The following is a 144,179-nucleotide window of genomic DNA, read 5'->3' as shown; positions in this document are numbered from 1 at the left end:
AAATGGATTGAGCCCCCTCTGTGTATAGAACTCATACAGGCAAAATGGTTTCATGATTTACATCTGAGCTCTGGGTCCTAGTGAGCCCCATCAGACATAGCCTCAGGCAACAAGCTTGGCTTCCAAATTATATACGTTTTTCACATTAAAGGAAAAAAAACATTTAGCCTTCATTTCTACTAATAAGATAAAATAAATTGAGATCTTATTTTGATAGTGGATAACATGTATGTATACCCCAGTGCTTTCATATCTATAATTAAATTTTATAGTCATAGCCATCTTGTGAAACAGCTAAAGTGGTTATAATTATCCCCATTTGCCTATAGTAATATTGAGGCTCAATGACTTGGTAAAACTCTCACAGTGGTAGAACTGAGAATGGAGCTAGATCTCTAGAACCTTCATGCTAAGCAATCTATGCATTTCTTACAAAAGAGCACTTGGTATCGGGTATAATTTCAAAACCTTCCATTCTATCCTAATCATGCAGATCAGTAGAAGCAACCCTTTATCAGGAACCAATATATATGTAGGACAAGCTTCTAGTGTTTTTCAATGTTCTATCTACCCCACCTTTTCTTTTCTCACTTAAAAATAAGTCTGCTGAATCACATGAAGCTGATCCGCTATGTCTCTTCCTTTGATATTTTTTTCATCAGTGAACACATTACTCATATCAAAACTTCATCATCTTATGTGCTCCCATAAGCTATGCATATAAAACCTACAATATATTGTGTCTCCATTCAAAGTAGAATATTCTGGCCCCATTTTTTTTTTCAGAAGTAAGCTTCAATTTTCTATAATTAATTACTTCTGATGATATTTCCAGAGTGGGCCCCTTGATTGCCATGAAAGTATAGTCCAGGCAGGTTATAGACAAGGTGAACAGGTAGCTCATTTGCCAAATAATTTATTTGGAAACTGCAATATCTGGTGTTTCCATCAGAATCCCAATTGGAAATGCAATATGCCCTAAATGCATTGAAAATCAAATGAAGAGACCTGTGTGAAGGGATTAGCTACAGAGCAATCAACGAGAATACTGAGGCGCCCAGGGACTGGCAACGGATGAAAGCTGTTACACTTCCAGGACAGAAGAGACACGGGGAAGAATTGGTGTAACCAGAACCCGATGAAGGCTATAGGCACGGCAGGTACAGCCACTGCAGCAACACCACACAAAGGCAGGGAGAGAGCAAGAACCCTCTCCCTCCCATCCTCTGCTGGTGCCTCCCACTGCAAACCCAATCAGGGGCCAGTGGGCAAAGGGGCCCAGGTGGCGCCGTCTGCAGTGGACCACCTCCCAAGTGCAGAGCAGGGCAGGGAAGGTCAGAATATGGATCTGGGCTGGGGTGGGAGTCAGTGGGGGATGACAAACAGAGAATAACCAGTCATCTGATTACTCAAGGCCTTCAGATGTATATTCTGTCTACGAAGGTGGGAGATGCTTTTCATAAGAATGAAGCCCCTTTTCAACATTCCACCATCTGACACACACATAAAATACTGGTGTAAAAATGGCTCTGGTCTGAATACACATTGATGTTTTTTAATGTGTTAGTAAATACAGTCGGCTGTTCCAGGAGAGAATTATGCATCATCAACTGACATAAAAGGGAGTGTAATGTCATCTTCAATTGCTGTTAGAAGAAATAGGATGAAATTATGAGCAATTAGGAAAAGAAATATTGTATCCCTATGGCAGCTCAAGTTTTACAGAAAATCCTGTTGGATTGGTTATGTGAGACACCACATAAACGTTTGGGGCCCACACCCAGGCAGGAGAAAGAGTTATAACCTAAGAGTATGTTTCCATGGTAAAGCTTCGGGGAATTTAATGCCCCGAAGTAGCCCAGAGCACATCAATGGCACAAGGTCAACGAAGAAATCTGTTCTAAATATGAGGAGTGTTTACAAGCATTCTGTAAATGTGATTTAGAAAACTCTTATCTCACAGATGCCAATATTTAAGATAACAAATGACTCATGAGAACAACAAGAGCAGTCCCCTCAAGAGAATCATGTGCTAAGAAAACATAGATCTGGATGTAAAGGAATGAAAACCAGGGCTGTGGCTTAGTTCTAAACAAACAGTATCTGTCTTCGGAAGTGGATTTTCAATTTTGGGTTGACCATACATGATGACTCTGTAATACAAAAGAATTAACTTTCTCCTTGAAAAAGGGTCACAGTTCTTCTAATACCCATTTGTTCTGAAATTGGGGAAGGCCTAGCATTGACCTCTGCAATATGGTTGAAAGAGATCTTGAGATCTTTGAACTATGAAATCAAATACAATCTCTTCACCTTCCAATGTTTCCCTACAAACCAGCCAAACTTAATCCTCTTTGTCACTGTGATTTTGTTGTTTCCCCTTTCACTAATCTCTACCATCTTTGCTGATCATAAATCTGCTCATTCTTCAAGATCACCTTCTCTATAGAACATTTCTTGACCTCTGCAAACATTCTAATTCCTCCATCTTTGGAACATAGCGTTCAATTTGTTAATGTAAATAGTACTTACTTTATTCCACCTTGCTTTATAGTCTTGTTTACTGTTCTCTAAGATGTTAGAATTTCCTGAAGGGAGGGTTCACTCCTTTTGTAAACCCTGTAGTACCTAATACAGTGACTTTCATATACTAGTGTCTTGGTCAGGGTGTTGAATTGAATTCACCTGAATGTTATTATGGAGGATGAAGGAATGAATCTGAGATTCCCTTTAAAGTTCATGAAAATAATCTCAAAATTTTCTATCTCACTGAGTCAGAGATTAAATGTATCTTTTCAGTATTATCAGAAAAGATGCTTCTAGACAAAGGGAACTCAATAACCTAGACTAACTTTATCAGTCTATGAGATGGTTAACTCCAGAAAGGAATTTGCTAAGTCCTCTTAATGCTCTCCAAAAATGACTTCATTCATATTCACATTACAGAAATTCCAAATGCTGATAATTGCTAAATGTAAATTCCTAGATCCCACTCTCTCCAAAAATCCAGTCCTATATAACAACTTGCGTCCTGAATATATCCCCTTGGATGCCCCAAAAGCATGTTAAATTCAACACAATACATATGAAATTCACAATCTCCATCCACTTTCCCCTTGCTCCCATTCTCATAACTCCTCTTCATTCCAAATTTCATATCTCAAGTTAATAGCATCTTCATCAATCATGTTTCATCTGTCTAGGTGTCATCCTGTGCTTCCCTCTGCAAACACTTGCAAGGCTGCAGTGAAGAAGCAGACCTGGTCCATGCCCTTATGGAGACCTACCTCCAAATCTCTCCCTTCCTCTAAATGGAAGCCTAATCCTGTGACTCCCCGGCCTTAACACATTCTCTGGTTTCCATCACTTACAAAGCAAAATCGAATGCCAAGGTCCTTCATAACCTGGCCCCAACTCCCTTTCCAGTTACATCTCCCGTGAGTCACATTCTTTCAGAACCCCACATTCCCCCTCTTCTTGCCCTTCTCCCCAAAATAAATTCCTATGTATTTTTAGAGACCCTGTTTAAACATCACCTTATCTGCAAAGCCTTTTTCTGATCCCCTTTCTCCACATCTCTCCAAGGAAGTCTTACACATTCTCTTTTCTCTTTTCATGGTTTTATTCCTTCAGTCTCAAAATGCTTGGGGAAAGTGTTTAGGTGCTATGCATCGAGCTAGGCACTGGGGAGAGAGGGATGAACTAACAGACTTGCCCTTCAGACACACCTTATTAAGATGTATGTGGGTGAACGCTACACACGTTATGTAATAACATTTAGCACATGTCTACCTATCCTCCTCAATCCCCTCCCCCATCACTGATTATAAGTCTCTAAGACAAGACTGTGTCTTGGTTATTCCAGGATACTCAGCAACTACTTATTGTATTCTAGTTATTTCTTTTTGCCCTCATCCTACAGTACCTAATATTTTCCTAGGTGTTCAGTAGATATGTAATAAATACTGTTCATCAAAGTAAATGAATGGCTCATTGTGTAATTTCCTAACCTCTCAGACAGAAAGGTAACTTGGTTTTACAAAGATCATCTGTTCCTTGCATTTACTGGTAAGACAGCTCTACTCAGTTGTCTTCTTGGTACCAAGCAGAGAAACCTGCCTGAGATGGAATCCATTTAGATGCTCTGTCTCTAAGATAAGGTCACACTTTCTTCATGACTCTTCATGAGAAAGACAAAGCCCCTGCAGCCTTAACCTATGGTGTCTCAGCAAGAGGAAGAAGAGGCAGAAGAGATGGAAATGACATTTATATGAAGCAAGAGACTGCAGGTCCTAGAAAACGAAAAAAACCTCTTAGGCTAGCTCCATGATACAGTGGATTAGGAACTGAACTTAGATTCAAAAGAACCATATTCAAGTCCTAATTTTCTGTTTTCTAATTGGATTACCTTAGGCAAGTCACCTAATTTTCCTGGGCCTCTGTTTTTCTTCATCTGTAAAACAGGGATAATAATAGTTACCTTATAGTATTGTTGAGGGGATCAAATTTGATTTTGATTATGAACTATAGCGTTGTGATTAAAAGATGGGCTTTGGAGTCTGGTTGATATGGGTATGCTTACTAATTGTGTGACCTTAAGCAGACTACTCAAACTCTCTGAGCCTTGGTTCCTCATCTGTAAAATGGGCATAATAAGGAAGTGGTTTATGATAAAATAAGATAATGCATACAAAGTGTTCAACACAGCCCCACCTGATACAAAGTAAACATACAATGAATAATTATTTAATAATTATTAATAAAATGTAAAATTCCATACGAATGCAGGGATAGATATCACCACCCAAGTGCTCTGCCCATAAAGTAAACCATTATTGAGGAAGAAATGTAAGAATCACATCCAGAAACAAAGCTAAATATCTGCAATTGAAACTTGGAAGTAGTTGATCAGTATTTCACGAAGATAGTATTTATAAAGGATAGAATTAAAGAAAGAGTGAACTATGAAAAAGAAAGGACCAAACACTACAAAAGTACAAGCAAGTGACATGGAGGGAGGCAGGTATTCAATCCATGAACAAGGAGAACAAAATGAGTCAGGTTTATATCCAGCCAAGGTCACTGCTAGCTCAGGAAACGACCCTTAAAGGAACAAAGCCGGGCTCCTGGAAGAAGGGCATGCAGGCAGAAGGAACAATATGAACAAAGCTGGCGCAGCAAAAAAGCATTAAGCATGGACCAAGGGAAGATGGAAACTCACCTTCCCCAGGGGTGAGCCTGAATTAGACGTTTCCCTGGCTTACTCACTCAGAATTGACGTCAAGGGAGACTCAGCAAGCTGTGCTCTGATTCTTTGGTCCTCCTTGAGCACAAAGCGAGAAGGGAACTGAAAACATGCATGTGCTTTTTATCCCCAAATCCTACCGCAGAACAGAGGTCTTAGAAGGATATTGTGAGCCACCTCTCTCTGCTACTGATGAAAACAAGTCACAAAGAAAATTCCAGCTTAGTGCAGGGCCTCAGGGTGCAAATGGCCACCTGAAATACACTTTGGACCAGCACTCGATGTCCCTGTTGATAGTAAAGCCATCTGCCGAGGCCTGCAGTTTGCTGATCCGCCATTTCAGGCGCCCAGCACTTACATCCTTGGGGTGCCCAAGCTTCTGGCAGCGGAATGTGCTCTGTGCTCAGTGCATTTCTGTCCAAAGTCTTCCTGAAGCAGGAAGGCTGAGGAAACCTCCCACCTGCTAGCTGGGATATGTCTAAGGTCTTTAAAGAGAAGTCTCTCTGAAGAAGTTTGGGTTGGGAGTCTCTTCTCTGCATTTTCTAACAGGAAGAGGTGTGGGCCATCATTCTTTCTCCTCTGGCTCCAAGTGATCAACAACTTTTTTCATATACCCTTGGCCTCCACCCCAGAGAAAATATCCTTGGTAGCCACCACACACAAAGGCCCAAAGCTGGGGACGAAGCCTCATCCCCACTCATTAAATCTCGGGCCTAATGGATTTCCCATTGATCTTACTTCAGCCCAGGCGTAAAACCCACGGCTCCATGCAGCACAGTTACTTCTTAAAATATCCTTATAAATCTTGCCCATCGTATTCATTAATTACAGCCCAGCCAAGACTCTGGCTGTTAGTTCTGGGTGGCAACTTCATTTATTCCCACATTAAACGCATTATTTCCGTGGAGCTATTTCAGTCTCACTCCATTACTTAGCTCACCCACCATTAAACTTCCCCAGCCATGTCATCAAGCAATTTTTTTTTAAAAAGAGACCCACCCCATATTTAAAATATAAATTAGATAAAATATCCAAGTGATTCTAAAACTTTATAGTAAACAAGACCAATAGATAATAGCAGCTCAACATGTATTGAGTCTTACTATGTCCCAAATTCTGTACAAAGTGCTTTGAATACATAAGCCCATTTAATCCACAAAACAATTCTATAAAATAAATACTATTATTATTGCCCTGGTTTTATAAATTGAGGATTAGAAAGATTAAGTAATTGGCCCAAAGCTAAGCGGGTAGGGTCACCACTGGAATTCAGGTTTGTCTGATTCCAAAGCTCAAATTCTTATCGACAGAACTATAGTGAGTAATTCTAAAATTCTAACTGCGTGCCTTACTAAGCTATAGTATGGAGATATGAATTGAAAAACAAATACAGCATTTTGGAGTTAAAGAGACCTTTAAAATGTTTTAATCCAATCTCCATACTTAGCAGATGGGCTCTGGGTACCCTGGGGGTGACGCACTGTGCTCAGGGTCACAGAGCTGGAGGTGGAGCCAAGACTGGGACACAGTCCTCCTCATTTTCAGCTACATGCTCTCCCCGCTGTAGTGTGCTGCTGTCCAAATGCTCTATTACACCGGAATTTGTTTTCCCCTGGGTATGGACGAGAGTAGAAGGATCTGTGGAGTGGCGTTAAGTGAACTGAATGTTCCTTCTGCAAATGAAAATGATAGGCTAATTAGATTCCATAATCACTCTCTGCGATTCAAGTTGCCCTCCCTCCACCACCAACTCCACACCTCTGATGTCTCTCAGTTGTGACTTGCAGTATCCCCTCCCATTGCCCCCCAGTCTAAATTTGTCTCCTTACACATCTGTCCTGATCACAAAGCCTGATTTATTTCATCCTCTAATAGCCAGAGACTGTACCTGACTGGATGGGGATTGGGTCCTGAAATCATGCTGCTTCTTACCGTTGAAAGTCAGCAGGTTCTTACTCTATGATGGTAAAGTTGTGACTCAGAGGGTTTAAACTAAAAATCTCACAGAGGCCAGGCAAGCAACTGAAACAGGAGAAGTCAGTATGTATTAGGATATACCAATATCTCAAATGAATGCTGGGAACTATAGAGGTCGATAGGGGCCACATGCCTCCCTAAAAGGAGCAGTTCCTCCTCATCTACAGTGGTTGCTGTGGATCCTGTCTCCCCAACAATAAGTTCCATGAGGGTGGGGATTTTGTTTCATACCCTGTTGCATTTTCAATGCCTGAAGGGGTCCTGGAACATAGCAGGCATTCAATGAATATTTCCTGAATGAATGAAGACTTCCATTTTGGGAGTTCTACGTGTATTCTGTCCTCAGTGTACATGTAGGTACAGTCCCTGATCTATTAAAGGAATGCAGTACATCTTATTGTTCTGAAATAAGGGGAACTACATAGGGTTGTTAATTTCAACCACAGGGCCACTGCCAGGAGAGAGTGATGGAGAGTGGTGCACACTCATCAGCACCTTTATCACCAGTATCAGTGCCACCAGCTGGTCACCTTGCAAGCATAGAAAGTACCATGGGATGGTAGGAAGGTCTGACATCAGGGACTGAAAAGTTATGGAAACTTAAACAGATATGGCTCCCCTCTGACCCAGGTTCCTTCCCTTTAAAAGGAAGGGATTAGACCTAGAGCTTCTAGGTTCCCTTTGGCTTTAATACGTTTTGCCACCCGTTTTGTGAAAGGAACACACCTAGGAGTCTCGAAAGTCATTAACAAAGAGCCAAATGATGACACAGAAATACCCAAGAAACCACTATGAACAATTATATGCCAACAAATTGGACAACCTAGAAGAAATAGATAAATTCCTAAAAACGTACAACTTAACAAGACTGCATCATGAAGAAACAGAAAATCTGAACAGATGAATTACTAGTAAAGAAATCGAATCAGTAATCAAAAGCATCCCAACAAAAAAAAGCCCAAGACTGGATGGCTTCACTGGTGAATTCTACCAAACATTTAAAGAATTAATGCCAATCCTTCTTAAACTCTTCCAAAAAATTCAAAAGGAAGGAACACTTCCAAACTCATTTTAAGAGTTATCTTCATACTGAAGTGAGATAAGGGCACCATAAGAAAAGAAAATTATAGGCCAATATCCCTGATGAACAATCTATGTTCATCAAAATCCTCAACAAAATACCAGCAAACTGAATTTAAGAGCACATTAAAAGGATCGTACACCATGACCAAGGTGGATTTATCCATGGGATGCAGGGATGGTTCAGCATATACAGATCAATAAATGTGATAAACCACATTAACAGAATGAAGGGTAAAAATCATATGATCACCTCAATAGATGCAGAAAAAGCATTTGACAAAATTCAACATCCTTTCATGATAAAAACTCTCAACAAGTTAGGTATAGAAGGAATGTATCTCAATGTAATCAAGGCCATATATGAAAAGCCAACAGCTAACATCATACTCAATGGTGAAAAGCAGAAGACTTATCCTCTAAGATCAGGAACAAGACAAGGATTTCCACTCTTACTACTTCTATTCAACATAGTACTGGAAATCCTAGCCAGAGCAATTAGGAAAGAAAAAGAAATAAAAGGCCTCCATATCAGAAATGAAAAGGTAAAACTGTCTGTTTGCAGATGACATAATCTTATACATAGAAAATCCTAAAGACCAAAAATCTGTTAAAAACAATAAACGAATTCAGTAAAGTTGCAAGATACAAAATCAACATACAGAAATCAGTTGCATCTCTATATACTAACCACGAACTATCCAAAAGAGAAATTAAGAAAACAATCCCATTTATGATAGCATCAACAAGAATAAAATGCTTAGGAATAAATTTGACCAAGGAGGTAAAATATCTGTGCACTGAAAACTGTAAGAGATTAATGAAAGAAATTGAAGACACAAATAAATGGAAAGATATCCCATGCTCATGGATTGGAAGAATTAATATTTTTAAAATGTTCAGGGTGGCTGGCCCTACAGCATAGCGGTTAAGTGCGCACGCTCTGCTTCGGTGGCCCAGGGTTCGCAGGTTCGGATCCCGGGCACACACCAATGTACCACTTGTCAAGCCATGCTGTGGCGGAGTCCCATATAAAGTGGAGAAAGATGGGCACGGATGTTAGCCCAGGGCCACTCTTCCTCAGAAAAAAGAGGAACATTGGCACTGGATGTTAGCTCAGGGCTAATCTCCCCCCCAAAAAAAAAAAAAAATGTTCATACTACCCAAAGTGATCTACAAATTTAATGCAACTCCTATCAAAATTCCAGTAGTATTTTTCACAGAAATAGAAAAAAATTCCTAAAATGTGTAAGGAACCAAAAAGATCCCAAATCACCAAAGCATCTTGACAAAAAACAAAGCTGGAGGCATCACACTTCCTAATTTCAAACTATATTACAAACTATAACAGTCAAAATAGTACAGTACTGGCATAAAAACAGACATGTAGACCAATGGAACAGAATAAATCTATGTATATACAGTCAACCAATCTTTAACAAGGGTGCCAAGAAGACAGAATGGGGAAAGGATAGTCTCTTCAATTAATGGTGTTAGAGAAACTGGATATCCACATGCAAAAGAATAACACTGGATCCTTATCTTATACCACACACAAAATTAACTTAAGGTGGATTAAAGACTTAAATGTAATATATGAAACCATAAAACTCCTAGAAGAAAACATAGGGAAAAATCTCCTTGGCATTACCTGGCATTAGTCTTGGCAATGATATTTTGGAAACGAAACCAAAAGCAGAAATAAACAAGTAGGACCACATCAAACTAAAAAGCTTTTACACAGCAAAGGAAAAAAATCAATAAAATGAAAGGGCAATGTGTGAATGGCAGAAAACACTTGCAAACCATGTATCTGATAAGGGGTTAATATCCAAAATATAAAAAGAACTCATACAACTCAATGGCAAACAAACAAAAAAACCCCACCAACCAAAGAAACTCATTTTAAAATGGGCAAAGAACCTCAATAGACATTTTTCCAAAGAAGACATACAAAAGGCCAATATATATATGAGAAGATGCTCAATAGCACTAATCATCATGGAAATGCAAATCAAAACCACAATGAGATATCACCTCACGCCTGCTATAATGGCTATTATCAAAAAGTCAAAAGATAACAAATGTTGGCAAGAGCGTGGAGAAAAGGGCACCCTTGCACACTCTTAGTGGGAATGTAAATTGGTATAGTCATTATGGCAAATATTATGGAGGTTCCTCAAAAAGTTAAAAATAGAACTCCCATATAATCCAGCAATCCCACTGCTGTATATATATACCAGGGAAATGAAATCAGTATCTGGAAGAGATAACTGTACTCCCATGTTCATTGCAGCATTATTTACAGTAGCTAAGATATGGTAAAAACCTTAGGGTCCACTGACAGACAAATAGATAAAAAAATGTGGTATATATATATATATATACACGCACACAATGGAATATTACACACACACACACACACACACACAATGGAATATCATTCAGCCATAAAAAAGAAATCCTGCCGTTTTTGACAACATATATGGACCTTGAGGAATAAGCCAGACACAGACAGACAAGCACTGTATGATCTCACTTATATGTGGAATATGAAAAAGTTGAACTACAGAAGCAGAGTGGAATGGTGGTTGCCAGGGGTTGGGCGGTGGGGGAAATGGGGAGATGTTGGTCAAAAGGTACAAACTTTCAGTTATAAGATGAGTAAGTTCTGGGGATCTAATGGGTGACTACAGTTAATACTGTATTGAATATTTGAAATTTGCTAAGAAAGTAGATCTTAAGTACTCTCTCACCAAAAAAAAAGGTAAATATGTGAGGTGATGGATATGTTAATTAGCTTGATTGTAGTAATCATTCCACAATGTAAATGTGTATCAAATCATCATGTTGTATACCATAAGCATATACAAATTTTATCTGTCAATTATACCTCAATAAAGCTGAAAAAATAGATAAATAATAAATAAATAAAGAGCCAAATCCACCACCCACCTCACCTAGCTGCTGTTTGAGACACCATGGGTTCAGCAGCCAAGTGAAAGCTTGGAGCCTTTTGAAGCTCAAACATGTAATGCTACTTTGAACATTATTCCCATAGACAGCTTGATTCCCTCAATCTTAATTTAAGTTCAGAGCAGCAAGAGCAATCTAGACCCACAGAGGAGTTGTAAAACAATATAAATGCATATGCATGTGTAAAGAGAGTGATTTGACTTATGTGTATGCATATAAACCTAGCCCAGCCAACGTTCATCATTCACGGATTTAATTCCTCATCTCTCCATTTCATACTCGTACTTTCCTTATTCCATCTTACCAAGACAGGCACTACTTACAGGAGATTCTGCCCTTGAGAAAGAGACCCAGTTCTGTCTTCTTCTCTCATTCTACTCCACATGTAATACATATACGCGCGCGCGCGCGCGTGTGTGTGTGTACCTGCATGCACAGGTGTGATTGTAAGTCACTTTGTAAAATGTCAAGTGTGATCTAGCCGCTCATTAATAACACCTAACTCTGCAGTTCTGGGTAAATAACTAAATTGCCACTTTTCTTGTGTCATCTCTTCCTGCCTGTGTTGTCACTTTTGTACTTCAAGAGATCAAAATGTGGAGACTCTTTTAGATCTTAAAAATCTTATCTTCAAAGGAAAAATTCTACAACTGACTTGAGTTGACATGAATGGCTCCATATCTCCATAATCTCCATTATTCTTCCTGACACAGGTTTCAAATTTTAAAATGCAATTTGGTGGGTTTTTTCTGATACTACACACAATAACTGGTTATAATTACGAATAAAGTGCTTCTAGGGATGAGTAAAGCATCTAATTGTGTTTTTTTAAAAAAGTGTGCCTTTAATGTCAAGGCAACTTAGTAATTTACATTAAGTCCAGAGACCCAAGTAAGGAACCCAGAAGTTTCCTTAGGCAAGGGCTGAAACCCATTTGCACTGGAGCTTCAAGGAGGGAAGGTGGAGCACAGGCCAAGGTAACTAAGAGGTGGGGTTCTGGGACTCATGCCACAACATGAGACCTAGATCAAACAAAATCCAGGGGTCCGGCCTGGGGGTGTAGTGGTTAAGTTCGTGTGCTCTGCTTCGGCGGCCTGGAGTTTGCAGATTCGGATCCTGGGCGCGCACCAATGCACTGCTTGTCAAGCCATGCTGTGGCAGAGTCCCATATGAACTAGAGGAAGATGGGCACGGATGTTAGCCCAGGGCCAATCTTCCTCAGCAAAAAGAGGAGGATTGGCATCGGATGTTAGCTCAGGGCTAATCTTCCTCACATACCAAAAAGAAAAAAAAAGAAATCCAATGTCTAGTTTTTTCTCTTAAAAAGTAGATTGAAATCAAAAGTCCTATCAAAGGAGGTGATTTATGACACAGAAAACTGCAGAAATATTTGAATGAGGCTAAAACTCTTTCTGCCTGGAAAGCAGGACTATTAAGCCACAGGTGTGAAACAGACACAGAGTGAATCGAAGCACGAGGGGGATTGTTTACCGTCACACACACCTGAGGAACAAAACATTCTGGGAGTCAAGGCTCAAGCTATGGGGCCTAAGAATGAGGATACATAAGAAGAGATAGGGCTGAGAGACAGACGACCCAGACATCCATGGTGATGTTGTGAGTGAAATATCAATATTTCCTGCTGTGGTTCTGTGCTCCATAAATCCCTAGCTAATAAGGTACCTGTGACAGAGGTGTTCTTTAATAACTTCTAGGGTGTAATAATTAATGGCATAGCCAGCTGGTTACTGCGATCAGATATAAATTAAATCATCTTTATTGTTTTAGGTTTCCTCTAATTCCCTACCCCCAACCTAGACCAACCACATTTTCAGCCTCTCTTAACCAATCCTGGGAGAAAAATTTGTCTGCATCATTTATCAAATGAGAAGAGCAGGAGGAAGAGAGAGGGAGGAGGATGAGAAACAAGTTCTAAATGGCTCTCAGTTCCTTGGACCAGAGATTAGTCTCTTGGTTTTGTTGTTTTTCAAATGCTGAACAAGTACTTCCTTCCTATACTTTCTGTGTTCGCCTGTACCAGGTCTAGCAATGGCTAAGCATTCTTTTATTTAAGAAGCATGGCTTGAGGGCCTCTGGTAAGCCAGGCCCTGTGCTAGACACTGGGCACAAGAGGATTAAGACAAGGTCATTCCCTCAAGGAGTTCACTGTCAGGGTGGTGGGGAGGGAGGGGCGACAGACGCATACAGACTGTTCTGACAAGGTGTGACAGGTGCCACAATGCACATATAACTGAGAGGACAAAGGAGGGTGAGATAAATGCAACCCAAGTGGGGAAAATTCAGGGCAGGTTTATAGAAGCCAACAGAAGAGAGGTGACAAGGGACAGTGTCAGAGAAGGCCCAAGTCAAGCAAGGCTTGTTCTGCACTAACTCCCCTGCCTCTCGCACTTTCTCTGTGTCCTGAGACAAAGGGTCCACGCAGCAGTTCAGTGCCTTAAAGCAAAGAGACACCTGGGTGGTTTGTCCTGGCCGCCTCTCAGTCCTTTCCCAGTAGTCACTTTCTTTTGTTCACTAACTCGACAACTCTCGAGTGCCTGCTCGGTGCCAGACGTGTGCCCAGAGCCGAGGACAAAGAGATACACAAGATATATACCCTGCCTTTCAGGTCACAGCCTAAATAGGAAATAGCCATGTGAACAGGTAAAGCCCACCACTGAAAGCAGATGTGATGAAGGCCCAGGTGCCGGCACCACACAGTCTAGGTCCAGAATCCTGGCTCTGCACTAACTGGTTAGATGACCTTGAGCAAGTTACTGACCTTTCTGTGCCTCGGTTCCTCATCTGTATCATGGGGATAGCAATAGTGCTCACCTTGCAGGATTATTGGGAGGATTAGATGGGTCAATAAATGTTAATGTCTTAGAACAAAGCCTGGGACTTGTAAGGAAGGGCTGTGCAAGCATTGCATAGGACATACTATTAACAACATGAACAGTATTATTAATTGAACTAGAAACACTGTGCTTTGCAAACACAGAGGAAGGAGCTCTATGCCTTAGTGATAGGGAGGCTTCTCAGAGGAAGTGGTATGTAGACTAACAAAGAAGTCTTTGCATCCTTTGTTCATAGGCACCTACCCAGTAGCCAGCCAAATGTCACTACTGGGACACAGAAGACAGAGAAAGGGACTGAACAGAGAGAGAAGAGAGGTCAAGCTAAGGATGATGCAGAGGCAGCTTATCTGAGCAGGAGATGTGTTCCTGAGCAGTCAACATGTGACAGAATCCTACCTTAAGGCACCAGGAAATCTTCCTATATAAAGAAGCTCTTTAGAATCTTGCCTAAGGTGAATTACTACCTAAAATTCTACTTTTATTTATACATACATATTTTAAATATTTATCTTTATTTGATTATAGACACTTTTGCCTAATTGCTTGGCTTAGACATGGGGCAGGTTACTAGCCCTCTCAAAACCTCAGTTTTTTCATCAGTAATATGGAGATAATAACCGTGCCTTTTTAAGGTGGTTGGGGTAGTTTAAAGAATCTATTCTCATAAAATACTTGCCAAGGTGACAAAATAATAAATATTCAATAACTTACGGTTATTGTATTAACCTAAGATGATGCCAATGATGTGATGATGGTAGCGTTGATGGTGATGGCAGGAACACGAGAAAAAAGATCATCAATGGGTCATAAAATGCCCTCTTACTCATTTTAGCTCTTCCAACCATTTTGCATCTGTAATATTTGTAATACCTCCATTCAGTTTAATATTCTCTGTAGGCTGACAGTGCCTCTTTTCAAAGGAATGTAGTTTAGACTTTTGTTGATTACATAAAAAAATCTAAAACGTGAAAATGGGAAGAAGAGAGAGACAGACACGCTTGTTCACTCTGAGTCCTTAAAATGTCTGGCTCCGGCTCCCCACATAGAGCGCAGCCCAGCAGACAAGGGCAAACAGCAGAGTGATTTGGCTGTGACCAGGTGGGACTATCAATCATGATGAGGGTTTAAATTGAATCAAATGGGGGCACCTGTGCACACTATTTCACAACGCAAGCAACAGGGAAAACACAATCTTGTGAAATAAAACAAGTTGCCGGCCATTGGGCAACAATTCCTTCCACCCTCCCTCATGGCTTGAGCTGCTTCCCGGCTCCTAAGAGCCATTCAGAGGTTCACGCGAACATTTCACTGGATATCTTACTATCCGCAGGTTTCTCAGCCAAAAAAAAAAAAAGCAGTGAACTGCTGTGCGGAAAGGTGATTTAGGAAAAGCAGGTAGAGCTGAGCTGGGGTAAGTGGGTGGCAGGGGCCAAGGGTGGCTCTCTCAGAAGGTGGCTGCCAACCATTAGGTAATAATTTTCAGGGTTCCAGGATGCTGAGAAGCTTCCTCAACAACCCCATACCCTCTCCGTTCTAACTTAATGACACACAAAATGGCAAAATGAAAGAGAAATTCTTGTATTTTCTGTCAAAAAGCAGAACCCCTCCCCACAAGAGGTAACCACCAGGCTTATGTTAACATGAGTAAATGTATCAGTTCCTGGGTGAGAGTTTTGATGGTTCATGGGGCTGGGGAGGGAGGCAGGTTCACTGTACCATACTAGATACTTAGAAATCAGGAATGCTGGGAGAGAGGCATGGTAGAAAGAAAGGAGGAAGAGATGGACGAGGGCAACAGGGCTACGGAGAAGACTTAGCTATTTCACAGCATTACGTACAGCTGGCCTGGGCCAAGGCCCTGAGGAAAGCAGGCGATTGAGGGAAAAGTAGTGGCAAGGAGAGACACGCACAAGTCCAACTTGGAAGCTGTCCAGAGGTTTCCTGCCCACTCCACCCCACCCCCATCAAACATATGCAAATGGCAGTGGGAATAAACTCAGATAATGATAGAGCCAGCATTTAAACTCACCACAGAATGCACAAATTACAGGGGAGGCTGTTACAGATGCAAAGGCTGGATGCTTTATTGCTGGGGAGAGGATATTCTGATTCGCAGGTGCTAACTGGGTATCTCAGGCCAGGCAGGGAGTCCCACTCCTCCAGAATTCCTACAAGAAAATGAAGTCTGAGGCCAGCCTATGCTGCTGCTGGGCATGGAAGTGGCTCTAGTAGGTTCAGTGGTCTTTCTTCCAGCCAGACAAAGTGGCTCAGACTCCCCCTTTTCAACACACCTGCTTACTCACACCACTCCACCTTCACAGGCTGCTTTGCTCTTCCTGGAACCTGTCAAGCACACTCTTGCCTCTGCACTGTCCATCTCCTCTGCCTGGATCCTTCTTCCTCCAGATAGGCAAGTGTTGCACTCCTTCACCTCCTTCAGGTCTTAGCACAAAGGTCCCTTTCACAATGAGGCTTACCCTAACAACCCTATTTATAATTACAACCCTCCATCCCCCTTACCCTTGTCCATAGAACTTATCATCTTCTAACATACTATATAATTTACTTTTTGCTATATATTTTACTTATTTATTGGGCATATTGTTTATCATCTGTCTCCCCCCACTAAAATATAAGCTTCTTGAAAGGAGGAAATTGTCTTTCTTGTCTCCCCTACACACACACACACACACAAACACACAAAGTATTCCAAGTGCCTAGAACAGGGCCTGGTACATAATAGGTATTTATTAATTCAATGTTTGCTAAATACCTTAAAATTTGCCTCCTTTTAGAAGAAGGAGAACTTTCTTCTCAATAGAGATAACTGAAATTTGCAAGATGCTTGTAACACTCCTGTCTCAGGCACTCTCTTCATTCCCAAACTTGTGATTTGTTACTGACTCAGGATGGAATACTCTTATTGATTAGCACAACACATATGGTTCAGAAGCATATCATCTCCCAAGAACAAAAGGGGACCAGAGAAGCCCGGGGGCCTGGGGAAAATATGCATCAGTTTGATTTCTCCTGTGCTCACATAAAGAACAACTTGGAGAGTCATTATATATTATGACTTTTAGAACTGAAATGAACTTGCATCCTGTCCAATCATCTTATTTGACAAATAAAGCATGAGGAGATTGAATGGCTTGCCCAGGTTCACATATCCAATTAATGGGAGCAGTGAGGTCAAACCCCATGTCTGTTAATTCTCTATCCAGTATGTGCCTCTTTTCCCCATGTTGTCTCTTGTGCAGTTGTATTACACAGGTTTTGTATCTAGGTGTTCCATGCATCACCAAGAATTCACTCTCTGAGCAATTCCTTTTTAAATGCTCCGTCAGGGATCCGTTTTTTAACCGAACCAAGAGTATCCCTATTTCAGCACCTCTGCATATGGACAGCAGGCAATCTAGCTTATTCTAGCCAGTCTATGCTTTACTGAACATTTTATTTCTTTCATTTCTATTTATATGATTAGCCAGTGCTCATCCTTTGCCTTCAAAAATAAGTCTTTTCAGAGGGTTTGACGATCCATGGTCATTTCTCAATAACCTACATGTCTAGTGGTCTAGACAGATTTTTCAGCCTGTGGACACTATAGTAGCAATGCCAGCAAATTCTGAAAACTAGTAATTATTAGGAGGCTAAGAGAAACTTTGATATCAAATAAATAAGTATACATATATTTATATAAACAAATGTAAATAACTTTCCTTCAGTGCCTTTTAAAAGTGCATTACAAATTTCTGAGAGAGGTGTGCAGTATGCATCATTTCTCAGCCTACACTGACCCATGAAGCCTTTTACTGTGCAGCATCTCATAGATCTGACGAGAACATGCTTGGGAAATGCTTCTCTACAGGGCCAAAATATCTAAGAGTAGGAGGGAAAGAGCTATGAGTAGCACTGGAGAAGTAAAGTAGGGGCTAAGATAAATGCAAAAAAACTGGTAGGCATAGGAGTCCAAGAATAGTGGAGCCACGAAATCTTAAAAATATAAGGATGAATCAAAGAGTCACCAGATCTTTCAAGACAAGAGGCCTCTCTCCTAGATCTGGGAAGTGGAACTTCCCCCATAAGATGACTACTGCTCATTTGCAGGGCCCAAGCCTCTGAAGTTCTAAACACAAATCACCAAGGAGCTGAAATCCACCCCTAAGCCTCTGATTTTAGTGGCTTATGCCTTTCCAGAAGAATTACCTTGCCTACTGAAATGGCTCCTGCCCAGGGCTGGAAAAGTTTGAATAAAATGCATTTAGCTACTATCTAAAGATCTTAAGTCATTGAGCTAAATTCAAGAGCCTTTTGTTAAAAATCACACTCAACTAGATATTGAGGTTTATTACATACTTTCTCCAATTTTCCTTCTCCTTTTATGTAATCTCAGCTGGGCTGATTTGCCTGCATTCTTTCCAGTCAAATCTTCTTATTACTCCCAAGACACAACAGAGAATCACCAACCCTGTACAGAGGGGCACATGGCTGCATCTGGATTAGAAAAACGGGGCTATTTATACCCAAATCAATAGGCAGATTTCAGCATAACACTTGCAGGCTTTCTGCAAAGAGAATGAAAGAAAAGAAAATGCAGTTCTTTTTCCATTCTTCTTTACTGTATTATTTGCCCCATAGTATGCTTGTCACATGGCCCAGAGCAGTGTGATCTAATAATGATAGGCCTGCATGGCAAAAGGGAGGGGAAAATCCAGCTGCACTGGGGGTTTCAGGGGATGTCTCAGACAGGTGGCCCAGCCTCACCCTCTGTGTTTCAGGGTAAACAAGCAGGATGTTGCTGATCTCACTTGCATGTAATTCCTCCCAGGTCTAAACCTGACTCTGGGTCAGGACCATTCAGAGCCTCTTGCCTCTCTAACAACCAGAGGGCCAGAAAACCTTGGATAATGCCAAAAGTAAACCAACCTGAGGCCACAGAAGTCTTTGATTCCATTCCAGTTGGGAGGCCCTCCAAGTTTGTGCTCAAAGCGGCCTGACTGTGGCCTCCCAGCCCAGCTGTAAGGAAGAGCCAAAACAGCTTGCCTCTTTCTGCAGCTTTAAGTAACCCCTCTGCCTTGTCAAACCAGTGGGAAATGCTTCAAGATGAGAGATTCATGAGTCAAACTCTTGAAACTTCAAAATGGAAGAGTGGGTGGCCCCTTCTTAAATCTGAAGGAAGCAGGACAGAGCATGGACTTCCTCTGCACCAGGTCTAGGGAGCACTGGTCATTTTAGCTGCTCCAGGAAGACCCATCAAGACAAAATGCCAGGGCAAAGCAGAACCACTAGTCTTCTAAGTCTGTGCCAAGCTCTGCCAGTGGCCCCTGTCATTCTGAGGACAAATTCCCCTCTTTCATCTGTTTGCACCTGCTAAGTCCCAGTGCCAGGAACAGCAACCCATGCCTACTCAGTCAGTGCATAAAGGAATATAAGAAAATTCCTGGCTGCTGTCACCCAATCCATTCTCCCCTTTATCTTCCAGGACGCTCAGCCTGATGTGAGCAGTAACTACAGGAAGAGCTCTGAATGTCAGAAAAACAAAGTCAAATGGCCCTCCCATCTCAAAACAGCTGGTGAGGTTTCCAACTCCTCTTCCTCCCTACTTGCACTAACTTGTTAGCCTGGAATCTGATCAACTCAATGAAACCCTTTGTTTATATTACAGTGAGAGTCCACAATTGACTAATAGTCAGATTATCCTCTCCTGAAATTGTCATGATAAGCTACCGTTATATGGATAGAGAGATCTCTGCCACGGATCCACTGTGCTCTCACTTCAGAACTAAGAAGAAAGTGAGAAGAACATCATGTTTCATCAAAATCCTTGGAAAAGAACATTGCAGGGTTCAAAATCATAACTAGACCATGTATCAACTCTCAGGAAGAAATTAAATAAAAAAGAACTCTGGATACAGGAAAATATAGCAGACATAAAATATCTAGAAATTCTGGGGTTTTAAAAAAGCATTTTGTAAAATGTCTCAAGGGGAAGATAAGATGCATTCCTGCCCTTACATAGAAATGTTGTGGACTGCATAGGAATGTACTTCCTTAATTACTATACTAGGAAAACATCTCCCAGGCAATACACAAAAAAATAAAATAAAAACCTTCAAGAGGTACATGTCACTATATAAAGCCACATGTCAGAAGGCAACTTCATTCAAGGACTCAAAACTAGATGAGCATTAAAGACGATGGAAGGTCTTGATAAGCTTAGAATCATGCAGCATGAAACATCTAGTTCCACCAAAAAAAAAACGGGACTAGGTCTTTCAAAATGAATACCTAGATTATGCGAGTTAGGGTAATGCAGACAACTATAATAAACCAATTCCAGAATGTCAGCACCCTTACAAAAAAAAAGTGTATTTCTCACTTAAATAGCATTCTAATGTAGGTGTTCCTGGTAGATAAGCTGCTTTTCTCTCTCCATTTGGTGACAGAAAGACCCAAGTTCCTTCAAACATCTTGCGACTTTGTTATTCCTCTAGAGCCTTGAAGCCATCTGTTCGACTCTGGTAGACGGAAAAATAGAAGGCAGAAAAGTCACACTTCTTCTTAATATCCTTGGCCTTGAAGTGGCATCATTATTTCTGTTTATATTCCATTGGCAAGAACTAGCCACACGGCCTCCCTAGATGCAGAAGAACTGGGAAATTTAATTCCTGGATACAGAGCTGCTTTACAGTGACAACTCAACAATATGGAAAGACAAGCAGGAATTTTGGTTTAAAGTTTGCCATCTCTGCCACAGAAATATATACCAAAGCAAATCATAAGGATCTGACTTAGCCAGGCTAAAAGTACACTGGTGAGACTGTTATCAATTATTTTGTGTTAGTGAAAAGGAGGTAAGTCACTCCAAGGAAGAGGTAAAACAGATATCAAAAACAATTCAACAACTTTTAATCCTTTGGCTTCTCCCATAGTTGTTGCTCCCAAACTGGTTACTTCATTTTGATTAATTGTTAGGCTATTAAACATTATAAGGTAATTTGCATGTAAAGCTGGCAGAGTAAGGGCATTTCTACTCCACAAGCCTCCTTCTAAACTCACAAAAACAACAAAAGAGAATTTTTTAATACTTCAGTTCTCTGTGACAAAAGAAAACAGCTATAAACAATGAGGCAGGGGGAGAAGTCAAGATGGCGGCATAGGCAGACTCTGAACTCACCTCCTCCCGTGGACACAGCCAATTTACAACTACTCGAGGAAAAATTACCCCTGAGAAAGAACTGAAAACTGGATAAGAGGAACTCCTGCAACAAACGACAAACCTAATTGAGGGGGAAGAGGCAGAAACTCCCTTGTGGAGAGAAAAAACGCCACATTCACAAGCCGCAGCGCTTCACTGCCGCCCAGGAGCAGCCCACAGGTCCGCAGCCCTCCCTGGAGGAGCGGGACCGTGAGCCAGGGAGCACTACCACAGTGGGCATTTTGTGGACCCAGCACAATCGAGACGAGTGGCATGACATCTGACTTTGCCTGCTACTAAAACATTGGGGAGTACCCCCAGAAAAGCTGGTTCACAAAGAAATTAAAACCGGCTCTTCAAGGGCCCATGCGCAAACTCACCCGTTTCAGAAAGCAACTTAAAATCACCACAAAGAAAGGTGAACAGTGCTTTGGTGAAGAGACTCACCTGATAGGCTCTGAGTGCATTGCAGTGAGCAGTGAGACCTCTCCAGGGACTGGGACATGGGCAGCGGCGATTGTTGTGGCCTGGTGTGGGCATGCTGACAGAGACGCCATTGGAGTTCTCCCTGGGGCCTGCTAGCCCAGGGTCTGCCTCACCCACTAGAGCACCGATTTAATCCAGCTCAGCCAGGGCAGGCAGCCCACCCCAGAGACGGGCCCCACCCAACAACAAGCCCTCAGGCAACTTGTGGGTCTGCACAGATTGGTGACTGGATTCTCTGCAGCCAGGCAACTGAGCCCACTTCACTGGGGCAGGGCGTGCACAAGGAGCGGGTGGAGAGTGTGCGGCGGTGGTGGAGTGTGTGGGGCTCCTGCCGTGGAGAGACTGGGTCAACTTCAGGAGGTAGGAGCGCACACGCGGGGCAGGACTGTGTCGACTGTGTGTGTGGACCTGTGGGCGGCAGGGCTTGTCAGCTGCAGAAGACTTGTGCTTCTCAAAGACCCACATAGGGGGTTTGCCCCACCTTCTAAAGCCTGAAACAATTCAGTGCTCCCATGCCTGAGGTCAGACCCAGCCAGTGGCAATCCTCAGAGAACTGACAAGAGACCTAAAGGATGGAGGCTTATAGCATTTGTAAGCCCCTGAGTCTAACAACTTGCCACGCTGGGGGTCTACTCACTTAAAAGAAATACTGAAAAATAAATGTGGTATTAGAACTTGCAGCCAACTGTGCTGGGACTCCCAACACCTGATAAAGAGACTGAAGGGCCCACAACAACTACAAGCAGCTGAGCATTACAACAGCTGGCCAGGAGCATAACTCGGCCTCCCTGGGCACCTACAGGGAGAGCAAACAGGCCACAACAGAAAGACACACGTAGCCCACATAGGGGTCACCCCTGGAACACTGAGAACTGAGGGAAGCACACTGCAGGCCTCCTAATTCATCACTTACATAAGGTCACCTATCCAAGAGCAGGAGACATAGCTGACCTACCTAATATGTAGACACAAGCACAGGGAAAGAGGCAAAATGAGGAGGCAAAGGAATACATTCCAAGTAAGGGAACAGGACAAAACCCCAGAAAAGGAACTAAGTGAAACAGAAAGGAGCACCCTACCCGACAGAGTTCAAACAAAGAGTGTTAAGGATGCTCACTGATCTGGGGAGAAGAATAGATGAACTCAGTGAGAATGTCAACAAAGAAATGGAAGATATAAAAAACAACCAATCGGAAATGAAGAATACAATACTGGAAATGAAAAATTCACTAGAGTGACTCAAAAGCAGAGTAGAGGATACAGAAAAATGGATCTGTGAGCTGGACAAAAGAACAGCAGAAATTATCCAAGCTGAACAGGTAAAAGAGAAAAGAATTAAAAAGAGTGAGGACAGTCTAAGGGACCTCTGGGACAACATCAAGTGCACTAACATCCATGTTATAGATGTCCCAGAAGGAGAAGGGCGAGACAAAGGGGCAGAGCATCTATTTCAAGAAATAATAGATGAAAACTTCCCTAACCTAAGGAAGGAAACAGACATCCAGGTACAGGAATCACAGAAAGTGCCAAACAAGATAAAACCAAAGAGGCCCACACCAAGACACATCATAATCAAAATGTCCAGAATTAAAGATAAAGAGAGAATCCTAAAAGCCGCAAGAGAAAAACAAGTTACATACAAAGGAAACCCCATAAGGCTATCAGCTGACTTCTCAGCAGCAACCTTACATGCTAAAAGAGAGTGGCACGATATACTTAAAGTGCTAAAAGGAAAAAACTTACAGCCAAGAATACCCTACCCAGCAAAGTTATCATTCAAAATGGAAGGAGAGATCAAGTTTCCCAGACAAGCAAAAATTAAAGGAGTTTGTCACCAAGAAACCAGTGCTACAAGAAATGTTAAAGGAACTGATTTAAGGGGAAAAAAGAAGACCACAAATAGCAAAAATTATCTCGTTCCATGATAAGAGGGTAATGGATACAAATGCACAAAAAAAGAGGTTAGATATGATATCAAAAACATAAAATGAGGGAGGAGGGGAGTTAAAGGGTAGAGCTTTCAGACAGAGGTCAAACTAAAGAGACCATCAATTCTGTATAGAAGGAGAAAGGAACAGAGAAGGACTACTAAAACACTGAGGAAAAAAAAGTTAAAAAATGGCAGTAAGCACATACTTATCAATAGCTACTTTAAACGTCAATGGACTAAATGCTCCAATTAAAAGGCATAGGGTGGCTGACTGGCTAAAACAACAAGACCCATATATATGCTGCATACAAGAGACACACTTAAGACCTAAAGACACTCACAAACTGAAAGTGAAGGGACGGAAAAAGATACTCCACGCAAATAGCAATGAAAAGAAATCTGGGGTAGCAGTACTCATATCAGACAAAATAGACTTTAAAACAAAAACTGTAAAAAGAGACAAAGAGGGGCATTACATAATGATCAAGGGAACAATCCAACAAGAGGATATAACACTTGTAAATATCTACACACCCAATGTAGGAGCACCTAAATATATAAAGCAATTATTAACAGACATAAAAAGAGAAATAGACAGTAACACAATAATAGTAGGGGACTTTAACACTCCACTTGCACCAACGGATAATCACCCAAACAGAAAATCAATAAGGAAATACTAGCCTTAAATGACAGACTAGAACAGAAGGACCTAGTAGATATATACAGAGCATACCATCCAAAAACCGAAGAATACACCTTCTTTTCAAATGCACATGGAACATTCTCCGGGATTGATCACATATTAGGCCACAAAACAAGCCACCAAAAATTTAAGAAGACAGAAATAATACAAAGCTTCTTTTCTGACCACAATAGTATGAAACTAGAAATCAACTATAGGAAGAAAATCACAAAACCCACCAATACGTGGAGATTAAACAAAATGCGACTGAACAACGATTGGGTCAATGAAGAAATCAATGGAGAAATCAAAAAATACCTGGAGACAAATGAAAATGAAAATACGACATGCCAGAATTTATGGGATACAGCAAACACGGTTCTAAGAAGGAAGTTTATACCAATACAGGCCTATCTCAACAAACAAGAAAAATTTCAAATAAGCAATCTAACAATGCACCTAAAGGAACTGGAAAAAGAAGAACAAACAAAGCCCCAAATCAGTAGAAGAAGGGAAATAATAAAAATCAGAACAGAAATAAATGAAATAGAGACTAAAAAACAACAGAAAAAATTAATAAAACCAAGAGCTGGTTCTTTGAAAAGATCAACAAAATTGACAAACCTTTAGCTAGACTCACCAAGAAAAAAAGAGAGAAGGCACAAATAAGTAAAATCAGAAATGAAAGAGGAGAAATTACAACACACACCTCAGAAATACAAAAGGTTATAAGAGAATACTATGAAAAGCTATATGCCAACCAATTAGACAATCTGGAAGATATGGATAAATTCTTAGAAACATACAACCTTCCAAAACTGGATCAAGAAGAAGTAGAGAATTTGAATAGACCAATCGCCAGTAAGGAGATTGAAACAGTAATCAAAAACCTCCCCAAAAATAAAAGTCCAGGACCAGACGGCTTCCCTGGTGAATTCTACCAAACATTCAAAGAAGACTTAATACCTATCCTTCTCAAACTCTTCCAAAAAATTGAGGAGGGGGGGAAGCTCCCTAACTCATTCTATGAAGCCGACATTACCCTGATACCAAAACCAGACTAGACAACACAAAAAAAAGAAAATTACAGGCCAATATCATTGATGAACATCGATGCAAAAATCCTCAACAAAATACTAGCAAATCGCATACAACAATACGTTAAAAAGATTATACACCATGATCAAGTGAGATTTATTCCAGGTATGCAGGGATGGTTCAACATCTGCAAATCAATCAACGTAATACACACATTAATACAATGAAGAATAAAAATCACATGATCATCTCAATAGATTCAGAGAAAGCATTTGACAAGATACAGCATCCATTTATGATAAAAACTCTGAATAAAATGGGTATAGAAGGAAAGTACCTCAACATAACAAAGGCCATATATACAAACCCACAGCTAGTATCATCCTCAATGGTGAAAAACTGAAAGCTATCCCTCTAAAAACAGGAACCAGACAAGGATGCCCACTCTCACCACTCCTATTTAATATAGTACTGGAAGTCCTAGCCAGAGCAATCAGGCAAGAAAAAGAAATAAAAGGGATCCAAATTGGAAAGGAAGAAGTGAAACTCTCACTATTTGCAGATGAGATGATTTTATATATAGAAAACCCTAAAGAATCTACCAAAAATCTTTTAGAAGTAATAAACGAATACAGTAAAGTTGCAGGATACAAAATCAACATGCAAAAATCAGTTGCATTTCTATACACTAATAACGAAGTAGCAGAAAGAGAAATTGAGAATACAATCCCACTTACAATTGCAATAAAAAGAATAAAATACCGAGGAATAAACTTAACCAAAGAGGTAAAAGATCTGTACACGGAAAACTATAAAATATTGCTGAAAGAAATTGAAGAAGGCACAAAGAAATGGAAAGAGATTCCATGCTCTTGGATTGGAAGAATTAACGTAGTTAAGATGTCCATACTTCCTAAAGCCGTCTATGGATTCAATGCAATCCCTATCAAAGTTCCAACAACAGTTTTCACAGAAATAGAACAAAGAATCCTAAAATTTATATGGAACAACAAAAGACTCCGAATAGCTAAAGGAATCCTGAGAAAAAAGCACAAAGCTGGAGGTGTCACACTCCCTGATTTCAAAATATACTACAAACCTATAGTAACGAAAACAGCATGGTACTGGCACAAAAATGAACACACAGATCAATGGAATAGAATCGAAAGCCCAGAAATAAACCCACACATCTGTGGACAGCTAATCTTTGACAAAGGAGCCAAGAACATACAACGGAGAAAAGAAAGTCTCTTCAACAAATGGTGTTGGGAAAACTGGATAGTCACATGCAAAAAAAAATGAAAGTAGACCCTTACCTTACACCATACACAAAAATTAACTCCAAATGGATTAAAGACTTGAATGTAAGACCTGAAACTATGAAACTTCTAGAAGTTAAAACATAGGCAGTATGCTCTTTGACATTGGTCTTAGCAACATCTTTTCAAGCACCATGTCTGTCCGGGCAAGAGAAACAATAGGAAAAATAAACAAATGGGACTACATCAAACTGAAAAGCTTCTGCACAGCAAAGGAAACCATCAACAAAACGAAAAGATAACCTAACAATTGGGAGAAGATATTTGCAAACCATACTTCTGATAAGGGCTTAATCTCCAAAATATATAAAAAACTCATGCATTTCAACAACAAAAAAACTAACAACTCAATTAAAAAATGGGCAAAAGACCTGAACAGACATTTCTCCAAAGATATACAGATGGCCAACAGGCACATGAAAAGATGTTCAACATCATTAACTATCAGGGAAATGCAAATCAAAACTACAATGAGATATCACCTCACACCTGTCAGAATGGCTATAATTAACAAGACAGGAAACAACATGTGTTGGAGAGGATGTGGAGAGGAGAGAACTCTCATACACTGCTGGTGGGAGTGCAAACTGGTGCAGCCACTGTGGAAAACAGTATGGAGATTCCTCAAAAAATTGAGGCTAGAACTACCATATGATCCAGCTATTCCACTGCTGGGTATTTATCCAAAGAACTTGAAAACACCAATGTGTAAAGACACATGCACCCCTGTGTTCATTGCAGCGTTATTCACAATAGCTGTGACAACATGGATGGACTTTAAGGGTATTATGCAAAGTGAAATAAGTCAGAGGGAGAAGGTCAAATACCGTATGATCTCACTCATTAAGTCAAGATAATAACAACAACAAACAAACACATAGAGACAGAGATTGGATTGGTGGTTACCAGAGGGGAAGAGGGGAGGGAGGAGGGTGAAAGGGATAATTCGGCACATGTGTGTGGTGATGGGTTGTAATTAATATTTGGGTGGTAAACATGATGTAATCTATGCAGAAATAGAAGTATAACGATGTACACCTGAAATTTATACAATGTTATAAACCAATGTTACTGCAATAAACAAAAAATTTAAAAAAAAGGTAGATTTGGGTATATTTATAGGTCTGAGACTCTTGAATCCAACTTACCCCTCAGAGTCATTCTTAAGATAATTTATAATAATGATATTGTTAAAAAAAAGTACTTGACTTAACCCTAATCCAGTTCTGGATCAATAGACATAGCAAGACAACTTGACACTGACCTTCTTTGGGGAAATGATCACTTGTGGTTCCTCTATTCAGGGCAATTGACTCCTTCACATTGATCTCAGTGTTCTGATCCCACAGCTGTTTTTACTCTGTAGATGTTTTGACCTTGTATACACGCATATACTCATTTCAGTCAGGCTTACACAGATATTGATGCCCTTCCATCAATAAAATAGTTTTTGGAATAAACGCTATTAAGCAAAAAAAAAAAAAAATACAATGAGGCATATGTGCCAAATACTGAGAAATCTGGACTAAGATGAAGGAGGATTCTAGGAGCTGGCACAGCTCCTCAGTTGTTCAATAAGATCCTCAAAAGCAATTCTCCAGGAAAGGCTGGGGTAATAAACCACTAGTCAAAAATGTTTGAGAGAAGCAAATGAGCATTATAGTACTCAGGGGAGGGGAAATTTAAGAAGAAACAATGCTGACATCCCACTGTTATCATCTCTGGCCTTAAGCCCTAGCCAAGGGAGACCACTGGGGGAAACAAGGTGAGGAAGACACATGACTGTGATCACCAGATCACATGGCAGAAGGCCTGTAATTCCTGAGACCTCACTTGAAGCTGAACCAACATCTTAAAAGCTGACAATTGTGGCAGCTACGACTCCCAGAGCAAAATAAAGAATTGAGTAAAGGAATATGAACAAAAACATGTGAAGATTATATTATACATTCAAAGAGGAATCACCAAAAGAGAAGAAATGTTATTTTAAATAAATATTATTCTCCTTATCTTCAAATACTTATACATAACTGATCTCTCTCTTGCTAAATAATAATCTTTAAAAATTGATACATACATTCAAAGGAGAAAAATAAGAGTTCAAAGAAAATATTATAAAACAGTAAAAGCTAACACAAAATGTTCCAGGGGGAAAAAAGGTCCTTCAATTCAGGCCTCATACACCAACCAGAGAGTATGTTCCAATACATATGAGTTCACAAAAGAAGTCACAAAACTCAGGGTTAAAAAGCCACCATTGGTGAAAATCAGCTAGGAACAACAGTGACAACAATAAAACAGACTCCAGATACTGGAATTATCAAATAGAGGATTAGGAAATAACTATTTTAATATGTCTTAAGGAACAAACACGACCAGGCAGATTTGAAAAACAACCAAATATTACTTCCTGAAATTAACAATGAAATAACTGAAAAGTTCGATGGAAGTAACTGGAAAGAGGCCCCAAGAAACTTTCTGGGCTAACAGTTATGTTTTCGATTTTGTTATGTGTGGCTGTTATATGGCTATATACAATTGTCTAAGTTCATCAAACTAAATACACAGGAACTGTGCACTTTATTGTATGTTAATTATACCTCACTTAAAAAAAAAAAGCTCAATGGAAGAATTAAACAGAATAAGTACATCCAAGAGAGAATAGAGAATAACAAAAATGTAAAATGCTGCTCAGAAATACAAAAAATAGAAAATATTAAAGAGAAATTAATAAACAAGAGTACAGAGTCAGAAGGTCAAACATAGATTTAATCCGAGTTCCAGAAGGACACTGAAACTAGAAGGTAAAAGAAAGACAATATTCAAAAGCCAATGGGTGAGAATTCTCCAGAACTGTTCAAAGACTCGAAATCTCATTTTAGGAATCTCAACAATTCCAAGATTCATCGAGTAAAACTACAGGACACCAAAGATAAATTGAAGACCTCAAAAGCAATCAGAGATTAAAAAAAAAAAAAAAGATTACTTATGTAGTCATAATAATTAATTGACAGCTAACATCTCAACAGCAGCAAAGTAGTCAGAAGACAGTATAATATTGAAGTCTTCCCGAAGTAACGATCAAAAATAAGTACAGTAAAATCCCATGGAGTAACGCATTTCTTCATGAAGTGAATACATATATAATACTATTGAAGATAGGCTCCTTCTCTGGCTCAAGTTCTAATCTTGCATAGATCTAAGGGTAAAGAGGGGGGGAGAGTGGGAAAAAAAGATAAATCCCAATCTCCCCAACCAGCTAGGAGATCCTTAGAATCACTATTACTCTCCTGGAAATCTCAGCCAGTCACGGGACTCCGAATTGTCTCCCTCAATATTTAAACTGAAGTACATAACGGCCACCAGATTGTGCTTAACTAATGCTGGGATCTAGAGAGATTTGGCTCATACAGCTAGAACTTGGGAACTCCCAGCCAGCTACATTCAACCAAGTCATTTCAACCTTTAAATAATGAGATCTTGCATTTTATAAAAATGAATATTTGGGCTATGTCAGGGTTTTACTTTATTGACCTAAAATTGTACACTAATATGGACTATATCTCAGGAAGAGATGAAATAAAGATATTTTCAGCTATAAAAACCTGAGTTTACCACTATTAGACCTTTACTAAAGAAAATTTTAAAGTATGTATCTCAAGAAGAAAGAACATAGCAGAAAGAAGCTCTGACATACAGGAAGAAATATGAGTGAAATAAAAAGCAAATATATAGATAAATTTAAATAAAAGCTGACTCTATAAAACAATAATAAAGTGTCTAATTTATGATCTAATAAAAAAGAGTTAAAAGGGTGGACATCGAGAGACACTGTCAGGGGTGACTAGAATTAAACCATTCTAAGGTCTCATATTTTGACAGAAGAAGGTAAAATATTAACTTTATATTGTGTTACATATACATTTTAAAAATTTCAAAGGTAGCCACTGAAAGAATGGAAATAAAATTAATATCTTCAAAACCAGTAGAGAGAAAAAAAAAACTTAAATCAATTCAAATAAAGGCAAGAAAGAAAAAAGAACACAGCAAAAGCAAAGAGGAAGCAGAAGCTAAAATAGAAGAAATAAAGCTAAATATGTCAGTAATTATCATAAATAAAAATAGACTCTCTGGTTAAAAGGCAGAGATTGTCAGAGAGGTTTTTTTTAAAAGCTATCTGGTATTTATAAGAGATATACCTAAAACATAAAGACACAGAAAGGTTGAAAGTAAAAATATGGAAAAATTATATGATACAAACATTAACCAAACGAAAAATAGTACAGCTGTGTTCACATCAGGCAAAAATAGACTTTAAAGGAATGGCATTACTAGAGATAAAGAGAATCATTTCATAATGGTAAAAATGTTCACTTCTCCAGAAAGATATAATTTTACATTTGAAAATACCCAATAAAATAGCTTAAAATGCATAAAGCAAAAAATGGAAGAACTATAGGGAGAAAGAACATCTACAATGTTATTGGCAAATTTTAACACACCTCTCTCAGAAATTGATAGTAAGGGTATGATATATCTGGACAACATAGAAAACAAACTTGAGTTATATAAGATATTTATAGAATATGCAACCAACATTTGGTAACATTTTTCTACAAACACACAGAGAACATTTATAAAAATTGATCACATACTAAGCTATAGAGCAAATTTCAACTGCTTTCAAGAATTACTATCACAGGGCCGGCTCCGTGGCTTAGCAGTTAAGTGCGCGCGCTCTGATGCTGGCGGCCCGGGTTCGGATCCCGGGCACGCCCCAAGGCACCACTTCTCCGACCAACCCGAGGCTGAGTCCCATGTACAGCAACTAGAAGGATGTGAACCTATGACATACAACTATCTACTGGGGCTTTGGGGGGAAAAAAATGAATAAATAAAATCTTTAAAAAAAAAAAAAGAATTACTATCACAAAGATTTTTCGGACCACAATGCAATTAAAAAAAAAAACTCATATGAATGGAAAACAAGGGTGTGCATATGCATATGCACACATGCATACATTTCTAAATAATTCATGGGTAAAGAAGGAAGAACTCCTAACAAAAATTACAGAATATTTAGAACTGAATAGCACTCAAACTACGAGTCATCAAATCCTGTAGGACATAGGCAAAGTGATGCTTAGAGAAAATTTTATATGTTTAAATATTTAAAACAGAAAAGTGGAAAGGGTAAGTAAACCTAATAAGGTAAGCAAACAATCTAGGAAGTTAAAAAAAAAACAAGAAAATAACCCAAATAAGGTATAAAGAAGTAATTAATAAAGAAAAGTGAAGTTAGTGAAATAGAAACAAAGTTATTAACAAGGGGGTCCCCCAACAGACAGCTCACACAGTTTGGCCCATAGTGATGCTCAAAACTGACAACTCCACCCACCTGCTCAGAGCTTCCAAAAAAAAGTTTTAGGCTCTAGCTCTTAACTATTAACATACAACTAAGGATTACCAGATACACATGGAAAGCCTCTAACATGAAAGGCAAATAAAATTGATCAAATGGTGGGGGGTGGGGAGTGGGGAAGCAACTTGGATAAAGCAGAGATTACTCAGAAATGGAAAAAAAAAAAAAAACCCTTTAAGAAACTTATCATTTATATCTTCAGAAATGTAAGGAAAGACAAGGCTTTAAAGAAGCAATAACAGAACACCAGAATAAAAGGAATATATAGGGAACAAAACCGCAAGTATGATAGCAGAAATTAAAAAATCAAGAAGTGGGATAAATGTAAGAAACTTTACCATAAAGTAAAAAGATAATAATTTACCACCATAGAAAAAAAGATAATCAAATTAGAGAAGCATTTCAATATGCCCAGCATCCAAAAGGAGAGAACAGATAAAATAAAGGAGAATATCATCAATAAAGTAATTCAAGGAGATTTATCAGGAACGAAAGACAAGATTTTCTAGATTGAAAAGGTACAGCACAATGGAGGAAAATAAGCCCACTCTGAGGCATATTACTGTAAAATTTCAGACCACTGAGAACAAAAAGAAGTTCCTAAAACTTCCAGAAGGGAAAACACAGGTGACATTGATAAGATCAAGAATCACAATGGCTTCAGATATTTCTACACCAATATGGAAAACTAGCAGACAATTAAGCAATGACTTCAAAATTCTGAAGCAAAATATTTTCTAAATTAGATTTCTATACCAACCCAATACCAATTAAATGGAGGGGGGGAAGTAGAGATATTTTCAGAAATGGATAATCTAAAACTGTTTCCTGCTACGTTCTCTTTCTCAGAAAGCTACACCAAGGAATGGGTCCCATCAAAGATAGGAAGTAAAGCAAGAAATAGAAATAAATGACATACAAGATATGAAAGTTCAATGCAAAAGAAAGATGAAAGGTATCCCCAAGATGACATTGAAAGGGGAGGTGTAAGATGGCAAACTAACTAAATTAGATCATGTTTAAAACGTTTGGACAAGGAAAGTTCAGAATCCCATAAAAATTGTCACCGTTCCAAGATATACAAATGGGCATAATAAAAGTCAACAGAGAGGCATTATTTGTCCTATTGAGGTCCAAAGGATGCTAGTGTTAAGGCCAAGTATGAAAACTGAGACAACAAATATGTTCCTAAAATAAGCGGATTCACTAACCCTGGTGATTCTTTTTTAGCCAACAAATTAGTAAAAATTTTCTGATACCCACAGACAAACACAATTTGAAACATAAGAGTATTTATCTTATATATGCATGTATATTTATATATGCATAGAATATCTCTGGAAAAATACATCTGATTGCCTCTGGGAAGAGGAACTTGGTGAAAAGGATATGAGGAAGACTTTTATTTTTCACCATTTACCCCTTTGTTTCTTTTGAATTTTGTAACATGTTCAAATAGCCTACCCAAAATGAATAAAATAAAATATATTCCCTATACCCTTGGATCCAATAAGTTTGTTTCTAGGAATTTATCCTAAGATACATCTGCACATGGACAAAATGATGCATGTACAAAGTTAATTATTGCAATGTCATTCTTAGTAGCAAAAGATTTGATAAAATTCTATGTCCTTTGATTAAAAATTGGTAAAATAAATTATATATATCCATACAGGATTATACTATGCATCCATAAAAGAGAATGAAAAAACTCATTATTTCCTGATACAGAAAAATTTTCAACATATACTATTAACTGCAAAGGTTAGGAGAACAGAAGCATGCTACCATTTAAGAAAATGTAAAACTATTTACTTATATATATTTATGTTTACTTATATATTGTGTATCCTTATCTAGAACGATATACAAGAAATTGATATCATTAGTTATTAAAGGGCAACTTAATCATAGGAAAACAGAATGAGAGAGATACTTTCTACTTATATTATTCTCTACCTTCCGAATTTTAACCATGTAAATATATTACCTATGCAAAAAAAATGCACAAAATAAAAATCAAGACAAAGACATAAAAAGAAAAATTAATAATATTTAAAATAAAAAGGCCACAGCTACTGATACAGCAAAGAGGTAAACAATATAGATTATTATCACTAATTTTATACCAATATATATTAAAATGTAGAGAAAATTCACAAATTCCTGGATAAATATAACTTACCAAAACTGGCTCAAAAAAGAATAGAGAAACAATTACCATAAAGACATCGAGGCCAGTAATTTTTAAATGTTCTACCAAGAAAACACTGGTCTCAAACTGTTTTACAGGTAAATTCTACCAATATTCAAGGAAAAATAAAATAAAAGGTACATAAGGGCAGGGATTTTTATCTGTTTTGTTCTGTGCTATATCTCCAATCTCCAGAGCACATTCTAGCACGTAGTAGACTTTCAGTTCATTTTATGGGATGAGTATGAACTTAATTCTGAAAAAAGATATAAACAGTATATGCATATAATATTTTCCTAAACCTAGTAAATAGCATCTCACCAGAAACTTGGAAGAAATATCACCTCACTAGAGAATTGTTAGAATTATTTTCTGTAGAATCAGTAACAGTATAAGGTTTCCTAATAAAAGAACTCCTATTCAGCACTGAAGGAGAGCCTAGCCAGTACAACAGTATTAAAGAAAATAAAAGGTATAAAGATTGGAATGATAGAAACAAAACTGTCATTATTCACAGATGGTATGATTATCTACCTTGAAAACTCAAATGATTTTGCAGACCAATTACTAGAATTAATAAGAAAATTTGTCAGTGGCTAGCCTAAAATCCATATACAAGTATTGTACTTCTGTGTAACAGCAATAAGTAGAAAATATTTTTAAAAGTATCATTTTAAGTACCACAAAAATATATAAGGTACCTAGACATAAACAGGTATATCAAAATATAGGCAATGTTTTCATGGAGAAAGTATAAACCAAAAGTGAAAGACAATAATGAGAACTACATAAATGGAAATTTATACCATATTCACAGGTAAGGATATTCTCTATCATGAAAATTTCAAATTGCCCTATATTTTATATATAGATTCATGCAATCTCAATTAAAACATCATCAGTCTTTCAAGGAATGTTATAAATGACTCCAAAATTCACATGGAAATGCAAAAGAAAATACAGAAGAGATCCAAAGGAGCCCAGAAAAAATCAAAAGTCAAGGAAGACTTGAACTATACTATCAACCAACTTGACCTAATTGATATATAGAGAACATTCCACCTTACAACAAGAAACAGAGGACAAATTTAAAAAAATATAATAATAAAAGGGCAGACTTAAATCTACTATATAATTACTCTAAGTATAAATGGTCCAAATACACTAATCACAAGACAGAAATGGGCAGAGTGGATTAAAAAAAATTACCCAACTATATTCTGTACAAGAAACTCATGTCAAACATAACAACATAGGTAGGTTGAGAGTAAGAAAATAGAAAAAAATATATCATGCTAACGTTAATCAAAAAGTAAACTGGGTTAACTGAGTTAAAAGTAAAACAATGAAAAAAGATATGCATCCCTCAGAATAAAATATATAAAGTAGCTATGTTAATACCAGAAAAGGGGACTTCAGAACAACGACTAACATCATGAATTAAGAGGGACTTTTTTTAATGGTAATAACTTCTTCAAGAAGAGAGAACAATCCTAAATGTGTATGCACCTAGTAACAGAGCTTCAAAGTTCATGAAATAACAACTGACAGAATTGAAAGGAGAAACAGACAAACCCAAAATTAGAGTGGGAAACTTCAACACTCTACAATTAAGTTTTAAATAGTTTCTAAACATAAATAAAGAAACTAAGAGAAAAGTGAATAGAAATCTTTTATAAAAATGATTCCAGAAAAGCTGATAGATATGGAAGATAAAGGAGATCCAACACATACATAATTTAGTGTTTATGGGATGGAATACACCAAATGGTCCAGAAAAAATGCTTTTTAAAATCCTCATGAATGAGAAATTCTTAAACCTGCAGACTGGCATTATATAAAGAGAAAAATATTGACTTATCTACAAGGGGATTAGAAACCCACATTACCTTGAATGGTTTCACAGCAATAGTCAGTGCCAGAAGACAACAAAGGATGGCTCATGGCTTTTTACTTTGTATGAGTCTCTGAAGCTTGAACTAAAAAATAAAAGTATATATCTTATTTACAGCTTTATGGAGACATAGAATGAAGTATAGAGAATGTGCACTATGCTGGGTATTAGAATTCTGGGGTCCAGGTCCCAGATTTCTCATTTATTCTCTGTATCTTTGAGCAAGCTACTTGACCTGTCCTAATTCAAGGTGAAAATTATGTGGAAATCACAACCTCAAAGGTATTGTGATGGCCTGGCTGCCAAGACTGGCCCTGAGGAGCAGGTCAATGGTTCCATACCCAGTATTCAAAAGGAGTGGTGAGATCAGGAATAAGCCAGGAGAATGCTCTTACTGGGAAGATCTAATCTGGTGAGCAAAGAAAATGCTCCAGGTGAGGCGGGCAGGTATGGGCTGTGACTGAATGGCAATGTAAAGTGGTTAAGAGCATGGACTTTGGGGTCACACCTTTGTGAATTTGAATCTGAAGTCTGCCACTGTACTCTGTGACCTTGGGTAAATCACATAACTACTCTAAGCCTCATTTGTAAAATAAAGATAATAATCCCACTCTAATAAAACTGTTTCATATTGTTGATGAAGCACCCATAATAGTGCTTGGTACAGAGTTGGCACTTAATAAATTGTAGTTGTCATTATTTAAAAAATTCTAGGCCTACCCAGATGTGGGCCAAAGACTGCTGCTAAGTGTCCTGCCCTAGTTTGTACTGGCTTAGAAATGAACAGGGTTGGAACCTATAGGAGAAAGGCATTCCTTATGCCCCTGTACGGAGCTAGCTAAGACAGGAGCAGACATAGTGCCTCTTAGCTTCAATTTTGTCATCTCTACAATGAAAGGATTTGACCAGAAAATCTCTAAGGACCTCATAGCTCATAGCTCTAAAACTCATTGATCTGTGAACCAAATCTAATTTGTATTCTATGTTTAGAATTGATATATTGTTAGATCAGCTGGGAATTGCTAAAATCACATCATCTATTGATTTATATAAAGGGTTATGGTAAATGACCTTGGATAAAGAATATAATCTAAAATGGTATTGGTAACATCAAATGGAGTGTAAAGATTTAACGGCTTGCCCTTTGGACTGAGGACCTCTTAGACTCATATATTCTTACAGTTTAAAGGGATCTTAGAAGCCAACTTTTCAAACCTTCCAGCTATTGGAGAAACCACTTCTACTGCATACCCACAATGCTCATAACCTGGCTTGAATATATCTCATGACAGGGACCTCACTGCCTCAGACATGTCTTTTCCATTTTTGGAATTCTATTATTAAAGCACTCTTTTATGTTTGAAACCAAAATTTTTTTGAGCCCAAAACTTTCCCTTCTTGAACATAATGGTCCTCCATATTTGAAGCAATTATCAAGCTTCCCGTCAATCTCTCTTCCAAGCTATACCTCCTTAATCCCTTCAGTCATTCTCCATATAAGTCTCCAGACCCCACAGCATCCTGCTTTCCTTCCTCTTTGTAGCTAGCTAAAATGTAGTCCCTGAATTAAGTACAGTACTCCAAATGTGGTGCAATGGGGAACACTCATCCCCAGTAAGTGGGACACAATGCCCTTCTTAATGCTGTCAAAGACTTGAATAGATAATTCTCCAAAGACGACATACAAATGACCAACAGGTATATGAAAAAAATGCTCATTGCCACTAATCATCAGGGAAATGCACGTCAAAACCACAATAAGATATTACGTCACACCTGTCAGGATGGTTATCATCAAAAAAACAAAGGACAGCAAGAGTTGGCAAGGATATGGAGAAATGGGAACCTTCGTGCACTGCTGGAAATGCAAAATGGTGCAGCTGCTTTGGTAAACCATATGAGGTTTCTCAAAAAATTAAAAGTAGAACTACCATATGCTCCAGCAATCCCAATTCTGGGTATTCAAAAGAATTGAAACCAGGATCTCAAAGAGATAACAGCACTCCTATGTTCACTGCAGCATCATCTGCACTCCCAAGATTTGGAAACAACCTAAATGTCCATTGACAGATGAACGGATAAAGAAAATGTGGTATACACATATAGTAGAATACCATTCAGCCTTAAAAAAGATGGAAATTCTTGTTGCTGGCCCCGTGGCCTAGTGGTTAAGTTCAGCACACTCTGCTTCTGCGGCCCGGGTTCGGTTCCTGGGTGCAGACCTACAGCACTCATCGGCAGCCATGCTGTGGCGGCGACCCACATACAAAATAGAGGAAGATTGGCACGGATGTTAGCTCAGGGTGATTCTTCCTCAGCAAAAAAAAAAAAAAAAGGAAATTCTGCAAGATGTAACAAAATGAATGAACCTTGAGGACATTATGCTAAGTAAAATAAGCCAGTCACAGAAAGACAAATACTACATGATTCTAGTTATATGAGGTATCTAAAATAGTCAAATTCAGGGGCCGGCCCGGTGGCGCAAGCGGTTAAGTGCGCGCGCTCCGCTGCGGCGGCCCGGGGTTCGCTGGTTCGGATCCCGGGCGCGCACCGACGCACTGCTTGGTAAGCCATGCTGTGGCGGCGTCCCATATAAAGTGGAGGAAGATAGGCACAGATGTTAGCCCAGGGCCGTCTTCCTCAGCAAAAAAAAAAAAAGAGGAGGATTGGCGGATGTTAGCTCAGGGCTGATCTCCTCACAAAAAAAAAAAAAAAAAAAAAAAAAAAAAAAATAGTCAAATTCATAGAATCAAAGAGTGGAATGGCGGTTAACAGGGGCTGAGTGGCGGGGAAATGGGGAGTTACTAATCAACAGGCATAAAGTTTCAGTTAAGCAAGATCTAAAGATCTGCTATATAACACTGTACCTATCATCAACAATAATATACTGTATACTTAAAAATTTGTTAAAAGGATAGATCCCATTTTAAGTGTTCCTTCCACAATAAAATAACTTTTTTTTTTTACAACAATGGACTCACACAGTAGGAAAAAAATAGGTTTTATGTTCAGGAAGCCCTATTTCACTGTTGGCTCATGTAACCCTCATTAGTTTGGCCATGTCGCCCTCATCTACAAAACAAGAGCTCAGGCTATAAGATCAACGGTTTCACTTTTTTTTTTTTTTAAGTTGTGTGAACTCTTTCTTCCAATTAAACCATGTGTGGATCATCAACAAGGAAACAGAACCACAGAACTGTGCTGGTTTGCCTGCCCCATTTGATCCCTGCCTACCCAGTGCCCCACCCCGTTGCTTGCTGAGGGGGTGTATAAGGCATTGCCCAGAAAGCCCTATGAATCCATGGACAGCCTGATCTCTCTGTTTCTTTCAAGCTTGAATATTCTAAAATTCTCACAAAGAAAAACAACTTTTCATATGAACTACTGCATGGAGTATACAGCATAGCAGTTACCAATGTCAGTTCAAATCCCAGCGCTACCATTTTATGGATATATGATGTTGGGGAAATTCTGGTGCCTATTTCCTCATCTGTAGAATGGGGAGAACAATTGCCCTTAACTCATAGGGACGTTGTGAGGATTAAATGGTTTAACTCACACAGAGCCCTTAGACTAGTACGTGGTACTTACTTAGCTTCAGATGAGCTCCCAGGTCAAGCTTCCCTAATCTTGATTCACATAATTAAATTTTTGAACCTAAACTTAGGACATTAAGCTTTTCTACATTTATTTTTTTTCTTCTTGCTATGGACTTCGCATTTAGGATTCAGGCACAAGATAATTTTGAATCTTGATTCCCTCATCTTTTCCTTAGCTCTCTCTCCCAGGACTCTGCACCTGCATTTTTGCTAAGCAAACCTGTGCTTTCACCCAGGTCACCAGTCTCTTCCTAAAGATCGAATTTGACTTTATTGAGCGGCTACGGCTAGAAAGATAAGATGGCAATATTTAGCCAGTGTTATGTGGATATCATAAAGGTAAGGGTTGGGTAAAACTTAGTAAATTCCAGTTTGGACTTCCAGAGGTCAGATATTCTGAAAATAAGGTATAAAAGAACATATTATTTATCAAAATGAATTAGAAGTATATAAGATTACAGAGACTAGTAATTACCTAAACTTTGAAGTAGCCCAATCAACCAATTTTTTGAATTGCTTAGAAATTGAGGAAAATTTGAGAACCACAACTGATTAGCCACAAAGTGTTAAGAAAATTTCTAAGAGAAGAAATGAGCTTTTCTTCTTCACCAGTCTCCAGGGCTCCATTCAATTCAAAAACCTCTCTTAGCACTGACAGAATAAATCTCAGCTCCCTAACACGCCTCACAGCATTTTTCACAACTCTGACTCACCTGCCTCTCTCACCAATATTCCAGTCACAGAGAATTTGCTCTCCTTTCCATGAACACACCATACGCTTTTATACTTGTGCCATCTGATATGCTATTCCTTCTGCCTATTAATAATTCCCCCCTTTTCTCTCTGTGGTAAACTTTTACTCATTCTTACAGACTCAGGTCAAATGTCACTTCTTCTGTGAAATTAACTCCAATTCCAAAACCATTGTTCCTTCTTCTGAGTTTCCCACTGGATTCTATAATTCCTCTTTCATAGCCCTCACAATGTTATACTGTGATCAATCACTTCCAAGTGTGTCTCACTGGCAACAGCTAGCAGGCAGACATTGTATGATACCTCAACTAATGCCCTCAGTTTGGGGCATACCGCATAACTTAGATGTTGAGCAAATGTTACAAGACTTACCAACCGTGAATAGCATTGTTTCTGTGGGAAAATGTGAACAGTGTTATAAATAGCAGAACTTCAAATTAACTTTGGGAACACAATCCTATCATTGATTCATTCTTTCATTCAACAAATGTTTCCTGAGCACCTGCTATATGTTAGGCATTGTTTGAGCCACAAGAGATACAACAATAAGCCAATCAGTCAAATATCTTGCCCTCATGGAGTTTATATTCCATTGGGGAAGACAAAGTGAACAAGATAAAATAAGTTTCAATATGGTATGTTAGAAAGTGATAACGGTAAGGGGGGGGAAATAGAGCATGGTAGAGGGATAGAAAATATCAGGGGAAATGGTTACAATTTTAGATAAAGTGATCAGGGAAGGCCTCACAGAGATGGTGCACTAGAGTAAAAATAGGAAGGAAGTGAATAAGTGAGCCATGCAAATAGCTGGGAAAATAGCATGCCAGGCAGAGGAAACAGCAAGGTCCAGGGCTGAAGGGGAAGACTACCCAGTATGCTCAAGGACAGCAGTGAGGCAATGAGGCTGAAGTTGGAAGAACAAGAGTGAGAAGAGAAACAACCAGGAGCCAAGTCACACCAAGCCCCGTAGGTGAGCATAAGGACTTCGAGTTTTGGCGGATGAGATGGGAATCCAATGAGAGCAACAAGCAGAAGAGCGATATGATGTGATTTATATTTTCATAGGGTCCCTCTAGCTGCTTTGATAAACACAGGTTTGGGGGAGGCAGGGAGGACAAAGACAGAAGTTAAGACACCAGTTAGGAAGTTACTGCAATAACGGGTGAGAGTGGGAGTGGTGAGAAATGGTCACATTTTAGAAAAAATTGTCAGGATTTTCTGACGGATCACATGAAGGTTGGGAGAGAAAGGGAAGAATTAAGGCTAATTATCAAGATTTTTTTATTGTAGCAATTTAAAGACTAAAGTTACATTAACTGAAATGGAGAAAGGTGTAAGAGAAGCTGGTTTGGAGAAAGATCTAGAGCGTAGCTTTGAAGATGTTAAATTTGCAATCCCTCTTAGACATCCAAGAGGAAATGTCAAGTAGGCTGTAGGATATATGGGTCTGGATCAGGAAGGACATCTGGGCTAAAGATAAGAATCTGGATGATATCAGCAGAGATGCAATTTAAAGCCATGAATCTGGACCAGATCACCTATGGGGTGACTACAGAAAGGAAAAAAGAAGAGGTCCATATGACACTGAAATGTCAGACATGCAAGAAGGAAACAGTCTGGGGTACTCCAATATTTAGAAGATGAGAAAATGAGGAGAAACAAACAAACAAAAAAGACTGAGGAGCATTTATAAAGGTAGGAGGAAAACCAGTCAAGTGTGGTATCTTGGAAGCCAAGAAGAAAACGAGTTTCACAGAGAAGAGAGTGAACAGCTGTGTGTCAAGTGCTGTTGAGATTTTAAGTAAGATGAAGACTAAGAATAACCATTAGATTTAGCAACACGGAAATCAAGGATAACCTTGACAAGTACAGTTTCAGGAGCATAGTGGTGAAGGCCTGATTGGGGTAGATTCAGGTGAGAATAGGAGAAGAGAAATTAAAGTAATTAAAGAAATTTAAGACATTTTGAAGTGATGAGAAGGAGATAATAGAGAGTTAACTAGAATGGGAATACAGGTCAAGAGAGATTTTCTTTCTTTCTTTTAGGATGGAAGAAACAATGGATTGGTTGCATGCAGTGGAGAGGGGAATATGCAGTAGAGAATATTCAGTAGAGAGGGGAAAATTGATCATGGAGGGAGAGATGGGGAGAACTGCCAGAGTGATGTCCTTGAGCAGGCTTTAGAGAATACAGTAGCACAGCTATGTGGGAGCAGTGACATGGGCAGAATACGGACAATGGTCAGATACTGGAAAGGCCACATAAGCAAGTTACCAACCAAGGATGTAGAATGAAGGCGAAGATCAGAGCGAACGTTGAGGTTGGAGACTAAGTCAGGAACATGCAGGCCAGGCACAAGTAAACAGGAGGACCAGAGTCAGAGGAGCAATCTGAGACTACAGTCAGGAGGTTACTATGAAGTCAAGGCAAAGGAAACAAAAACGCACACACTGTAGAACAAATGACATTGCACAGAGAGCATTTTGTTGTGCCAAGACTCCGTTTGAGAGCCTGTAATCCTTTCCCATGGATTTTCTTCCTCTGGTTCCTAAAGCTGATAGCCAATGTATCCTTTTTAAGAGATTGCCTTTATCATTATTTTAATGAAGAGTTACATTTGTAAACAAAAAGTATTAGTGAATGTGTAATGTACTAAGAGCTCTGAAAATCACTTGGCTATTCCAGAAATTCTCATCAATGCTTCCAAAACCCACAGAAGCAATCACACAGCGATAAATACCAGCGTGGCAGACTGTGGTCACCAAACCATTTTCATCTTCCTGGACGCTCACCTTACTACCGTTTCTGCCTCCATGCATCTATCTGTGGTCATAACGACATTGAAATGTCGGACATGCAAGAAGGAAACAGTCTGAGTCTCTGAGACAATAAGTCCCTGGAAGACAATAGCACAGGAGGGCCATCTAACCTGCGTCAGATTCTGATGAAAACAAGAAATATATCTTTGTTCTATTAAGTCACTGCCGCTTATTTTTTCCCACAGCATAGCCTTACATGACCCTGACTTCAACATAGACACACCATCTTAGCAGAGGTAACCAGTTGGCCTATAAATGCTAATCCTTTAAGTCATAGCAAGCATCACAGATGCTTAAATAACAAGTTCCCTTAGGATATAAAACATAATTTGATCCACAACAATTTGGTTTTCACACAGCACATCTGGTTTTCAGGAATACATCTATGTAAATTGAGTTACCTCTATAATGATATTGTATTTGCATCTGAGGAACTGGAAAGACAGGACTGACTGCAGGTTAAATAAAAAACGCCTAGGTTTATCTTGATTTGCTCTCCAAGCTCCTGTGATAACATATGTAAACACCCTGTAGGTAATTAGATTCTAAATTCTTCTTCACTGTAATGATCCAGGTGTCACTGGAAAGATGGTTTAAAAAAATGCATTTTTCCTACATAAAGTACAGAATTTTTTTTTCTTTTTTAATTAAACCTCTGCACAGTGAATAATGCACCTGATTTAGACATTCAAATCTTTCCAGAACCCCCCAACTCACCTAAGAGAGCCAGTCTAGCTGATTCAGGCAACTGTGTTGCCTTATAAAATACGGTCCCAAAAGAATCCTTTATAGCCACTCAGAGCCAGCATCGAGTCAATTATTAAGGTTTCTACCTGTATTGCTCCGTCTGCACTTTCCACCTTAGCACTGTCCCTAATAATCTGCTCAGGAACCAATTGCTATTTTTGATGCTGGGGTAGGAACTGCTGAGGTGTCCCTTTGGATTTTTTTGGTTGCATAACAGTGGAGGAGGAGAACAGAAATGGTAGCAGCAGGCTGATGTTTGGGTTTAGACCATGCCACCTGGGCCAGATGTTGAAGAGAGGGTCACTGGAATGTGTCCTGCATCATGAACCACACATTCAAAGTACTTTCTACTCCATTGACAAAATGACAGGATTTATTAACCAGAATTTGTCTACACTGGTTCTTTTATCACCAGCAGTAAGTTTCCATAACAGCATCACTGTCCCAAATATTTGCTAAAGGCTTAAACAGTATCAAATATGTGCTCCTTTATTTAATTTACAGCTGTTTCTGAAAATGCACCATTCAGTGTTAGATGAAAACAGCTTATGCCTCTTGTCATATTTCACATTTTGTTTTATGCTTTGGTAGATTTCATGGTGATCTCTTTTTAACCAATAAAATCTGTTTTAGCGAAGAAGATACATTTTTTTTTAAATAGTCAGGCTGCAGAAAGAGTCCTATATCATGAAATCTTTTCACGGGCCTACATATCAACAGTGGATCCTGCAGACCTTTAGAAAATATTTGTGCCTCTTAATTCTCATAGAGGTTGGCTGCATTCTCTCATGACCTCATTTCACAAAAGCAATTGTGGTATAGTGGGAGGCATGCTGGACCTGGACTCAGTTTACCTGGGTCTAAATCCTGACTCTGCCACTTGCAAACTCTGTAACTTTGGACAAATCATTTGACTTCTCTGAGCCTTATCATCCCCATCTGTGAAATGGGGCTAAGAATATCTGTCCACAGGGTTATTCTAAGAAGTCAATACAGTACCCATGTAAAAGTGCCTACCACTGAGCCTGGCACAAAATAGGCAATGAAGATTCATTATTAGAATCTCCAGGGCACACAATCCATCTGGCATGAGATCACACTAGTCAATTAGTTACATGGAGTCCCCTAAGGTGAAGTGATGTGGAGAACTCCAAGCAATTTAAGATGTTCTGGCCATTTAAGATTTACCTGATTTATACCCAACCTCCTGCACTTATCCCTCAGTAATACAGGTCCTCAAGTTCAACTTGCTACTATTTTGTTTTTAAACTTTTTATTTTCACCCTCCCCACCAAGGATCGGTCCTGTGGATCCCCACCAGAGTTCTGGTTTCCTGTCTCTCCCTATCACCTCTTCCTCACTCAGTGCCAACAGAGCACAAGAGGTACCCAGCAAGACCTTGCTTTTAACTCAGAGATGCAAGTATTTGGGCCTGAGGTAATGATGGCACTAATCTAGTGCCTAAGACACTTTGCTTGGAGGAATCCATGTCTGGAGTACAAGAGAGTCTCCTCCAAATGATCCCTATAAGAACCCACTTGCTCCCAAGCTCGGGGGCTGGAAGGTACCTCTCAGGTTCAGGGCCAACAGGGACACTGAGCCCGCAGAAAGTCTCAGAAAGAGTCCCATATCATTGAGCCCTCCCCATTTCAATCTACAGGCAAGCGCTTCTAGGGCAGAAAGCACTTTGAAATAGCAAACACAAGCCTTTTGTCCAACCTGTACCTAGCTGACACACAATCCCCTAACCCAGGTAGTGCCTGTGGGCAGCAGGGGACTTCATCTAAATCTGCTTGAATAACTCTTCTCTTCTCTCTGTCTCACCATTTTTGGCCTTCTAGGTGAGTGGCTTTCAAACTTGGTTGACCGTAACCCATATTTAAGAAATACATTTTACTTTGCAACCAGTATTCACACACACATGCACGCACACACACACACAACTAAAAATGTTGTGCAACAATTCTTTCCCTTACTACATACGATGTACTTTATTTTCCACTCTACTATATTTTATTTCATTTTTTTAATGCTAGTCATGACCTATCAAATTAATATAATGACTCTCTAATGAGTCACAGCCTGTAGTTTTAAAAACACTGATCCAGGTATTTAATAAGGAGCTATTAGTCTGGAAAGTGGGTAAAAGAGGATAACACTTTAAAGTATATGGAAGGTTTAAGTTTTGTTAAAAGTATACAAACAATTCTGGTCAGACAGACAAGATATACTTTACCCTATTCCCCCCACTAAGTACAACTAAAAGCTCTAGGAATTATATATAAAATAAACATAAGAAGATTCTGAAAGGTGGCGAGAAGAAGCCAGACTGGCTAGGGACTATGGGACCCAAGGAATGACACACTGCTGAACTGGGTTATCTTTTTGCCTCATATATCTCAGAATTAGAGCTCGCAACCTGGAAATGCCAATAAGTGCAGACAAAAGTCATCTCTTGCTAAACAAAGGACCAAGAAAAGGGAAGCCTACAAAGACAGAAAACTTGCAGACAATAACCACTCTATGCCAAACACAACAGGTAGAACTGTGGCCCCATCCCCACCCATGCCAGCAAAGGCCAAATGGAAAGCCTAGATGAGGCTATAATGAGGCACCCTAACCCAACCAATGTGGTGATGTCAGAGAAGCCTGAGCAGGGAGCTGGAACTTCCATTCCTATTGGACAGTAATGAGTTCCTCTCACCTCTGTCTACAGTGGCATCAGAGACATTGTGAGGAGGCTGGGCTTCCACCTCCACCCAGCAGTACCAAGGCATTCCTACCCTCCCCCACTGCAGTAGCATCAGAAGAGGCCTCGTGGAGAGTAAGGACTTTCACCACTGCTCAGAGTTTAAAAAAAACACCCCCAACATGGTATCAGTAGGGATCATGTGAGGAGCAGGAACGAGGAACTTATACTTCGCACAGCCAGAGAGGTATCAGAGGGAAGCCAGAACTTCCACCCCAGCCCAGCATTAACAAGGAGCCTCCCCCTCAGCTGTCAATGGAGGTTGAGTGGGGAACTTGAACTTCTACCACCATATGACAGTAATGAGTTGGTGAACCTCCTTCTCCTTCCAGAGGAATTTCATAAGAAACCAAGTAAAACCAAGAGTTTTAATAAGATATAGAATCTCATAAGATAATACCCAAAAGATCCAGTTTTAAGTTGAAAATCACTCATCATATGAGGCAAAAGGAAGATATTAATTATTTTTTTTCCATTCAATTTGATATGTGCCATCATTAAGGTGACAGAGATGTTAAAATGATTTGACAAATATTTTAAAGCAGCCATCACAAATATGCTTCAATTATCAATTACAAACAGGCTTGAAACAAATGAAAAAATATAAAATCTAGACAAAGAAATACAAAGTACCAGCAAATAAACAGAAGAGATAAAGAACCAAATGAAAATTTTAGAACTGAAAAATACAATAATCAAATTTAAAAATTCAACAGCAGAATGAACAAGGTAGAAGAAAGAATCAGTGAACTGGGAGAGAGAAAAATAGAAATTACATAATCTGAACAGAGAGAAAATAGACTGAAAGAAAAACAACAGAGACTTAGGGACTTGTGGGGCTATAAAAAAAAATATATCCAGTATTAATGTAATTGGAGTCTCAGGAAAGAAGGAAGAGAGTAGCACTGAAAAAATACTCAGAGAAATAATGGCTGAAAACCTCACCAATTAGGCAAAGTATATAAGCCTGCAGATTCAAGAAGTTAACTAATACACCATGACTTAGCTAAGTCACAAGTGTGATTTATCCCAGAAATGCAGGGGTGGTTCAACATAAGAAAATCAACCAATGTAATACACCACATTAATGGAATAAAGAGAAAAAAAAATAGATAATCATCTCAATTGATGCAGAAAAAGTATTTGACAAAATCCAACATCCTCTCATGATAAAAATGCTCAGAAAACTAGAAACAAAAAGGAAGATCCTCAACATGATAAACGGCTTTATGAAAAACCTGCAACTAACATCATACTCAGTGGTGAAAGGCTGAAAGATTTCTCCCTAAGATCAGGACCAAGACAAGGATGCCCACTTTCACTACCGCTATTTTACATTGTACTAGAGGTTCTAGCCAGAGCAATTAGGTAAGAAAAAGAAATAAAAGGCATCTAAATTGGAAAGAAAGAGGTAAAATTATCGATATTTTCAGATGACATAATCTTATATATAGAAAATCCCTAAGAATCCACAAGAAGGCTACTAGAACCAATAAATGATTTCAACAAAATTTCAAGGTACAAGATCAAAACACAAAAATCAGTTGTTTCCATACACCAGCAATAAACAATGCAAAAAGGAAATCAAGAAAACAATTCTATTACAATTGTATCCAAAATAATAAAATATCTATAAATAAATTTAACCAAGGAAATGAAAGATTATTTTTTACACTGAAAAGTACAAAACACTACTGAAAAAAATTAAAAAAGACCTAACTAAATGGAAAGACATCCCATGTTCATGAATTGGAAAATTTAATGTTGTTAAGAAGACAATCCTACCCGAAGCAATCTACAGATTCAACACAATTCCTTTCAAACTTCCAACAGCTTTTTTGTTTTTCGCAGAAATGGAAAAATCTATCCTTAAATTCATATGGAATTGCAAAGGGCCCTGAACAGCCCATCTTGAAAAAGCAAAAGAAAGTTACAATACTCATATTTCTCAATTTCAAAATTTACTACAAAGCTACAGTAATCAAACAGTGTGGTACTGGCATAATGATAGACACACAGACCAATTGAGAGTCCAGAAATAAACCCACACATCTAAGGCCAAGTGATTTTTGACAAGGGTGCCAAAACCATCCCATGGGGAAAAAGTATCTTCAACAAATGATGCTGGGGCAAACTGGATGTCCAGATGCCAAAGAAAGAAGTTTGACTCCCAACCTCACACCACATAAAAAAATTGACTCAAAATGAATGAACAATCCAAATATAAGAAGTAAAACCATAAAACTCTTAGAAGAAAAGAGAAGGGTAAATCTTTATGACATTGGATTTGGCAATGGATTCTTATTTATGACACAAAAGCATGAGCAATAAAAGAAAAAATAGATAAATTGGTCTTCATCAAAATTAAAAATTTTGTGCATCAAAGGACATCATCAAGAAAGTTATACAAGCAAAAATATGCTTGACTTCTGGTTTCTGGCCCAGCATGCAATAAGCTTGTAAGTTTCCATTGCATCCTAAGAACAAGTAAAAATGCTGAATAAACTGGAAAATCAACAACTCTTCTTAGATCCATAAAAGAAACGAGGTCACAGGACAAACCGCTGCCCCAAAAACTGCCAAGAGTAATGAGTGGAGACAGAATTACAACTTACCTGAGCAGAAATCCACGAGCTTAAACCTCCAGAGGAACCAGTGCTTGAGTCGGAAAACCTGAACTGTAACTGACAACTGCTAGAGGTTCAGTGTGCACAACCTGAGAGTTAAAACCTCCAGGAGGACACATTCATGGGGGGGGCCCCACACATTCGTGAGTTTTACCTCCAGGAGCTTGACTTGGTTCTCACAGTGAATATCAAAGAAAAATCCCCTTGTGCTTCCAGTAGAAGGGAAAAGGAACCATTGTGAAAAATGCCAGAGCATTCTGTTCTTAACCAGGTCTGCCCTCAGGAGAAATTATTTAACCAGAGCCTAACCTGTGGTTGTTTTATCAGAGCCTAATTGATCTGGGGAAAGAGAAATATTAAAAACAATGAAGTCTAGCCTTCCACATGGAGAAAGGGAAATACTCAACACCAAACCCCTCTAACCTTCCTCATGAGAGATGGTAAGTATCAAACTCCAATACATTCTAACCATCCTGTCTCACCTAAGGACAGTGGGGGGTGGGGGGTGATGAGAAACACATGTGGTATTCATAGTCCAGAGGAACTAGAATTCACTAAAAGGCTGAAACCTAACCATAAAACTAGAGAACACTTCCCTTCCCCCAACACCACGTTACTAAAAGCCTGTTTTCAGCACCCTCTTTTACACAGTACATCGTATCTGGCTATCAAGAAAAAACTCCAAGACATACTAAAAGGCAAAAAGCACAGCTTTAAGAGACAGAAAAAGCATCAGAACCAGATTTAGATACGGCAGGGACATGTGAATTATCAGACTAGGAATTTTAAAAAACCTTGATTAATATGCTAAGGGCTCTAACAGAGAGAGATAAGAGCATGCAAGAACAGAAGGGCAATGTAAGCAGAGAGATGGAAACTCTACGATAGAACCAAAAAGAGATGCTAGAGATCAAAAACACTGTAATAGAAATGAAGAATACCTTTGATGGGCTTATTAGTAGACTGGACACAGCTGAGGAAAGAAACATGAAGCCTGAGAATATCTTAACAGAAACCTCCAAAACAAAAAAGCAAACAGGAAAAAAAAGACTAAAAAAAGCAGGACAGAATATCCAAGAAATTTGGGAAAACTACAAAAAGTGTAACATATATGTAATGGGAATACCAGAAGACAAAGAAAGAGAGAAAGAACAGAAGAAATACTTGAAACAAAAGTGACTGAGAATTTCCTCAAATTAATGTCAGACATCAAACCACAGAACCAGGAATCTCAGAGAACAACAAGCAAGATAAATACAAAAAAAAAAAACAAACCTGCACCTAAGCATATCATTTTAAAACAACAGAAAATCAAAAAATAAAGAAAAACTCTGAAAAAAGAGGAAAAAAACACCTTACCTATAGAAAAGCAAAGATGAGAATTACATCAGACTTCTCCTCAGAAACTACGCAAGCAAGAAGAGAGTGACGTAATATTTACACTGTTGAGAGAAAAAATACATCCCAACTTAGAATTCTACACCCTGTGAAATTATCCTTCAAAAGTGAAGGAGAAATAAAGACTTTCTCAGATGAACAAAAATGAGGGAATTTGTTGTCAACAGACCTGCCTTGCAGGAAATATCAAAAGAAGTTCTTTAAAGAGAAGGAAAATGATAAACTTCAGAACTCAACTCTACATAAAGAAAAGAAGGGCATCAAAGAGGAAAAAGTGAAGATAAAATAAAAAATTTTTTTTATTCTTAATTGATGTAACAGATAACAGTTTGTTCAAAATAATAATAGCTACAATGTATTTGATTACATATGCTTTATGTATAGTATATTTATTATTATATATACTACATATATAGTTATGTATTCTTATGTATAAGTGAAATAAATGACAGCAAAGATATAGGGAATAGAAAGGGGTAATTAGGGTTATTTTTTTATTATAAAGTACTTGCACTACCTGTGAAGGGGTACAGTATTATTTGAAAGTGGACTTGGATTAGTTGTAAATGTATATTGCAAACTCTAGGACAACTACTAAAAAAAAGTTCAAAAAAATATAACTAATATGCTAAGAAAGGAAAGAAAATGGAATCATAAAATGCTCAGTTAAAACCACAAGAGGAAGAAAAAGAATGGAAGACAAAAATAGGAACAAAGAACAAGGACAACAAATAGAAAAGTTAACAAATATGGCAGATATTAATCCAAGCACATCAATAATCACTTTGAGTGTTAATGATCTAGAGGCATCAATTAAAAGAAAGAGATTGTCAGAGATAAGACCCAACTATATGTTGTCTAAAAGAAATTCACTTTAAATATACAGACACACATAGATTAAAAATAAATAGATAGAGAACTATATACCATGCTAACACTAATCAAAAGAAAGCAGGAGTAGCTACTTCAATTTCACACAGACCAGATTTCATAGCAAGGAAAGCTATCAGGGTTAATGGGGGCATTACATAATGATAAAGGGGTCTATTCTCCAAGAAGACATAACAATCCTTAATGTGTATGGACCTAAGAACAGAGCATCAAAATACATGAGGCAAAAACTGATAAAACTGCAAGAAGAAATAGATAAATTCACTATTATAAGTTGGAGACTTCAATACCCTTCTAGCAGAAGTAGACAAGGGCAGAAAATCATAAGGACATAGTTGAACTCAACAGCATCATTAATCAACTGAATATAAGGAATACCTATAGACTGTTTCATCCAACGACAGCAGAATACACATTCTTCTTAAGCTCATACGCAACATTTAGCAAGATAGACCACATTCTAGGTCATAAAACACACTTTAACAAGTTTAATAGAAACCATACATTGTTTGCTCTTAAACCACAATGTAATTATCTTAACAAATTTAAAAGAATAGAAATCATATAACATCTGCTGTCAGACTACAATGGAATTAAACTAGAAATCAATAACAGAGATAGCTGGAAAATCCCAAACTATTTGGAGATAAAACAGCACACTTCTAAATAACATATGGGTCAAAAAAACAAATCTCAAAGGAAGTTTAAAAATATTTTTAATTAAATGAAAATGAAAACACCTTTTCAAAACTGTGGGATGCAACAACAGCAGTGCTTAGAGGGAAATTACAGCACTGAATGCATATGTTAGAAAAGAAGAAGGATCTAAAATCATTCATCCAAGCTTCCATCTTAGGAAACTAGAAAAAAGAAGAGCAAATTAAATCCAAAGTCAGTAGAAGAAAAAATAATAAAAATTAGAGCAGAAATTAATGAAATTGAAAATGGGAAATCAATACAGAAAATCAATGAAACCAAAAGCTGATTCGTTGAAAATGGAAATAAAATTGATAAGCTTCTAGCCAAGCTAACTAAGAAAAAGAGAAAAAGGACACAAATCACTAATATCAGAAATGAAAGATAGGACATCACTATAGATCCCACAGACATTAAACAAATAATCAAGGAATACTATGAATAATTCTATGCCCACAAATTTGATAACCTAGAGGAAATGGACCAATTCCTTGAAAGACATAAGCTGCCAAAACTCACACAAAAAGAAATAGAAAATTTGAATAGGCCTGTATCTATTAAAGATATTGAATCAACAATTAACAACTTTCTAAAACAAAAAGCACCAGGCCTAGACAGGTTCACTGATAAATTCTACTAAACATTTAAGGAATAAATTATACCAATTCTCTACAATCTCTTTCAGAAGATAGCAGAGAGAATACCTCCTAACTCATTCTATGAGGCCAGCATTACTGTAATACCACAAGAAACTACAAGAAAACTACAAAACAATCTCTCTCATGAACAGAGATAAAAAATCCTCAACAAAACATTAGCAAATTGAATCCAACAATCTAGAAAAAGAATTATACACCACAACCAAGTGAGATATATCCCAGGTAGGCAAACCTGGTTCAACATTTGAAAATCAATTAATGCAATCCATCACATCAAAAGCCTATAGAAGAAAAAATCACAAGACCATTTCAATACATGCAGAAAAAGCATTTGACAAAATCCAACACTGATTCATGATAAAAACTCTCAGTAAACTAAGACTAGAGAGGAACTTCCTCAACTTGATAAAGAATATCTACCAGGAGTGACGTCAGCATCATGGCGGAGTGAGCTTTCCCGTGAATTCTTCCCCCACAAGATACAACAAAAGCAACAGCCACAGACCAACAACGGAATCCCAGACAGTGAAAAGCTAGAGCGGAGGGATCCACACTGCCGCACATCTGAGAGCGGAACGTGCTGGGCCCCCGGAGGAAGTGGGGAGAGGTAAGGAGAACTCCGCTCCCTCCCCATCAGATCAGCGATCCGGTCCGCGCGGCTCCCAGAGAGGGGGGAGGGGCGGCCCTCGGTGGGAAACTGTAGCTCTTCGGGCTCTCTCAGCCAGTGGGAAACTCCCGCACAGAGGGCTCAGAGGAGCCACAGGGCTACCATCAACATCTGAGCACCCCAGAGAGCGGATAAAGAGGGGCAAACGAGAAGCCTCCCACGTCAGGGACCCAGAGGGCAAAAGAGAGAGCTCCCCCCTCCCCGCAACCTGGAGTCTGCAGCTGGACCAGATCTAGCCATCCGAGGCAGACCTGAACAAACTGGACTGGACCCGTGGATCGCAGTGGGGAAAAAACAAAACAAAACAAAACAAAACAAAACTGCGGATCGCAGCAGAAAAACTGGGGCAGAGCGCAGGGGGCTTAGACTACACAGCCCTTTACCACCACACAGTGGCGGCAGGTGGAAATTGCAACCAGAGACTTCCAGGATGAGGAAAATCAAAACCAACACAGGAACCACAATGCAAAAATATATGAAATCACCAGACCAGAAACAAAATGACAAGCACCCAGAAATCAACCCCGAAGACACAGAAATCCATAAACTAAATGACAGAGATTTCAAAATAGCTATCATAAAAACACTCAACGAAATACGAGACAACACAGACAAACAATTAAATGAGATTAGGAGTTTCTTCACAAAAGAGATTGAAATCATAAAGAAAAACCTATCAGGGCTGATGGAGATGAAGAACACAATGGAGGAGATAAAGGAGAATCTGGAATCTTTAAAGAACAGAGCTGACAATATGGAGGAAAGAATTAGTACTTTAGAGGATAGGAATACAGATATACTCCAGATGGAAGAAGAGAGAGAACTAAGACTAAAAAGAAATGAAGAAAGACTCCGAGAAATATCGGACTCTATTAGAAAATGTAACATAAGAATTATAGGTATTCCTGAGGGAGAGGAGAGGGAAAGAGGAACAGAGAGCCTATTCAAGGAAATAATAGCTGAAAATTTCCCAAATCTGGGGAAGGAGCAGGAAATATCAGTAAGCGAAGCCAACAGGACGCCTATATATATTAACAGACAAAGGCCTTCACCACGACACCTAGTGGTAAGGCTAGCCAGGGTCAACGACAAAGAAACAATATTAAGGGCAGCTAGACAAAAACAAAAAATAACGTACAAAGGAACTCCCATCAGGCTCTCAGCGGATTTCTCAACAGAAACTCTTCAGGCTAGAAGAGACTGGAATGATATATTCAAAATACTAAAAGACAAAAACTTTCAGCCAAGAATACTCTATCCAGCAAAAATATCCTTCAAATATGATGGAGAAATAGTAACTCTCCCAGATAAACAAAAGCTAAGGGAGTTCATGGCCATGAGACCCCCAATACAAGAAATACTCAAGAAGGCCCTCAGGCCTGAAAACAACAAGAGAAAGGGAACACAAAGCTTGGAGTAAGGAGAAAAGTAGGTAGACAAAATCAGAGAAATAGTAGATCTTTACCGGAATAGGTTAGCAACCACTTAAATACTAAACTCAAAGATCAAAGGAAGAAATTCACCAAAAATAAATTTAACCTCATCACTGTAAACACACAGCCACAACACAAGATAGAATAAGGTATAACAAGAGCAACTTAGAAGGGGAAGAGGAAAGTGACTGAATTGACTTAGTATAAGGAAATAGGAGGCTATCAGATAATGGACTATCTCATACAGAAGATTTTTTGCCCAAACCTCAAGGTAACCACTAAACAAATAATCAAATTAAAACCACATATGATAAACAAAGAGAAAACTAGAAGAATCATAAGACAGAACAACCAAACTGAATTGGCAGTCCAAAACAAATGGGACAAGAAACAAAGGAAATGCAAAAGAACCAGAAAATAAGTGACAAAACAGCAAAATTCAGCCCTCATATTTCAATAATTACCCTAAATGTAAATGGATTGAACTCTCCAATCAAAAGATACAGAGTGGCAGGATGGATTAAAAAGCAAGACCCAACAATATGCTGCCTTCAGGAAACACATCTTAGCACTAAAGACAAGCACAGGCTCAGAGTGAAAGGATGGAAGACAATACTCCAAGCTAATGGCAAACAAAAGAAAGCAGGGGTTGCCATACTCATATCAGACAAAGTAGACTTCAAGATAAAACAGGTTAAGAAAGACAAAGAAGGGAAATATATAATGATAAAAGGGACACTCCATCAAGAAGACATATCACTTATAAATATATATGCACCCAACATAGGAGCACCAATGTACATAAAACAACTATTAACAAACCTAAAAGGAGAAATCAACAACAACACAATAATAGTAGGGGATCTTAACACCCCACTTACAGCAATGGATAGATCATCCAGACAAAAAGTTAATAAAGAAATATTAGACTTAAATGAAAAACTGGACGAGATGGACCTAGTAGACATATACAGAGCACTCCACCCAAAAACAGCTGACTACACATTCTTCTCAAGCGCGCATGGAACATTCTCTAGGATAGACCATATGTTGGGAAACAAAGCAAGCCTCAATAAATTTAAGAAGATTGAAATCATAACAAGCATCTTTTCAGACCATAAGGCTATGAAACTGGAAATGAACCAGGAAAAAAAAACTGGGAAAGTGACAAAAATGTGGAGATTAAACAACATGCTACTGAACAACCAATGGATCATTGATGAAATTAAAGGAGAAATCAAAAACTATCTGGAAACAAACGAAAATGATAACATGCCATATCAAACCATATGGGACGCAGCAAAAGCGGTCCTGAGAGGGAAACTCATAGCGATACAAGCCCACCTTAACAAACAAGAAAAAGCCCTAATAGGCAACCTTAAATTACACCTAACAGAACTAGAAAAAGAAGAACAAACAAAGCCCAAAGCCAGCAGAAGGAGAGAAATAATAAAAATCAGAGCAGAAATAAATGATATTGAGACCAAAAAAACAGTAGAAAGGATTAACGAAACAAAGAGTTGGTTCTTCGAGAAGATAAACAAAATAGACAAACCCTTAGCCAGGCTAACTAAGAAAAAAAGAGAAAAGGCTCAAGTAAATAAAATTAGAAATGAAAGAGGAGAAATTACAACGGATACCATGGAAATACAGAGGATTATAAGAGAATACTATGAGAAATTATATGCCAACAAATTGGACAACCTAGAAGAAATGGATAAATTCTTAGACTTATACAACCTCCCAAAATTGAACCAAGAAGAAATGGAGAATCTGAATAGACCAATCACAAGTAAAGAGATTGAAATAGTAATCAAAAACCTCCCAAAAAATAAAAGTCCAGGACCAGATGGCTTCTCCAGTGAATTTTACCAAACATTCAAAGAAGATTTAATACCCATCCTCCTCAAACTATTCCAAAAAATAGAGGAAGATGGAACACTTCCTGAATCATTCTATGAGGCCAACATCACCCTGATACCAAAACCAAAGACAATACAAAGAAAGAAAATTACAGGCCAATATCGCTGATGAACATTGATGCAAAAATCCTCAACAAAATATTGGCAAACCGAATACAACAATATATTAAAAAGATCATACACCATGATCAAGTGGGATTTATACCAGAGACGCAGGGATGGTTCAACATCCGCAAATCAATCAACGTGATACATCACATCAACAAAACAAAGAATAAAAACCACATGATCGTCTCAATAGACGCAGAGAAGGCATTTGACAAGATACAACATCCATTTATGATAAAAACTCTCAATAAAATGGGAATAGAAGGAAAGTACCTCAACATAATAAAGGCCATATATGACAAACCCACAGCTAACATCATACTCAACGGGGAAAGACTGAAAGCCATTCCTCTGAGAACAGGAACGAGGCAGGGCTGCCCACTCTCACCACTCCTGTTCAACATAGTACTGGAGGTTTTGGCCAGAGCAATTAGGCAAGAAAAAGGAATAAAAGGAATCCAAATAGGTAACGAAGAAGTGAAACTCTCACTATTTGCAGATGACATGATTGTATATATAGAAAACCCTAAAGAATCTGTTGGAAAACTGTTAGAAACAATCAACAACTACAGCAAAGTTGCAGGGTACAAAATCAATCTACAAAAATCAGCTGCATTTCTGTATGCTAATAATGAACTAACAGAAAGAGAGCTCAAAAAGATAATACCATTTACAATTGCATCAAAAAGAATAAAATACCTAGGAATAAATCTTACCAAGGAGGTGAAGGACCTATACAATGAGAACTACAAGACATTATTGAGGGAAATCTACGATGACATAAAGAAATGGAAAGATATCCCATGCATGTGGATTGGAAGAATAAACATAGTTAAAATGTCTATATTACCTAAAGCAATCTACAGATTCAATACAATCCCAATCAGAATCCCAATGACATTCTTCACAGAAATAGAAAAAAGAATACTAAAATTTATATGGGGCAACAAAAGACCCCGAATAGCTAAAGAAATCCTAAAGAAAAAGAACAAAGCAGGAGGCATCACAATTCCTGACTTCAAAACATACTACAAAGCAATAGTAATCAAAACAGCATGGTACTGGTACAAAAACAGACACACAGATCAATGGAAGAGAATTGAAAGCCCAGAAATAAAACCACACATATACGGACAGCTAATTTTCGACAAAGGTGCTAAGGACATGCAATGGAGAAAGGAAAGTCTCTTCAATAAATGGTGTTGGGAAAACTGGACATCCACATGCAAAAGAATGAAAGTGGACCATGTGCTATCGCCATTCACAAAAATTAACTCAAAATGGATCAAAGACCTGAAGGTGAGACCTGAAACTATAAAACTCATAGAAGAAAATATAGGCAACACACTATTTGACATTGGGTTTAAAGGAATCTTTTCGGATGACATGCCTACCCAGACTAGGGAAACTAAAGAAAAAATAAACAAGTGGGACTTTATCAGACTAAAGAGCTTTTATAAGACAAATGAAACCAGAATCAAGATGAACAAACAACCAACCAGCTGGGAGAGAATATTTGCAAAACATACATCTGACAAGGGGTTGATCTCCATAATATATAAAGAACTCACACAATTGAACAACAAAAAAACAAACAACCCGATCAAAAAATGGGCAGAGGAAATGAACAGACACTTCTCCAAGGAAGATATACAGATGGCCAATAGGCACATGAAAAGATGCTCAACATCACTAATCATCAGGGAAATGCAAATCAAAACAACACTAAGATACCACCTCATGCCCGTTAGAATGGCTATAATCACCAAGACAAAAAACAACAAATGTTGGAGAGGATGTGGAGAAACAGGAACCCTCATACACAGCTGGTGGGAATGCAAATTGGTGTAGCCTCTATGGAAAACGGTATGGAGATTCCTCAAAGAATTAAAAATAGAGATGCCCTATGATCCAGCCATCCCACTACTGGGAATCTATCCAATGCACCTGAAATCAACAATCCAAAGAGGCTTATGCACCCCTATGTTCATTGCAGCATTATTCACCATAGCCAAGAAGTGGAAGCAACCTAAGTGTCCCTCGACTGACGACTGGATTAAGAAAATGTGGTATATATATACAATGGAATACTACTCAGCCATAAAAAAAGACAAAATCGTCCCATTTGCAACAACATGGATGGGCCTGGAGCGTATTATGTTAAGTGAAATAAGCCAGAAAGAGAAAGACAAACACTGTATGATCTCACTCATATGTGGAATATAAACCAACACATGGACAGAGAAAACTGGACTGTGGTTACCCGGGAAGTGGGGGTGGGGGGTGGGCACAAGGGGTGAAGGGAGTCATATATGGGGTGATGGACAAACAAAAATGTACAACCCAAAATTTCACAATGTTAGAAACCATTAAAATATCAATTTAAAAAAAAAAAAAAAAAAAAGAATATCTACCAAAAACCTCAAATAACATTATTCTTAATGGTGAGAAACTGAAAGTTTTCCCACTAAGAACAAGGCAAGGACGTCCCCTCTCACCATTGCTTTTCAACATCATACTGGAAGTCCTAGTGAATGCAATAAAACAAGAAAAGTAAATAAAAGGTAAACAGATTGGGAAAGAAGCAATAAAACTGTCTGAAGATGACATGATCATCTATGTAGAAAATTCGAAAGAATCAACAAAATTTCTGAAACTAATAAGTGATTATAGCAAGGATGCAGGATACAAGGTTAATATACAAAAGTTATCTACTTTCATATATATAATCAAGGAACAAGTGGAATTTGACATTTAAAACACAATACTGTCTACATTAGCACCCCCATAAAAGAAATACTTAGATATAAATCTAAAAATATATATATAAGATCCGTATGACAAAAACTACAATGATGAAAGAAATCAAACAAGAACTAAATAAATAGAGATAAATGTACATGGATAGGAAGACTTGATATTGTCAAGACACCAGTTCTTCCCAAGTTGATCTATAGATTCAATGCAATCCAAATCAAAATCCTGGCAAGTTATTTTGTGGATGTTGACAAACTCATTCCAAAGTTTACATAGAGAGGCAAAAGACCCAAAATAGCCAACACAATACTGAAAAACAAGAACAAAGTTGGAGGACTGACACTACCCCACTACAAAACTTACTAAAAGCGGGGCCGGACCAGTGGCCCAAGCGGTTAAGTGTGTGCGCCCCACTGCGGCGGCCCAGAGTTCGCTGGTGGATCCCGGGTGTGCACCGAAGCACTGCTTGGCAAGCCATGCTGTGGGTGGCGTCCCATATAAAGTGGAGGAAGATGGGCACGGATGTTAGCCCAGGGCCAGTCTTCCTCAGCAAAAAAAGAGGAGGATTGGCAGATGTTAGCACAGGGCTGATCTCCTCACAAAAAAAAACTTACTAAAAGCTACAGTGATCAAGACAGTGAGGTCCTGGTGAAAGAACAGACAAATAGGAAGAACAGAGAACCCAGAAATAGACCCACATAAATATAGTCAACCTATTCTTTGACAAAGGAGCAAAGCAGTACAATGGAGAAAAGATAGTTTTTCTATAAATGATGCTGGAATGACTGGATATTCACATACAAAAAAAAAATAAATAAATCTAGACACAGATCTTACATCCTTCACAAAAATTAACTCAAAATGGATCACAGACCTAAATGTAAAAAGCAAAATTATAGTACTCCTAGAAGATAACATAGGAGAAAATATAGATGACCTTGGTTTGGTGATGACTTTTTTGGGTACAACATCAAAGGCATGATACATGAAATAAAGAATTGGTAAGCTGGACTTAAAATCAAAAATGTCTGCTCTGCAAAAGCACGGTCAAGAGAGTGAAAAGACAAGCCACAGACTGAGAGAAAATCTTTGCAAAAGACATATCTGATAAAGCACTGCTACCCAAAATATACAAAGAACTCTTAAAACTAAACAATAAGAAAACAAACAACCTGATTAAAAAATGGGCGAAAGACCTCAACAGATACCTCACCAAAGAAGGTATGCAGATGGCAAATTATACGTATACAAAAGGTGCTCCACCTCATATGTCATCAGGGAAATGAAAATTAAAACAACAATGAGCTATCACTAAAGATCTATTAGAATGGCCCAAATCCAGTACACTGACAACACTAAATGCTGGTGAGGATGTGGAGCAACAGGAACTCTCATTCATTGTTGGTGGGAATGTAAAACGATACAACTGCTTTGGAAGACAGGTTAGAAGTTTCTTACAAAACTAAACATAGTCCTTACCCTACAACCCAGCAATCATGTTCCTTGGTATTTACCCAAAGGAGTTGAAAACTTATGTCCACACAAAAACCAACACAGGGATATTTATATCAGCTTTATTCATAATTGCCAAAACTTAGAAGCAATCAAGCTGTCCTTCAGTAGGTGAATAGATAAATGAACTATGGTACATCTAATCAATGGAATACTATTCAGTGCTAAAAATAAATGAGCTTTCAAGCCTTGAAAAGACATGGAGGAAACTTAAATGTATATTACTAAGTTAAGGAAGCCAATCTGAAAAGGCTACATACTGTATCATTCCAACTACATAACATTCTGAAAAAAACAAAATTATAGAGACAGCAAAAAGATCAATGGTTCCCAGGGGCTGGGAGGGAGGAAGGGATGAATAGGCAGAGCACAGAGGACTTTTAGGGCGGTGAAACTATTTTGTTAGCTACTATAATGGTGGATACATTTCATTATACATTTGTCCAAACCCATAGAATGTATAACACTAAGAGTGAACCCTAATGTAAACTATAAACTCTGGGTGATAATGATGTGTCAATGTAGGTTAATCAATTGTAAATAATGTACCACTCTGGTGGAGGATGTTGATAACGGGGTAGGCTATGCATGTGTGGGGACAATAGGTATATGGGAAATCTCTGTGTCTTCCTCTCAATTTTGCTATGAATCTAAAGCTGCTCTAAAAATAAAGTCTATTAAAATCTTAAAAAAAGAACTTTTTAACAGAATGGGAGAAAATATTGGCAAATCATATATCTGATAAAAGTTTAATATCCAAACTATACAAACAACTCCTAAAACTCAACAACAAAAAGACAATCAATCTAATTTTTAAAATAGGCAAAGTATTTCAATACTGTCAAGATTGAATACTGTCAAGAGAGTGAAAAGACAAGCCACAGACTGAGAGAAAATATTTGCAAAAGACATATATGACAAAGGACTGCTATCGAAAATATACAAAGAACTCAAACTCTGTGACTTGTCTTTTCACTCTCTTAAATATTTCTCCAAAGAAGATGTACAAATGGCCAATAAGTACATTAAAAGATGCTTAACATAATTAGTCATTAGGGAAACACAAGTCAAAACCACAATGATATACTATTTCATACCTACTAGGATGGCTATAATAAAAATAAAATTAAAAATAACAAGTGTTGATGAGGAGGCAGAGAAATTGGAACCCTCATATATTGCCTACAAGAATGTAAAACGGTGCACTCACTGTGGAATATAGTTTGGCGGCTCTTGAAAAAGTTAAACATAGAATTACCATATGACCCAGCAATTCCACTCCTAGGTATATACCCAAAAGAATTGATAGCAGGGACTCAAATAGATATCTGTACACCAATGTTCATAGCAACATTATTCATAATAGACAAAAGATAGAAACCCAAGAGTCCATCAACTGATGAATGGATGAGCAAAATGTGGAATATTCATACAATGAAATATTATTCAACGAAAAAAATGAAGTTCTGATACATGCTACAACACGGATAAACTTCGAAAATATTGTGCTAAGTGAACTAAACGACATAAAATGACCAATATTGTATGATTCTGCTTACATTAAAAATCTAAAATAGACAAATTCAAAGAGACCAAAAGTAGATTAGAGGCTACCAGGGGCTGGGAGCAGAGAGAAAGAGGGAGTTTTTGCTTAATGAATACACAGTTTTTATTTGGGGTGATGAAAAAGTTTTGGAAATAGATAGTGATTGCAGTTGTACAACATTGTGAATATAATTAATGCCAGTGAATTGCATATTTAAAAGTGATTAAAATGGCAAACTTAATGTTATATATATTTCACCACAATAAAAAAAGAATCTAAGGAAATTTCGAAAAGAAAAACCTAAAGAAATCTACACCAAGACATACCATAGTCCAATTCCAAAAACTAAAGACTAAGAAATAATCTTGAGAGCATTCAGAGAATAATGACACCTCGCCTATAGGCAGAAAAACAATTTGAATGATAGCATATATCTCTTCAAAAGCCATGGAGTCGAGAAGGAAGTGGCACAACATTTTTCAAGTGTTGAAAGACATCCACTGAAAATATCCTTCAGGAATAAAGAGAAAATCGTGGGATTTTCAGATGAAAGAAAAATTAACGATTCGTCACCAGAATGTCTATCCTAAAAATAATGCCTAAAGAAGTTCTCTAAACACAAAAGAAATGATAAGAAAGGAATCTTGGAACATCAGGAAGGAAGAACACAGTAAGCAAAAGTATGGTATTACACAGATTGGTATTTTAATATTGAACCAACTTTACATCCCTGGAATAAACTCCATTTGGTCATAGTGTATGATTTTTTTTGTGTGTGTGTGAGGAAGATCAGCCCTGAGCTAACATCTGATGCCAATCCTCCTCTTTTTTGCTGAGGAAGATTGGCCCTGGGCTAACATCTGTGCCCATCTTCCTCTACGTTATATGGGACACTGCCACAGCATGGCTTGACAAGTGGTGCGTCAGTGCACACCCGAGATCCGAACCTGCGAACCCTGGGCTGCCGCAGCAGAGCACGCGCACTTAAGCGCTGTGCCACAGGGCCAGCCCCTAATTTTTTTTAAGATATTGTTAAATTCTATGTGCTAATATCTTGTTAAGGATATTTGCATGAAGGATATTTGTCTGCAGTTTTCTTTTTTGTACTGTCTTTGTCTAGTTTGGGTATCAAGGTAATACTAGCTTTATAAAATGAATTGACAAGTATTTCTTCCTTTTCTATTTCTGGGAGAGTTTGTTTAGAATTGTTTCATTCTTGATGTTGATAATTTGCATCTTTTCTGTTTTTATTCCTGTTGTCAATACTCCTAGAGGTATGTCAATTTTGTTGACCTTTTGAAATAACCAGCTTTTTGTTTCTTTTATTTTCTCTATTGTTTTTCTGTTTTTCATTTCATTCATTTCTGCTTTTATCTTTATTATTTCTTTCCTTTTGTTTGCTTTGGGTTTATGTGCTCTTCTTTTTCTAGATTCTTGAGGAGAGAATTTACATGATTGATTTGAGACTCCTCAATTCTAATGTATGCATTTAGTACTATAAATTTCCCTCTCAGCAGTGCTTTAGCTGTGTCCTACAAATTTTGACTATCATCACTCTCATTCAACATAGTTCAAGAAGTTCTATCCAGTGCAGTAAGGCAAGAAAAGGAAGTTAAACATGCACTTATTGAAGGAAGAAATGGAACAGTTCCTAATTTTTCGGTGATGTAATTGTCTTCATAGAAAATCCCAAGGAATAAACCAAATAAGTGACTTCAGTAAGGTTGGAAGATATAAGTATACAAAAATCATTACCTTTCTATATACTAGCAATGAATACACAGACACCAAAACTAAAAACACAATACCATTTACAATAACAACAACAACAAAAAAAACTACCAAATATGTACAGAATTTGTATGGTAAAACTACAAAATGCTGATGAAAGAAATCAAAAAAGATCTAAATAAATGGAGAGATACTGTGTTCCTGGGTTGGAAGACTCAACATAGTAAAGATGCCAATTTTTCCCAAATTGATATACAAAGTTTAATGAATTTTCTACCAAAATCCCAAAAAATATTTTGTAGATATGGACAAGATTATTATAACATTTATATGAAAAAGGAACTAGAATAGCTAAAAACACTTTTGAATAAGAATAAAGTGGGAGGAATTGTTCTACCTGATTCTAAGACTTAGTATATAACTACAGTATCAAGACCGTGTGGTATTGGTAGAGGAATCAATGATAAATCAATGAAACAGAATAGAAGACCCCTATAAATATGCCCAAATTATTTTTGACAAAACTATAAAAGTAATTCAATGAAGGAAAGATAATCTTTTCAACAACTAGTAGTGGACCAATGGCATATCCACGAGCATAATCCAAAACAAAAAGAAAAAAGAACTTTGACCTAGGTCTAAGTCTTACCCCTTTTACAAAAATTAACTCAAAATAGATCACAGACTTAAATGTAAAATATAAAACTATAAAGTTTTTAAAAAATAACATAGGAACATCTTCAGAATCTAGGGTTAGGCAAAGAGTTCTTAGAGTTGACACCAAAAACACGATCATAAGAGGAAAAATTGATAAATTGGACTTTATCAAAATTTAAAAATTATGCTCTGCAAAAGACATTGTTAAGAGGATGACAAGAAAAGCTACAGACTGGGAGGAAATATGTGCAAACCACATACATATCCAATAAAGAACTAGTATCTAGAATATATAAGAAACTCTCAACAGTAAAAAACAAAAAAAAAGAGAGAATGGGGGCCAGCTCGGTGGTGTAGTGGTTAAGTTCACACACTCCACTTCAGCAGCCCAGGTTTGTGGGTTCAGATCTTGGGCACAGACCTACACACCACACATCAAGCCATGCTGTGGCGGCGTCCCACATATAAAATAGAGGAAGATGGGGACAGATGTTAGCTCAGGGCCAATCTTCCTCACCAAAAAAAAAAAGACAGAGAGAGAGAATGCAATTAGATAATGCATAAAAGACATAAAGAGACATTTCATTAAAGCAGATATATAGATGGCAAATAAGCACATGAAAAGATGTTCAACATCATTAGTCATTAGAGAAATGCACATTAAAATCACAAGATTATTACACATCTACTAGAATGACTCAAATCAAAAATGGTGACAACACCAATGGCTGGTGAGGATACGGAAAAACAGAATCACTCATGCAATGCTGATAGGAATGTAAAATGGTACATCAACTCTGGAAAACAGTTTGGCACTTCCTTACAAAACTAAACATGGAACTACCATACAACTCAGAAATTACACTCCTGGGCATTTATCCTAGAGAAATGAAAACTTATATCCACACAAAAACCTACATGAATGTTTATAGCAGTTTTATTTGTGATATCCCAAACTAGAAACAACCCAGATGTCCTTCAATGGACGAATGGCTAAACGAACTGGGGTGGCACATCCACACCATGGAATCCTACTCAGCAATGAAAAGGAACAAACTACTGATACATACAGCAACCTGGATGAATCCTCAGAGAATTATGCTAGTGAAAAAGCCATCCCAAAAGGTTGCATACTATATGCTTTTGTTTATATAACATTCATGAAATGACAAAATTATATAAATGGAATGCAAATTAGTGGTTGTCAGGATTGAGGAGGAAGTAGGGACAAGAAATAAGTGGGATCCTGTAGTGATGGAAGTGTTCTGTATCTTGACTGAATCAATGTCAATATCCTGGCTGTGATATTGTACTATAGTTTTGAAGATTTTACCATTGAGGAAAACTGTGTAAAGGGTACAACAGATCTCCATACTATTTCTTACAAGCGCATATGAAGCTACATTTATTTCTAAATAAAAAAAAGTTAATTTTTTTAAAAAGTATACAGACAGCGTGAGCTTCAGACGTAAATTCTTTAACTTTCATCCGTGGACCTTAGGCAAGTCACTTCACCTCCCTGGGCTTCAGTTTAACTATCTGTAGAGCAGAATGGCAAAAGCTAGCTCCAAGTTCACTTGATTTTGATGTGAGGCATAAATATAGAAAGCGAAAGTTGGATGAAGGAAGTGTGCCTACAGTGATAATAAACATTACCAGCTTCGCTGACCTCACAGGGCTGTTTTGAAAATCATATGAGATAGAATATATGGAAGTCCTCTGAACACTGCAAAGCATCATACTGGTGTTAATTATTATTACATTCTTTTTAGGCAAACAAAGGGGAAGGGGTTCTGGATACATCCTGAAGGACACAAAAGTCAATAAAATAATTGGGTTACATTGCCTTGCATTATCCTCTGGGAAGAATAACATCTGATATGGCTTTACTGCCTGTTGTCTCTGCCCTTGTACCTCCTGCTACTGCTACTATCACCTACAGCTTCCCGAGGCTGGACAGAGACCCTCTAGACCAAGGCTGTAAGGTCTGGGAGTCTTCCACATCCACACCGTAGGGAAGAGGACCAGAGCTGTACCCAAGAAAGCATTCTACTCAAGGTAGACCACAAAGCCAGAAAAAATTTTTGGCTTTTCTTTGCCAAAAATAACAGACCGAGATAACAGAAATAACAGAGAAATAACAAAGACAGAGAAATAAAGGGAGAAAGGAAAAGGCAAGGTAACTTAGGAGCACCAAAGTCGGAGAGAATTACAGGCTCTTTCTGAGACCTGGCTTGTGGGGAAAAGGATAGTCCAACACCACCAGATAAGAAATTAATTCGCAATCCGTCATAAAAACACAGCAGTAGCTGCATAGAGGTACATTTATAACCCCTTAATTTCAGAGAAAGATGCAGCAGGAGACAGCAAGTCCACTCTGTCAAAGAGAGGGAAGATGGAGAATCTTCTTTCATTTTCTCGAGGGCACCTGAAGCAAAAAGAGGAAGAGAAAAGAGGCCTTGGGACACTTAAGAGACAGAAATGACGGAAAAGCCACTGACCTTCGTTGAAGAAGAAGTGAGGTTTTCCTGAGCCCAGGGCCTTAATACCTCTAGACAACTAAGGACAGGGCTTCATGCAAAAAGAAAAGAACCGGGGCAAGCTGGTAGATAATTGGGTGCAAGACAAATCCCTTTACCTCAGTTGGTTGTGGATATTAATTATTCAAATAATTTCCACAGTTCCTCCTTTATTAACACTTACAAGTAATGATGTAGCCAATCTGGTAGGTCTTCAGAACTTTTAGAATTTTATAGAGGCACCTTACAAAAAGGAAATGCAATACTTTTCTAAGAAAAAGTTAGGATTTGTCAGCAAAGGGCGTTATTTAACAAATGGCCTATTCCAGGATGCAAGAGAGTATTCCAAACATCTTGAAAAGAGACATGCAATTCACAGAAAAAGAAATTTACTTCCAGTTGGAAGATTGCTCTTTCTTGTTTTTTCCAGCTTTATCGAGGTATATTGACCGCCCTAACCCTTCTAATTCACATAAAATTAGGTCAATATAACATTGTATAAGTTTAAGGTGTACAATGTGATGATTTGGTATACTTATATATTGTGAAATGATTACAATAGAGTTTGTTAACACATCCACATCTCACATAGTTACCATTTCTTTTCTTGTGGTGAGAACATTTCAGATCTACTCTTTTAGCAACTTGCAGGTATCTAGCACAGTATTGTTAACTGTAGTCACCATGTGGTACATTAGATCCCCAGAACTCATCTTATAACTGGAAGTTTGTACCCTTTGACCAACATCTCCCCATTTCCCCCACTCCCCAGTCCCTGGCAACCACGAGTCTACTCTCTATTTCTATGAGTTTGGCTTTTTTAGATGGAAGGTTGTTCTTAATTAAGTTTAATTCCATTCCAAGTCACACATTGCTAGCACTACACTAGAAGTACATAAAAGAGGGAAAACTAATATTTAAAACTGTGTCTAAATGCAACAAGTTTATAATCAAGAACAAACCAAAGAGCTCTATTATAGTGTATAGATAATGACTAAACCTACAGATTTCAATTTATTAAAGATAGCTCATAAATTACATAGATATATTTCCATAGAATATTTGAAAATGGGATTTTCCTCTTGGTTCCAAATCTATTCATTCAATAAATTTACATGAAACCCTGCTACAGGGTCACCAGTGTGCTGGGCACAGGGTTGCAAAGACGACCATGATATATAGTCAAAGATGGGAGAGAGATGGGTATTTATAATTACAAAATAGTGACCTCTTTTGGAATGATAGTAAGAACAAGACAGAGTTACTGAAAAAATTCTCTGGCTGATGGAGAAGATGCAGTGGAAAGACGGAGTGGTGCTGGAAGCATGGGGGAGGCAGTCAAAAAAAGTCAATGGCCACTCTTTGGTCATGACATAAAACTGGCTTGAAATGGGAGGAGGACTTACACAGGCTGGAACAAGGTGAGTGACTGGTTCTTGGTGAACAAATTCCCAAATAATGATTATCATTATTTCCCTGGTATTCCCTGGCTGTATTTGATTTACTTCCCCAAAACATAAGAGCAGCATTAGACTGGCTTTTTCCATGGGACTTGCTTTACTGAGTTTGATGATACTTGTGGTGAATTTTTCACTGGAAAATTATGTTAGCTTTTCCTAACATAGTGTTTATCCGAGAGTAATTGCAAGAAAAGATGTAATCATCTTGACTCAAGCCATAATACTCCTGATTTCCTAACCTTTTATCTCTTTCTTAAACTTTGGTACCGACCACAAATACCAGTGACTCTGAAGCAAACATAGATGGAGATGGTTGTTGGACATGCTCTTCTTGAAAGATCTAAACTGTACTTCCTATTTCTTTCATGAAACATGATTCTAGCTCTGTTTGCTTTCTCTGTGGTATTTCCCAAGACAACTGAGACAGGTTACCCAAGTTTGATTTTAGAGCAAACTGCATGAGACCATCTACAATGGGGATTTCTTATTAGTAACAAGGGGAATCTATCCATAGCCGGAAGCCCACTTAGTTTAGAGGGAGGCAAGGGTAAAACCAAAGCCACTGGCCAAAAACCCCAAGCCCACCCACTGTCTCCTTTCTTCACATTTTCTGTTATGCACTTGGAGACATGCCCGTGCACTGATGAACAACTGTACTCTGCATTTTGCATTCTGCTTTGTTTGCGGAGACCTGGAGAGATTTGTGGACACTGGGATAAATTATGTGAGGTGATGTGACTATTCTTTACCATTCCGGCTGATGAGAGCTGGAAGCCCGTGCACATGTAGAGAAATTATTTTCAGAAAATGAGCAGTGGTGGTGAATCATGTGATGAACTCTGGGAACAGAAATAAATTATGGTCTGAAACGGCTTGGACATTCGTTATTCCTGATGGAGCTGGGCCCTCATTTGGGTTGGGACATTGTTGTGATGTATGTACCTCAAGCAGAAAATTCCTCAGCACTTTGTTACAAAATGAATTCAGGAACAGAAGATAAAGTATAAGCCACTGATCATCCCAAATTTGAGAGAAGTTGTTTTCCTTGCTGTTGTTTCCATATGTACAGTACATTGAAGAAGGGTCCTGAAAATTAACCCCTTTGTCAATACATTAAGCCATAGGAAACTCTTTTTCAGACGGGTTACCTGAATTTGAAAGTCCTTCCTCTAAATTCACAAAGCCAGTTAGATGCAAAAATTTCTCAAGGATAATTTGAAGGGCTTTTATTTTAAGAGACATAATAGGAACAACAGATCTCATTTTTCACTGGATAAAACCATTAAAAATTGAGCATTTCATTTGGGGCCACTGTAGATGCATAATGAATCAATTAGAAGATGCCCTGTCTTGATTACATGATGAAAGTCTAGGTAATCCTCTGATGTTGACTTTTCATGAATCGTGGCTTCCATCTCAGAATAAGCAATTCAAAATAACCAACATGGAAAGTTTCAGTTTGCTGGCAAAGAATAGCACCTCTTTCTTCCTTCCTTTCCTGATAACAACTGTCTCAGAGCATAGCACATTTTATTTCCATCAATTTGGATCTCATTTCTGGCCTCATGCCCATTGGGCATGGTTATGTCCAAGGGCATTTGGGGAATGTGTCAGGTGTAATCGTCTGCACTTTTACACATCTGAGCCTGGGTGGAGAGGGATCCCAAGTGTCAACCCTCGGCGTCCTTGGCCCAGGGTTACGGCAGAGCAGGATGTGACTGCCTTGCTCAATAAAGGTCACCTAGCTCTGGGTGTGTATCTCATCTTTGTGTTAGAAGATTACAAAAAGCTAATTCTGATTCAAGAACTCAGCTTTAGGAAACCAGTTGATTTTGTTTTCCACTGTTCTGCCAAAGCTGCCATCCTGAGTCTCCGATGATATTTTAGAGCAGTGCATATTGGTCAGCAGAAGGACCACTGTTAGCACCCAACTGCTGTCCCTCGTAGGGAAAGCAGGACACTTTCTGCCTATGGAATCTGTGCAGCTTGGGAAGCTGGCCCAACTGCTTCTCCTGGAGACCCCAACTCCTCCAACTCAAATATGTACCTTAAGAGCCAAAAAGAACAATAAATAAGCAAATCCTCTGCTAGGGCTGAGTGACAGCCCTCATAAAGAAAAAGATGATATGGGCGTTGTACAGAAAACCTCACTCTGAGCTGGCCTGCTGACCCAGGCATATGGGGTGTGTCCTCTCTAGAAGCATCTTCCCCTGGCTTATCTGGGAGCACAGATGACCTGGGATGCCTGTGCCTGGCTTATCAGTCAACTCTACTGTGACCTCACAGAGATCATTGACAGCTAATGCTCAAGTACCCAGGTGGTACCCACAGGCACTTTGGCCTCAGTAGCCAAGGACTCAACTGAGTGGTAGGATCCACTACCTAAACTTATGGCAATGGGTTTAGGGAGCAGCTAAAATGGCAGGGAGCGTGCACAACAGAGTAGGGAAGAGCTTTAGGGTGAGGTGCACAGGACTGGGTTTTGACTATAGCATTTACCATCTGGGTAACCTAAGGCAAATTACTTAACCTTTCTAGTTCTTGATTTTCTCATCCATCAACTCATTTGGCAAATGCACACTGAGCAACTGCTACGTGTGAGGTGCTGTTCTACGGGCTGCGAAGCAATGAACAAAGTTGCATGGAGCCTGCGATCTAACTAGCGGAGACAACGAACAAAATAAATAAGTAAAATAAAAAGTATATGAGATGGTGAAAAGGGTCATGAAAAAAGCAGCACCTACTTCTTAGAATTGTTGTACAGATTAAATAAAATAATATCTGGTCCTAAACAAGTTCCCAATACTGCTATTGGCACTCTTATTAGGAAAGTACTAACAGGAAACAGAAATTGTTTTTGCTGGAAGTCCATCTTCGCCAACAAGCTTATAATTTACTAAATTGGGGAAAGCAGGAGCTCAAAGGGACCAAACAGATCACACAAAATACGACCTGTGAAGAATCACTACCCTGTCCTAGGCTTCCCACAACCTTCTCCTTTCTCTCTCTCCATAAACTTGAAGATTTGGGTCCTCTCAAGATCTGCCATGACCCACCCAGGACAAGACAAAGGTTTATGTTTTCCAGTACTGACTTCACGGTAGAAAGTGGTCCCTTCCCAGCTCCTCCTACGACATGATGCAAAACGAGCTTTGTGCCCTTTTCATTGAATCAGTTTTTCTGCTGTCTCCATAGGACAGCAGTCATTTAACCATAAATTATAAACGGGGGGAAATTACAAAGGCTCCAGCAGCACTATCCCCAGTCTGTGCTTGACTTCAGAGCTACTTAGTGACCAAACATCCCCAATCCTATTCTCTTTTCTTAAGACATTACGCTCAGTCTCCTGTCTTTTTCTAAGTCCTCTAGGCCTTTGCTACTCGTTCTGTGGTCCATAGACCAGCAACACCAGCATCATCTGAGAGCTTGTGAAAAATTCAGAAGCTCAGACCTTCTGAACAAAAATCTTCATTTTAATAAGACCCTTCAGAGATCTGTATGCACATTAAAATTTAAGGAGTACTGTTCTAGGTCCCCTTCTCTCGCAGAGTGAAGACAGGATAACAGATGTTAAAGGATGATAATGATGATAATAAAATAACAATGGCATTATTACTTCTACTACCAATAATGATACATAGGATTTATTGAGAGTGTACTACTTGAAAGGACCATAGTAAGGGCTTTCCATTCATTAGCTCCTTTAACTATGCCTATTCTAGCGCCCCTCTGTCTCTACGAATTTCAGGATCTCCCATTCGAGGATATCCCTCATTCCATGCTTCACATGGGAAGAGTCACCTCAGGGCATAAACTCACAGGAAACCCAGGCTTCAGAGAAACCAGAAGTCTAGCAGGGCACAATATCCACACAAACAGTAAGGAAGATTGCTGCTAGAGCTGTCAGAGTGGGCCAGACAGTCAGCCAAGAGGAGAGTCACAGAAATTGGAATCGAGGGACCAGGGCAGGAAGGAGAACAGAGAAGGCTAGGCACTGGGAACAAGGAAAGGACTGCTGGCGAGGCAGCCTGGTCCAGGTCCACTGCCATTACCATCCCTCACCCTCTTGAGTCCAGAGAGAGCTCAGCCTTCAACTTGCAGGTAAAGGTAATAATGTCTAGAAACACACACACACACACACACACCAACTTGATTGAAAGTGTGTAGGCAGAGTTGAGGGAGGGCAGGAAACAAACAGCTCACTGTGGCTGAGATGAAACTAGAATCCAGGTCTTCGAACTCCGACGACTCTCCACTCCACTCTGACACCTTCTTATCTGTGTTTACACATTCTGCAGCCCCTCAACTTAGGACAAAAACCTGAGGAATGGCAGGATGCTGCAGGAGACTCTGGTTTGGCAAATGGCTGGGCCTCAAACAAACAAAGCCAAGGTTGTGTGTTCAATCCCCATATAGGTCACATCCCATGTGGTGTCCAAGTCCAAGACAGACCCCCTAGAGCTGTTTCACTGTCCTGCAACCAAGAGTAAGTGGCCACAGAAGAACTGAGTGGAAAAAGCCACAGATGAGCACAAATGCTCCCCGATACTGGAGAGGTCCTACCCTTGAGAGCCAGTAGTATTGTCTTCATGCGTGAAAGGCCACAGTATTAGACTATGCTCTCCTTGAAGTCAGAGAGTGAATATTCTTTAATCTAAGCAGGATCCAGTACAGTTACTAACACATTATGGGAAAGGAGTGCCTGATCATTAAAGAACAGAAACAGTCATTTCTGGACTTAGTTGGTGAAAGGGTTAACTTTGCTATTCCTCAACCTAAATCTCTTTTTATTCAGACTTGTCCCATTATTCAAATAAAGAAAAATGAAGGCCAAATAGATAGGACATTATCGCTCCCTCCCTAGATCTTGGAAGTTTTTTCTACTGCTGTTTCAGCCCTAGCCCAACTGACACAAGTATGTTGTATATGTATACACAAATATGTGTATATGTTGTATATGACCAGCTTAAACCTAGAGGCCACCTATGATAAACTCCACTCTAGGCTACACCTCTTCTCAAGATGCTGTCTTCCTAGGTCATTGATCTCTGCTCATGGATATGAATGGGTTTCAGCAGCTCCTAAGATCAGAACTGATGCTGACAGCCGAAACCTATGCTCATTTAGGATGTCAATTACTTGCTCATATGCTTAACCTAAACAATGTATTGATTCTGATTGCCTGGAAATGCACCTGAAAAGGGCTAGGTGACATTTCCAAGGAGAGACAAGATACTTTCAAGTCTATTAGAAGCATCAGAGGATTCAGTGATCAGGGGAGGAACTCACCTCAAAGGAGCAGCCGATGGGAATGTGAATTGAATTAAGCCCCCTCTGATACACCAAATCCTCTAATAACCTCCAACATCTAAGAGACATGGTTGCCTGCCCCATCATACGTGCCACAGTCAAGGTGCCACGGCTTTTGCACCAGACGTATAAAACACAAAGTGGTTGTGATTGTCAGAAGGACAAATGCAGAAAATATTGACTCACTTGGAATCCCAAACTAAGTACCTAAAATCTCAGGTTGGAACATGGTTCCTTTGACTTTATAAATAAAACATAATCCCTTCTGTTTGCAAAGCACTCTGTACTTTTCAGACGATTTTAACCTCATTTAATCCCAATGGTAGCCACCATAACCCTGTAAGAGAGAGTCGGCTATCATAATTATGCTCAGACGAGAGATAAGGAAATTGCGGTCTAAAAAGATACAGTGATATATTAGGTAGCGTCTGACTTTCAAATACAATCAAGTTATGCCAGGGATCTTCCCATTAAATCTCACAAGCTTTAACCCTGAATTTAAAAAAAAAAAAAACAGCCTTAGCAAAGGCAAGATACTCCAGGGGATTTTAGTTCTGTACATGAGAGTTTAAACAAGTGATTGGGAGGGTTCATTCACTGGATCTGCCTGTAGCTTAAACACCAGACTTACAGTCAGGCAGACAGAGTCTTGCCGTAGAAAGTAGGAGAGCTACCAGGAGCACAGATTCCCAAAGACAAGTCAAACACTCAGAGGCAGATTCAGGATTTACCAGCCTGAAGCTTATACAATTTGGGAATTCATCTTTTAGAAAAGTATACAAAATGACAAATTCAAAATTAAACGTAGGGGCCAGCCCCAGGGCCTAAGTTTGGTGTGCTCTGCTTTGGTGGCTTTGGTTCAGTTCGCAGGCACGGACCTACACCACTCACTGGTGGCCATGCTGTGGCAGCGACTCACATACAAAATAGAGGAAGACTGGCACAGATGCTAGCTCAGGGTGAATTTTCCCCAGCAAAAAAAAAAAAAAATTAAGTGGAAAAGTGAATATTTGTTCAGAATGAGAAAATAAATCACAATAAATTACATATTTTAAAAAGCTTGCAAATACCACAAATATCAAAAATTTTTTAATTTTTTAAAAAACCTAATACTCTTATTAACTGCCTGACACACCTCTATATTGCTTCCTTTTTTCACATACTACTAAGGGTAAAATTATCTCTTCGTATGTCAGTTATAATAGTTTCTATAGAAAAAATAGATAATTCAGTCTTTCCTCTACATAATTGATAAGCATTTCTTTTTTATTACTGATAATTTAGAGAAGTTTCAGCTTCACAATCTGTAATTAGAAATGTTATGTAAATTTTAGGATTTTTGACAATTTTGGGAAAACTTCTGTCAAGTTTCTTTTATATGTGAGCTGCAAGATTTAAAAGAATTTTCCACAGGCTAGCTTCAAACTCTGTACATTTCAAACCTTGTTTCTCCTCTCCTAACCACATACATCCAGTACCAGGCATCACAGCACATCTTCACACCATGGCATGACGTCCAGCCCCACAACTTTGGAGGCTAGTGAGTTGGCACAGCAGGTGGCAGAAAAATTCCTGGAAGCCATTCTTATACTGAGGCAGCTGGCAATAACGTAACTACGCAAGCAAGTGACAGTGACCTATATCAACATATCCACTAAACCCGAAGTCTATGTCTCACCTCAGCTTCTCGTTAGCTGGATTCCCAAATGCCCATGGACATCCCAATGCCTCCTTGCCCAAGGAGAAGTGAGATGGAGAGGAACTCTGAACTGAAAGAGACAGTGATCTTAACCAATTGTTTAAAAAATTTACTATCTGGCCTGGTGGCGTAGTGGTTAAGTTCGTGTGCTCAGCTTCAGCAGCCCAGGGTTCATGGGTTCGGATCCCAGGTGTGCAGCTACGCACCGCCCATCAAGCTATGCTGTAGCAGCATCCCATATACAAAAAAGAAGAAGATGGGCACAGATTTTGGCTTGGGGCTAATCTTCCTCAGCAAAAAAGAGGAAGATTTATAAGGGATGTCAGCTCAGGGCTGATCTTCCTCACACACACAAAAAATTTACTATCCAAAATGTATAATCAGATGACTATATATGAATATGTGTCTCTCCCAGGGCCTTAGGAAGGACTCATGCTAATGAGGAACTCTGCAAATGTCCCTTTTGCCCAATTGGTGGGTTTGCCCATCAATAAAATGAAGTTACTAATCATTTTACTCTAAGAGGACATAGGATGGACCTGGATTAGAGATAAATTCATGAGGACTAAACAAGGGTTCTTGGATCCTGATCCAAAATGCCTGGCATCTGCCACACTCATTCTCAGCTCGAGATTGGGGATAAAACACAGGATCAATTGAATGCTGTATTGGGTATAGAAAGCACTTTGAGCTTCTTGGCGAAAGAACAAATAAACACAAGTGAAACAGAAAACAAAATGTTGTTTTGTAGACTCCCTGGGGTCTGCTATAAAGCCTGCTTCATTCTGGTACTGAAAGGCTGGTCAATTAACCCCACTGCACCCTGGCATTCTGGCTTCCGTGTCCCTCCAGTGCCCAGGCCTTAATGCAGGTCTCTCCTCCCTCAACCGGGCCAGGCAGCCTCGTCTCACTTTACTCCAACAAATCTCCTACAGCCCCGTTAACTGCTGCCACTCACTGCTTCTTTAAGCGTCTTAACAAAGCTCCCTTAATCCTCCTGGCATGGAATCCAGCTGCAGCAGGGCAGGTTTTATGGTGTGTGTAATCACAGGATGTTGTGCCCATCATTACACAGCTCCAGCTTCCTTAGCGTGACATGCACTACCCACCACTGCCCTGCTCACTGCAGTGTCGTCTGTAGCACTGCCTCCCCGCGCAGACTGAGTTGTGTGTTATGCTGTGCAGAGTGCAGAAGCGGGAAGGGAGAAGGGAAGGGAACTGAAACAGGAAGGGGAGACAGATGTAGGAAAGAGAAAAGACAGAGGCAGAGAGAGGGTAAAGAGAAGAAAAAGCTAGAGAAAACTGTATCAAGTCCCTAGGGAAATCAGATGGAGATGTTCTTTCAACTCAGCCAAAGGAAAGAGCGAGCTTGTGTTTTTAAGCCTGCAGGCTGTTGGCAAGGAAAAGAAACCTCTTAACAGACCCTGAATCCAATGGCAGCAAAGAGGAACGGATGGGAAAGTGAGGAAAGGCGAGTGGGGGGAGTTGGGGAAATGACTGGACTTTCCCTAAAGGATACTAGGTTCTCCTTTGAACGCAGAGTGCTGTTTTACTCAGCAGTACTCGTCACTGACAGACATCAGTCACTGATTTTTCCACAAAGGTTGTGGATCAGTGAATTACACCAGCGTTTACATTAATGTAGAGATTAAATGGATGAATCCTGAGTGTATCCTGGGCTGGGAGGTCACATGGGAACTTCATGGCATGTCTGACCCAATGGTTATTACTGTCACCATTATCGTCATCATCAACACCATCACTTTCCTCATTATTGATCTTTTAGATGGGAAAATCCTTCAAGAATAGGCTCCTGTACTTGCAACTTCCCTCCCCACCCTAAGTCTTCTGCATTACCAGACCCCAGGGCACAGCAGCACAGAGATCTTTCCCAGTAGCTCTTTTCTCTCTCCCCTCCCCTCTTCAAAGGTCTTCCATGTATGCGATTGTGTGGATTCCTGTGTGAAGCCAAATATCATAGAGATGTGGGCAGGAAACAGAAGAGGACAAAGAGGGAAAGACGAAGAAAGAAGCAACAAAATTCAAACTCGGAATTGCCTGAAAAGCTGAGCACTGTTTGTCTAGGTACTCAGAAACCACATGCGATCACACGCAAATGAACCCGTGGCCCTCTTAACTAATTTGATACACCTGGATGTGGCTCTAAGGAAAAGCCTAATGGAGACACCTGCTATAAACACTGAAGGAATAGTCCCCTTGGTGGTATTTCACCCCTCCTGTTTCTGCTACCAATTCTAACTAGAGGAAGTAATGAGCTGGGGCAAAGCAATAACTAAGAGTTGAAAAAAAAAAAAAAGTAACCATTGAATTTCATTCAAGCTGCCATTATTTTGTGCTGAAAAATTACCAGGAGGCATCAACCTACCCATCAAACCACAAAATGCAAAACACACTCTACATCCTATGACAAGGGACTTAGGGCAAATTAGTCAGCGGTAGCAGTGTTTCCAGCCTGTCTCTTGTGGTGGGAGTAGGCGAGGCCCATTTCTGCTGCCTGGGATGGGAGAAGGGAGTGTCAGCCGTCAGCTCCCAGTTAGCTCCCGGCATCAGCAGGGGGCCAGGGGAAACAGCTGGACCAAGCTGGCTTCTTGTTGGGAACTTTCTCTGATCTTGGACTGAGCGACAGGTCCATGATGCTGCAATAAGAGAAAGCAAATTATGTTCCCTCCTTCATCTGTCTGCCCCGCGCTGGAGGGGCTGCTATCGGGGTCTGCCGCACTGACTTCCCAGCTGTGCTCTTTCCTTGAAGTCGCCCACCCACTCAGCTCATACAGAGAAGTTGGTCTATTAGGCTTAGGACAATTCAGGACCAGACAGTCTCAAATTTCCCAAAGACTCAAGTGCAGAAGGGGGAGCAGGGATGAGAAGGAGGAAAATACGTACAGGAGGAGGGACAACTGAAAGGTAGCTGGAAGAGGCCTTTGCAATATTAACACATTTACCTACACAGCAAACATGACTTCCTGTATGTGTGGAATATGTAAGGGATGGGGACCATTTTCTAGAAAACGGGAAAACACGTTTGAGTGTGCCCAGTCATTAGCACACTATCCTCAAGTTCCCAGGCAGCATTCCAAGGGGATTCAGCCTTAGAGAATTCACAGGGTTCATTTCTCTATTTCAATCTGTATCAGTCAGGGTTCAGTCAAATTAGCAGAACCACTAGGAGAGTTGATAGACAGATACATAGACACACAGGTAGGCAGGCTGACAGACGGACGGATAGATTTATTCCAGGGATTTGACTTTATGTAATTGTGAAACCTAGTTAAGCAGATAACCTCTGCACAGCTGATGTTGGAGCCTGGAGACCACAGGGTAGGCAGGCAGGACAGGGGGCAGGCGGTGGGGGGCAGGTAAGAACAAACAGGAACCCACAAGCCCACATGATGGACTGAAATGCATGTCAGTTCTTTCCTCTGGCCTTGGTGTTGTGGCTGTCCTGAAGCCAGGGTCCTTTATCAAGGAGCCAAACACCCACATCTTGCCTAAGAGTCAGGGAAACTGCAAGATCCAGAAGAAGGCAGAACAATTGCAGGCCTGGCGAAGCTTCATGCTGACGAGGTGACTCAGCAGATCAATGACAATGTACGTGAGCTACAAAATGGCTGCTCATTTTCTGCCCTCCAGTTCTCACACAAGAATCTCTCTTGTGGCTCACCCTAATAAGAAACATACAGGAAAGGGAATTCTGGGAAACGTAGTTCAGCCTACCCAAGTCCACACCTTACAAAGCCACCACACTATCTAAAGCCTGTCTCTCAGCAGCAATGGATTAGGCCCTGGGCTCAGCCAGCGCCAGCAGGCTGAGTGTCAGGGCATCACAACCAGGAGCTCTAGGCTTGCAGCACCTGGCCCACAAGAGGGCTGAAGGAAGGACACAGAGGCACGTCTGAGTGAAAGAGTTTGCAGAGTCACCCAAATGTGCCAAGGGCCAGTGATGGAGAGGGAAGCCTGGCCTGACACAGCCTCCACTCTTCTTCCCCAGTCCTAGGGCACTTGGACCATTGAAGTGACCAACACTGCCATCTTTCCAACCTCACTGGCAGATATTGCTGTCTCCTCCTGGGCTGGGGACTGGTTCATTTCATCATTCAGCTCTGACTGCTATAGAACGGGGCTTCAGCACTGCTGGAGGAAGCAGACAGGAAAGCTCTCTTCATCCTCAATTTTCACTTTGATAATGGGTTTCATTGCAGGGACTTGCAATTATCTGGGTTCTACTAGCGCTACTGTGAAAATGAAGGAAAATTGCCTGGGGTTGGGTAGAAAGGAGTTAGATGTTATGGCCCCATGTTGGCACGCACAGAGATTATTAAACTCCTCATTAACTGAATCGGGGCTTTGCCAGGACCCCAGGCAGGTGGTCTGGGACTGTGAGCACGTGCATGACTCACAAGATGAGCACATCCAAAAGGGGATGATGATGCTTGGGGTGGGGAAGGGTGGCTAATTCCTGACATTCCTCTCAGTGAGACAGGCCTCAGAAATGCCTCCTTTCCCTGCGAGCCCCGTGGGAACATCAGCTATTCAATCCTAAAGCGGCCTGTTTCAGCACAACAGACACACGCCCCAGTGCCGATGCTCAATCTAACTTACCAGATGGCATTGAAAAGTCACAGCTTCCGTTTTTCTTATCCCGACAAGGTTTTAGAAGGGTTGAAATGAAACACTTCTTCCAAGTGAAATAGTGTCTGTTCTGGCACTGGGGAGGCTTCATTCCAACACGGGAGTGCGGAGGCCTGCATATGTACACATGCACGTGCCCGTGCGCCTGTGTGAACAGGAGGCTGGGGCAGGGATGGGAGGTGGTGTGATTCCCAAAACTCTCCTCTCCTCTCGCGTCCTTGCAACCTCTAATGCTGAAAAATGGGTAACTTGGGTCACAGAACAGGCACAGAGCACAGTCACTACATGCAGCAGGTAAAAGCAAATTAAGTGTACAAGTACTGAACTCAAAATCAGTCTTCACAGTCTAGAATATCAACAGCATCCTCTTAATTGGGGGCGTCAAGAAAGTCAAGCAGCTGGGACAACGATGGTCCCAGGTTGGAGCTGTGTTCTCACTGATATGGCACCTTCTATCAGCAAGCCAAGCTACACGGTTGTCAATTATGGGTTGCCCTGCAAAGCAGTCCAGGGGAGCTGGTCAAGATCACCAGGGATGCCAGGGCAAAGAGTAAGCTAAGACGAGGAGAAGCTAAGAAATTGGTGAACTGTGGCAGAGTAGGCAGCGAAAAGTTCACAAGGCAAAACTGGCTTAGTCCCAACTCTGCTACTTCCAGGCGATGACCAGGGCAGATCCTGAGCCTCAGTTTCCTCACCTGTAATAAGAAGATAACTATATCTGTAGCACAGGGATTTTTCCCAAATAAGTGAGATGAAGTATGCATAAACATGTACATCTGACAAAGAAAAAATAAAACTAATATTAGAGACTTTCCAAATATTAATACTTGCTACTATTTATTATATTCATTGGCTATTTGATCCTTCAAATGCTCTATTTTATACATGAGGAAATTGAATCTCAGGAGGTCAAGAATCTTGTCCAAAGTCACATAGATAATACATAGAATGGCTAAGATTTCAACTCAGGTTGTTGACTTCCAAGCCCACCTGTTCATCTTCATTCCATTCTGCCTGACCTTCAGTGCCACGACTGGCCACAGTCAGCCAAAAGCAGGCACTTCCCCATTCACACCTCTGGGTTCAGGTTTTCTCGGATCTGGGACTTTGCAGAAATATTGAGTAAGTTTGATATTCAAATCACAACGTTGTAGAGGCTGCATCTTTGTTGCAGCTCACTTGAGCCTGGATCTCAAAACTTTGGCCTGCCCTGACCTGCTCTTTAACCTTCAGTTCTGGACCTTATATGCATCTCTTGGAAGAACAGTTTAATTCTTTTCTTGGATATCTGGGACCTCTTAGACCTTCTTCCAGGGCCAATCTCTAGTCACAGTGGCCCCATAACTCTTCGTGAGACTTAGCCTCGCCTCTTAGGATAGCTAACATCCTGTTTCTTCCAACAACAGATAAATGCATTCTGGGTCCTAGTTTTTTCGTGTCTGGCCCAGCAAAATCATTAGAGCCTTTGCACCTGGGTACAAGAAATACTATTCCTTCTTCTTGATAATCCATGTGAATTGGTGGATACAGTATCCAACAAGGACCAAGCTCCACTGTGAGGAAAGCTGATTCTGCACTGATCAGAGCAGGAGGAGAATGTAGCCAAATTTTGGCATCATTAAACTGGTCAACCAGCTGCAAGACATTACCAGCTGCCGTGTTAATCATTAATGAGGCAGACAGTGCCTGTTGCCTGCGTAGTGAACCAAACATTATGACTTGGGTTTTCATTTCATTTAAAATTAACTCACTGAATGAAGGATCAGCCTCCAGCTTGTGACAGACAGAGCTGTTGGCACAAAGAGGGGACTGGCAGGCCAGAAGCACAAAAGGAACATAAAGTCCCTCACGGATATGCTCCAACTGTTTGTATGTAGGCCATGTCTTTTAATTCAATTCGATCTCAGCTCCTCAAAGCTGCCACTCAAAACATTTCTGTGTTCCCAAGCAGAACCTCCACGTGTCACAGCTCCTTCCTGCTGTGGCATGTGCTGATGCCTCTCCAAATTACTTTTATTGTGTCTTAAAATCTAGGCAAAGTGGAAGGGCAGTCCTACTCTTTATTTTTGGATTGTATTTTCTTATTCAAGAAGGGAAAATGCAATTTCTTAAACTTGTTATTGTGTTTTAAAACACATAAAGGTAGAGAGAATAATATACGAACCCACCATTCTCCTTCACGAATCAATTGCTGAAAATCATTTTTACCAATCTTGTTTCATCCATCTCCCTAAATTTGTTGTTTTTGTTTTTCCCAGAATATTTTAAAACAAAACCATGACATCATGTCATTCTACTCCAGAACTCTTTAGTATGGATTTCTAAGAACGTTACCTATCTATCAATGCATATAAAACCACTATGCCATTATTAAACGTAACAAAAAGTAACAAGTGTTTATTATCACCATCAAATAATGAGAACATATTCAAATTTCCCTGATTGTCTCAAAGATATGTTTGCAATTGCTTGTTCTATTCAGGATCTAAACAAGGTCCACAAATTGCATTTTGCTGTTAGGTTTTATTTTTATTTAATTTTTTTTAATTTTTTGTTTTTTGCAGTAACATTGGTTTATAACATTGTATAAGTTTCAGGTGTACATCACTATACTTCTATTTCTGCATAGATTACATCATGTTCACCACCCAAATACTAACTACAACCCATCACCACACACTTGTGCCGAATTATCCCTTTTGCCGTCCTCCCTACCCACTTCCCCTCTGGTAACCACCAATCCAATCTCTGTCTCTATGTGTTTGTTTATTGTTGTTATTATCTACTACTTAATGAAGAAAATCATACGGTATTTGACCTTTTCCCTCTGACTTATTTCACTTTGCATGATACCCTCAATGTCCATCCATGTTGTCACAAATGGCTGGATTTCATCCTTTCTTATGGCTGAGTAGTATTCCATTGTGTATATATACCACATCTTCTTTATCCATTTGTCCCTTGTTGGGCACTTAGGTTGCTTCCAAGTCTTGGCTATTGTGAATAACGCTGCAATGAACACAGGGGTGCATGCATCTTTACACATTGGTGTTTTCAAGTTCTTTGGATAAATACCCAGCAGTGGAATAGCTGGATCATATGGCAGTTCTATTCTCAATTTTTTGAGGAATCTCCATACTGTTTTCCATAGTGGCTGCACCAGTTTGCACTCCCACCAGCAGTGTGTGAGAGTTCCCTTCTCTCCACATCCTCTCCAACACATGTTGTTTCCTGGCTTGTTAATTATAGCCATTCTGACGGGCGTGAGGGGATATCTCATTGTAGTTTTGATTTGCATTTCCCTGATAGTTAGTGATTTTGAACATCTTTTCATATGTCTGTTGGCTATCTGTATATCTTCTTTGGAGAAATGTCTGTTCAGGTCTTTTGCCTCTTTTTTAATTGGGTTGGTAGTGTTTTTGTTATTGAGATGCATCAGTTCTTTATATATTTTGCAGATTAACCCCTTATCAGATGTATGCTTTGCAAATATCTTCTCCCAATTGTTAGGTTGTCTTTTCGTTTTGTTGATGGTTTCCTTTGCTGTGCAGAAGCTTTTTAGTTTGATGTAGTCCCATTTGTTTACTTTTCCTATTGTTTCTCTTGCCCGGTCAGACATGGTGCTTGAAAAGATGTTGCTAAGACTGATGTCGAAGAGCGTACTGCCTATGTTTTCTTCTAAAAGTTTCATAGTTTCAGGTCTTACATTCAAGTCTTTAATCCATTTTGAGTTAATTTTTGTGTATGGTGTAAGGTAAGGGTCTACTTTCATTTTTTTGCATGTGGCTATCCAGTTTTCCCAACACCATTTGTTGAAGAGACTTTCTTTGCTCCATTGTATGTTCTTGGCTCCTTTGTCAAAGATTAGCTGTCCATAGATGTGTGGGTTTATTTCTGGACTTTCGATTCTATTGCATTGATCTGTGTGTCCGTTTTTGTGCCAGTACCATGCTGTTTTGGTTACTATAGCTTTGTACTATATTTTGAAATCAGGGAGTCTGATACCTCCAGCTTTGTTCTTTTTTCTCAGGATTCCTTTAGCTATTCGGGGTCTTTTGTTGTTCCATATAAATTTTAGGATTCTTTGTTCTATTTCTGTGAAAACTGTTGTTGGAACTTTGATAGGGATTGCATTGAATCTATAGATGGCTTTAGGAAGTATGGCCATCTTAACTATGTTAATTCTTCCAATCCAAGAGCACGGAATATCTTTCCATTTCTTTGTGTCTTCTTCAATTTCTTTCAGCAATGTTTTATAGTTTTCGGTGTACAGATCTTCCACCTCTTTGGTTAAGTTTATTCCTAGGTATTTTATTCTTTTTGTTGCAATTGTAAGTGGGATTGTATTCTTAATTTCTCTTTCTGCTACTTCATTGTTAGTGTATAGAAATGCAACTGATTTTTGTATGTTGATTTTGTACTGTTGTTAGGTTTTATTTTATAACACTCCTCCCTTCCTTTCCTCACAATCATCTTTTTTCCCCCCGAACAGTTAATCAAACTGGGTCATTTGTTCTCTAAACTATCTTATATTCTGAATTTGGCTGATTGCTCCTTCATGGTGTTGTTTAACTTGTTCTTCTATCCTCTATATTTCCTGTAAACTGGAGGTTAAAGCTGAAAGTTTGATTAGATTAAAGTTCAGTTTTTTTTTTTAAGTAAAAATCATTCATAGATAGTGCTGTATACTTCTTACTGCATCACATCATAAGGCACATGATGTTTGGGGTCCCATTATTAGTGATGCTAAGATTGATCAATGAGATCAATAGATCCCTCAATTATAGCACTCTTCATTAATCTTTCACCTAAAAATTGTGCGTCACTTGATCAACTGATGATCCATTATCTAATTAGGGGTTGCAAATTAAATTTCCAAATCCTCTACTAGCTTTGCATCCAATAACTGGAATTCTGTAAAGAAAGACCTCTCCTTATCAGTCATTGATTTCCCTGAATATTGTTTCTACGGGAAAGGCAAGATAAATGCTTAATTCTTTCCCATTATTTACCAATCTTCAGATTAATGAGTTGTGCCTTAGAAAGGCCCAATGGTGACAATTTTTTTTTTAGTATCAATTTGAAGTCATAGGTTTTTATATGTTTCATGTGTTTCAACTAAATGTAGTTATTCTTTTTAATGATCAACTTGTCCAATGTAAGCCAGCTGGGAGTCCCTTCAAGTCAGCTACATTGCTCTTTTGACATGACCATAGTTTTTAAAAAATGTCTTATTGTGGCAAAATATATATAACATAAAACTTGCTATTTTAACCATTTTTAAAGGTACAATTCAGTGGCATTAATTACATTTGCCGTGTTGTGCAACCATCACCACTATCTATTTCCTAAACTTTTTCATTACTCCAAACAGAAACTCTGTATCCAATAAACAATAATTCCCATTCCCATCCCCAGCCTCTGGTAACTACTAATATACTTTATGTCTCTATGAATTTGTCAATTCTAGATATTTTAAAGTGGAATCATACCATATTGGTTCTTTTGTGTCTGGTTTAGTTCACTCACTGTTTTCAAGATTCTTCTATCTATGTTCACTCCTTTTTATGGCTGAACAATATTCCATCATGTGTATATACCACATTTTGTTTATCTATTCATCTGTCAATGGACACTTGAGTTGTTTCCACCTTTTGGCTATTATGAGTAATGCTACAATGAACATTGGCATACATGTATCTGTTTGAGTCCCTGTTTTCAAGTCTTTTAGATAATATACCCAGGAGTGAAACACTGGGTCATATGGTAATTCTATGTTTATCCTTTTGAGGAACTGCCAAACTGTTTTTCACAGCAGTTGAACCACTTTACATTCCCACCAGCAGTGTACAACGGTTTCAATTTCTCCACATTCTTGCCAACACAACCCATTAGTCTTTGATAGCTTACCAGTTTTCTGGCACAACATGACGCTCAAAATCATCTTATACATTTATTGCCCTACACTTGGCATCAGCCATTTCTCCAAGGAGTCCTGGTTGAGATACTATTTAGAGGACACAGACTGGGTACTATGGGTGCTCATAGATACTGGCCTATTGTTGCTTCTGAATCACTTCAATGAACAGAGATATTTACCCTACTGGTACTCTTCTAATTCCCAGATTTTCCAGCTGGCAAAGGTTCTTTAGGTAAGAATAGTCTCAGGGCAAAGACCAAATCCAGGGCACTGCCAGTACAATGTAGCCTCAAGATAAAGATCAAATTAAGGGTATGGCTATAAGACCTCTTGCGAAGACTTCAGGAAGATTTATGGCAGAGTTTCATAAATACCCTCAGCTAAACAACAACAGAAAAAGCTTCTAAGGACATTTCAGGCATTGTACTGAAGCACCCCAACTTGCAGCACAAAGTGGAGGAGGCTTGCCTCAAAGAGATTTGTAGGTGTGGCTTTGCATAATTCGGTGAACCCCCAGTAATATTCATAAAAAACAAAGTTTTTTAAGATGATTTTACTAATAAAAGCACCACAAGTTTGGACTAAAATGCACAGAAAGAGTACATAAAACTTTTATGAACATAAAGAAGGCTAAGAAAGCCATTCAGCTGAAAAATCAGACCATTTCCTAAAGAAAAAGAAGTATACCTCACAGATCATAGCCCAGACCCCAGAGGACAGAGCCAAAAGCTGCAGAGAATCAATCTCAAAGACCGGAACTGGGTCTTGGGCCCATGGAATGTTCCTTGCTCCCCAGAGCAGGGGTCCTGTGGAATATGCCCAGCTGGATTTTAGAATTGCTATGGACCATTGGCTGTTATGTGCCTTCCATTCCTCTCTCTTTTTAAATAGGAGTGTCTATTGCAGTTATTCTATCACTGTCTCATTATTTTATGTTGGGGGGGTGACTTTTCCTCCAAATTGAGAAGAGATGTACTTGAGAAGCCTCATCCACATTTGGACTTGAGGCAGAGCATGAGATAATGGAGTTGGGCCTAATGCCATAGCTGGAAGAGACTTTGGTGACCTTGTAAGGGAGTGTGGTGTAGTTTTCACATGGGAGTGATGTGAATTGTCATGGCCAGAGGGAAAAGTGAGACAGTCTCCAAAGATGGCCAAGCATCGATTCTTCCTCTCCTGTACACACATGCTATTCCACATACTAAATGGTGAAATCTAGGTTGGATGGACTTGTCACATTCTTTGAACGAGAGACTGCATCAGAAATTACATTTTAGGACTTATAAGTCCAGTTCTTAGGAGAATTTACAGCTTTGCTCCTTCCCTCTTGGAAATCAGGCACCTTATATCAAAAACCCAACTACCATGAGGAAGCCAAGGTTAGCAACTTGGAGAAGCCCCACAGAATGACAGAAAGATGACCAGCAGCCTCCAACTCTTCTGGCAAACTACCATGGTGAAAGCACTGCAATTTGGGGCACCAAATATGTGAATAAAAAAGCCATCTTGGACATTTGAGGCCCAGCAGACACCACATGAAAAAGAACTGCCCAACCGAGCCCAGCCCAGATAATGGAACAATGAGAAAAAAATAAGTTGTTATTCTCTAAAACCCCTGCTTGTGGTATCTTGTTATGCAGCAATAGATAACTGAAAGGCTGATTGAATGAACTCTTCATTTCTTGTATTTTATTTTTTTTATTTCTAGCATGTCCACTTGGTTCTTGTTTACAGATTCCATTGCTTCCTGAAATTCCCCATATATTCATGCATGTTGTTCACCTTTTCACTAGATCCTTTAATATTATAGCCATTTAAAAGTCCTTTGTCTGATAATTTCAACATTTGGGTCATCTGAGGGCCTGTTTCTGTTGACTTTTTTTCTCTTGATTACGTGTCACATGTTTTTGCTTCTTCCATTATTCCATATTTTTGTACTATGCCAGAAATTGTATGTAAAAAAATGAGATTGAAAAGTAAGTATTTACTCCCAGAAAATAGTGCAACCCTTCTTCTGTCAGGCCACTATCTAAGGGTCTGTTTCCATCTAATCTATACTAAACTGGGCTTCAGTGCAGCTTTAATTAAATTCAGTTCAAAATTTGATTTAAATATTTTGAGGACAGGATTAGAACCTTTCATATAGCATAACTTGGGATCTGAGCACCAGGGAGACTCGAGATTCTTTTATGCTTTGCATCCTGTCACCAACTTTCTGAACCATGAGCAATCTCTGCACTGTAGCACAGCCACCAGCTTTTGAGTCATTAAGGAGTTCTCTTTTCTCTCTAGTCCCACTTCTAACTTTCTGTCCCTCAGAGATCTCTCTTCACCCTGATGCCCTGTCTCCAGTTTTTGGAGAGCTGCAGGTAAAGACCTCAAGGGTCTAGAAGGGATTTTGCTTCACCTTTGCTGCTCTTCCCCCCAGCCTTCAAGGAGCATCTTCAGTGCATTTGGTGAAGAACCAGTGTGCCTTAGAGGGATTTATATAAATCCTCCTGCCCTGATGCCAGCCTTCAGTGGAATATTGCACTCAGGAAAGGCCCATGCATCCAGGTGAGAGATTTGTCCAGCTCATCTGCCCTTCCTCAGCCTTCATCAGGCCACTACATTGCACTTGGAGAAGGTCCCTGCCTTTCACTTAAGGAAGACCCTATGTTTCTCAGGGGAATTTCTCTCAGCTCTCTTGCCTGATCTCCACCTTTGACATCCTTTCCCTGTGTCCTTAGTGAAGACCCAAGGTGCACTTGGCATGTGGCTACTGACATGCTCTGTGACTGAAGATATCATCACATCAGCCCCCATGTGGTCATGAAAGTTCATGGACAGTTAGCTTGGTTTCTCTTTACCTGTCTATGGTGGACTCCTCCCTTTCCCACTGTTCTTCCAGTGATGAACAGAGCCATGTGTCTCCTTTCTCCTCAAATATAACTCATAAAACTCAGGTTTCTTTGTATCTTCAGCTCTTTGATGGATTTTTTTTTAAATATGATTTTACTCTTTCCTAGTTTGTTCTTGTTGCTAAGGTGGCCACTTAAAAAGCAGTCTGCCTCAAGAACTGATGATATTTTCAGATTTGCTATTGACTTAGTAAGTTTTAATTCTACAAAACTCACTTTCTCTATTGTAAAATAGCTGCCGCCTACCACTCAAAAGTCTGTAAGGATTAAGTAGTAAATAGTAGTAAAATACTTGAAAATGGGGAAGGGGGTGAAATGTCTGTTTTGATTTAGACACAACCTACCTACTTGTTTGCTTCATCTCCCTCTTCTCTATACACCGTGGCTCCAATTTTCTTTCACTCAGTTCCTCAAAAGTGTCATGCCCTCTAACCTCTGTGCACACTGTTCCCTTTGCGAGGAACACTTGCTTCCTCTTCCCTCCCTTTGCCTTACTCTTATCTTACATATTATTTCTTCCAGGAAATCTTTCCTGACCCTCACCCCTCCAGTTAAGTGCTTCCCCATCAGAGCACTTATCATTCTATATTATACTTGTGTATTTAAATGTGTGCATTCCCCACTGGACTGTAAGTTCTCTGAAAGCAGGAACTATGCATGTCTTGTGAGTTGCTACATCACAGCATATAACAGAATCTGTCTATAAGAAGCATCTGTCCATAAATGAATAAGTGACTGAAGGAATACTTCACTCTGAATAGTGCTACTTCTTCATTTAGAAAATATTTATTATATATCTATTAGTGCACAGCATGATGTCAGATGCTCTTGGAACAACAATGTATGTCTATCTATCTATAACATACAGCTCCCAGCCTCAGGGAGCTTACATCTAGCCAGCAAGAAGAGAGAAACACGTGGAAAATGCTAAATAGCATTCAAACATTCAATAAAAATAAGATGATCATATAGAAACAAAAATAATTTCAGTCAGGAAATATCTGATCAACTATTTTAACAGTATCAGTGTTGCTGATAGGACAAAGGACATAAAATCTGAGAATAAGCCCTTACGCTTGGCAGTTAGGAGGTTAACAGTGAACTTTGAGAGAAGAACTTCAGAATTTGGTGACAATAGAAGCCAGATTGCAGGACATTTGGAGTGAAATAGTAGTGAGGAAGCCCAGTCCGTGGGTGGAGCCCACATATTCAAGAAGCTTGGCAAGGAGAGAACAGACGACCATTCTTTTGGAGGCAATAGATCAAGCTGGTTTAAAGGCAGATGGGAAGAATCCTACAGAGAGGAAGAGTTCCTCAAAAGGAGGAACTGGGCATTGAAAATGCCCAGAAAATGCCCAGAAAAAGCAGAACGCCTGATAGAACATCATCCTGAAAGAAGCGCTAGGGACGAGTACCACCAATGAGGGCCAGGAGTGAGCCTAGGAAACAGGGACTCCTCCTCCTCTAAGATAGAAAGAGAATGAAGGCAGAGACTTTGAGGGAGCAGGTGGAGAAGAAGAAACTGCCAGATGGCTTCCATAGTCTCAGAAAAGCACAAAGCAAGACCATTTGCTTTGTGGTCAAGAGGACTGCTAATGTGGGAAACTTAAGAAGAGTGGATAAGGTTTAGAAGAGCTAATATGCACAAGTGTCCTCTCTTGGAACATGGTCTATGTCAGATGTCCTTGATGTATTCCACAAACAGGGCAGATATATGAGGGACACGTGACATAAAACCTTCCACTGTGATGGGGCTGGTTTCTTCCAGACAGGCTGATGAAGAACACTTACAGGGAAGGCGAAGGCATATTTAAGTGCACTCAATGGTAGAGTAGGGGAGAAAAGAAGGAAAATGCAACCCAGAGGAGTGTTGCATCAGATCACAGAGGTACCTCAGAAAAATGCTCAGCACCTAATGCAAAAGGTAAAGACCAAGCTGAGTAGTGAAGACTGGAATAGGAGCTCAGAAGCAAACACAGAAAGGGAATTAGGTATTAGAGTTCTAACCAGTGCAGTTCAGTGAACCCTGCTATTTCACAACATCCAAGGCTGTTTGGCTATATTCTTAAAACCTGTCCAGCATTGCAGCGACTTTCCTCTTAGAGCATTTTAAAGGTGTGCTTGGCCTTTGGCATCAACAAACAAGCAGGTGGCACCAGAGAAATGTGTCATGGCCAGTAGGGCTCAATGTCCATGTCAGGACTCTATCACAAGACAAGTTTACAGTCCTGGAAGGACTAAACCACTAAGACGTTATCAAAGCAGGACTGGCACAAAGGGAACAAGTCAAAAGCTCTACACTAGGATTGAGATTCAGTCTGAAGATTGGCTCTTGAGGAAAAGGTAGAGTAGGCCATTTATTAGAATTTGGGACAGGGAAGTGACTGGGACTTAAAAATATGACAAATCTTGGGCCTCTCTTCTAACTAGTCAAAAAAGTTATATTACATTAATTGCTCCTACAACCATGAACATGAGTTCTAGAAACTCCAAAAGGATTGAACCAGCAGTGACAGTGTACAGGCTCAGGACATGGTACAGGTGGATTTGGATACAGAATCCCAGGAGACCTGGTTGGCCAGAGCAAAGCCGCATAAGACTCATGAACTAGACCTAGAACCACACTGTGGAAATAATCACCACCAGAGCATGCAGAAGTGAAGACTACTGATCAGAAGTAGGTAGACACCAAGGCATTCCTGAAAAGAGAAGTGTAGGCTATAGCAATGAAAGAAAGGAAAATCAGCAAATTTTAAAAACTGAAAGAGTGCGAGGGAGTAGAAAGGAGGCAAACGCATTTACATGGCCAAGGATCCAGAACACTGGAGCAGGCTTAGAAAGACATCTCAGAGGAGTGAGCTGGGGAGGTATACTTGCCTAGAGCCAAGATATCATGCTGTAAATAACATGGGATAATTGTAACTGTCCATGAGGCATTTTCTGCCCCCGATTTTTCAGGCCTGTGCCCAGTGCAGGGAACCAGGCAGGCCTCCATAGGGGTGCAGAGTGTAGAAATCAAAAGGACACAAAGGATTCAGCACAAGGAAGCTTCTTCAGTGGGATCACATGGTATATTAGTGGACCTGAGCTGTATTCTGAGAGACTTTCTGATCTTGGGAAATTGGAATTGGGAAATTACAGATTTAACAATTGAAATGTGCAGTAGACAAATGTAATTTTTTTGCTGTCAAGCATTCATCTTCTTTCCTTGTGAGGAAATATCCTTCCATCTGTGTGTATATGGTCTGAACATGGCTGGTTGATTCACAGTGCCATCCTCTACCATCTTTCATTACAGAAGCTGAAAGGAGCCAGATTCTGGCTCCTCCCATACTTTGCTATCCTAGGAAGTGGGCACTGGGCCCTACGCCCAGCCAATCAGATGGATTTTGAATCCTGAACACACAAGACAAGGAGGTGGGCATTGGTGGAGGCTACAGTGGGGGTAATAGGATCCTTGGCTCCTTCTCATTTTTTAAACTTGGTCCTGATCTCATCAATATTCTGAGCCCTTCATATCCTTCCAATGTATATCCTTTCTACTTAAAATTATCAGAAAGAGTTTCTATCACTTGCGATCAAAACCCCTGACTGATACACACAGTATGGTAGATGGTCAGAAGGGTAAGAGCAAATCTAGTTGTCAGCAAGGGCAATATTGATGTAACTGACCTTGAAATAGAGATTAGACTAGAAGTCAAGAACACAGGGAGATGTTACTGACTGAGGAGAAACTGAGGAGTCAAACGGTGAGAAAGTTGTAGGTATCAACAGTTTTTGGAGAAAGGAAAACCACACATAAGTTAGTGTAGCTTTGGAAAGAATGAGGGGCTGATGGATACAGAGAGCTTACTGTCTAGCAAAGAAAAGGAAATTACATGAACAATTACCGTAACACATGATAAATGTCATAGTTAGGAATATGAGCTTTGGAGTAAAAATATCTACATTTAAATCCCACCCCTTATGAGCTGTATGGTCTCTGTACCTAAGTTCCTTTATTTGTAAAATGGGTCATAACATATACATGGAAAACAATTCAAATAGTGCAGAAAACCTGGTACATACTCAAAAAAGTGTTATTTTTTCTTATAGGGAACTTACGGTGTTCTATGGAAGCATCAAGCCATTCACCTGACCTAGTCTTGGAATAGGGGCAGAAGTTAGTGGTAAAAAATAAAGTGATATTTAAACTAAGACCTGAAAGAATAATTACTAATATTTATTGAGCTTTTTCCATGTGCCAGGAATATTATCTCCTTTATTCCTCACAAGAGCCCTACGAGCTAGGCACCAATATTATCCCTACTTTGTCGATGAAAGAACGTGCTGCTCAGAAAAGTTAAGTGCCTAGACCAAAATCACTACGTTAACTAAGCAAGAGGAAAAATGAGAAGCAGGAGAGAGGCAGATGGATCAGCATATACGAAACCACTCAAAATAAGCTTCTGATCTGGAGTCATGTGAAATCCCTCATCACCCAGACTCTGCCTTCACCCCTATAGATTAGAGGTATTTTTCTGCCCATAAACATCCTCGCTTTTGTAACATAAGACATTCGGAGGACACAATTCCTTACATGAAATTTTGTTTTCCACCCCTCTTTTCAAGAGCATGTATTTTTCATAATCAAAGAATAACTGGTGTGGTTATTGATCATGATGAAATTACTATATTTTTTCTTAATTTGATTCATATCAAGCGCCTCTCAAAGCTGGCTCTCAGAGAACCTGCTCAGGTTACTCCTGCTTCTGATGTGAGGGAGGAGAAAACATGCTAAACGCCCTCTCTCCCGTTCAAAGAGAGGCCACATTTGTCCTGCAAACTAATCAAAGAAATGTGCCGGCATCTTGCCCAATTTGAGCCCTGACTTCATTACTAAAATGCGGTGTCTGCTGAGGTAGGTGACTGGGGCAGCTGTTCAACATATGCCTAGCAACACTGAACAGCCCCGCTAATCCAGGAAGTGAGGGACGCTCTATCCCTTCGCAGCTGAAGGGGAAATTGTAAGTAAGCATAAAGTAATTACCCGCTTGGAACCTGTCCAGGCCATGTTCACTGCAATTGAAAGCTTTTGTCCTTGATGCCAACCTTCCCCAGCTTAGGGAGGTCAGAGTACTTGGAATATTTTCACCACTCTGTGCTGCAGAGACCTGATCTGCTTTGAAGATCTGTCTGAAATTCACTGAGGTCGCTGAGGGGAGGGATTACCGCCTTTCCAGCCAAGGAACATCCTGTCTCCTGAGAGTTAATATCATTTCAAATGCTCTTTGGTTCATGTTAAATATTGCTGCTTTCTCTCTACCTGTGTGTAGTGGTGTACAGAGTACCTTCCATAGATATTATCCTGTTGAGCAGCACAATAACCATGTGAGGGAAACGGCATGCATTCTGATTCCCAATTTACAGGCAAGGAAACTTGATGATAGAGAAGGTAATTGATTGAATGACGATGGAGTCATGGTCTTCTGAGTCTCATCATCTGGGCAGTGGGTCTCTTCTTCTTTAACCAACTTCACCTCTAAGTACCATGATTCTCCACTGTGATGGTTAATTTTATGTGTCACCCTGATTGGGCCAAGGGGTGCCCAGATTAAACATTATTCCTAGGTGTGTCTGCAGGGTGTTTCCAGATGAGATTAGCATTTGAATCTGCAGACTGAGCAAAGTACATTGCCCTCCCCAGTGTGAGTGGGCATTATCCAATCCGTTGAGGGCCTGAACAGAACAAAAAGGTGGAGGAAGGAGGAATTCACCCCTTTTGCTTCCTGCTTCCCTACTTGAGTTGAGAAATGGGTCTTCTCCTGCCCCTGCATGGGGATTTGCACCGTTGGCTCCCCCAGTTCTCAGGCTATCAGGCTCAGACTGGAATTACTCCACCAGCTTTCCTGGGTCTCTAGCTTCCAAACAGCAGATAGTGGGACCTTTCAGCCTTCATAATCACCTGATCCAATTTCTCATAACAAATCTCTTCCTATATATATATACTATTGGTTCTGTTTCTCTGAAGAACCCTGACTAACACACCAACCAAACCTCGTTTAGGGACATCTGAGTTCTCTTTCAATTACCTTAAAGATCTTCAGGAAATAGCCAAAAATATATACATTTTTTCAAAGTAAAAGTCACATAAAGTAATATTTTTAAAGATATACGTTGAGATTTCCAGATCTTATGAAGATGATGGCCTAGTACCTGCTGACTCCTTCTTCAAATTCAACCCTGGAGGAGATGAAGAAGCAGGAGAGAAATATGAATGTTTGGAGCTAATTAAAAAAGCATGTGAATCCCACAGGAGACTGAAAGATGCTTTGAACTGGTAGGTGGGGACTGTACCGCATTCTGAGACAAAAGGCTGTGAGAGGTAGCAGTGAGAAGGTAGATTGTGGCTTTTCACTGTGGCTCTTGGCTTTCCCTCTCATTGTTTAGAGAAAATCACCAGCCTCTTCCCTGCAGAAGTCCTTTTACATTTCAAATAATTGGTGTTGGCAGTAAAATCAAGGCAGTGCAGATGCATGCTGGGGTGAGGAGATGCTGAAAGCAGGGGCAGCTGACCGGGCACTCTTGGAAGGCCACTGCTAGAACATTTGGTGACACTGTGTGCATTAGGAAAAGGCACCCCTGCCTCCAGATAGGCAGAGCCTCACACCAGGGTACACAGCTTGGGAGTAAAGGTAGATTGCAGTGCCTGCTCCCCCTTTCCTATGAGTAGGAGCCACCTACACAATTATGAGCAGCAGTCCTAGCCTTTCAGTACCCTGATCCCTACTCAGTCCTCCAAACTCCCATGCCTGAAAGAACTACAGTCTGTGGAGACTGACTCATCCCAGTGCTGCTTCTCCCCGATAATTCAATTTAAAGGAGAAACCGTGCCCAGGGAAGAAGCAGTAAAAGGGAATGACACAAAGTGCTTTTATGGTGTCTGTGGTGCCATACCCTGGGACTCAACACCTCCCATTTTTTTAAACATGTCTAAATAGGTAGAGACTAGAGCCTGATGTTTGTCCTTCCCCAACAAACGTTACCAGGCAGAGTAGCTGATATCCACAGTAGCGCATGAGCTTACAAACCCAAATAACTAGAGTCTAGTAAAGAAAGACAAAAACAGAACATCATACACTATATGAAGCAGAACCATTTGAAGAAATGGAAGAAGAGTATAACATTAGTATAACAACTATGCTTAAGGAGATGTAGGAAGATATTAGTAAAGCAAAGCAAGAATAAAAATCTTAAAAAGAAACAAGTGAAATATTAGATGCAAAAAAATATGTAGTGGAAATGGAATAAATAATAGAATGGAATAGAGCTAAAGAAAGAATTAGTGAATTGGAGGATCAGAATGAGAAATTCTTCCTAAAAGCAACAGGAAAGAATAGAGAGACAGAAAATATAATCAGAGAAAACTTCAAAAGCTAAGAAATGTGGAAGATAGAAGTAGAAGTACTGGCATCCAGACAATAGGATACCAGAAGGAACGGGGTGGAGAAATGGGAAGGAGAAAATATTTAAAGAAATAATGAAGACAAATGTTCAAGGATTAATGAATGATAGAATCCTTTAGCATAAAAAGGTTCTTAGAGGACCAAATAGGACAGATAAGGAAAAATCCACACCTATTCACATTATAATAAAATTAAAGAATATTAAAGCAAAAAAAAAATATGTAAACCTTCCACAAAATGGAAGGAAAAAGGTCCCCTGTGAAGTCACAAGAGTTAGGCTAACACTAGAATTTTCAAGAACACTGAAAGCAAGATAATAATGGAATTAAAAAAAAAAGATAATACAATTTTCAAGCATTAAAGGAAAAATAATTTCAAACCTAAAATGTTCTTATCATTCAAATATGAGGGCATAATAAAAACATTTTCAACTATATAAGACCTCAGGATTTTTGACATACAAAAATCCCCACATAAAACACTCTTGCAAAATATATTCAAATAAGAAAAAAAGGAGAAATGTTCCAAGAGATGGGCAAAGCAAATGTAGTTAAACAATGAACAATAAACATTACCATGATATTTAACCTGGTTCTTTGAACAGATCAACAAGAGAAAGAGACCTCTGATAAAACTGATAAAAGAAATATACAAATAAATAAAATACGGGGGAAAAGAGCAAACAACTATAAATACAACAGAGATTCAAATGATAATATTGTGAACAACTACCTATTAATAACTTTGCAACCTAGAAGAAATAGAAAATATGAAGTGCCAACATTAGTAGTGCAAGAAGAAATAGAGGACATGAATAGGCAAATAAATATTTTTAAAAGATAAACTGTATGTTAAGACCTCCTCTTTGAAAAAAATTATAATCCCCATGTTCAGATCGTTTTACAGGTGAATTCTACCAAAATTCTAAAGATTCACTATTTCCCATATTATACAAATTTTTCAATAGAAAAGAAAAAGCAAAAACTACCAGGCTAATTTCATGAGGCAACAATAATCAATCTTTCCTTTAAAACCAAATAAAAATAACATAAGAAATTAAAGTAATCATGTTAAATGTAGATAAAAATATCTAAATAAAATTTTAGCTAAATGATTAAACATAAATGCATAATAATGATATAGTGATTATGTGGTTTTAAAGATCTTTTCTTTGAAAGATACATACTAAAGCATTTTTTGATGAAATAATAAAATATTCGGGATTTGCTTCAAATGATCCAGTCTAGGGGATGTGAAGGAGGGGCAACAGATGAAACAGGATGGGCCATGAGTTGATAATTACTGAAGTTAGATGGTGGGTATATAGAAGATTGTTATGCTATTCTCTGCACTCTTTATTTTTAATTTTGCATAAGAAAAATAAAGAAAAGGATTATGTGTAGGTTATTCCAGTATTGAAACAATGGTTTCAAAAATCAGAGAAATCTATGAATGTAATTCACAAGAGTAATATACTTAAGAATAAAACTCATTTTCTTAGTTGATGCAGAAACAGTATTTGACAAGGTTCAGCACCTCCATTTATGAAGACATTTTTAAAAACATATTCCTATCAAATGAGGAATCCAGTCAATTTCCTTAACTTTTTAAAGATAATATCACAACTTACAGCAACATTACATATAATGGAGAATTTTAGGTGCTTTCCCTATAAAATTGGGAGCAAGAAAAGGAAGTCATCATTAGCACTACTACTTTTTAACATAGTACTGGAGGTCCCAGCCAACACTATGAGAAAAGAAAAGAAGAAATAAGAGAAATAAGATATTCCAAGAAAGAGATAAAACTGTCTTTATTTGTAGATAGAGGAAAAAGAGAATTCAGCAAGTTTGGAGGGTACAAGATCAATTTATAAAAATCAGTAAGATTTTAATATCATAAAGATGTCAGTTCTCCCCCAAATTAATCTACAAATTCAATACAATCTCATTCAAAATACCAGGTGGAATTTTGAGAAACTCAATAAACTCATTTGAAATCTTACATGGAAAGTTAAAGATCCACAAATATTTAAGTCAACCTTGAAAAAAGAAGTTTAAAGGATAGAAGCAGGAAGTTGTTCTATCAGATATTAAAAATAGTAATAAAGGCATAGTAATGAAAACAAGATGACACTGGCAAGAGATCCAAAATACGGACAATGCAACAGCACTGTTCATTGAGAACAACGGTAGCTCAGAGAGAGAGCCACGTATGCGTGATCACTTAATGTACAATAAAGATGGCACCACAAATCAAAGTGGAAACAATGGCTGCTTAGTGAATAAGGTTGGGGACACTAGATCATTACATGGAGAAAAAACTGGATCTCTACTTAATATCTCATACAAAGTTGGAAAGTGAATGGATTAAAAATCTAAATGTAAACAGTATTTTTCATAAAGTTAATCAGAAAAAACTATAGGAGAATATCTATGTGGCCCAGGTGTGAAGAAGGACTTCTTAAACAAAACTTCCAAAGCACAAGTCACAAAGGACAAAACAAAAAAAAAAGGTTTCCATCAAAATTAAATATTTTTCTATTCAACAAAGGGCATCACAAAGTTAATAAAGAGAAAACAGATTAGGAGACTATATTTACAATGTCTCAAATTTTAAAAAATCCATCTGGAATATACAAGGAACGCCTACAAGTCAACATTTTAAAAAGTATATACAGGAACATCAATTTGCAAATGAGCAAAGGATAGGAACATACAATTCAGACAGGAAACCTAAATGGCTAGGAAATATGAAGGCATGCTCAAAATTACTAGTAATCAGAAGACCAAAGTAAAGCAACAATGAGATGTCACTTTACACCAATTAAAGTGGCAAGAATTAGAAAGCTGGTTAACATCAGCGTTAGTGAAGGTGTGGGATTATAAAAACGCCTCAGCACAGTGCAAGGATATTCACTGAAGCATGGATTGAGATGGTAAGCAGTTGGAGATCATCCGAGTGCCCGTTAATGGGACAGTGGATAGGCAAACTGTGCTATGATATCCATCAAGGAGCTAATATCATTAGTATGATGTTCTTTGCCTAGATGAATGCACTTCATGGAATAAGTTAGAAGCAATAAAGTATATGTACATATAGTAACATGGATGGATCTGAAAACACAGCGCTGCTATATATATAACAATACAACTTCTGTAAATTGAAAATACACACACAAAAAAATAATTTACATTTTAAGATAATACATCCAAACAAAAGGATGCACATTAGACATCAGAATGGTTGCCTCTGGGTACAGGGAAGGAAATGGGGTAAAAGGGAATGCATGAATGAATAAAGGAATGAATAACTAACCTTACATGGACCAATGACAATGTACCACGAACTAAGGGGTATGACTAACTTAACATTCATCAACAGATTTCATAAATTAATAAATAAGAATTCCTAAGTACCTGTGTCAGATGGCATTCTTTTTCTTTTTCTTTTTTTTTTTTTTTGCAGGGGAAGAGTCACCCTATGCTAATGTCTGTTGCCAATCTTCCTCCTTTTTTCTTCCTTTTTCCCCCCTAAAGCCCCAAGTACATAACTGTGTATAGTTGTAAGTTCTTCTGGTCTTTCCATTCAAGCCACCACCATAGCATGGCCACTGCCAGATGAGTGGCGTGGCTCCACACCCAGGAATCGAACCCGGGCTGCCGAAGCAGAGCACGCCAAACCTTAACCCCTAGGCCATCAGGGCCGGCTCTCAGACGGCATTCTTAAGACAGAGAAACAGTGAAGAGATGAGGCAGGCCAGTTAAGCATACAAGGCAAAATAACTACATTTGGCAAATAATCAAAGTTTGCAAACCCTTGCTTTGGTTTATGGTTCACATACTTGTTTGGTCTCCAGACCACATTCTTCATCAAGGCTAGAGACCCTGAGAAGCACCAACTCTACCCATTCCTGCTTGTTCTCATCTCTCTAAATCCTTTCTAAGAGCCTGGGAAGATGAACGGCTTTTTATGAGAGGCTGATGAAGACTGACACAAGCAAATGATGATTCATACCAGGAACATTACATGGTTCCAAAACATTTCTCACTTAACCCTAAATTATAAAACAAAGCTTTGGAATCCTAAAGTCTAAAGGGGAAGTAAAAAGGTAAAATCTTTAATTAATGGTGAAATTTGTGGCACCAATGACTACTGCAATATCAAAAAAGCCTTACCCTTCGGTTTGGACTCCAATTTTCCCAAGACTTGTTTCTTTTTCTCCTTCCCTTCTGCCCTGCCCTGACACATTCAGAAAACCAGTCAGGAAGCACAAATTATATAACTTGTTTTTGCCTAAGAAGAGCTTCCAGTGGACCTGTGCATTGCCAGGCTTTTACAGCAGCCTGAAGAGGTGTCATCTTCACTGCTATGATGGCTGAGATCCTGGCATTGACCTTTTCTTCCAGCTGTCTCCTCCCCATAAAGGAAGCCTTTCTGCCCCTGCTGTCCCCATGCAGATCCACTCTTAATAATGCTCCACACGGCTCTGTTGCCCACAAGTCTATGTAGACAACATCCATGGGTCCTCTTATCCTCTGGCATCCAGTTGAGTTTGGCCAGTTAGGAGCAATGGCAGGAGAGCAGAGGGAGCGAGGAATTCCCCCATTTCCCCTCCTGAAGTGTTGCTGTAGGCTGGCTGTGTTTCCAGAGATCTCAGCTATAGTCAAATGATGCTCTCCAGAAGGCCTGTTTGTCCCAGGGTTCCAGGAACCACTTGGTCTCCCCACTCCTTCAGACCGAGGGGTGGTACTGGAGCCCACTTTTGCTAGCTCCAGGGTACTGTGCTATCACTTATGGTTTTCCTACACACTTACCTTTGAAAATGGTTCCTTTAGTAAAAATCGCCTAAAATTATTCTAATGTAATCATGACATCTGTTTCCTACTGCAACCATGATTGATGGACCCAACCTGCTCCATATTTGGGAAAGGGATTAGAAATAAGTTCATCTTTCTTTGAGAATCCTTTTTAGGCCCTCTGTAAACACTCAGAATTTTTTATGTTGATTAGAGGCCGTGAACAAAAGTGATAAACAATATTGGTTCTGGGCCCTGGTCTGGGATCATCCAAAATATGCTGAGAGGATCTCTGAGAACGACTAACCAAAGCTTTTCTCAATTTGTTCTCAGAAGTATCATCATCCCCCTCTGCAACATTTTACCCAAGACTACCCTCTGTGCTTTTTTATAGGTTTCATTACAATTGTAACAGTTTTATGTTTCACTGTTAAGAGTTGAGTAAAACTTTACCCATAAAAAGTAAATCATTGCAGGGCCGGCCCCACGGCTTAGCGCGCTCCACTGCTGGCAGCCCGGGTTCGGATCCAGGCGCGCACCGACGCACCGCTTCTCCAGCCATGCTGAGGCTGCGTCCCACATACAGCAACTACAAGGATGTGCAGCTATGACATACAACTATCTACTGGGGCTTTATCTACTGGGGCTTTGGGGGAAATAAATAAATAAATAAAATTATGAAAAAAAAAAAAGTAAATCATTGCAAAACCCTAGACAAATGGAATGGTCTTAGCATCACAATGTTAATTTATATGGTGTGTGTGGCATAACTTTCATCTGCAGAGCATCTCGGATTAAAATGACTTATAGGGTTAAAGAATAGTTGGGGCAGGCTGAGAAGGAGCTAGTCTAGAAGACAAATGTACCAAATGGATATCGATAAGCTGACACAGGGATCACTTCGCCACACCACTGGGCACCAAACAACTCAGAGGTGAAATGCCACAGCTGTTAACTGCTGGAGCAAAGAGTCTCAATTTAAGAAAGAGAATAAAGAAAAATAGCCTGCCCACAAGTACTGCACAAGAGGAGTGTAGAAGGCACAATACAATGAATACAATTAGAATCACTCAGGAGAGCCATGGAGTTTCAGCTCATGCAACTTAGCCCAGTCCCCTAACTACACTATTACTTAAAGGCAAGGTGCTGGTGTTACTTTTTAATGTACCTTCTTCTCAGTGCATACACAACTCAGAGACACACATTCATGGGACAGATACACGAGGCAGTGTTCAAGAGCACCTACCAGCCATTCATTCAGCAAATGTGTCCTGCTACATTCCTGGCACTGTCTGAGCTCTGAGAAACAAAAAGAAAATAAAACAGAGTCTCTGCTCTCGTGATGCTTATATTTCAGTTGTCTAAGTTGTTGGGTGGGGTGGGGGAGAGACAGACAGTAAATAATAAATACATGAAATGTCAGGTAGTATAAAGGGTTAAGAAAAAAAAAATGAGCCAACTGAGAGTAATGGAGGATGCTATTTTACACAGTTTGGATAAGGAAGCCAGTAGCTAGGAAAGATAGATAAATCAGATAAGGTCCTCTCTGCCAAGGAAAGTATTCACATTTCTTAATACAGTGGTACAATGGGTGTACTTAGCACACAGTGGGGCTAATTAAATAATGCAGACTGGGTGACCACAAGTTGACCAGACTGCAGCCTCTCCTAAAATGCCTCCTGCTGCTGCACAAGGCAGCCCAGCACCCGTAATGTCCTGAAGAAAACAATGCGTTGCCAGTACCATCCCCCAGGAGCCTGATTTGATACACACTTTTGATCCTGAGACGCAATGAGAGATAAAGCTCTGTAGGAAGGGATCAAGAGGAAGGTAAGTGACAGGAACCAAGTGAGTCCCACAGGCTATAAACCTGTCACAAGGAAAATAAGGATGATAAGAGTTTGTATCTGGAAAGCTCTAGCCTCCAAGGAAATCATGGGACTCTTTTCAGACTGACTTTTAAGTAATTAAACATCAAGACATCCCTTAGTGATACAGGGAAGCTGTCCTTGGCTTCATTTCATAGATGGTAAAACTGAGGCCCTGAGACATTCATTCACTGCCCTATCTAAGGTTAACTATGACTAGCACAGACCACACATAGAGTTGGGGCAATTGGGCACATTATTAGAAGGAAAGCACACACACATACACACACACACACACACACACACCAGGACTACTGCAGGGAAACTGGGGGACTTCTGCCTGAACTGTACACAGTGATTACATGTACCTAATAATTGTTTCCCTCACCTCTTCACTATGCTTATAAGGTCTTGCCAGAGATCATGAACACAGTTTGAGAGATGGTATGTCGGGGCTGAAAGAGCATAGGCTATTCCAAGGAACACACGTTTTACAAGAACACAGAAACTATATATATACATACAGATCTGAGTAGTTTCCTAAGGGGGTGGCTGGGCCTGAGTAATAGAGATAAAAGGGAATAAATAAATAAATAAAACCAGTTAAAAAAAACTCGGTTTGGACTGATGCTAATGTGTACAATGAACTCAACCCTTTGTGCCTGAGCTAAAAAACAGACATACACCCTATGTATGAGTCAAACAGACCTACCTTGAATGTTGACCCAGTGGCTCACTGGCAAGTCCTTAACTTTTCTGAATCTCGGTTTCCTACTGTGAAAAACAGGGGTAATAATTTAGACAGCCCATATCTTTGGTTTTCACAATTACAGCACATGGGAAGAACGCTGTGGTAGACAGCACCAGTATTCGCCAATATGCAGTTATCTTATCCTTCCTGGGCACGTGGAAGATTATGAAATTTAGCCACCTTGAAGTTTGCAAAATCATATGAAGTGATGCAGGCAAAAAGTCTCAGTGAGATTCTCCAGCTTCCCTCTTTCCCTTTGGTGGAGAGTTTGGAGGCCATAGGTTGAGATGATAGGGCCAAAAGATTGAAGCAGCCTAGATGCATGGATGCATGGATGGATGGATGGATGGATGGATGGATGGATGGATGGAGATGGCTTCCTGGATAGTTGTTGAGAACCACAGTGGATTTTGCAGGAGCAAGAAATAAACTTTTGTTGTTAAACTACTGAGATCTTGGGGTTGTTTGTTACTGCAGCACAGTTTAATCTAACCTGATTTATACACATGTGGTAATCATTAGTGTCCTTTCTCATATAGCCAGGAACATCTGACCCCAGTTCCTGTAGGACATGAATGCTAGGAGGAAATCAAGCATTGATCTATTGGCCTTTTGAACTTCTAGTTGGGGCTGGGCATGAAGACCTAGGAAGGGGAAACAAGCCATGATCTACCAGAATTCAGACAGCTCAGTTCATGTGCAGAGATCACTGTAAATCTGACTGGCCTGCCTCTGGGAGGGAGCTTACTCTAATCCATGACACTCTCCCTGAGATCATCCAGCCCCCTGTGCATTTTTTCCCCAGGAGCCACTAAAGCCCAGAACAAATCCCCTTATGTGAAGATGTTACAGTAGCCCTTCCCCTGCCTCAGAGTAACAGGAGTTGTCTGTTATCTGTAGCTAGAAAATAAAAGTTTTACTTGGCCAAATCCAAAAGGTAATACAATTCTATAACCTTGTGGTTTCATCTGTTTATTACCTACTGTTTGGGGAGAAGACAATAAATAAAATATCTGTGCATGTAATCTCCCCTTTTCCCTCCAGGGACTCATAGGTTCCAAATTTCTAAATAACCTCAGTGTGAAACAATGTTTGCAAACAGTCTACCAGCTTCTTTATGACTCTCTCATTAACCTTTTCAACCTTCCAATTCCTGTTTCTTGGGTCCAGTCAGTTCTATTTAATAATATTGGTACGAACTATTGCATAGACTAAAATAACAGAACAGGCACATCCTCACACATACTCAAACAGTGTGTCAGCCCCTTTGTTATTATGGGACCATAAAACATCAAGAGTGGACCATAAAATAAAGAGGGGGCTATATGGATGACAACATAAGTCAAAGAAACACTGATCTTGGTTGTTATCATCGAGCAGCTGGTTCCATACCCCAACACCTCTACATTCACTCCCTCCCAGTTGTCTTCAGCAGAAAATGCAGAAGCCAAGAACTGTGCCGAGAAGAAGGACCAAAAAGCATGAGAGCCAGATCCTCACAACCTGCCACCTCCAGGTGCCCTGGAAAGAGTAAAGAGATCCTGAGGATACTGGGAGGCCCGGGGGGGACAACTGTTTGTTGTTAGGAAGTGTAGCCTGTCACCTGCCATTTCCACCTCTCCTCACCTGCTGCTCTGGCTTGGGCTTGCCACATCATTTCTATAATTTGAACTAGAGGGACACCAGGCCTCAGACATTTTCATTTCTTAAAGAATCATGAAAAGTCATTAAGATTCCAGGGTAACAGTCGCCTGATGTGGTTCTTTCCAACGCAGCCTGCCCAGCTTGGATCTCTTGGTCCTTCTGCCTTCTCATTGCTTCCATCAAAACAGAAGAGGATTCCATAACCTTAAGTCTTTTATAATTTGACAAAAACACCTTCACAATAATGCATTAGTTCCCCTAGGTAATTTTAAGCCTCTTATCTCTAATTGTAGAATTAAGGATTTTATCTCCCATGAAAGGAATTTCACGCATCAACTAAACAATGTGCAGGGTAAAGGTGGAAGGGAGCCTCCTAGGGCTCCTAAAAACCACACTAAGTCTTAAAGGACCCAGAGCTGACGCTGCTTCAGGAATGTGAGGGATGGAGGTCAGAGGAGATGGCATGAGTCAGAGAGAAGGGACTCTCTGTGATTGCTGTGTTCTCTCGCCCACTTGGCTGTCCTCAGGTGCACAAATCCGGGCTGCTCCCTGAGAAGCTCTTTTCTGCAGTGGTTGCAAGGGGAAACGTCTGGAATTGCTGGTTTCTTGCACTGCAGGCCCTGAGCCTGGAGCCAGAGGTATCTGAGCCCTCTTCCCCCCTACTGATCTTCCAGGATCCTCTCTCATCCCTAGACCCTGGGACTAAACAGTCCTTCTGTCCCTTCCTCTCCCCTCCCGAGCCACCATCACTGACCGGTTTGTGCCTCTTCACCAAATGCCACCCACACTACCGCCACTGTCCCTCTAGAAAGACTGTCCACTCCCTCAATGCACAGAGTTCTCTACAGCAAAGGGACACCTGGGAGTGTGGGAGGAGAGAAGGAGCTGGAAATTTCCTTATTCAATAAATATCAATAAATATCAGCTCCAGAGGTAGGAGAGCCTAGGTGATCACAGAGGGAGCTTCAGTCATGGGGGAGGGGGGCGGTACGTGGTAGGGACAGCAGAGATATGGAAATCTGATCTAGGACATTTACCACTTTCCCTGCATGTGCGAGTCCTCACACGTGTGTGTGAACATGAGAGTGTTGAGGGGAAATTGACATCTTTGACAACAATTATAGTTACTAAGAAACTTTAAAAGTGAGAAAAATAACTGAAACTTTGGCTAGCTAAAAGTAATACTAATTACAGCCTTTATGCAAATTAAGTCTAATTATCATGCAACACAATAATATGTCTATCCCTATAATGTGTCAGATCAACTTTCTTGTAATTTTCCATAACAATTCTGAGCTTTCTTCGTGTATAAAAGTTGTGCAAATAAAAAGACTATAAATGAACAGGACTACATTGCCTTTTCGAGTCCTGTGTCCATATTTCTATATGGTTATCTTTTTCCTTAATGATTTTTAAATGGTCTTTATGCATTGCAGAGAGAATTCTTTTATCTATTACATGTGCTGCCAATATCTTTTCCAGTTTGGAATTTGTCTTTTAGTTTTGATGGTGTATTAGAGTACAGAGAAGAAATTGGTCTGATTGAGTTCTTTATAATCACACTCACTTTCCATGCAGCATACTCGCCAGCTCACAATTTTTTAAAAATATAGAAAAAGTACCCATTATATCCATCTGCTGGAGCCTGAAATTCCTTTGAACAGGATATAATCTTTCATTCCACAATTAGACATAAAAGGTTTACAAATGCATAGAGCCTTAGAGATAATACATTAGTGTGTTTCAGGTAAATGAGTATGATGATAACAGAGTCTGGCCTATGTTCATGGGAGGGGGTTTCATTTAGAAAGCAGGAGAGATTTCAGTGCCATAATGGGTGAGAGAGTGAGGCCGCCAAGAGGAATTCCAGAGACCAAGACAGATCATCTACTAGAACCTTCCCCGACCCTCCAGGTCAGTTAGGTACCTCTTGCCTGCGGTCCCATAGCACCCATGTATACCCGTCATAGCCCACTGATCCCACTATAACACAACTGCTGTTTACATCTCTGTCTTGCTTTTTTCACTATAAGATGCTTAGAGGGCAGGGATTGCATCTAACTAGTTCACCATCATATCCAGAGCACTATACCTTATAGGTTTTTAATAAGCATTCCCTGAATGAATGAGTAATCAATAAATCAACAAACCAGTGTTATTATTTTCCTCGGGGCTTACATGACTGATCATTACTTCTGTTGTAGAAAGATAGGAAGGGACTGGATATTGAAGAAGACTCAAGCTGGGAAGATGAGTCCCTACAGAATGACCACCACCCTTCCAGGATCTAGCCAAAAGGCCCCAGAAATAAATACCCCAACAGAACTCCACTCAAAGACCATGCCCTCCCTCAGAATTCAGATTCCAGTATATCAAGGTTAATGGGGGGAATGCCTCCCCTCTCCTTCCCCAAGAGACACAGAGCTTCCCTAACTGGCTGAGACCCTCTAGTGCCTCTGAGCTAAATCCTGAGGAAGGGACAACTGGGATTTTAGGAGCTGTCCAGAAAAAAAGACCTCACTCAGCAGGAGACCTTGTCCAAGCCAGGGCTCCTTTAGCGCTCTCCTGGGTATTTTATGATTCATCTCCCTTGAACCTCTTTACCTTCTTGGAAATTTGCCGAGCTTTCAAGCCTCCATCAGCAGACCTCAGATAACATCACATCCTGCTCTCTGTACCTGTGACCCTCTGCAAGGATCTCAGAGTCCTATCTACACTGTCTAGGCCCTGCCCAGCCCACCACCAGGGCTGACCTCTTCTGGCCTTCCTGGCAAGTTCAGCCTGACTGCCCTGGGTTCTGCCTAGTTCTGGTACCTTGTGCAAACATGCACTTCCCCATCCCCTGCCCCACACTCTAAATATACTCAACCCTGACCAAAGACCCTAGACTGCTCGTGTCTGAACCTGCCCTGGACACTGTCAGCTCTTCTGGCCAGGTCTGTGCATGCATATCGCACACCAGGGGGTTGTGTGCTGTTCTAGTTCCTTCTTACCCCCAGTGCTGTGTGTGTATCCCCACCTGTTTACCTCTGTTTTCAAACTCCTGTAGCCCATGTGCTTTAACCTGGGTTTCCAGACTCCTACTATGCTAGCATTACCATGAGTTCTGCCTTCTGGTTACTCAGTGATAGTTTTTCCCTGGAACCCTCAGGCTGCTTCTCAGAACTGAGGACTGATCCCTGCTCTAATAGCTGATATCTGGAGGCACCTTCAAATGGAGCCTGAGCACCCTCCTCACAGCACACTCTGTGCTTCGATTCCAGTGGGCACCCTCCCAGCACTGTTCACCTGGTTCACCCTTGTCTCCACCTGCAAAGGGGACGTAAGTACTTACGCCACATAAAATAAAATCAGATTTCTTTTGAGAAGCTCGTTGGCAAAGCAGCAGAGTGCACAGGTTCCCATTCTTTTGCCACCCTGGGGAATGAGGTTTCTGGATGGAGCACAGCTGGGTACACCATGGAAAGAGCTCCAGTAGAAAGAACTTATCCCATAATGTTCTAAAAATTTATAGGAAAAGGAGAAGAGGAACATTGCATGACAATGGGAGCTTTCGGACTGAAGAGATCAGCTGCTGATATCAATCTGTTCTTCCAATCAGCTACCTCAGACAGCTGATCCAGCTTCTGGCTAAGCTACCAAAAGCAGGGAGGAAGTGAGCCTCCAGGCTATCTAGATATGTCTCCCCTCAAGCCCCTTTTCACATCTGGTTCACCGTCAGCCCCTATCCCCAACCTGTGTCCCCAGTCTTGCCTATACTATACGCAGCTCTTACACAGATATCCACAGCCTGCTTCCTCCTCAGGCCCCAGCAGGATAAAAGGTTTACAAATGCATAGAACCTTAGCGATAATACATTAGTGTGTTTCAGGTAAATGTGTATGATAATCAAGTCTTTTCTATGTTTATGGGAGGGGATTTCATTTAGAAAGCTCTAGAGAATTCAGTGCCAGAAGGGGTGAGGGAGCGAGGCCACCACGAGGAGCCCTTGAGCTGCTCCGGAATTCCCAGTCTTTCCCACTGCAGGGACTCTGCCCCAGCCTCTTAAGTCACTTTCTCAATCTGCTCCCTACCTCCCATCAAAATGCACCCATCTTCTAATTTATTCTCCTAGGACCCTGCTCTCTAATGGAATTGTAGAATCTCAGAATTTTAAGTACACATGATCTAACTGTAAAATGGGAACATAAAGATCTCTACCTCCATGTAGCAAAGTCAGAGGATGCTTTGGAACCCCTCCTTGGCAGGTCCCATCTCCTCTCTATAGCACCCCGTCCACTGTCTCCTTCTGAATATCAGCTCTACTCTTCATCAGCTATTTGATCCTGGGCAACTGTTTAAACCTCTTTGTGCCTTTGTTTTCTCATCAGCAAAATGGAATTATATTGTACCTTTTTCAAAGGATTAGCCAGAGGATTAATGAGATAATCTTATGTGAATCACTTAGCATGGTACCTGGCACTCAATAAATGGTAGCTCTTATTATTTCTTTAAGCCTTTATATGTCTTAGTTATTCTTTAAGAAAATCAATCCAAATCAATCCCTCCATTAAACAGTATTTAAGGGCAATGTATCTGACCCCTCCCAGGTAATATAATTGCATTTAGCCTGAAGGGATGTCTTCATCCAATGAAGGGCTGTACCTGGAGAATTCAAAGCTTCCTGGCAGATGGAAAAGGAAAGTGCTTTGGGGTAGGTGGGAGTCATAGATCCCTGATATCAAGCGAAGTAGGCAGATGCCTGCTGCCCTAACATGGAGAAAGACTTGGGCGTTGCCCAAATTCCTGAAAGCCTGAAGTCTGGAAAATGACAATTAAGACATACTTGCACAGCTCTATTAGAAAAGGAGGTTATGACAGATCATTTTATTTCTGCTGTTCATACCACATAATTCATTTCTTTCTAATTTTGCTTAAAAAGTTAAAGCATGACCTAACAATTTAAATACCTAAATACTTGGGTTATTTAACAACTAGAGCAATGTTTATCCTTCATATATTTATAGATTTCTTCTATGTCCAAATCAATTCCACCATTCTGCTAAACACTGACATCAGTTTGGGCAGACATTTCTTACAAAGGTGCTTCTAGCTTTTCCAAAGACTGATAATTTTCCCGGTTTATTTCCTAGTTTATTTAAATTCTACAGAAACACCAAAAACCCTCCTAAGGCGAGCCCTATCCTGAACTGCCTTCCAGTTTTGATTAGCAGGGCTATTTCTTAATGGAAAGCCAAAGTTGTAACATGTTTCTTTCCCTGCTTTTTATCAAATGCTCCCTTGGAGGAGTCCTCATTGCCTTTTAATTGCCGAAGTTTATTCTCTTCATTTCTCTTATTAAAGCAGAGTTGGCAGAAAGGGCAAGGGGGAATGTAGCTGAACCTCAGCAACCTTCAAAGTCATCTTTAATCTTATAATCATCTTCATCCAACAGCCAGCCTCCCTTTTCCCCTGCCTCCGTTTTTTCTTGGTTATTCAAAAAAGCCTTTCTCATTCTCATTTGCTCACATTAATTCACCCTGCTCTTTGGCTGCCCTACCTTGAGTTGCATATTCTCATTTGATTCCCTCCTGTCCCTTTCCTTTCCAAGTCAGATTTTTCTCTGCTCATGGGTTTTTAAGCCACCCTTTGCAAATCCACTTTGCAAAGAGCAAGCAATCTCCAATCTTCTTTTCCAGAGCAATTGTAATCCACTACGCTTTAATTACAGTATCTATTCAGATGTTCAAAATTCCATCCAGCTATAGAATTTAATACTTCTTCCCTCTGCACCATATTTATTAGGTTGATTAATTCCCCAAATGTGCTTTTTTGAAGTTTAATACCCTAGGTCTTTGAAGCCACTGCTTAAAGAATTCAAGAAGATCATGATTGCTGGTAACAAGGCAGCTGCCTGGGATTTAACTGCATAATTCAGCTGTTGCTGTTCTCAGTAGCTCCAGTGCTGTTCCACTCTTAGCTTGATTTCCCAGCATCTTAATCAAAACACTGTACTTTCCTTATACTGGGACACACAGTGACAGATGTAGTTTTGCCTATAACCCATGGAGTTCTGCACTTGGGAAGTTTCATAGAAAGATAAACAAGTAAGGATTGGCTTCTTTCTCTATTATTGTTCACTCTCATCTTGGATGGTTGGTAATCAACTGGAGTAACTCACATTATTTACCTGGACCTTCATTTCCACCTAAGTGGGGAAATGAGGAAGGAAGCCCAGGCGGCTTCTACGATACCTTCTAGTTCTTGTACATGCCCCGCTTCCACGATTCTAGTTATTCTCCAAACTTGTGAAGCTGTACTTCTGGACATTAATATGAACTATGGAACCTTTATTGTTTAAAAACTAATATTTTATTTTAGATATGTTGAATAGTTAAACCCATCTTGTATTTTTTAACAGCTTTATTGAGGTAAAATTGACATACAATATGCACACATTACAAGTGTACAATTTGAGAAGCTTTGTCATATGTATAGACTCATTAAACCACCATGACAATCAAGATAACATTCATATCCATCACCCCTACTTTGGGATTAGCTGAGTATCCCTTATGGTTCCATATTATCTACCCTGTTAGATTTTCAGCTAGAATTCTTGTAGTTTTATTTCAGTGGTGGCTCTGAGGTTTTTCATAATACACATCTCTAACTTATTACAATCTACCTTCAAGTGATACTATCCCACTTCATACGTAATACAAGTACCTAACAACCATGTAATTTCATTTCTCTTCTCCTGGCCTTCGTAGTACAATTGTCACACATTTTGCTTCTATATATGTTATAGATTCCAGTATATATTGTTATTATTTTTGCTTTAAACAATCATTTTCTTTTAAAGAAATTAAAATAATTGTTTAAAAGTCTTCTATTTACCTACATAGTTATTATGTCCCAAGTTCCTCATTCCTTTGTGTAGATCTGTATTTCCACCATATCATTTTCCTTTTGCCTTGGAAGGCAGAGAGGAAAATGCCCTGGAAAATGATTTCCTTTTTTGTAGCGAGAGTATGTTGGTCACAAGTTTTTTCAGTTTTTGTATATCTGAAAAATCTTTATTTAACATTAGCTTTTGAAACATATTTTCACTGGGTATAAAATTCTAAGTTGACAGTTGTTTTCCATCAGTACTTTAAATGTCACTCCACTCCCTTCTCCTGCATTGTCTCTGATGAGAAATCTATTGTCCTCTTTAATTTTATTCCTCTATACATAATGTATCTTTTTTCTCTGGCTGGACTTTTAGGATTTTTCTCTTTATCATCAGGTGTTAAACAATTTGATTATGATGTGCTTTGGTGTTGTTTTCTTCGTGTTTCTTGGGCATTTGTTGAGCCTTGGTATTATGGGTTTACAGTTTTCATCAAATTTGTAAAATGTTTGGCCATTATGCTTTCAAATACTGTTTTCATGCTCTGCCCTCCTCATTCTGGGTACTCCAATTACATGTATCTTAGGCCACTGGAAGTATACCACAGTTAACAGATGCTGTGCTCATTTTTTTCCCAGTCTTTTTTCTGTGTTTCATTTTTAATAGTTTCTACTGTTTTCATGTTGAATAACCTTTTCTTCTAAATTGTCTAATCTGACATTAATCCTACCTAGTGTATTTTTCATCTCAGAAATTGTAGTTTTTATTTCTAGGTTTTTTTAATATATTTTCCAGAATATGATCCTTAATATGCTCAATATTTTCCTAGTTTCTTGAGCATATGGAAAGTCTTTGTCTAATAATTTGTCATCTATGCCATTTCTGCATTGGTTTTGATTGATAGATTCTTCTGATTATGGTTCATATATTTTCTTGCTTCTTTGCATGCCTGGTAATTTTTTATTGGATGCCAGACATAGTGAATTTTATCTTATTAGATGCTGTATATTTCTGTATTTCTATTAATATTCTTGAGTTTTGTTCTGCTTCACCATTAATTTACTTGAAAACAGTTTGATCCTTTCTGACCATATTCTTAAGCTTTGCTAGGCAGGACCAGAGTGATGCTTAGTCTACAGCTAATTTCAACCCACTACTGAAGCAGGACCCTTCTGACTACTCTACCTGATGTCCCATGAGTTATGGGGTCTCCACTCTAATGACTACAGAAGATATTCCCAATTTTGTGTGACCTTTGGAGATCATTCCTTCTAATCTTCTTAAATTATTTTTTCCTCAGCCTCAAATAGTCTCCTTACAAGCATGTGCTGATCAGCACTCAGCTGGAGAACTCAAGGGAGACTCTCTGTAGATCTCCAAAGCTCTCTATATAGCTCTCTCCTCAGAGCACTCTGCCCTGCAAACTCTAGCCACATTGGCCTCCTCAGACTCCCAGCTCTGTCCCCTCATATCTGGGAGTCCACCAAGATTTTCCTGCTTTTCCCCTCCCTATGCCATGGCCTTGAAGATCTTTCTTGGTAGTATGTTGGGATAATCATAGGACTCACATCATTTGTTTTCTCTCTCTCAGGGACCACTGTCCTTTTTCTTTGCTGTCTAACATCTTACAAATCATTGTTTCACACAAGTTGTCCAACTGTTTAGTTGTTTCATGAGAATGGGTAGATCCAGCCTCTTTTATTCCATCTTGGCCAGAAGCAGAAGTCATCCACCTTAATTTGAACTGCTGTAAAACCTTCACTTGGATTAGCATCCCTCTAAGTATTCAATGACTATTTGTCATAGACCACCCATTTGCCTTCCAATACAACAACTTCAAGTCATTCTCAACAATCTTCCTTATTATATAAATACATATTATATATATTTACACTTACTGTTTCATTAAGTGTTTTGTTTCTTCAGTGAACAGTATCACTGAAATATCATGAATGCTTACTACTTTTTTTTTTCTATCCTGGTTTCCGCTATTTGTAAATCACATTTTTAGAGAAGTCTAAGTAAAGGCAAGCTCATCAGTGTTGGCTTAGTTTCAGTTTCAAGAGCCCAGAAACAAAGCTTCAGTCATTTTGATGGCCTCATTCTGAGTCTATTTTACATGTTTCATATTTACTCATTTGGTGATGACTTCCAAGGATAGGGAAAGATTTCTTCTTGGGGGAAAAAAAAATCGGCCTTTGTGCATAAGACAGAAATTCCTTCTCCCAATTGTTCACTGTTTCCAAAGTATAAACTGGCCCTGATTTGCCAACAATGCCACAACCAAATTTTAATGATTTGTGCAAAATTGGTTATTTCTTTATCTCCCTTCCGTTTATTACATAGTCTCCTACTGCATCTAATATTTAATGGTTGAATTTAACACACACACACACACACACCTATCTAGTCCTCTGTTTATGCCAATATAGACTAGTTCTCAATCCATTTTTTTAGGTACTATAAGAAACTAAAAAAAAAAAAAAAACCCTAATGCTACAAGATAAATAAATGATACCAGAACTGAAGTCCTAGGAGAACCCATTCAACTGAAAGTCTGTTAACAGACAGTAAAGCACCCTGTGTCCTAGGGAAGAAAGGTGCTATAAAAATCCATAATATTGTTGCCACAGTTAGACCACTTCTACAGTACACAATAGAGCCAGAGACATTTCCTTTAATCTAGTTCCTGTGATTTTACCATGTCCCCTTGATTTTACATCAGGTGACAGAACAAAAAGTTTTCTGTCCCAACTCCTGTCTTCCCAGTGGGCCTGTCCTCCACGCTGACATGCTACTGTTTTCTGTTCTCCCAGCAGCGGGGCAGCATTCAAACACTATGGATGAGGCCCACGCTGGCAGCCTGTCAGGAGACCGAGGGCCCCGCCTCATCATCCAGGAACAGAGGCAACCACGCTTCTGGCTTGTTCTGAGGCTCAACACACACTCCCTGTGCGTTGTCAGGGCAATTAGAATCTGTCAGACCCTTTCTGAGCTCAGCTGCCCGGAGACACAGAGGGTCACCCTAGTCCACGGAGGGCCCATTTCTCCCAGTCCCTCTCCCTCTCGAGCCTCCCAGATAAGCGAATAAGGAATTATTAGATCTCACATTTTCTCAAGAGCTGTTTTCTGCCTGCCACATTGGATCCCCACAAACTAACACAGCTAATCTCACAAGGCAGGGCTTCCAGACAATGTTTTCAGGGGCAAGTGACCAATGTAGTCTCCTTCCTATCCCTGGAAAAGTGCACAGGGTTGGAGAAACGCCAACGACCTTCGGGAATGAAACAACTTTATTTGGTTCTTTAAATTAATAACAAGTTTCCTCCACCGAAAAAAACCTACCTTATACCTGAGTAACTCCTTATATTCACTTATTTAACAAATACGTATCAGGCCCCCGTTCTGTGCCAGGCCCAGTGTTAGGAGCTGGACATGTGGAAGTGAGCAATGCAGACACGGCCCCAGCCTTCACAGGGCTCATGGTTTGTTGAAGAATTCAGATAAGTGAAAAGCACTTGCAAGAGTGAAGGAGGAGCACATGACAGGAGAAGCACAGGATGCAAACACACACAGGAGGGGCACTGCGCCCAGGCTTTGAAAGTTCAGGGAAGACATCCCTGTGGAAGTCATGCCTAAGTTGAAACCTGTAAGGGAAGGGAAAATAAAGGCTAAGGGAAGTGGAGAGGGAGAGCCAGGGGGAGAAGAGTGCTCCAGGCAGAGAGACCATCAGGAAATAAGAGAAAGCTCTCTAAGAGGTTTCTCAAGACTGGAGTCCAGAGTGGGCTTTGAGTGAGAGGCAGGATATAAGGAGAGGGGAGGCCTGGAGCGTCAGCAGGAGCCCAATCCAAGGCTTAGGATTTTAAAATCCAAAGTGTTTGGATCTTACCCTGGTGACAGCAGGGTACCACTGACAGGTTTTAAGTAGGACCCGTCAGGATGAGAGTCACATTTTAGGATGATCACTCAGGTTGGGAGAGCAGGTGGTACAGGGAGCAAAGTTGGAGATAAGGAAAAGAATTAGGAAACTCTATTGCCTAGGCAAAAAATGACTCTGATCTGAATCAAGTTAGTGGCAGTAGAGTTTCGGAAAAGCAGATAAATTTTAGAAATATATATGAGGTAGACTCAACATGAGTAAATGAGCGACTGAGGGGAGGTGCAGGAGGGAGAGGCGGGAGGTAAGTGAGGTGCTTTCACTAAGGGGATGGTGGTACCCTTTGATAAGACAGGAAACCAGCGGAGACAGAGGTCCATAGCGGGTACTAAGTTTTTCTATCCTCAACTTGGTTAAGGTGCCTGTGGGAAGTGAGAGAGACGGGGAGGTCAGACGACCTCCCAGCACCCCTGCACCCATCCTCACCCATGAGGGAGTGGGTGCTAAGAAGAGTATTATAAAACAGAAGCTGAAGCATGACATGAAGGGGGATTTTCCTCAAGGACTCACAGGAAGTTCACGGTTGGGTCCCCAATTTCTGGTCCAAAGCTCCAACCCTCTGATCTGGCATCCTTTATAAAAGGATCTCTGATTTTACATTAAATGCCAGGTAGTGGTTTGGAGTAGGTCCAGAGGCCCCAGAGCTAGAGATATATTTCAAATAAGTCAAATAGATCAATAAGTTATGTGGAAGTACAGAGGCTACTGAGGCCAGCTTATTACCTTCAGGCTTGATATGTGCCAACTACTCCCCTTGCTTAGGATGCTGGGGGCAGGTGAAGGCTGATCCCACAGCCCTGGAGGCTGCATTCGGCCCACCTGACACTTCCCTCTGTCATTTGCTCCTTCTGCTAAGGGTACAGAGCATCCTGGTCCTCTGGATGCCTCATCCTCTTCTGACCCCTCTCCCGTTTCTTTTGCCACCTGTGTGTCACACAAATTAGAAGAGATCCACTTTCTCAACAACCTGAAAATGTGCTACGCCTCCTTCAAGCCCCCAGTCCTGGCTGAGGGCTGCAAACAGGTTCTTTAGGACACTACGACCACCCTCTGTCCTCTAAACCTGCAAATGGATTGGGCTGTGATTCTGCTAGGGAACTCTCGGTCCACACAGGCACATCACACTGTAGAATCAGTGGTTTTTCCCATAGAGCTAGAAATGTAAATAGAAAAATGACTGTGCCAGTGAAATGCTCCACAGGGCCCCTAAGGACCTAATTATGAACAGACATTAAATATTTAATCTCATCTTTAACCCTCGAGGCAGAGGCCCAGAGTGGGCCTGACACTCCACTAGCAAACTCCACAAGGTTTTCCCACCTTCATTTCTCTGCCACAGATAGTTTAGCCTCACTATCAAAATGCACCCCCTTTTCTCCCACTTATGAAAATAGACTTGGTCCTACCCACACCCACAACTTCCTTTGGCTTCTCTTTCTTCCCAGTGAATCTTTCTTTCTCAGTTTAAAAATCAGTGCTTTTATGTTAGCCACTATTTTTATTAAACAATAATAACAAAGATAATGACAACCGCTAACATCTACTGGATACCTACCATGTAGCCGCCCTGGTGAATGCTTCAGGAGCCTTATGCATGTAAGCTCATGTAATCCTCATAAGACCCTGTGAGGTAAGTTTTATTATGCCTACTTCATAGACAGGAAACTGAGGCTCAGAAAGAACAATTGGCATATTGTGTGTAATTGGCAAAGCTGGGATTCAAACCTAGGTCTCTGACTTCAAAGTCCACACTCATTTACTATATAATAAAACAAAAACAACACCAACAAAAAAATTTTAATAAAAATTCACTCTAGGGGCCAGCCCGGTGGCGTAGCAGTTAACTGCGTGTGCCCCGCTTCAGCTGCCCGAGGTTCGCAGGTTCTGATCCCAGGCATGCAGCGATGCACAGCTTGTCAAGCCACGCTGTGGCAGTGTCCCACATAAAATAGAGGAGGATGGGCACGGATGTTAGCCCAGGGCCAATCTTCCTCAACAAAAAGAGGAGCATTGGCATCGGATGTTAGCTCTAGGCTAATCTTCCTCACACACACACATACACACACGAAATTCACTCTAGAACCCAACGAAATCCTGATATCTCTATTAAACATCAGTGATCCTGGTGTAACTTCAGTTCTCCCTAAGATCACATGGGGAGATGTGCACGACAAGGCAAACTAGGCCATTTCCCAAAGTACAGAGAAGAGGAGGAAAATATGTTGAGTACCTTATAGGTACTGGACCTTTAAGCATTTTACCCTATTGAGTCTTCACAGCCACCATTCAGGGCAGGTACCATTGCATCAATTTTTCCAGTGAGGAATTTCAGATAACTTGTACCCATTGTCACAGCTCGAGCTGTAGCACAGAGTTGACCTGTATCATTGACTACCAAGCCCAAGCATTTTCTTTCCTCTAATTCTAAATATCGCCACACACAGAAAACAGAGCCATTTCCCTCTTCATTAATGTTTATAAAACGCTTGACATGAACTTACCAGGCAACGCCTTCTGTCCCTCTGACTTGGTGCCACCAAAACCTCGACTCCTGACTCTGTCCCTCATTTCCATCTATTCCAAGAGACACACGTGTCATGCGGGCCTGGAGCTATGTCCGTCCAAAAGGAAAGGTAATTCTCAGAGTGTCACTTCCAACATGGCCCAGGAAACACTATGCTATCATACCAGCCCTCCTCAGATAACAACTATAAACTCTAGACAAATAATGAGTGTGTTATAAAAGAAACAAATAAGGTGTGTGTGTATAGGGAATAACAAGGCAGACCTTGGTATTCAGTGAAGGCTCTTCTGAGAGGAGAGAGTTTGTATTAGATGTGAGGATGAACAGAAGTTTACTGTAGTGCTCTGGGCACAGGCATAGAGAAAGGCATGTGCAAAGGCTCAGAAGCAGGAAAAACTTGGCACACAAGAATCTGAAAGGATGTCAGTGTAGTGTGAGCATGAGTGAAGGGAGGCTGTGGTTGGAGATGAGATTGCAGAGGTAAACAAGACTGCCATGGTAAATATTTGAGTAAGAAGCCATTAAAGTAGTATAATTCAATTTACATTCAAATGGATTACTCTGGCCATATTTGGAGAATGGATTGGAAGGGGGTAAGATTGAAGCAGATCACTTAATAAGCAATTACCCAAATGAGAAACATCAGTAGTAAGAACAAGGGTAGTTGGGGAAGAATTTGAGAAAAGCAGATGGATTCAAGGAGTTAGAATGAGTATATTCAATGAGAGAAGAGACCATGTGTGTTTTGCTTAGCAGTGTATCTTCAGTTCCTAGCACAGTGTCTGTCATGAAAATATTAATACAGTCAATCCTCATTATTCACAGAGTCCACATTTGCCAATTCACCTACTCACTAAACTTTATTTGTAACTCCAAAATCAATACTTATGGCACTTCTGCCATCTTTCGTGGATATGTACATGTGCAGACAGGTGAAAATTTTGAGTTGCCTAACACACATGTTCCTAGCTGAGGTCCAGTAAAGCATGTTCTGCCTTCTTATTTCAGCTCTCATATCATAAATGTGTCCTTTTCACTGGCTATTCAGTGCCCTTTTTTTTTTTTTTTGCATTTTTGTGCTTTTTGATGGGTTTTTCCATGTTTAAAATGACCCCCAAGCTTAGTGTTGTCTAGTGTTCTTAAGCACAAGGCTGCGATGTGCCTTACAAAAAAATTAGTGTGTTAGATAAACTTAGTTCAGGTATGAGTAATACTACTGTTGGCTGTGAGTTCAATGTTAATGAATCAACAATATATATTAAAGAAGGTATCTTTAAACAGAAACACACACAAAATGTATTAAGCAGTTGGCAAAAATGTTGTGACCAGAGGCTCACAGGAACCTAACCCTGTATTTTCCCTAAGAGCAATGGTGCAGTATTTGCTAAATCAACGTTCTTGGTAACTTCATAGCACACAAACACTGCATATAAGGAGAATCAATTATAACTACTAATTAAACAAATAAATGTGATAGAGATGACAAAACTTGTTCACAAATTGAGGGCTTTAGGCTTGAACAACTGCATTAACAGCAGCATCATTTATGGAGATAGGATATTCTGGAAAAGGAACAGGTTTGGGAGGAAAACAAAAAATTCCATTTTTACATGTTTCTTTTGAGATACCTATGAGACATCCAAGTAGAGATGTCAAGTAGCCACGTGGATATATGAGTCTGAATCTCAGAGGAGATTTCTGGACTGGAGACATAAATTTGTGAGGCATCAGTATAGAGGTGGCATTTAAAGCTGCAGGGAGAGGGGAGATCGCATAGGAAATAAGTGTAGGGAGAGACAAGAAGAGGGACCAGAACCAAGCCCTGGAGCAGACCCACACTCAAGAGAGCCCGGACTGAAGGGAGGAACCAGAGGGGAAAGGACAGCCAGGAAGTGCGTGGCATCACAGAGGCCAGGAGAGGATTATGCTGAGAAGAGCACAGCCAGCCCTGGAGATTGTGGCTGGGAGACCAATGAAGGTGAAAACTGAAAAGTCACCCTTGGACAGTGCAATGAAGAAGTTGTCAGTGACCGTGAGCCACCTTCAGGGCAAAGGAGCGGGCTGAAGAATGAACAGAAAAGGTGAGAAAATAAAAACATAACTTGACAACTTTTAAAAGAAATTTGATTTTGAAGGGTAGCAGAGAATTGAGGTATTGGCTGGAGCAAAGAAGGGGTTATGGGAGGGTTTTTTTTTGTGTGTGTGTGTGAGGAATATCAGCCCTGAGCTATCATCTGCCAATCCTCCTCTTTTTGCTGAGGAAGACTGGCCCTGGGCTAACATCCATGCCCATCTTCCTCCACTTTACATGGGACGCTGCCACAGCATGGCTTGCCAAGCAGTGCGTCAGTGCACGCCCGGGATCTGAACCGGGGAACCCCGGGCCGCTGCAGCGGAGCTCATGCACTTAACCGCTTGTGCCATCGGGCCGGCCCAGAGAGGGTTTTATTTTGATTTGATTTTAACTTGGAAAATACTACAACATGTGTGCAAACTGTTAGGAATGATGCCGTAAGAAAGGAAGAAATTGATGATGCTGATGAGAGGAGAAAACTGAAGCCCTGATGGAGGTAAGAAAGAATGGGACCTAGGGCACATTTGGAGGAACTAGTCTTTGTTAAGAGGAGTAATTACCACCCTTGCTGTGTGTGTGTGTGCACGTGAGCACACAACCCTCTATCTCTGCAACTGACATCGTAAGTCAGTGTAAGACTCTCCATGTATTCCTATCATCTTACTGATTTTCACCAAAGTGCCAACAGGTACAGATATTTGGCTTCTAGTATTCCTAAGTTTGCATCCTTCCTTTTCCCCATGTTTCAATTCAGACCTCTCCACTTGATTTTCTATGAAGTTACCCTTCTGGGGTTCTTATAAGTCTCTTTCTGATTCTCAGTTCTTTCTAGAGACTTTTCTTCTGTTCTCTTCTCCCAGCTTCTAAAGATTTGAGTCATGTCTTCTTTCCACCAGAGGAACTGCCTGAAGGCTGAGAACTATCCTGGGACAGCTCTCTCTCTCCTGCTGCACCACCACTTAACCAGCAAAATCCCTGATCATCCATCCAGTGCCCACAGGAAGCACAGACTCGGCTTATAGTGGGGCTCTGGTTTCCCTAGAAACTTCATTTCTGGTGGCTCTATGCTCATCTATTTTCATCAGTGTTCAGAATTCATTTGAGGCACGACTGTGCTAATAAATTTTTCGTTTTACATACCCCTAGGACATTCATCTCTCTCTCAATCTACTATAGCACATGGACCTACTATGTGTTCTGCTAGCCACTTTAAACACATTATCTCATTTATTCCTCCTAACACCCTGTGAGGTAGGTATCATCATTCCCATTTTATGGGTTAGGAAACTGAGACTCAGGAGTCACACAGCTATAACTCAGGGAGTCAGGATTTGAACTCATGTCAAACTCTAAAGCCTAAAACCTTCCCACCTTTGCCAGGCTGTGAAGTGGATGCGCTCTCCTGGCACATCTTTTCAGCCACCATGTTATTCCATGTATGTTCCAGCTCCGTAAATCTGCAGAGATTACCATGAAGAAAAATACCAATTCAAATCAACTCCTGTCCCAGTAACCGACTGCCTGGAGCCCCTAGAAGGCCATGGTTATGCTTCCCCTTTGTGAGAAACCACTACACTCTGGGATTTTAACCACCCTGTTCACCCTAAGTAATAAAAATAAGATGAGCGTGGAATTATCTTGACTCCCTGGCAAATTCTTTGGCACACCGTGAAAAATGACATTGTAGAAGAGGCCCAGTCTATGTAAAAGTGAGTGATAAATAATGAACTTCAGAACAAGGAAGCAATGACACAACAATGATTGGAAAGGGGGCCATCATGGTTCAGAAACACCCTGTTTATGTGTGCATGCTGCTAGTGGGGAGGGATGTCCTCTTGCTTCAGGTGCTGCAGAGAGACCTGTAGTATCCAAGCCACACCAAGAGAAGAAAGACAGCTTTATGCAAAAGAGAGAAGCAGAGGAGAGCTCTATTGTAAGAAACAGATCCTGAGAGTGAATTGGGGGTGCTCAGGAAGCCTCCCAACTTGCTGGCGGCCAGTGTGAGCCTAGAATTGGGGCCAGGCTGAAGCAGCAGTAGAGGGAAGGATGAGGCCCCAGGCAGAGAAGCTGTGGACAGACTTAGTAAACCTCAGAGAGCCAGGAGAGGACGTTACCGGCTTTCTCTGCAACAAGATAAAGGAAGTACAGAGGCGGACTAAGAAGTGATTGATAACAGTCAAAGATTAGAGCAGGTACCGATCTTATTCCACTGGATATCCTTTTCTCAACCAGGAGTACAGAGTTAGGTTGTTACAGTACAATTTACACTTTATTCTATTTTAATAAGGAGGGATCTGATTTTTTTTTTTTAAAGCAGATATGACATGATTATGTGCTAATCTCTGCCCAATTAATAGTGTTACTCAGACTGTCTCCAAAGTACATCAAACCTAGTTAAAAAGGAAGAATTAAGTCAAATCCACTTTTGGAATCGGGGGCATATCTGGGGACACCTGATTTCACAACTTCTTTGTGACATTCAAACCACCTTGTGTGCACAGCACAGGCCTAAGACAATGACAGCTAGATTTTCACATCTAGCTCCTCACAGACCCTTCAGCCTCCACAGAGGCAAGAGAGGATTTGGTGGTGAGGTTTGTCTAATTAATGGCAAAAATGGGGGAGTAAAAACCCACACCACAACCCAAACGCTTCATCGCCCTTTCACACAAGTTTTCTGCACAAAGAGTTCTGTAATGTGCAGCTGCACAAGACAAGAGGGGGTGAGAACACTGGAGCACTCACAAAGCCATGGCGCGTGTGTGCACATCGCACACACGTGTGTGACAGACACAGTATACACGCACACGCGTGCACACAGCATTCAAGGCACGCCTATGCTAATGCAAGATTTGGTGAAGAAGAGAACAAATCTAACCTCAGGAAGTGAAAAGTTTAAAATTAAGGTTCTCCATACAATTGTTACCTGAAGTCACCTGCTCCACAGCAAGATCATTAGCATAACTATTGCTGTTAATATTAATAACAAAAAAACTGGTATTTGCATAACACTTTACATAAATTATCTCATTGGGCTTTGAAAGATATTTTGTTAAGATTTCCAACAAATAGCCAAGCTACAGGGAACAAAAAGAAAAAAACCTTTGTATCCCTGGCTCCCAGGCTGTCACCAAAGACCCTTTTTATTCTTTTCCCTATAAGGTTCCTTACTTTTAATATGTTTTTGTCTAATTGACAACCTTTATTAAAGACTATTCCATTTCTCTATCTTTATTCATTAAAGAACAATCAGCATGCAATAATCCACATTATCTCACTGAGTTAATATAATTCCATGAACTGGGTGTCTGAGTTACACTCTGATGCCTTATTGTCACTAAATCAACGTTAGTTCAGCTTTTTGAGGCACTGAAGATAACTTTCAGGTCCCCACTACCCCCTTAAAGGACTTCTAGGGGTCTTAAGGCCTTAGGCAGGGAAGCATTGATTGAAATCTCAGACAATATTTTCCTCTTCCCCATTCTTTTTAAACTAAATATGTGCTAATAGAGGGGTTTAAAATTTTTAAAAGAAAACTCGAAAGTCTCTTAAATCGGACATTACAAAGCAATTATTTGGGGACGCGCACACACACACACACACACACAAGAAGGAAGGCAAAGAACTAACCACTGCCAATGGTACTGTCTCACCAAAAACATGTTCTGGCCTGGCAAAGCCGTTCCTAGCACTATCCAGCAGTGCTGGGCTCTTATGCCAATTTCCCTAACTTCCTATTCTGGCTGTCACTTCTTGTTAAATTCATGGGAAAGTTTCTAAACTTCTCGGGCTCTCAGTTTCTTCATCTGTAACATGGGTTCATAATAGGCTCACTTTTTAGGGCTATGTGGGGCTTCTATGAGTAAATACATATAAAGAGCTTAAACATGGTGTCTGGCAAGGAGGCAATACCTTCTAGCTATTACTACCATAAGTACACAATTTCAGGACCTATGGCTGGTTCCCAAGCTTTTTCAGGGCCGTGAAAAGGAAATCTAGTCATTCACAAAATCTGTTTTTGTTGAACCTCTTGGTCCCAATGTTGCTGGAATAACTTCACCTCTCTGCTGTGATCAAACCTGAAGCAGCAGGCCTAGAGTTAGGGATGAAGGCTGTGGAGGCAGAATTGCCTGTTTGAAGAACTTCCCTAGCTCTTACCAGCTGGGAACAGCTGGATATAACCTGGAATACATTAGCCAAACTCTCTAAGCCTCAGTTTCCCCAATCTGTAAAACAGAGAGCATAACTCTCCTGAGGCATTAGAGATTTAATGAGATAATGTATATGAAGTGCTGAAGCACTTTACATAGTAAATCCCCTCCTCCTCAAAAAAATTAGCTACCATGATTGCTATCTATTAACACATGAAAGTATATTTCTGAATCTAGTCCCTGGTGTAAAATAGAAGACTTTTGAAATCCAATACATTCTCGTTTACTAAGGTAAAGCACTCAGATAAACTGATAATTAGTCTTGGATATGGAAAGCTAAAAAGAAATATTACTAGTTAATCTGTTCATTTTTCTCTTCCCCTTGCACACATTAACTGTGGCTTGAACTATGTCAATATACATCAATTGGTTCAACAGCTTTAACTGACCTACTTAGTTATTTCGCTGGTTGAATCAGTTAAAGGACTGATTAGTAGTCAATTAGTAGCTAGACAAGTCAAAAGCACCAAACTAGTTTTTCCCTAATGGTTCTGTTGTATCACAGGTCCTGCTGGAGACCTATGGAGAGAAGAAATTCTTTGCAAAGATGACCACCCACTTCCTTGCTTCTAAGACCACTCAGATGACCCCCAAGTCCAGCCCATCTCCAGATCCCCTTCCTCACTGATGGTACCTTTTACCAACTTATCTCTTCAAATCAAATCTGACTTGGAAGGAAGAGACTTGCGTTTCTTCTTGACTCTAACCTAAAGCCTTTACAGACTTGCTCCACATTTCTATGGAGAAAACCAAACCCTACCTAAATAATAAAAAGTGGAAAAGTTTCCCCAGGCAGACTGTCTCTTCCTCACCTTGATTAGCCGAGCAAAATGTACACATAAAATGCAATTGCTTTTTTTTCCCAGATGCTAAAAACGTCAGCCTTGATTTACCCTAACACTCTGACTGACTCATGGCAGACATAAATCCTTCATGCCCAACGCAATCATTTTTTGACCTGCTCAGCGGTGGAGAGAGGCAGGGCTTCACGTTTATCTTTCTGGTGCCAGCACCTCGATCCCAATAACTTTTCCTTCATCTGCCCTGTGAGGAGCAGGGGCTAGAGGAAAAAGGCAGAGAAACCTGTGTTTATTATATTTTTTCTGAAACATCAGGCAACAAGGGTTATTCCTTTAATTTATCAAAAAGAGAAAGGAAGAGGAAAATAAAAAGTATTTTTATAGGTCAATTTCCTCTCCCCCGACCCACAACCTCACCTCATCGATGCTTAGGAAGATGCAGGAATGCCTTCCACTTGGAAAGCAACTGTCTTTCTACTGCAGGAAAAAACCTGATTCCTTTCTGCCAGATAACTTTCCCAGGGCGGCACATGTGATATTTCAGGGAGATAGCAGAGTCATGACAATTGCCATTGTGTGTGGTTTGCCCCAACACGGCCAGGTGGCCTGGTGGTTTGGAAGCACGGCTCCAGAAACTTGGTGTGTGATGCACAATCCATTAAGCAAATGAGCACTGACTGGTTAATGGGGAAGACATGGGGTCTGACCTCACATCTGCCCCTTACTATGAGTGACTTTGGACCAATCATTTCTTTCTTCATAATTAGGTCCCGGAATCCTTAAAATGGACCCATATATGCCTATCCCTCACCTCTTCCTCCACAGGTATCTTGTTGTATTCTGAAATGCTTTCAGCTCTCCGGAAGCAAGAAAAAATGTAAATTGATCCCACTGTTCTCCCTGCTCTCTACGGCTATGAGTCAGAATAATGATGCCCACTGCTCCCATAAGAGATGGTCTCTCCTCTTCCAAATTCACAAAGTGTACCATCTTTGCAAGTCACTCTGCCTCCCACGTAGCAGTGTGGCATTCTCTCTCCAGCCTCTCAGACATACCCCTCCCCAAGGCCATGATGGCCAAGAGTCCCTTCCCAATGTTCCCATTTGTCCTTTGATTCCTGTCCCATGCCAATGAGGTTTTCTTTATCATCTTCCCTTTTAGTTGATTTCTAGACTGGGAGTTTCTTAATGGCAGAAACTGTATTCCCATGCCTGGCATATAGTAGGTGTCCGACAATGAGTTAATGAAATGGGCTCTTGTCTTCCTGTAGCCCCAGTCTTCCAGCCCTTGGCCCCAAAGCCTCCCATCAGAAAGACCCTCCTAACTCTTTCCAGATCCAAATGCTTGAGGATTCTTCTCCTGCACACATATGCATGCATATCCCGATTTTTCTTTTTGTCTCTTTCTCTCTCAACCTACAGAGGTGAGTGTGAAATTAATTCCAGGGCCACTGGAGGAGGGCAAAGGCACACCTCTCCCATATTTCCATGACCTCCCTCAGCAGGCCACCTCCTCCAGCTGCCCCAGCCCCCTGCCTAGCTCTACCTCCCCACAGGTACTTGAGAAGGACTGTGCCTGTTTACAGTCTCTTGGCTCTCTGGAACTTGGGGTGGTCTCAGAGTTGAGAGGGCAAGACACTCTGAAGTTCCAAGTGCAGAACTGCCTCCAAGCCCACTGTCAAGTGGGCCTCCAACTTGGCCTTCCAGGGAAGGTGGAGCTTCAAGAAAGTTGTACCTCTTCATAGCATCAGGAATAAGGACGATTAAGTACTCAGGCACCACAATAGGCATTTGTATGAGTTCTTATTTATCCCCAGACCAGCGAGACACTAGCGATAAGTTTTTCCTAACACTGTGAAAGGTGAAGTTGAGGGTCAGCAACTTCAACCATAGCTCTCTGGTTGGGATGGTCCTAGAAACCCTTTACTTAACTCCACAGCTTTCTCCTGGCTCCAGCTGGTCAAGAGGGAAGCCAAGTCACCAAAGCCCCTTTCACTCATGCCCAGGTGGACCAAGAAAACCCAGGCCTCGTGTAGAGAGGAAGGGAACCCTTTAGAGCAGCTATCTAAGCTCTAGCTCAAAATATACTGCCATCCAAGCTCCGTTTTGCAAATCCAAGAGGAAAGGGGGAAAAGTTAACACCAGCACTTAAGATGTTATGGAAACTGTGTGACATGCTCTGCAAGCCAGCCCCTGGCCTTGGAATCCATACATTATTTAATGGGAAAGAAGACATACCCTAAATGAGCCTGAACAATTGTTTAAGGAGGGCAGAGGGTGGAAGGGGAAGGACTGTGTATTTTTTTTCTAATTTCTCAGACCATGCCCGTTAGTTTTCTTATTTAGGATATGGCATTAATCATGCTAATATTTTACAGCCGGGCTTCACTCTTTAGTCATTACTTTAATCAAAGCCATCAGCGAAGGAAGGAACACGTTACCAGGTGGGAATAACTGCTACCACTCGCTGTTAATTACTTTGCATTTTACAGCAATCAGCAGCAGGGGCTGAGATCATAATAAATTCATGACTTATGGGCTCATAAAATCATTACCATAGGAAAATATGTTTTATCAGGGATTCGATGGGCCGCTGCTCAGAGAGAGATTTCTTGAAGGAAATGACACCCATGAAATTAAACTGATCCTTGCAGTCAGCAGAAATGCAAATGCACAGAGAACAAAATTTTACTGTGGGAGAAAGGGGCTGGCAGGAGACGGGACTGGGTGCAGGTTGAGTGCAGATGGGCGTGGCCAAGAGGTGCTGCCTGGAAGAGGATGCACGACCAAAAGGCTCCTGGGCAGGAAAAGCCCTCAGAGCAGGGAAGGAAAGACCTTCCGTGAACCCGGGCTGGTCCAGAGGTCTGGGCGAGCAGTCCTTTTACTGTCATAGGCTCCACCCTCTCCCATCCTTCTTTATTTCAGCCAACCTTTTCTCACTGTCTTGGGTACTGAGATTTAGGTGGTCTCAGGGCCCACGAGGATGATGACGTTAAAGGCACAAGGACAAGTCAGCAAATCATCCCGGAGTCAGAGAAGGGAGGGAAACTCACTCCTGTGTCTTCCTTTCCTCCCCATCCCCCACCCCTACCCGATCCTCAGGCAACTCACCCATGCTGTTGGATGGACAGCAGCACTCCTTAGCTAAGGCAACCCTGCCCCCCAGCTCCTAACCCCCACTGCCACCCCACACACCTCCAGCCTAGCTGTGTGGGTCTTTGTGTTCTTAAAGGCCATCTCTGGCTTGTGGGAAATGCTCTCCAAGGAGGATAATTAAACCCCCAGTGTTTGTTTTATTTATTTATTCGGGTTTTTTTTGAGGAAGATCGGCCCTGAGCTAACATCTGCCAATCCTCCTCTTTTTGCTGAGGAAGACTGGCCCTGGGCTAACATCCATGCCCATCTTTCCTCTACTTTATATGGGACGCCACCACAGCATGGCTTGACAAGTGGTGCGTTGGTGCACGCCCGGGATCCGGGCCGGCGACCCCCGGGCCGCCGCAGCGGAGCGCGCGCACTTAACTGCTTGCGCCATCGGGCCGGCCCAGTGTTTGTTTTATTTGAAAGGTTCTCTATCTTCAAACTTCTCCCAAGATGCACTCATGGCATTTGTTTGGAAGTAACTGTTTCCCTTTTCCTTGGCTTCTTCCAATTATGCTACACAAACACAGACCTTTATTTATTGTTATTTAAGCATGAAATTATAACAGATCGTTTAAATGCTAAGACACTAAAAATAAGTCCTTTTATCAAGGCACACCAGGTCCAGATCTAGTAGCTCATTAATTTTTGTAACTCTGACAAGATGAAATTCAAACAAAATCCAAGAGCTTCCAATGGAAGGTTTATTCATTCTTCCCGGGATGATCACCACCCTTGTTCATCATTATCATTATTGTTCACATCTTTAAAGGGCTAGGAGGGGGTTGCCTTCTCAACTGGGGTGAACAGCACAGGTGAATGGGATCAGTGTCACCAGAAAGACGACAAGGAGCCAAACGTGAGTTTGAATCCCACTCTTACCACTTACTAGTTGTGGGGTCTTAGGGAATTTATTTAACTTCCTAGACCTCAGTTATCAATTCTGTAAAACGGGGGAAATTATACCTACTTTTAAGTAAAGAGTAATTATGGAAATGAAATGAGCTTACTGTGTACGTGTAGCACAAAATAAAACAGAAGGCATGTCTTCTGGCAAAGTTGATCCACTTCTCGGAAACTCTCCACCACCCTACCCCAAGGTCAGTCAAGGTAAAACCACCAGCTCCCTGAAGGAAATCAGGATGCTGAGGAGCTGGCTGGGACAAGCTGGCCCAGGGGAACCTTGCACAGCAGCAGCCTGTTACATGGAATGATGAATGAATGGTGTGGGGCATTTGGCCACATTCCCACCTGTTACCGTGACTTTCAGGAATATGTACTGCACTCCTCAGTCCTTGGGAGATTCTGAGCCTCATAAGAGAGAGATTTGCTTCAGGAGCAAGAGGCAGGGACAGAAGGCATCAGCCTCACTGGGACAGATGGAGAAGCCCTGAGAAGCTGGGCCTGGGATCCAGGCTGTGTTGTCTGCTTTTCCTCATTATGGTCTCCTTCTCCTGCATTTACCTTTTGAAACTATTGGTAATAAAGAGAAAGACGGAGGCCTCTTATCATTTGCCCCAGCTTCCCCCCTGCCAACCAAGGGATGGCCTCAGGCATCCCCCCACTCACCTACCCCCTCCCCAGAGGCAGTGCTGGAGCCTGCTCTCCTTAAGTCGTTAACTGCCTTCACTACCAATAAAAGCAAAGCTGGACCTGTGTCCCCTGCTAGTTCCTTCCCCTAGGCCCTAACCCGGTCCACTACCTTAGCACTAGGGAAAGAGAAACAGATGAGGACTTGTGGACAAAATTAATTATTTCTAAGCAAGAAACCAAAACATGCAATCACCCACTAGCATTTCATCTCTCAGGAGATCAGAGTTTCAATATGATTTTGGATCACAAATGAGTCAGATGGATGCTGACCTTTTAGCCATATGTGTGTCCTTGATAAGTTGTATAAGTGAGCCACTTAACAGTGAGCTGAAATAAAATAAGGGAAGATTCAAAAGTGTACGGAGTTCTCCTCTCATTTAAGTTGTTTGAACTTAAACACGGAGCAGTTGTGGTCCAGCAGAAAGAAGAAAAGTACCAGAGACAGCAGAGACAAGATCCAAATCCTAGCTCTGACATATAGTTAGCTCACTTTGGGTGAGTTAACTCTCTGATGCTCAGTGTCCCCATCTGAATTACTGGGATTCTGCATCTATCTTTAAGGGTTGTTGTAAAGGATTAAATGGTTAATGTTTACAAACATCTATAACAGGATAAATATTCACAAATGCTCACGGTTATTACTAAATTAGCACCTTGTTACTGAAAAAGCTCCAAGGAGCTATTATAACGAGTACAAGTGAGGATTCTAACCTGTGTTAGAAACCCCCAAACAGTTTGTGCTATAAAACCCAATATGTGGTACCAGAATGCCTGTATCATTCAGGATCCTTTAGCTATAAGCAGAAGAAAGTTATTCTAGACAACTTCCATAGAAGACGTATTTATTAAAATAGATAACATACTTGACTTTAAATCTCGACTACCATTAGATGCCATTATGAGGGATTTTAAAAGAGGATTTTACCTTACCGTTGTTGAGTGAGCAAAGGAAGACCCAATGGCTAAGGGAAAGTGGAATTAAAGTTCAATGTCTCTCCGTGTCGTCTATGTCTTCACATTTGTGCTTTAAACATGTCAAGTCATCTGGACTACCACAAAAATGTTTATCCGTCATACTTAAAGAACAGCATTAAGGTATTGTTCTTCAGATGTCATGCGCATGTGCCATTTTCTATTTTCTATGTGCTATAACACCTTATAGGTGTTCAATAAATATACTGATTGATACTGATTGTTTTAACAGAAACACTTTCAGTTATTGACATTAGTTTTGGGACAATAGTAGAGAAACTTTTCCTTGAAAGGGGAAAGGGAAATAATGTTATCAGACACCTATTTTGTATCCTGCATTGTGCTAGGTATTGACACATGCTTATCACCACTGATCCTAACAACAACCCAGAAGATAGCGGGGTGAAGATACTCAAGGACATAAGAGCATGCCAATGTTTTTGTGTTATTAGAAGGAAGAGAGAGAGACAGAGATAGATAAAAAGAAAGAGAGTGAAGAAAGGAAAGAAGGGAGGGGGGGAGGAAGGAAAACAGACTTTAAAAATCAATAGGGATAAATAAATATAAGTTTGGGTCTTAAGAGCAACTATCGCAAAATCAAAATTAGAAGCATATCAACAAACCCAAAGAAAAGCGAGAATGAAGAAAAAAGAAACAAAAATAAAGTATAGTAAATGGAAAAAAAAATAAGATGATAGAAAAAAGTTCTAAGATAGTAGCAATTAGAATAAACATAAATTAAACCCATTAATTAAAATATAGAACCTCTCTTATTTTTTTAACCCAGCAATATATTGAGTGCAAGATACAGACTTAAAAACACAGAGTTAGGTTAGAAATAAAAGGATGGGTAAGACGTATTAGTAAAATATGAACCAAAAGAAAGCTTAGTAGTGATCTTAATATCTGGACAAGATACAATGTAAAGCTAAAAAATTTGAAAGTAACAAAGAACATCACCTATTCATAAAAGGGGTAAGAAATAAAGAGAAGGTATAGCCAACACAAACATAGATGTATCTAATACAGCTTCAAATACATAAAGCAACAGTTGTCTAAACTACAGGAAGAACATTTATCAACAATTGTAGTTGTGGTGGATTTATTAGAAACAATATATAAAACAGAAGAAAATATCAGAGATATCAAAAACCTAAATAACATAAATTCTAGCAAGTATATAAACAATATATATGGGAACTCTGCCCTAATAAATAGAAAATACGGTTCTTATCACACTCCAGTTCCAACAATAGACAACATATTAGACCTTTAAAAGCAATTTCAATAAATTACTAAAGAACAATATCAAACTGACTATGTTCTTCAACAATAATGAAATAGAATTAGGATAACTTAAATAACATATTTGGAAATGAAATCACATTTTATTAAACAGTTCTTGGGTTAAACAGGAAATGATAAAGGAAATTTAGAAACATTCAGGACTGAATGAAATTAAAACACCACCTGTCAAAATCTGTGGGACGTTAGTAAGGCTGTGCTTAGAGAAAAATTTAGTTTTAAATAAATAATCAGGAAACAAGTTAGAAATAAATTAGCTAAGTGTGCAACTAAATAAGTTGGAAAAAGAGCCTTAGAGCAAACCCCAAGAAATGAAAAGTAAGGAAATAATAGCAGTAAGGACAAAGATCAATGAAATGGAGGACACACACAACAGCAGCAGCAGATTAACAAATTCAAAAGACGTTTTGCTTGTTTTCTAATAAAAATAAAATATAAATATCCCTGGCAAGACTGATCAAGAAAAAAAGAGAAAAGCTGCATGTCCTCACCATGAAAGGATGGAAGGACAGAAGGAATTAAGAAAAGAAACAGCTGTAAGTGAATATATTTGAAAACACTGATAAAATGAAGACTTTTTTTTTTCCTGAGGACGATTCCCCCTGAGCTAACATCTGTGCCAATCTTCCTCTATTTTGCATGTGGGTTGCCACCACAGCATGGCCGCCGATGAGTGGTGTAGGTCCACACCTGGAACCAAACCCAGGCCACCAAAGCAGAGTGCGCCGAACTTAACCACTAGGCCACAGGGCTGACCCCAAGAGGAACAATTTTTAAATGCCAAAATTATAACAACAAGATTTGGGGAGCTTAAAGAGACTAACAAATATTTAAAAGAGCTAGAAGGGAAATTCAATGACTTTCCTGTCCCAAAACTAGCCAAGTGGTTCATGGGAGAGTTCTACAGAATTCTCAAGGAATGATGAATTCCAACTTTAAACACTGTTTCTAAAAAAGAGAAAAAGAGAGAAACCCACCTAGTGCATCTTATGAGAAAAATATAATCTTGATTCTGAAACCAGATAAACATAAATATAAGAAGGGAAAATTCTAGAGTCATTTCACTTATAAATTTAGACGCAAAGATACTAAAAATAGCAGCTAGCAGAATCAACAATGTGTGTGTGTGTGTGTGTGTGCATGTATCAAGCTCAAGCCAAGTTATCCAGAAATGCATCAAAAATCTAACATGATTTACCACATTCAGAATGAAGAAAAATTATATAATTATATATATTATTTAAATTTTATCAATAAACTATATAATAATATCAATTGATGCAGAAAGAGCAGCTGATAAAGTCTGACACCTATGATGATGCATTCTATCATCACTACTATTTTACAAGGAAAGTGAAAGAAAATAAAAGGTATAAGGATTGGAAAGCAAGCATTTAAATTGTCTTCTACGTAGATGCGATAATCTACCTAGAAAACCCAACACAATTAACAGCTATCAGGTACAAGATCAACCTACAAAAATCAAAATAATTTCTCTAATTATTTCTCTAATAATAAAACCCAACTAGAAAATTTCATTTCAAAAAGAGGAAAATACCAATCACAATATCAACAAACAACTACAAAAATATCTACAATTTTTTTTTTTGAGGAAGATTGGCCCTGCGCTAACATCTGTTGCCAATCTTCCTCTTTTTTCTTTCTTTTTCTCCCCAAAGCCCCAATACATAGTTGTGTATCATAGTTGTAGAGTTGTAGCTCTTCTATATAGGATGCCACCTCAGCATGGCTTGGTGAGCAGTGAGTAGGTCCGCGCCCAGGATCCGAACCAGTAAACCAAGGCCACCAAAGCAGAACACACAAACTTAACCGTTACGCCACCGGGCCAGCCCTAAAATATCTAGAATTTAACTTCAACAAAAGTACCCAAGACCTCTATTAAAAAAAATGTAAAACTCCAATAAAGGACAAAAAAGAAGATAACATGCATGTATAAATACATGAAGAGATTCCATGCTTTTTCTAAAGATGACAATTATCTCTGAATTAATACACAAATTAGAGCAACTGAATTAAAATCTTAAATTTATGCAAAACACAATAAACATACTCTAAGATCTATGGAAAAATATCTCTACCAATAGATAAGTCATCATTAAAAGAGATGATAAATAGGAGGGACTTGCCCTGCAAAATACTGTTATAAGATGATAGTTTCAAAAAATACCCTATGGGGGCTGGCCCAGTGGCGTAGTGGTTAAGTTCGCGTGCTCTGCTTCAGTGTCCAGGGTTCGCAGGTTCAGATGCTGGCACAGACCTACACACTGCTCATCAAGCCACGCTGTGGCGGCATCCCACATACAAAATAGAGGAAGACTGGCACAGATGTTAGCTCAGGGACATCCTCAAGAAAAAAGAGGAAGACTGGCAACAGATGTTAGCTCAGGGCCAATCTTCCTCACCAAAAAAAAAAGGGAAAAAAAATAACCCTATGTACAATATGGTGTCTCTAGTTAATAATACTGTATTGAATATTTGAAAGTTGCTGAGAGAGTAAATCTTAAAAGTTAAAAGAAAATACCCCGTGGTATTAACAGAAAAACAGGTAAACAGACCAAAGGAACTGAAGAGAAAACTCAGAGATCTATGACATTATAGGAATATAATAGACAGTAAAGTAGTACTATAAATCCATGAAGAAAGAGAATTATTCAGTCATTTGGTAGAAATTGATTCACTAGAGAAAAATATAATTGAATTCCTAATTAATACCACATAGAAGAAATATTTTTATTATATAAGAGTGTAGGATTTCTAAATAAAATTTCTAAGTGTAAATCCTAAAACAATAATTCAATGAATTTTATGGCAACAAAATTATTTCTGTACATTGAATGACACCACGGACAAAGTTAGTTAGAAGACAGATATTTTCAATGTTTAAAATTGTAAGAAATTTATATCTAGAATCTAGAAGAGCTGTAAATTAACATCAAGAAGAAAGCATCTCCATTAGAAAAGTGGGCAACTAATATAAACAGACAATTCATAAAAGAGGAAATTCAAAACCTGAGAAGCATATCAAGAGATGCTCAAACTCATCAGTAGTCAGAAAAATGTAAATTAAAACAACATTGAGATTTCACTCTATACCAATTAGACTAGCAAAAATTAGAACACTGGATTACGCCAAGCATTGGGGCAGGGAATATAGGTACACTGGAATTCCCTTGCATTGCTGATGGGAATATAGACGAAAGCCATTTTCAGGGGAAACAGTCTTGTCCTATTTACACAAACTAAATGCACATAGCTTATGACCCAGCAAGTCTGTTCCTAGATTATATATCTAAAAGAAAGTTTCACACAGGTTTAAAAGGGGATGTGTTCAATATGTTCACTGTAAGGATTATTTGTAGTTTATGCAAATGGGAGCTCCTGGAGTGGTGCGAGCGACAACCTAGTGGGCTGCACACGGCGGCCTGAACTTGGCCATTCATCACTGAGAGAGTGAGTAAATAAAATGTGGAGGACGCGCACTAGGTAGTACCATGCAGCACAGATGTAACAGATACACGTAACATATCAACACGAAGAAACCTTAAAGCATCGCTCTTAGTGGGAAAGTCAGAAATATGACGAGAGACATAATATACACGTCTTTCAAAAATTAAAACTACACGCACACAAAACAAAAATAAACATTTTATAAGAATACATATAAACAAAATGATATACATTTAAAAAGTAGATGATTGCCTATGGGAAGGAGGGGAATGGAGGCTGGATAACGGGGATAAAATTAAAAAATAAAATGAAATATAAAATAAGAGTGCCCTTCTCAGATGCATGGTAATAATATTCATAAACCAAGGAGTATGATTAGTTCAACACTCGCTTCTTGAAGCGAGAGGGAGGGGGGAGGAAGGGGCGAGGGGGGAGGGAGGGAGGGAGGGACGAAGGGAAAGGTTCTAAGAAGTTGATATTGGAAATGGTCTTCCTCACTATTGTGTCAGTCATTTAGACCAGGAGTTGGCAAACTTTTCTGTAAAGGGCTTGATAGTAAATATTTTAGTCTCTGAAACAATAGTTTCTGTTGCAAATACTTAGCTCTGCAATTGCAGCAAGAAAGAAGCCATCAATAGTACGTAAAGAACAAGCATGGCTGTGTTCCAATAGTACTTTATTTACCAAAACAGGTGGTGGAACAGATTTGGCCCACAGTCTGTAGTTTGCTGACCACTGATTTAGACCCCCAAGATTACATCAAGTGAGTACATTAAGAGACTCTTTGTTATTCAGACTGTGTTTACAGAGCCAAAAATCTGGTTACATGGCTTGAAAAATTCCACTGTACATTGTGAGCAACAGAATGGAATAAAGAACCAAAACTGTCTCAAACAACCCTTGGGTTTACAGTATCTCAGACTGCAGTCAAGAAGAGGAGATAAGAGTTGAAAAGATCTCCACATAGGCTCATTCTTATTTAAATTCCACTAGCCTTTTAAATTGCTCCTTCCACGGGAGCTACCAAATCCACAAGAGAGGCAGAAGCCGCTCAGGGTCCTGAGTCCTGTTACTCTAAGTTTTATATAACCAGAAAATGACAGCTACCAGGAGTCCTTATTACAGTGCTACAATCCTATAAATATCTTTTTCTTCTTCTGGGAGTGTGTCTGACCAAAATATATGAAGCAATGTGACAGGCTAGTAAAAGAGAATAGGGGTTTAAACGTCAGCTGAAACAATGTTCATTTCCTTTAAAAAAAAAAAAAAATCATTTGCACAGCTCTTCAAGCTGCCAAAGTGAACCTCTTGCAGTTTGAAGTTCATCCAGAAAATCCTTTTGCAAAATATTTGCTGAAACACTGTAATGTAGGAATTGTAAGGGATTAAGGCTTGTTCAGTTTCTCCGCCCCCATACCTATCTTCCCTCCTCTAAGCTGACTTCTGCAGCCCAGAAGCTTAAATACACGTGCCTGAGACTCAGATTCCAAAGTCAACACATCTCTCTCCCACTCCTACCAAAAACTAAAATGTCACTGAAATATCTCACTTATAACTGAAATCTGCTTAAGTAGACCAATGGTCTTTCATGCAATTCTCTTAGCCCCCAAACACCTCTAATAGAGCCTTTTGTCCTTCACTTGTTCTAGTATCAGCAAGATCCTTGCACTGTAGCGTTTCAAACACAGTGTGGGCCCCTGCCCTAAATCACCACCCAGCTCAGCCTCTGCAGCTCATAGACGAAACAGCTGAGTGGCAATGACTCCACGTGCAGTGGTTCAAAGAGGAGAGAAATGAGTGTGGGCTGCAGTGGTCTAGGGAGATTCATGGAGGGGGCCCACCTCTGGCAGGGCAGAATGTCCTGGAACAAAGACGTCAAAGGATGAGGAGATGCCTGGCCGGGAGAAATGGCACAATGGCTTTAACTACAATAAGTTAGAAGGTGCATAAGCACCCTTGTTTAGGTGGCAGAATTTTAAAAGGCTTAAGGATTTTTCACTGGCTGCTTGCTAACTTTTGTTTTTACCCATTTTTCTCAATAGAAATCCCTTGTCACAACTATAGATGTTGCCATCATATTATTTACTAGTCAGGTATTTTTAAGGTAAAATGATCTCAGCTTTCTTAAATTGCCATTTCATCAAGTTTTATGGCTTCACCTCAGCCCTTGGATTCACACTGACCCTTATCCTATGTGGAACATACCTGGGTCTTAAAATGTATACACCAAATCTTCTCTACATTAACCTCATCCCTTTGGCCTCTGCCACATTGCTTTTCAAAACCTTTTTTCAAATAACTATGATGTATAATGGAGGCTGTATTCAAATATGCCCAGTGTTGAGTTGGATAGTGAATCTACAAACCCAAGTTTTTCCATCTCTGCAAGTAGTCTTGAACGTTGCCTTGCTATAACAAGTGTCATTCATACGCACATGAACGTGTGTGGCATGAATATATGTGTAACAATATGTGGAATAAGATTCTGCCTTCCTTAACCCTTGCCTCCGCCACCTGTATGCCTCTGCCACCTCCCAACTGTCTATGAAAGCAGAAGACTAGAGGAAGAGTGAGAGGAGAGGGAGAGAGAACCACTGGGAGGCATGAGATGGAGACTGACATGGTGGTCATGAGTGCTGTCAGTGGAGTGTTTCTGATTCTTCTCCCTTTTGGGCACAGAGTTGTATGTCCCAACCCTTTTGTTAAGACAGGACCACGTGACTAGCTGTAGCTCGTGTGTCACTTCTAGGCCAGAGTGGCAAATTGCCCGTGTGAGACCTTCCAGAGCTCTTTTTCTTCCCTCTGACACAGTGGCCAGCACCACTCAAATGGCAGCTTCTACACCATCAATGATGAACAGAGCCTCCCTACCAACTAGTGATGGACAATTAACTTAAACTAGAATTTTTTTCTTTGCTGTGTTATCTTCTGAGACTTAGGGGAGTTTGTTACCCCAACAGAACTTGGCACATCTTGATTAAAAGAGGGAATACATGGTTTTTCCCTTCCCTCCAACTTAGGTTCTTATCATCTTCCAATCCAAACGAGGGAGCTCAAAGAGAAGTATTTTGAGAGACTGAGGACACCAGCAGAAAGGGAGAATGGTCTCTCTTCCCCTGATGAATATCTGCTTAAGTAACAGATTTGATGCCTATTTGAGCAAGTGAAAAATGGATGAGAGGAAGACAGCAAGGCAGAGAGAGGAGTAGAAGTTCAGTTGACTAAACATCCACTGTCATAACAACAACAACAATTCATGTGGGCCAAAAGGAAAAACCTTCCGAGTTACCCAGCCTAATTCTACCCAAGTGCAGATGATCAAGACCACTGCACAAGCAAATGTTCACCTGGGCAATGTGATGCCAGACTTCTCTGTGTGCAGGCTCTCTCAGTTTCTATAAATGATCCTTCAGGGCCCTCTCCTCCACTGCCACCATACACACCTCATTTGGCTGAGCAGGATGGTAAGTAACAGTTGAATATGAGATACGCGTCCATTTGTTAATCTCAGCCCCTCTTCCCAACGTGCTGGAGGGTAAAAGGAATGCCAAAGAGGGCCCTACCTCTTCCTCCTGGTGGATCCCTCCACCATGGTCAGTCCAGGATAAAGGACTGGGAAATTAAATAAGACTGTACTGGACTTTTAACAACTGTTGAAAGTGATCAAAACGCTGCGGAAAGGCATCCATGATACCACTCTAAAAGAAAGTTAGAAAAAATATGGTCAAAAGCAGTGATCAGAGAAAGGAATATTGTTTCATGCTTGTACTGAACTGAGTTTGAAATGTTCACTAAAATAATTACGTATTAGCTAAAAATAATGATTAATTTTTTCTAAAGCACTCTGGAACTCATATGGCCAAATGACTATTGTATTCAAAGTGACCTCCAAGGCTACAACTCTTCATCCAGTAAGGCGGCCATTGCTCAAAACATTTTTGAAACTGCCTTCAGAGGCAGTTTATAAGCCACAGAATAAAATGTCTCTTTATAGCTACAGCTCAGCCTTTCTTGGATTACTTCTTTATTTGCCCTCTTGCCCTCTCTTCTGACTTTATTCAACCTAACTCCACACTCTTCCCTCTGATTCTATCAAATAAGGCAAATGAATTCCATGCTTGCTCTAGAAGGGTCCTCTCTGTGAGTTGAGGGATATAGAGGGTTGGGAAGACGAAGCAAGGAAGCAAGGGAGTTTCATGAGGAGAGGTCCGCTTGGACACTGCCTACTGAAAAGCAGTAAACTGTTAACAAGGGCATTGCTGGCTGACCATCATAAATGTGATCCCCAAAAGTTTAATCTCTCTGATTTTAAAAAAGCATTCTGGGCTATAAAACAAGTCTCCATAAGTTTAAAAGGCAACAAATCATTTAAAGTACGTTCTCCAACAACAATGGAATTAAATTACAAATCAATAACACAAAGATATATGGAAAATATCCCCCAAATATTTGGATACTAAATAACACGGTTCTAAATAACCCATGGGTCAAAAGGGAAATTAGAATTTTGAAGTAAATAAAAATGAAAACACAACATACCAGAATTGGTGGGACACTGCTAGCATAGTACTTAAGGGGATACTTATAGCACTAAATACCTAAATTAGAAAAGAAAAAAAGTCACCAATATATGACCTCAGTTTCAAATTTAATAAACTAGAAAGAGAAGAGTAAGTTAAGCCCAAAGTAAGCAGAAGAAAGGAAATAATAAAGGTCAAAATGGGAATCAATGAAACAGAAATCAGGAAAACAATGGAAAAAAGCAATGAAACTAAAAGCTGGTTCTTTGAAAAAAAAAATCAATAAAATTAATAAACATCTAGCAACACTGGTCAGGAAACAATAAAGAGACAGAAAACACTAATTACCAATAGTGGGTATGAGAGGCAACATCATTACAGATTATACAGATAGTAAAAAGATAAAAATATTATGAACAACTTTATGCCTATAAATTCAACAACTTAGATGAAATGGACAAATATCTCGAAAGACACAAAACTGTCAATCTCACTCAAGAATAAATATGTAGCCTGAATAGACCTATTTCTACTACAGAAATCAAATTTGTAATTTAAAAACCTTATCACAAAGAAAACTCCAGGCCCAGATGGCTCCACTGGTGACTTCTAACAAACAATGAAGAAAGAAAGAACACCAATTCTAAACCAAATTTCTCCAAAAAATTGCACAGGAGGAAATACTTCTCAGCTCAGGCTATGAGGCCAATGTTATCCTGATATCTAAAACAGACAAAGCATTACTAGAAAAGAATTACAGACCAACATCCCTCATGAACACAGATGCTAAATTTCCAAACAAAATTTTAACAAATCAACAATATATAGAAAGGATAATACATCATAACCAAGTAGAATTTATCCCTGGCATGCAATGTTGATTTAATATTCAAAAATCAATGGATGCAATTCACCATATTAACAAGCTAAAACAGAAAAACCATGTGATCATCATCAACATAAGGGAAACAACAGGGAAAGAAGAATGAAGGATCAATCCTAGGATTTTGGCCTGAAAAATGTGTCAAATGTCACAGAAAATTCCAGTAGGACAATGCCAGCCATTTACGTTGATATTCAGGAGATTATTTGTAGAATTTTTCATAACATTTCAGTAGAAAGATGGTGATAACAGGGTTAATGAGGCAAGGGGCAGGAGGTAAAGATCACCCATGAATAAGATATCACCGTTATTTCTATGCAATCCCCCAGCTCAACCACAGCCCTTGATGGGAAAAGAGGAATATTTCTCCCCACTTCCTATCTAGATATAAACTGCAACAGATAATATTCTGAGTTGTTAGCCAATATAAATTCAGTCTTGGTCCTACATAAACCACAACTATACTTGTAAGTGCTCACTGAGAAATATGCTGAAGAAATTCTTAGCCACAAATTATCCTTCAGAACATAGGGATTAGGGGAAAAGAAAACGTGGTGGTAAAACACTGGATGCTTTAGGCCTAACTGACAAATTTAGAAACAAACAAATTACCAGGAATAGACAGCATCCACTCAAGGGTCTGAAGGAACTCAAGGATGAAATTGTGAAGCTGCTGGCCAAACTGTAACGTCGCAGTTACAAATGGCCACATGCCACCAGAATGGCAGATTGCCAGAGTGACTTCTCTCCAGGACAAGGGCTACAGAGGAGACCTGAGAACCACAGACACATAGGTCTTACTTCCAACTCCAGCATGGTATGAAAAACTATAATGAAGTGGACACCTACTGCACACTTAAGAAGTCTAACGCCTCCTGTAGGGTGTGTCCCTCACTCTCTGAGGGGAAGCAGGCTGGTCCAGTGGAACAAACAACAGGTGGAAATTGGCAGAGCCACTCTGATGTCTGTTCTGCCCCTATAGAGATTGTGATCACTCTGCATCTCATTCTTATCTGCAAAATGGGAATAATATCTACTCTATCTACTTCATCAAATTGTTGGGAGGTTGAGAGGAGTAACAGATTACCAGGCTAAGAAAAATAAGCCTAAACAAATCTGTGGTATTCGTGTATTAAGAAGAGTAATAATAATTCTGTTCTACTAAATGCCTGTAGGAAAGAGGGTGAATCTCCAGTGACTGCTCTTCCTTTACAACCTTGCCAGCCACCTACTTTTGTCTCTCTCTCCTCCCTTGATTTTCATTACTTTGAATTTATCACCTTCCACCCTAGGCTACTATTTTCATTGCCTCTTCAACACCTATATGTCTTTCCTGAGTCTC

Source organism: Diceros bicornis, chromosome 4 (genome assembly GCF_020826845.1).
Source record: "Diceros bicornis minor isolate mBicDic1 chromosome 4, mDicBic1.mat.cur, whole genome shotgun sequence".
Classification (NCBI taxonomy): Eukaryota; Metazoa; Chordata; class Mammalia; order Perissodactyla; family Rhinocerotidae; genus Diceros; species Diceros bicornis.
Note: the sequence above shows the minus strand (reverse complement) of the source record.